Source organism: Dendrobium catenatum, unplaced genomic scaffold (genome assembly GCF_001605985.2).
Source record: "Dendrobium catenatum unplaced genomic scaffold, ASM160598v2 fragScaff_scaffold_716, whole genome shotgun sequence".
NCBI classification, from domain to species: domain Eukaryota; kingdom Viridiplantae; phylum Streptophyta; class Magnoliopsida; order Asparagales; family Orchidaceae; genus Dendrobium; species Dendrobium catenatum.
In genome coordinates, this window is record NW_021319178.1 from 12142738 (window position 1) to 12286916 (window position 144179).

General features: G+C 33.0%; 2 protein-coding genes across 3 annotated transcripts; both read right to left on the reverse strand.

Annotated features, from left to right (window-relative positions):
• Positions 1 to 14770: 14770 nt before the first annotated feature.
• LOC110109140 (rab escort protein 1) lies at positions 14771 to 16831 on the reverse strand. 2 transcript variants are annotated; one of them, XM_020840078.2, is made up of 2 exons: positions 15828 to 16831; positions 14771 to 15788 (listed from the first exon to the last, which is right to left on the reverse strand). In XM_020840078.2, the coding sequence occupies exons 1-2, from the start codon at positions 16761 to 16763 to the stop codon at positions 15120 to 15122; spliced, it is 1605 nt and encodes a 534-aa protein (XP_020695737.1). In that variant the 5' UTR covers positions 16764 to 16831; the 3' UTR covers positions 14771 to 15119. The 2 variants fall into 2 exon arrangements, with proteins under 2 accessions (XP_020695737.1, XP_020695736.1); XM_020840077.2 differs by having other exon boundaries at positions 14771 to 16829.
• An 11088-nt stretch (positions 16832 to 27919) lies between these two features.
• Positions 27920 to 98261, reverse strand: LOC110109138 (alcohol dehydrogenase). Its single transcript, XM_028696099.1, has 8 exons — positions 98218 to 98261; positions 94427 to 94562; positions 94219 to 94288; positions 94011 to 94104; positions 82188 to 82401; positions 76950 to 77091; positions 37742 to 37912; positions 27920 to 28148 (listed from the first exon to the last, which is right to left on the reverse strand). Exons 1-8 carry the CDS (start codon positions 98258 to 98260, stop codon positions 27954 to 27956), a joined length of 1065 nt encoding a protein of 354 aa, XP_028551932.1. The 5' UTR covers position 98261; the 3' UTR covers positions 27920 to 27953.
• Positions 98262 to 144179: the final 45918 nt, after the last annotated feature.

Consider the following 144179-nt stretch of genomic DNA (forward strand, 5'->3'; position numbering starts at 1 on the left):
CTCTCTAACAAATAAGATAGAATTGGAGTCCTTCATTTGGCAAAGGATATTGGCAAACCATCCAAAATATGATATCATCAATAAGATCATAGGTGACAAGTTGATAATGGTGTCAACAAATGTGTAGTAGAACATATGTTATCTTATTAATAAGAACTGCCTATAGAGGTTACAAGTGTATTCAAGGCTTATACATGATATATCATTAAGTATTTAAGATCGAATGGTGGAAAATCCATCATTCATGAGAAGATCCACTTCTTTAGACAATCATTGATTTTTATTGGAAGGTTAGACTTTTTAGAAGTAAACTTTTTGATAGTGTCCATAGATTACCCCTGAGGTCTAACTATTATAAAAATAATATCTTTGAATATTCTAAGACTTATCAATGTGAGTCAAAATTAGAATTGAACTTTTACACAACACTATAATTTATGCTTAATTTCTTTGTGAATTCAATGCATAATCTAAGTGATGTTAATGCAATGCACTACCCCTATATAAGATTCGTAGATTTAACTTATCAAAAGAGTTGCATTAAAGAACTTGATAATGAGAAGAACTAACTCCTAATTGGAAGTATGGTCAGAGAGTAGACATCTAGGAAAATTTTCTAGACTCCAACTTACTACTTTGTTTTAGTTGTCTATTTGAGAATGGTATGTTATAGAAAACATAAGTTTCATTTCGAGGTATTTTTCACATTGTATTTTAGAGTTAACTCTTAAATCTAATATATTAGTTTGAAATAATAGTATTGGATATGAATGTAGTTTTATTACTACCCTAAGGAAGATAGAGTTAGTGTCTAGCACAACAAAAGTTTCAAGGAATGAAATATGTTATTTTAGAGAATCCATTTGGTATAGTTGGATTTGAGTTTTAAACATTAAGGTACTTTAGAGCATCATGATTTGAGCAAAGTATATAATTTGAAGAAGAGAGACAGTGACGTGCCACGCCCCATAATCTAATAGTAGAATTAAACTCAGAACCTAGCTATCTTATTCACAATAGAAAACATACTAGAACTAGCTAATTAATCCAAAATAATTAAATAATATAAACAATCGACCAAATTGATATTGTCCTTATCACTCTTTGATCAGTTAGACTTTTCCTATTTCTTAAAATTTTATAAATACACAAAGTTAGCATTTCATATGCTTAGTATGCTATCCAAACTCTTATAATAGAAATCAAATCCATAATCATAATATTTAAATATAAAAAGTTGTATAATATTTAGATATTAATTATCATTAAAACAATTTTTTTTTAAACATTCTAAAACATTAACATTGTGTGTGTATTATATTAAAAGAGAGATATTTTCAACTTTATCACCTATATTAGTGGTATAAACACAAACTTGTATAGATATCTAAGTCTCGCTTATAATTTCTGGTCAGTATCAGAAATATATGTTTTATGTAGAAGTGTTCACATGTATTATTTGTTTAGTTATTTATATAATACATGCAGTATGCAATACATATGTCCCGATGCATGCTTGTATCTCTACTTTCACTTATGCCTCCCTTGAATCCCCACATCCACCATTAAAATATTGGGCTTGAAACAAAAATATCCGCCACATCTATACATAATAGATGGGGTAAAAAATAGAACAAAACAAAACAAAGGTTTTGGCTTGCATAATAGAACTCGTAATGCACTTAAACATCTCCTCACATTAGAATATTCTCCACATGAATTTGAAATAAACATGCAAAAATTAATAAGTTTAACATGTATATAAAATATTGAACATGAATATGGAGATGTATTATCACGATCCAGCATAGAGACTCAAATTAATGAGATGAGAATAGACGGTCATATAGGTTTAAGATTTCATTTTCCAAAAAATTTTTTTAATACATTAAAAGATCCACTAAAATCTCAATTGTATTTTAAAGTAAAATGCTATAAGTATCTTTCTCTTGGAGTGCCACGCCTAAGAGGCTAAGAATCACGTTCTTTTTTGTTCCACTCATTTAAATTAATTGGATAATACCTTTATACATTTGCAAATATGAAGTGAATCATAAAACCACTTAGTGAGCACATCATGCTTCTAAATTTTTGTAATATAAGATATTTAAAATAATATGCATGCTTGTTGTTAAATATTAAGTCATTTTATTAAATAACATTAAAATTTAAAAATGACCATTAATCATATATTATGCATATCATGTTTGAGCATTTTTTGTAAAAAAAAAAAAATTGTCATAGAAGACAACATATGAATAATACCAATAAAGGTAATTACATTTTAATTTCTTTTTCTATAACCTTTTCTAAAACTTTTTTTTATTTCACACATATCTGTACATTGCATCCCTAGCCAATAATAAAGGAGTGTGCTCCATCAATTAATCTTGCACATGCAAGCATATATTTCTAGCCATTTCATTTATATATGATTCATTAACTCTACATAGTAATGTGAAACACAACATGATAATTATCAACTAATATAAAATGGCTAATTATTGGATAGGAAAAGATAAATCATGATCTAACTTACAATAAAGACTAAATAAGTATGTTTTAATTCCCTTCAATCAATTTGATTGAAAAGAAAATAAAGTATTACTATAATTTAAAAATATGAGTACTCACCTCCCTTTTAGAAATTTTGACTTCAATCACTCTTTAATTAAGATCCACCTCTTTTATTTTATTACCTATATCAATAAACGATTTGATTATTTAACAGTATATAAATTATTTCAATTCTTAATATTTAATATTTATACTTTTAATTTAATACCTAACATTCATTAATATAATTATATTAGTCTTTTAATATATTTAATTTTATTAAAACTAATCAAAAGTATAAATTATATATTCAATGAAAGTATAAAACTTTCATTGATTAAATAAATAGCCATCTTTTATAATTTATATTTCCCCTCTCTCAAATAAAATAAAGATTGTAATATAACCAATTAACGTTTATATGTTATTTCAAATATATTTACACACACACACGCCATCAAGCTTTAATCCTATTACATGAGGTCAGATACATGAATCCTTTTTCTCCATTGTGTCATGTTAAGAGTTAAATTCTCATTCAACTTTAATAAAAAAAGGCCATTTTTGATATTTTCTCATCAAGCCTTTTTAGGTCTATCTTTACCTTTCTTAATATAGGCCAAATCTAATACATCTACTCTCCTAAATGGGTCATCAGAATGTCAATGTTTTATGTGACCAAACCATTTAAGGTGACTCTGTCTAATCTAATCTGTTACTAGAGCTACTCCTACCTTTTCACTTGTATGCTTGTTTCGTACTCTATGTCTAAGAGTAAATTCATGCATCCACTTGAGCATTCTCATGTGTGAAACACTTAACTTGATTTTATGTTTCTCTTTTAAAAGAAAACCTTCTATGCCATAAATCATTACAGGTCTCACCACGATCTTATGGAATTTTTCCTTGATTTTGAGGGGTACTTTTCTATCACACAACATGCCTGATGCATTTCTCCACTTCAACCATCCAACTTGAATTCTACCAATAGCCACAATACCCCACTAGATCTATTACTTGGTAATATGGTGAATCTCTAAAATTTGTGTAATTGTGCTCATCTGTTGAATCCATTAGCCACCAATATAATAATTTTATGAATTAATGTATTTTGTTTATTTTCATTTTTTTATTGAAATGCAATTGTATATGCACTTATCTGCTTGAAACAAGTGATTATGAGAAGGTTTGGACACTAAAGAAAGTTTTATTATGCTGAATGCACTAAGAGTCATAAGAGTTTGAATTTATGAATATTTGTAGTGCTAAATATTTGGGAGTCATAGGGGCCTATTTTCTGAAATGCTAGTATAGGGAGTCATAAGGGTCTGAATTTTGATATCGATTTCTATTGGGAGGCAAAAGGATCTTAGGGAAATCAATTACTTTTTATTTGATGTATAAAGTGATTGTTTATTTATTTTTGTGCAAATTCTGTTAAATTTTTTATTTTTTATTAGCCCTATCTTGTTTAGTGCGATAATCTATGAATAACTTTTTTTAAAAAAATTTAGTACCAATATATTGGTAGAATGTTAAATTTTAGATTGGTGGGTGTGACCTAATGAGCTTTGTTGAATCACACCTATTATGTATTATATTTCTAGTTAGGGCAAGGGCAAGGATTCAATTGAGTAGCTGAGGTTATTTTTTTTTGTTCTTTTGAGTTATATAAGTATTTTTCTGGTTCCTTAATTTTATACAATAATAGCTATTATATATTTTTCTCTGCTTTATTTCTATTATAACCATTTACTATATTATAAAGATTTTTATTATAAAAAAATTAACATTATGAATGTGTATATTTTTTTGTTTATCTCAAGCAAATCAGTACCTCTATTGTCTATTGATAATTGATGAAATGTAAAAGTTCTCCAAAATATGATCTTGGGCTTGGTTTGTCACCATCCAATATGATATGTCCCATTTGATCCATGGGTTATATTGGGTTAGCTTATGACAGTCGCCTTTTGGTATAAGAACCAGGTTTTGGAGAATCAATTATAAATAGAGCTATTAGAATTAATTTGTAGTTAGATGAGGATCTTAGTAGTATTAGGCATTTTTTCATGTGTATGTTCTATTCAGCTATGTTCATTTTATGTGATTATCTAATAGATCAATATGACCCTAATATGAATAATGAGATATGACTCGCTCTGTCTATAGGTTATATTGGGTTAGGTTGTGATAGTCCCCTTTTGGTATTAGAGTTAGGATTTAGAGAACTATTTATAAATAGAACTATATGAATTGATCTATAGTTAGATGAGATAGTTTTGGGTAGTGTTGGGCAATCATTTATGTATATTTTATGTGTATTATATTCAATTATGTGCATTCAATGTGATTATTTGATAGGTTAGCAAGACCCCAATATGATTGATGGTCAAAGTGCCATTTAGAATGTGTATATTAAATAAAGATTACTACTCATGTTATTATTTCTGAATCAATATCTAAGTTTGCTAGTTTGGTAGCACAATTGACAGGCGAAGCCCATAGTAGGATATCATCTGTTATATTTGATAATGCACATATATACTTACAGATATTGTGGAGGTTAAAGCCTTTAAGGTTTGGTAGTGCTATTAAGCCCAAAGCAACAGGGGATTAGCTAATGAGATTAGAAAAGACTTTTGATGGGATGTAGCATCCTCCTGAGATGAAGGTGCCTCTGGCCATTTTTTTACTAGATTGGGAGTTTGAGTGCTAGAGAAGTTAAGGGGAAGGTTGAATTTCCTCATTAGTCGAGATGAATTCACTAATACTTTTAGATCGTGGTTTGTACCTCCATCTACGTAGCAAAAGATGTAGTGCTTTTTGAGGTTGGTTCAAGGGAGCAAGTATGTGATGTAGTATGAACTAGAGTTTACTACACTTGTTAGGTACTCTCTATAATTAGTCAGCACTTTTGAGGGGAAGTGTTAAAAATTTTTAATTTCACTCTGAGATAATTTAAGGAAATCATTAGTTCCATTTCGCATAGGGAGTATCTGTCTGATTGAGAATGACATGACATTTACCTAGTAGCAGTGGGATACTAGTAAGAAGAGGTTTGGTGCTGAGTCCTATAATAGTGATTATTTTAGAAAGTGGATAAGGTTTGGATTTGGGGATGATAAGAGAGGTGGATCTTGTGTATTAATTTCTAATGATGACCTATTGCTAGTTTTGGAGGTTCTGTGAGTGGAGCACTAGTGTTCCAGAGTTGTGAGATGAGATACTTGGGACACTATTATTGGATGATAAGTTAGTGTTTTCAATGTGGTGAAATTAGAGACATGGTTGTTGATTGTCCACAGGCAGGACTATATAGTCATTTTGAAGCTAGGGTTGATAGTTCTATTAGACTAGTATAGAGATCAAGGATAGTTCCTCCACATTTTTACTAAGGAATCTTTTAGAAGAGATTAGTGGTTTTTTCATGGCTAGATCATCTAGAAGTAATTAGAGGGAATCTAGTGGTTTCGTTGCTCTAGCCCTATTTAGGTATGTGTATACAGTTTGATTCAATATGAGGGAAGACCTATTCCAGATGAGGTTATAGGTGTGACATACATTTTTTATTTGCATTATCATATTTTATTTGATTATGGACGTAGTCACTCAATCATTTATGAGAGATACTTCAACTTGTTATATTTTCTTCTATATTAATACCCATTTTTGTATGTTATTATACTGACTGAGGATGATATGATAATTAGTAAGGTGTTTTTTGTGACTTAGATATCTAATATGAAACGGAGATCTAGTTTTATATTACTACTTATATCAATGTTTCATTTCATTTTGTGTATGGATTAGTTGAGCCGATATAGAGATCAGATTGATTATCTAAAGAAGAGCTTTATTTTATTTTTTTGTAGCAAGAGTTATTTGTTCTTGGGAGTTTGGGGTATTTTTTCATGTATGATATCCATTGTGCAAGTAGATAAATCATGGAGGAAGGACTATATTATATTTCTAGTATCTATATGAGAAAAGAGAATATAATCTAAATCTTTACATGATGTCTTAATAGTGCATGAATTTTTTGATGTCTTTTCCCTAAATAGCTGGTTAGTTAACCACTTGATAGGATATTGAATTATATATTGATGTATTCTTGGGTACCTCTCCAATATCTAAGGTTTCGTACAGGATGCACTTAAGGAGCTTGAAGAATTAAAGGTAAAATTGTAGGAGTTGGTTAATAAAGATTTTGCTTGTCCTAGCATGTATCTATGGGAAGCACATATTTTATTTACAAAGAAGAAGGATGATATTATGAGTATGTACATTGATTATAAAGAATCAAATAAGATGATTGAGAACAAGTATCCATTGGTTTGGATTGATGACTTATTTGATAAGCTTGTGGGATCTTCTATATTTTCTAAGATTAACTTGAGGTCTAGATATTATCAGTTGAAGGTGAATGAAGAAAACATATCAAATATTGGATTTAATTCTAGATATGGGAATTATGAGTTATTAGACGTGCCTTTTGTGGTGAGTAATGCACCTGTAATATTTATGGATCTAACTAACATTTTATTTATGAGTTATTTGGATCAATTTGTAATTATACTCAAAGATGAATTTGATCTATTCAACGCCTAAGGAGGAGCATGCATCACATCTGAGGATTGTTTTGGAGATTTTGAAGCAACATCAACTATTTACAAAATTTATAAGAGTTAATTTTGGTTAAATAGTATTTTATTTCTTAGACATATGGAGAGTAGTGAAAACATTTCTATATATCTCCATAAAGTTTAGGCTATTGTTGGTTGGGCAAGGCCTACTACCGTACCTAAGGTATGTAACTTTTTAGGCATGGTTGGTTATTATAAGAATTTTGTACAAAATTTTATCAAAATTATGTGCCTCTAATGAGACTAACTCAGAAGTTTATAGCATTTATTTTGAATGTCTGATTATGAGGAGAGTTTTTCATAAACTAATGGATTGTTGAGCATCTGCTCCAACTTTGAACATTCCATTAGGTTTAGAGAGATTTTTGAGTTTCAGTGATACCTCACTAAAGGGTCTTGGATGTGTTCAGGTGCAACACAAGAAGGTTATATATATGCTTCTAGGAAGTTAAAGCTACATGTGAAGAATTATTTGACGTACAATTTAGATCTTAATGTTATTATATTTTCTCTTAAAGTTTGGTGACACAATTTATACGGATTCAAGTGTGAGATCTTTACTAATCATCAGAGCTTAAAATACATCTTTATGTAGAAGGACATGAATATGAAGTATAGAAGGTGACTCAAATTGATTAAGGATTATAATTTTACTATTAAGTATCATCCTAAAGCAAATGTAGTGGCATATATTCTAAGTAGGAGCCTTTTGGGATGTTAAGTCTTCTACTCACTTCTCATGATTTTTTTTGTTCAGGATATAGAGAAAATAGAATTAGAAGTGGCTAATTACATTGATCGAGGTTCAAGTTTGTTGGCTTAGAAGATTATACAACCATCCCAACAAGAAAAAAATTAAGAAGCTCAAAAGTTAGATATATAATAATAGAAATTGATTGATTAAATCAAATCTGTTAAGAAACTTGAACTAGTGTTATCTAGTTATGGTGCCATTTTTAATAAGAGTAGGTTATGGGTGCCTAGTGTTGGAGATTTGAGGCATAAGATTTTGCATGTGGCACATTACTCAAGCTCACAATACATCCAAAAAGCAGTACAATGTATAATTGTCTGAAATATATTATGTTAGTCAAGATTAAAAAGAGATGTGGTTGATTTTACTTCAAAATATGTACCCTATCAATTAGTAAAAGATGAGCATCAACAACCGTTAATAGTATAAGAAGGTTTAGAAATGAAGGGAAACTGAGTTCAAAGTAGGTTAGACCTTTTGTAGTGATAAAAAGGATTAAGAAGTCTACCTATAGGTTATTATTACCCAAACATATATTTCATATTCATAATATATTTCATGTGTCATCTTTGAGGAAATTGATAACTTATTCTAGAAATTAAATATTTGTAGAGGCTATTAAAGTATAATGAATTATGAGCAATAGAGAAGAACCATAAAGAATTTTGACATATGATCTTTGAAAACTAAGAAATAAATAGATTTTGATGGTTAAAGTATGGTGGAAGCACAAAATTATAAGGGAAGCTACTTAAAAGAAGGAATCTAAGATGAGACAGTTGTACCAAAATCCTTTTATCCGGCATGAGTGTTGAAATATCAAGGGAAGACATTTTTTTAGGTGACAAGATTATAATATATGCTACAATTGGGTTACACCCATTATGACTTGGTTTGATAAAATTGGTGTAATAGAATTTCTATATTTTCATTCTATATATGTCTATGAGCATCTGTAAGTGCATAAGTGCATGAATTCTAATTTGAAACATGTCTGAGAATCTGTGTGCATGAATTATGAAGTCTGAATTTCTCCCTTGGGAGCATTACAGTGAAGGGTTTAGGGGCACTACAATGTCAAGCTATCAAGTTTAGGTCATTTTAAATGGAGCAATGCCAACACAATGATGCCACCATCTAGAGCATTATGGCACCAACCTAATATTTTTAAAAATATTAATTTTCAATTTTTTTTTTTAATTTTAGCAAAAAAATTTCTACTAATTAAGTTGTTGTTCTAGAGACAGAAAGAAAGTTTTGAGTAAATTCTATCTACTTTTTACTATCAATCTAATTCATAATGTTATCCAAATCGAGCTAGGTTATATTCCGCCTATCTTAGTTTTAATATTATGAATTTCTTTTATTAAAAATATATATTCATAGCACAAAAACATAGATAATATCATATCTACTAAACTTTCACATTATAACTTTTTATAGGTTGTATATATGAGTATTCTAGATATTTTAATATTTTCTTTAAGAATATTTATCATGTAAATTGAAAAGTTTGTATTTCTAGCAATTCAATAATTCTGATATAAGAAAATCATGTTGTTGAACATTTAAAGATTTAAAATAGTGTTCTGCACTCAAGAAATAAAAAAAGAGATATACGGGCTCTATTACATGAAATCATATTCTACCTTATCTTGAAGTCTTCAATAATCTGTAGTAGTATATGTTTTCCCAAAAGTGTTAGTACACAAAATAAATAGAAATGTCCAATATATGCTAGGAGACATAATAAAATTAGAATAATAATATTTTGTTATCATCAAAAATCATAATCTCAATCTTGACTTCTAATTTACAATAATCTCCCATTTTTAATCAAATTTTCCTTTTGTTTAAAACTTTATAGGATTTTTCAACACTTAAATATCCTACAAAAATTCTCTCATCAAATTTTGAATCAAATTTTCCTAAAAGAGTTTTGTCATTATTATGAATGAACACTTTACATCCAAAAACATGTAGATGTGACAATTGGGTGTCCTACCCTTAAGAATTTTATAGGATTTCTTATTCAACTTTGATCTAATATTCATCATATTCAGAACATAACATACTATATTAACCACTTTAGCTCAAAAATATTCAGGAAGAGAATATTCAGCTAATATGACTCTAGCAGCTTCTACCAAAATTAAAATTTTTTCTTTTAATAACCCCATTTAATTGAGGGGACCTGAGCTAAAAAATTGTGATCTATCCCTTGTTATTTACATAAAATTTCAAATTTTTTATTTTCAAATTGTCCACCATGATCACTATGAATTGCAAGAATTTCATAACCTAACTTCCTCTGAATCTAAGGAGAAAAATTTCTAAAATCATCAAATGATTCACTCTTATGTGATAAGAATCTAATCCAAGTGAACCTTGAATAATCATTAACAATCACATACCCAAAAACTTTTTCTCTTAGACTTATAGTGCTAATAGGTCCAAAGAGATACATGTGAAGGACTTCTAGGGATTTGCTAGTTCAAAGATCTTTAATTGAATGAAAGGAGGACATGAATTATTTCCCTAATTGTCATCCATCACACAAGTGATCCTTAGTGAAGTCTAATTCGGGCATGCCTCTAACCAATTCCTTTTGGGTAATATTCCTAAGATTTTTAATACTTACATGACAAAGTCTTTTCATAAGATAAGGAAGGAGTCCACCAATCGAGTGCCAAAGCTGAATATCGAGCCATGGCCCTTGCAAGCTGTGAGCTTACTTGCTTATAATATAGACTCTTTTGAGCAGTCTCGCTTCAACTTCAAGACTGAGATAAGACCAGAGTTTTTCGCTTCACTCCGGAGATGTGACGCTGTGCCCCCTCCCATGTTATAACCAAGATTCATCAGCAATAGCTTTTAGACAAAAAGAATTAGAAGATTTCATTAAATTTAAATCAAGTATGTAAACTTTATTTACCTTATCTCCATGTAATACAACAACTCCATTTTAGCTTATAATGTAGCTTGTAGGTAAAATTTTTATGTTAAAATCCTTATCACAAGACTAATACTTAACAAATTATGTTTTAAGCATTCTATCAATAAAATATTTTCAATAAGAAAATTCTTCGTGTTAGCAATCATACCTGAACCTACCACTTTCCTAGTGGTGTTATCTCCAAGTGTCACTTTGCCTCCAGTAATATAAATTGATTTGCATCTCAAGTCATATGTTTTGAAAATCTAATGTCCAGGTACCAAATGCTCTCACGAGAGTTTATATGAGAGCATTTATGCAAAATTATCAAATATTAGACTTATGAACCCAGATAAATTTAGGTTCACCTCTTGACAATGATAATCTAGATGCATATCTTATATACTGTGATTGATGTATCTTAGGTCTCTACACTAAATGTGTTCTACTATGAATAGTGTAAGTGTGAGAAATATACCCCAACATTCCACATGAAAAGCATTTAACACTAGAAAAATAAATTACTAATCTATATGAGTTATAATATCTTTTCATAGGTTTTGAACTTGTATGATTTTGGTTAGAATTGTAAAATTGTTCAAGTGTGGGAGCTAACTTATTTTCCTTAGCTTTTAATTTTATTTGAAGATATGAGTTTGCCACCCATAAATTCTTTAAAATCATTTTCAAGCTCAACATAAGATTTTTCAATAATTCATGCTTCTTATTCAAATTATCAAATTCATCTAACAAAACCATGTGATTGCTAACTATGGTTGCATGATCATTCTTAAGATTTTTATGCTCTTTTTGTAAATTCAAATACTCAATACTAAGATTAACATGCAATTTTTAATTTTCCTATATACATTATAAATTTTCTTAGAAATATTAAATAATTTATCGTAAGATAAGTCACATACCTTCTCTTGATCTTAATAATCAAGTTTATCTGCCACTAAGCACAAATTTGTAACATCCTATTCTGGTTATATTTCTAAAGAGTCTGAATCTGAGACAACCTAAAAAGCTCTGCATTCTTTTCTTGCTCTTTCTAACATTAGTTTTCTCCTTAAATTTCTCCTTGTTAGGATTAGCTTTGAGATTTGTGCATTCACTTTTTATATGTCTCAATTTTCTACATTCATAACAAATGACTTTATTAGAAACTTTTAGATTTTTATTCAACTTACCTTTTTCCAATGCTGGTATTATCTTTGCTTTGTTTTAAGAAACTTTTGAATTACTTAGTTATAAGTGCAATGTATTCTTCATCCTCTAATATTGATTGATCACTCTCTAAATCATCAACTTTCAAAGCTATATTTCTCTCATTCCTTTTGTCACCTGCATCGATCTATCTTTGATTCTCTCTTTGCTTGTAAGCAATAAGTGATCAAAGTAGATTGTCAATAAAATATACATTCAGGTCTTTAGACTCAATTATGACAATTATCTTTGCATCATAAACAGTAGGTAAACAATGTAAAATTTTATTAACTTTTTCTAAATTTGTAAGTTATCTACCTAAAGCTTGTAATGAGGTAATAATCTGAATAAATCTTATATACATATAAAAAATTAACTCATTTAATTTCAAGCAAAATAGTTCATAGCCATGTAATAAAATGTTCAACCTAGATTATTTTATCTCATTTGTTCCTTCATAAGTTATGCAAAATCTTTCCTAAATTTCTTTTCCAGTATTACAAGTAGAAATACATATATAATTCTCAAATTTCAAAGCACAAAAAAACTATTTAAATATTTTTAATTTAACTATGCTAATTCTCTTTCTTCTAAAGTCCATTTAGTAAATGACATTTCTATTTTGATGCCACTAATAATTCTAGTAGGTCTAGTATAAACTTCCTGTACTAATATTCAAATGCGATAGTCAAGTGATTGTAGAAAAGTAACCATAAGATTTAAAATTAGTCATGATCATTTTTTAAAAAGTAGTATAAACCTTAATTTTAGAAATTGGCTCTGATACCACTTAAAAGTTTTTATAGGTTATTAGACCTTATAGAACTGTCCCCAAGCTAACCAGGGGGTGGGGGGGTGCACTAGTTATAAAAAAAAATTTCTTACATTTTTGAAAAACTTTTTATATATTTTTAGAAAATTAAATCACTAATCCTGAAACATGCAATTGTTTATAAAAATAATTATCACAAAGAATTTTCAACCACAAAATTTTAAATGCAGAAAAATAAAAATGCGGGAAAAATTAAAGATAATAGAAGAACACCAAATTTTATAGTAGTTCGATCCAACTTGACCTACATCCCTCCCTAGAGAATCATTTTCCAAGTATTTCACTAAATAATAGTGACTCTCCTTTTGCCGCTACAGCAAGGCATAGAAGCCCTTATAAACTCTCTTCCACCAACCCGATGTGACAGAGAACCGTTGTCATTTACACTCTCCAAGTGATAGCAGTGTACCTTTACATTCTTTTTCACCCTATTGGTGAAGGCAGATAACCTTGATCCAATCTTGAAGATCTTTTCTCAGGGGCCTCTAAAGAAGTTGGGTAGAAACTTGAAGAAAATAAAGAGATCCTCACTTTGGGCAAACTTGTGAATCTCTCACAATTTCTATTCACTAGATCTCTCATTCTTCACTCACAAAATTTCTCCCAAACACACTCTCAATGGTCCCTCTCAAGAGAAATTTGAAGCAAAGGATAATTGAGATAGGTTTAGAGCCCTCTTTATATAACAAACACATAAAAAACGGTTCAAAAATTAAAATTTGAGAACCATCCTACATTCGTACTATATGATCATGGATCATTCGGTATGAACAGTTTAAAACATTAGGGCTTCATTTGGTATGAACTTAGATGAACTTAATTTTATACACTGTTAGTTGTCAGTACTAATGAGGATCATACTATACAAACAATTCAAAAAATAAATGTGTTCATTTAATACTATTTGGGATGAACTTAGTTTTACACTATGTTAGTCATCTGTAAGAAGGTAGATCGTACTGTACGAATAGTTCAAAAATAAATGTGTTCATTCGATAAGATTTGGTACAAACCTAATTTCATACTCTGTGACTTGTGTGTAAGAAGGTAGATTGTACTGTACGAATAGTTCAAAAAATTAATGTGTTCATTCGATACAATCTTATACAAACATAATTTTGTACTCTTCAGTCATTTGTAAGACTTAACATCGTACAGTATGAACTATAAAAAAAATTCAAGCCATGATTTGATTAACTACATTCTGGACGAAATATATGTCAAATCGTATAGTATGATTAGATATCATACAATATGATTAGTCTTAAAAAACAATTTATCACTCTCTCTCCCCTGTATGTGTGTGCACAGTTACCCAATTACAATCACACTTGGTCAAACTTAAGAAATAAAAATAAAGATATACATACTCTATTATATGAAATCCTACTCTACATTATCTTGAAGTCTTCAACAATTCGGAATAGTATATAATTTCTCTGAAATTTTAGTACACAGAAAGAAATAGAAATATCCATTATATGCTAGTAGAAACAATAAAATCAGAATAAAAATATTTTATTATCATAAAAAATCTTAATCTCAATCTTGATTCCTGATTTACAACATGTACTACTTTTTATTTTGATATATATATATATATATATATATATATATAAACTACTTATTTATTTATTTTTGTGCAAAGCTTTTTTAATTTCTATTATTTGCTAGTCCTATCTTGTTTAGTACAATATTTTATGAATAACTACATTAAATTAAGTACCCACATATATTGGTGGAATATTAAAATTTAGATTTGTGGGTGTGACCTGCTGATGTGTTATCTCAATTTTTTTTTTTAGAATAAAATTTATAAAAATAATTAAGACAAGATCGAGCTAAAGGTTTCAATCAAGTTCCGTGTTAAAAAGCTAAAGCACAAATAATATATATAAGCCTGCACTTATGAACAACACTTTGTACTTGAGAAGGAATACCTGACGATCACACATAATAATGCATGGTAATGACGGACTTTCATGGAGTTCAGACCAACATTTAAAGCCACCAAGTGCAAGACCAGAAATATCATTGGAAGAAAGAAAATTTTGCTCAGGCACAAGGCAGCACAACTTGTCAATCAATTAAGAGCATTATCTCAAAATCAGCGTGGACTCTCTCACGTTCTTATGTTGAAAAGTGTGAATGCTCATGGCCCTTCACAGATATAGTCCACATTCATCACTATGACAACGAATCATCCTCATCAACGTTCTCAGGAACTTTGGTTTTGGGAAGAAACTCCACCTCAGGATACATAGAGGAAAATAACTTTATTGTTGATTCCAATGAATTCCAGTAATCAAGATTTTCATCAGGCATAGGAGTGGAATATATAGCACCCAATGTGGCCGCATGTGTTAGCTCTTGAATGTAAATGGCACTCCATAAAACTGTTGGCTTGGATGCTCCAGTGTTTTCATTATTTGAGGAAATTCCATCAAAACTATCGGCGTCAGGTACAGTGAAAAGTGTTCTCATGGCAGCACGTATACACTCTTTTCCCAGACTAGCATCATCACAGGGAGTTGAAAGATAAACTAGAAACATTCCAGTAGGACATACTGCCACACTGCTACACACTTGAAGAGCTCGTACAGTTGTTGACTGCTGAAAGAACAAAGATCTAGGGGGGAAGTGCACGAGAATGTTAGATGAATCTTGCTGGATGGCCTTGTTTGCTATGATCACTCCTTTAGCAACCATAGTAGCAAGGTTTGAACCATCCAAAACTTTGTAATCCAATAAAGATAGAGCTGATGACGAAACTGTAAACGATGGTTCCATAACAAGTTGATGGCTAAATATCTCCTGACCAGAAGCTAATTTAACACCTTTATATTGATTGCTTACCTTGTCTATGAGAAGAGATATCACTGGCATACGCAAGATATATAGAGCCCCTTTCACAGCAGCACATCGACAAAATGCTTGAGGCAATTCCCCATGGCCATAAATGGGATAGATAAATGCCCCAACCGAATTGGGCAACCTCCCAACTGATGAAATATAAAGGGCAATCCTCTCAATTCCCTCCTTTGTCTTGATTGTATATCGACAATCAACTCCATCATCTTGATCAAAAGTAGCCAATGCAATAGAGTACAAAATAATCGTTCTTATCTTGGGGGGAAGCTTCTGCTTAAGGAGGAAATTATAAAACGGTATCTTCAAGTCCTCCGGCGATATCCCTAAAGCTCCCTCACACGACAGAGTCGCTTCGGACTCCGACGCAATGTGGGCCTGCACCAGCTTTAAAAACCTCATCATCTGGCCCTTCTCCGCTCGGGAAAGATTCTGATCGCGGAAGATGGCCTGCCTCGAGTCCGGCACCGCGCATAGTCGCCCGTCCCAATAGATCAAGCTCCCTTCGACACTCTTAAACTCTACATGATGGCTGGCACCCGATCGCACCATCAGATCAACCGCCATGTCCGCACAGTAGAATACCCTAGGCCCGGATAAATCAACGATGAATCTTTCTGAATGCTCAGGCATCGGCGATTCTGCGATCTCAACTTCCGAGTACACGCAACGAGTTTCCAATTCGATGGAGTGGAAAGTGGAGGAGGAAGCGGACCCATCAGCGGAACGCTCAGGAAATATGAGAGGTGTGGATTGGAGGAAGGAGGAAAATGAGGCCAGGGGGAGGGAGGCGAAGTGCGAACCGTAAAAAGGGTTGGTATCGATGTGGAGGACAGCTTTGCCGGCAGCAGAAGCGGCGGCAGCGAGGATGGATTCTGGGAGGCCACTGCCGTACACGATGAGGTCGAAAAAGTTGGGGTCAATGGTGGGGAACTCGCAGGAGGAATTCTCTGCCATAGTCATCTATGGCCGATCTAGGTCGGCACGGAGCATTGAGAGAACAGAACTCAGAACCGGAAAGGAGCATCCTTTAAGTGACATTTAAAGGAATAAGCAGGCTTTTTAAAAAAAATTATAAATGAGTAAATGCATTGCTTGGTTTGGCGCATTCAAAGAATGCGCTGATCTGTTCGGCGCATTCTTTGAACGTGCCAATCAAATAAGCGTATTCTTCATTTTCGTGTCCTCCTGTGTGAATTGTGCTGAATCTTTCGGTGCATTCTATGGAATACGCTGAATGATTCGGCACATTACTTAAAATCATTGTAACGCACATGATTTTCCTCGTATTCAGCTCCACATCTAAATGATTTGGACAAAGATTCCAGTGAGCATATCGTTGGACGGGCAATCGAGGGTTTAGGTTTTTTTAAGACTTGCACATATAAAATTAATCTGCGACAGTTAATATTTATGTGATTCAATCTCTCTGGGCATTATGTTTGAAGTTATGATATGCCAATGATAATTTTTTGTTTGTGAAATGAAAACATTTTATTGTTGGGTTTCTTTATTGGGTATTGTCTTTTAATTTTTTTTTTTAAATATATTAGCTTACCGTAGTTATTATTAATAATTATTAATATAAAAAATCGAATTTTCAATAATTTTTTATATTTGTATTTTCATGAGCAATGATTTTTTTTTGTATGATAATTTTCGCGCATTATCATACTTTTTTTAATAATTAATTTATGAAAATGTTATCATCTTAATAGTTAAACTTTTTATATTAGTTATTTGTTTAAATTATTTTGAATGAATGAATTAATAATCGGAGAAAAAAATTTAAAATATAGGTATTTATAACTTAATTGAAATATTTCATGAAATATAAGTTGAATTATAATATAATATATAAAGGTAAATTAGATATAATTAAATTAAAAATTTTAAATGGAAGAATAATATAGGTTGAAAGAAAGAATATATTATAAATTATTTTATTTATAATTAAATTTTAAATAATTTGTTTTTGGAAAAAATAAAAAGACCATTTATGAAATACCTTATTTTCCATAAACTAAATAAAAAGAGTAAATTAAATAATTGAAGAAGATATCGTAGTATTAGTAATGATAAAGAAATGTAAATAATTTTAAAAATTAGATTTTAAAATTATTAAATAATAGAAATATTTAATTTAGTAGATTGTATTTAAATTAAAAATTCACTGAAACTTGCTTTATTGAAATGTGATAAGGCCGATTTAGAAGTTTTTAGGATAATTAGCAGCATAATCATATATACAAATAATACTCTTATCATATATATCAATACACAACATTGTTATATTCTAAGTACATGTCGTACACGAGCTTGAAGTTGTGTTTGTGTTGGATAACATTTGCAGTGGAACATAAATCCGTGTTGAACCTGGTTCCAATCTTCGTCATCTAAAATTTTTTTTTTCCATTTCCATCTTGAGAACATTGCATTAGCATTTTATAGTTATCTAAAAGTCTTTTATCTTCTTTAGGGCACTAATAATGGTATAGAATACAGTGATTTATATCAAGCATCGACATTCGGCTCAACTATACCTTCTTTGTCACGACCAAGTTATCGAATACGTCACTTTAGAAAATTTAATGATACGAGGTGGCTTCCCATGTTACAAAATCTATCATTTAACAATTTCCAACCAACATCTCGAAGTTTAAAATCAGATCTATATTGCCTTAATTTCATAACATCATCATTTTCATTCCATATGATGATATCTTCGTCTTCCCCCTAAGTTTGCATAACACATCTAAAAATTTCATTTGTAGTTGCCTTTGCTTCTAGGATCTTGTATGTACTGTAAGCCAAACTTTTATGTATACGACTACTTCCTTCTTCAATTAGTTACTGCGTCGGTGCTCCTCTTATTATTTTCATGATAGAATAGTACATTTTGTAGTAATGTAGTTTTTCTTCCTTAACAAGTGTATTCCTATGTAGCATGGAAAAAAAGATGATGTGAAATGACTAAAAAAATTGTTGATCTTATAAATAAAAATAAGATATACTAATACATATTGGATATTAAGTTATAGTTCAAGTAAGATAGTAATATAATAATTAATATAGTATTTTATTATTAAGCTTTTATCATTATGTTAGAAATTGTTATAATTTTTATTAATTAGTTGACGTGATATCTGAAATATAACAGAAATTTTAAAGTAAATGTTATATTATTTTAAATTGGTATTAGTTATAATATTATGTAAATTATATATAATCTAAGCTCATGTTAGTATTGAAATTGAGTGCAGCATAAATAATCATTAAAATATTTTACATATTTAAAAACAACTATTCAATAAACATTCACATACACATGAAATGATGAGTATAAATAAGAGAATACATTATCATAGGTCATTTATCGATGATGCAGAAGAGCCCTACTACCGAGAGTATATTTATTTGGGGCTCTTCTTCTTTGTCATTGTAGCTGTTGATCTTCCTCAATAAATTTCTCTTCTTGTTCTAGAAATTCTGATTGATGTTGCGTTGCATCAATGTATTGTTGTGATGGTTGTCCTCCCATTAATAATATATTTTACTACGAGGGGAGGTCGATAATCCAACACTTGACATCCACTTTGGAATAGCAATGGGAAAAAATGAATGTGTTATGGGATGTTGAGATGGTGTACCATAATATATTTCATGTGAATCACTTTCCTGTTCACGAAATGGGCTCTAATGTTGTGTGGATGGCCCTGCCCCAATCATATCATAGCTAGTCGACAGAGTAAGCATTGAAAGTCTAGGTGGTTCCCTCTCAGTAATTTGGCGGCAACGACTTCTCATGGATCTAGATGGAGCGTCTGAGGTTGACCATCTTGCTCCTTGAGCTCTATGAGAATTTGTTCCTTCGGCTCTAATTTGACTCCTCTCATCTATTGTGGTGTCAAAAGTAATGTAGTCGATATAAACTGAATGCTACACTCTAGCTGAGAGCTTCGTTACCTGGTCAACTGTTAATTGTAATAAACTTGCATTTTTTCGTTGCCCTCCCTCGTCGCCAATGGGTCTAGAATAGCAGTTGAATGTATGTAGTGGTCAGTCTATAAGATGTGATATGTTTATCAAATTCAATTTTATTAAACATGTAAAAAAAGTTAATAAATAATGTCACATACCATCAATCGTTCTCCTGAAGATCGAGGAAAGAAAGTTTCTGGTGGCTCTGTTTGTGGTTGTAATAGATAAATCAACGCCCATTACTATACCACCATAGGTATGTGCTTAACTCCCGATTACATGTACCTTCTGGTGGAGTTATTACGACAACATACCCTCTCCTTTCTTCCCATAGCTCAAGGTATTTCTGATATTGAATAGTCCAATCTAAATCTGCTCCACCTCTTCCATTAATTCTTTTTAAAATTTGGTTCCATCGAAGGAACATTAGTGAATTGTACTCCCCCAAAATATTTCATAACACGATCAAGTAGATGCCACTCGGTACGCTTCCAGCTAATGAGGGGCACATGCCAAATGTCCCTCCCCTCCAAATATTGGCTAAGCAGAGCTGCAAGAATCTCATCTGTGTATGTAGTCATGCTCACCTAGTATCAATGAAGTTAAAGATTATTAGTGATTCTTGATATTTAATAAATGTATGAGGGGAGAAGATAAGAATTTTGTATTACTTGACTAAGTCTTAAACTGTCCAAATCAACATGATATGTCATCGTGTTTTTGGATGGGAGCTTACATATCCGATATTCGGCCCACCTGTAGATAACATAAAATAATATTATGAAATTTCATATGAGTGTATTTTTTTATAGTAATTAAACATTAATACCTACTCCCATGAGGTCTGCCACCGAAATCGTGTATTCGTAGTACACGTAGTGTGGGTCTCCCAATGTACAATCGCTCCCATGACCAAACTTATAGTAATACTACATATCCAGCAATTTAAGTACGTGTGGTTCTAGTTGTATTACACAGCTCTCTGTATATATGTCAAGTACAGCACTGCCAATAGACATTCGTCCAAATAATTCCACGTCCATAAATAAGGGCAACCACTATAATGACGCATGTGATTGCAACGTGTCTGGTATCAAAAAGCACCGAATTATGAAGAGGATATAGTCCCGAACATGATGAAGAAAAGGATCGGGAGCTAACTCTTTTTATGAATCCCTATAGAATATCCATCGGAGCCAACGTAATGGGAGCATTGACTCTAACTACGCACTATCCATCGTGAATGTGGCCGTGTCATCTTCATCACCTAGTGCATGATACATAATATCCCTGTCTTGATGTGTACTAAGGAGATCATCATAACATGCTAGCCAGTGGATTCCCAACGACGACCTACACCCACCATATTTGGGCCCACGACGGCTGGCCCATCAATTCTCAGTCCAAGTATAACCTGCACATCTTGGAGCCTTATTGTCATCTCTTCGACCATGAAATAAAAGGTGTTCGTTAGTGGACATCATCTCTCTACAAGTGTTATTATTAGGTTATGATCAAGACGTATAAACTGAAGATGACGAATGTTATATAGCCCAAGGTTTCTTAAAATATAAATCATGAGGGGGCACTCCACTGGCCACTCACGTGCCGTTTGTAAATGTGTTAAAGCAACCAATGGAGACGCCTGTTGGAAAGAAAACAAAATAACCATTAGAAAAAAAAGATAATTATCTATGCACTTGAGAATAAACTTATTTATACTTGAGGTTAGTTGTAACCTGATCAAGATCATGAGCCCTATGCAGTCCTCTTAGAGATGCTATGATCAGTTCTCGAATTGTCTCCTCCTCGCACTCCTCATGGGTGGTACGACGCCCACCACATCGCCGCCTAGATCTATCAGCCATATCTATATTTGTAAAAATAAGAAATATTTTATAATTAGTTTCATATAGACATGTTTAATGGTTATATATAAGAATTGGAGGATGATTGATTATCTCTGTAGGTTGCCTTATTATCATGATATTTAGTGAAACTTATATATATGATTAATTATTTATTCAATTAAATGATATTAATGGATAATTATGTATAAAATATTAAGTTTAAACCATAAAAATTTAAATTTAAATTCGAAACTCATAAGCATCATTCAAACAAAAACTACAAATATAGATTGAAAAAAATACATACATAAACATACATATCTTTAAGATAAACTAACTTCAATAATAATGAACATGAAGAACATTAACATTATATTCAACTGAAATAGAACTTGAAGCTCGTGAAGAAGTTCTATACACATTATAATCTCATGGTTTATTTAACAAGGGAACCCATATGCACGCTTTCTTAGCATGGTAGGAGAGAACTTAGTGTGGCGCTTATAGTGAGATAGACAAGCCTTGTGTTTGCTTTTCTTAGCATGGTGGGGCAAAATTTTAAGTACCCATACACGAGAAAATTACTATACATTTTAAATAGGTTTCTCTGAAAACCCATGCACACTTTTCTTGACGTGGTGGGATTGAAGACTACGATCGTGATGTATGCAAACACCAACCGTGCATGTCTTTCTTGATGTGGCAGGAGGGCTATGACTCCTCGCATTTCCCCCAAATAAAGTATATGTCAAGATGCTGCCAAAATTCAAACTATAGTACACAAAACCTGAATAATAAGAAGACTTCACTTGAGCAGCAACACATAGGACCTGTACTCAAACAGAAATGCACATAACCTGAACCAACGATAAGGAATTGAACCTGAACTGAATAAACATGGGACTTGAACTGAACATCAGGGAATAAAACCATAAATACTAAAATGTACTAAAATAATCAAAATATAAATGAAAAATAATAATTTTGATTATTCAAACAAGTTTCAAATCATAAGCAGGGGACTTGTAGTGGAAAACTTTCGAATGCAACTAACTTATAATCAACATCAGTCAACTACAAAATGCATAAGTACTACCCACATGCAAAGACCCATCATGCAAATAATAATTAACATGTAGATTGAGAGGATGACATTAGCAATTGATGAATAAAGACCCCAAGGCATATAAATAATGAATGATTATTAGTATGATCAACTACAAATAGGGATCAATCTTTAATACCTGAATATACTATACATAAAAAATGATGTTTATGGATGCAGTGGACTTCCACAATGGTCCTTATGAGGTTGAATGCACTATACTTGCGAACAACAACATCTAGATGCTAAATACATAGGTGTATCCTACATGTATCCCCAATATAAGTAATAGTGACTATAGATTAAGACGACAACACTGACAATCAATAGTGAAAGACCTGTCACTACAAATAAGTACCTCATACCATCTGAGATTAGTGAAAGGTGGATATGATGCAGAAACAATGACTCTTCTACGAACACTTCCAAGAGATCATATTGAATATGACCAGTCCCTGTAAATAAATACGATCCATTTGTGGATAATAATAGTGGATACATTGTAGAGGACCCTTATGAACATAAAAGCATATAAGAGTATATGACAAATACGAGCATCGGTTGACTCCTCGAAGAGACCCTTGTATAAGGAAGGCACCCTTCTTCCTGTAAGAATAGAAGAGATTTTTGAGCAAATTCAAACTAAACTTCCTAGTGTTTCAAAGTTCCTTCAATAAATGCAAATTCCTTCAATACCTCCATGACAATCATACTATTGCTCTTATTGAAGATATTATGAATGACAAGAGCACTCAAATACCTCAACTTATCTTAGAGGTCAACTACTTAACTATGTATGCTACATCTTGTAGAAACTCATAATACTGTAGATCTTGAAAAGGATTATTTTCAAGGCAATAGCCGCTGATTTCAAAGTATAGGGCATCAGTAAGAATGCAATCATTTAAGGTTGAAATGATTGACTGTTTATTTAAGCCAACAATAGAAAATGATGATGATGGCATAATGGAAGAGCTACTTATTGATTCATATACGAGACTTAAAAAGACCTCTCGATGAATAAGAAAGGGAGTCTACATAAAAATAAAAAGGTATCTCATGCTAATCGGGTGACAATGCCGCAATTCACCTATAAGCAAAAGCGGAGAATCAGTAATGAAAGACCATGGGCCACTGGAGTATGATGCCACGCCATCGAATCTATAATGCTCATACAAGCAGACAGAAGGTGTCAACAAAGCCCAAAATAAAACCTCATGTATCTGGTAGTAATAGCCATTTATGCAGCTAAACACCCCTCTGCATCACATGTGAACATCTTAAAATGCCCCCGCACATGTACTTTAATATGTATGCATATAGGTACACAAAAGGGCATGTGTAATCATATGACCCTCATGAACATCGACGAGCGTGTTGTAGGAACACACGTGACATCAAGGGATGTTGTATGGGTCAATAAATATGAGCCTAATCCTCCTAAATAGGTAAATAGGAGTTGACAAGGTTCAATAAAAAAATTATAAATTGCCCCCAAACACCCGTATGGGATCCCAATGAGCGTGTTATGGGTACACACATGACATTTAGAAATGTTGTGTGGGTTAATACATGAACCCCAGTTCGAGCCCGATCCTTCTATATCGATAAATAGGAGTCGACACGGATCGAATTATCAAACAATTATACGATTAGGGTGTCGACCGGAATATCTATTTTATACGTTCATATAAGGCCTTCAAGGTCTATGACAATAAAAATTAATCAACAAAACATATATCCTATAGACCCGATCCTCTAACGACCAGTAAATAGAGTCTACAAGGTCCAATGAATAAAATACAACTACCCATTAATTCACATATGATGACCGTATTGAATGTTTATATCAATCGAAGGGAATCAAATATTTTCAAATGCCCTCAAACCTCAAAAAACACAAATATTTTCAAATGATCCTAAACACTCCAATGATGAACGTATTGAATGTTTATCTCAACCGGAGGGGATTATATGTTTTAGATTATCCCAAACACCCATAAAATTCAAATTTTCAGAAGTTCCAAACTCATGATATTTAAAATTAAAGTTAAATCATCAAATACTTAAAGAAAATACACATCCACCCTCCGCAATAGTTTGCCCAGGTGGATAAATTTGAAAACAACTTCAGCTCATAAAGAGCTAAGGTATAATCGAGAATATCATTAAGATTCATTCTCAATATGTCTCTTACTAGTAAGGACGTGACACATGTCCTCTAACCATTGGTTTCACCGCCATATGACACCATACCTATGGTTTTGCCATGAAAGGACACTATAGGTAAACAATTATGACTGAGATCCTCTAAACTGGGTGGTTCGCCGTCAAATGACACCTCTAAATTATGGTTATGGTTAGCGCCTGTATGCTCCCCAATGGCGTCAAATCATTAAGAAGTGAATTAATAAGATATAATCAATAGGGCACAAATCTCTCTATCAGCTAAGGTGGATTCAAATTTAATCCCTTAGACAAACGTCCATCTCAAGTCTACAAGGTAACCTTGGACGACACAACCTATGGCTGCTGACAATGCTATTTCTGTTAGGTTGGGCCGACTACCTCCTCTAACTAAGTAGACCAGTGACCATAAAGGCCTGGGATGATGGAAACATGGGATCTTGATTGGGTTATCATCACTCCCTCACCATCTGCTTTAAGTGCAAGATGGTGAAATTTTAATTTTAAACATCAAACTTTTCAAATACCCAAAACCCGTGTTACTACTATATGCTGGCTTGTGCCTACAGGAAATCAGAACTCGGATCTTGAAGTCCTTACAAAATGAAATCAGAAATATCTGGGTAGTGTCTTATCTACAAACCCATCAGAACTCGGATCGAAACTTAATTCATTAAAAATCCCCCGAAAAAGCAATGCGGGGAGGTCAGGGCCAAATTTTCAGACCCCACACATCTATCTTCGTTTGTAGCTCGGTCATCTAATTCAAAATGAATAGTGATTACTATAAGAGGGGATGCGAGTAGGATGAACTCACGGATCAAATCGATATTAGTAAGGAAGCTATTTGATGTTTCCATGTTAAAGTGAAAGGGGTGAGTAGTATATGGATGCAGTCAGGAGGTCAAGATGACGTATAGAAAGAAACAAGTCTAAGGTCGCCCCATTGAGGCGAAAGTGGCGAGTAGTGTCTTGATGCAGTCTTGAGGTTGATCCAATTGTGAGGAAGTCTTATAGGAGAAATAGATTTTGTTTGCATAATTGTTGACATGTTTATCTTGGGGAACTTGAGTTTAGCTAGCATGGATAAATATATGTCTGACTAAGAGAGAGGAACTTTTGAGGTCTCCCTCTTCGAGGAGGCTGACTGCCTGGATGTGATGGTCGAAGATGGTCTATTTTCCTTCAATGTTAAGCTCATTCCTAGCTCTTGAGTGAGTCCCTCAAAGTGATTGTTCTGAGAGAGGAGAGAGAATTCCTTCCGCTTGACCTAGATGTAACATGTAAGACACACCTATGAATGGAACCTGCACAAATAGTCATGGGTGTACTGTACGAAAACAAGCTAATTATCCCAATTCCTTTATCTTCTTTCACATGCCTACTTATAGCTCCACATTTATCTCTCATCTATCACACACATATATGGTGGATAAGCCTGTCTACAACTCCAAATTCATCTCTCATCTATCACAAAGAAAAATGGATGAAATAATTTTATATTCATCTCTCATCCGTCATACATACATATGGAGGAAAAATAAGCTATAACTCCACATTTATCTCTCATCTATCACAATGATAAATGGAGGATAATAGTTTCGCATGACCAAATCATCTTACATATATTGCCTTCAATTCCCCTCCAATCTCTTTTTCACCATGTTATGTACAAAGCAATGATATGAATACACATAAATGATTTAGATCCATATCATGAAATAACAATACTTACAACTTTATAAATGAAGCACTTAAACAATATTTACTATTATATTAAAGCACTGGCATTTTCACATGATAATTATGTTATGAAATCACCATAAATTATAAATTTCAATATCATTGTAAAGTGTGATTCTTGTTACATCTAAGCATTCACTAAATTATTAAATATGCACAAACTTTTCTTGAATTAAAAATACTTGATGAAATTCTATAAAATTCCTGTCAATGGAATCAAATAAAGGTATTTTATGAAATACTTAAAATTTTACTGTAAAACGTTATTCAAAAACCCAAAAATTATTTTTCCTTAATTTTACAACCAACCAAACCTTAAATTGAAAACTAAAGTAAACTTTCAATAACCTATCACAAGAAGAACAACTTCTATAACAACCCTATGATCAAATTCAACTCTACTGCCTCTAAATCTCTTCCTTTCTGTCTTCCTCTCCTTTATTTTCTCTAGAGCTCTCTCACTCGCTCTCCTAGTAAATAGAAAATAAAATTAAATACGAACAACTTATATATATATAAAAATATTTTAATTAGCACCGCAATACATTGTTTCCCAGCATTGCAGGACTAATAGAGAGAACCGCTTAAATTTGACCCAACCCTTATCCACTGTGATACAAATGCACAACATCACTACACTTTCAACAGTTCCTCAAAACAGAGAAGTGAGTGTCGTTGCGCTAACTCTCAACACTACTATGCCACCCTAGTACTCATAATGATGTAGCGATCGAGCACATAGAAGTGCGGCGCCACCAAATAAAAATTTAAAATTTAACAAATCATTTCAAATTTCAAATATATACATTGTATGTGAATCATGAAATTCATATAAGTTATAATTTAACACAAACATATAAATTTTTGTAAATTTAAAAAACTCCAAGTTATTTTAGATGTAATGCTTAACATTCTAACATGTTATATAGCAATTGGATTGAACTGGACTATGTTATCACTGTTGATTGTATTTATCTTATAATCTGCTATATAATAGTTGTGACACAGCTTTCTATGATATTATAACTGCTAAGTTACACCATATTGTGTTTACTTCAAAATTTTGATGCATTATAATATGTGATGTTAAAATTGTTGGAACACACTTTATTGTATCTATCATAATTAAATTTAGTTAAAATCATAGTTGACTAAGGTTTGAACCTTTTTCCAACAAGATTTTGATCATGTTCGCACCTTATTTGAACCCTATTCAAAAAAGATTTGAATAAAATTCAAGCCTTGCTAAGTCCACATAACAGTATTTCCAGATCAAATAGATTCCAATTACTCGGTTATTTCAATGACGGCTCGGCCGACAATCTTTCCATCGTCAAGATCTTTATAGACTTGGTTGGCTTCTTCAAATCTGCACTTTCTTGTAACAGTATTTTGAAGGCTGAATATGCCGGTCTCAGCAAGCTTGACGACCTGAGGAAGATCCTGTCTTGCTCTTGCGCCATATGAACCAATAATTTTGATCTGTATCAATATCAGAAGCTCTCTTTTATTTTGCTAGAAAACAAATGGATGAACAAACTCGCAATAGGAACAAGAAAAACTTGCATACTATAGATATATTTAGAAGAGAAATGTAGTAATATTTCCTTCTTAGGCACCAATACTTCCATGGCTGACATGTAGAATATGAACGTTATGATCTTAACCAAAAGACTTGTTTGATGAACTTAGGTTTCGTTTTGGATTATTTTTTTACTGCTTCATAAAGCGGCTCTCTAATACAAAAATTTTAATTTTTTGTACTAAAAAACTGCTTTAAGATGCAGTGAAAAAGCTTAGGCTTCGTTTGGGAGAGCTTTGTTGTTGCTTTTTAAAATAACATTCTAGTACAAAAAATTTTTGAATTAAAAATTTTATAGTAAAAAGTCATTTAAGGAAGCAGTACGAAAGCTGTCCCAAACAAAGCCTTAGTCACCCAGACTAGTACCATTTGATGAAACGCCAAATAAGCAAGGAAGACCACACAAACTAGGAATGTATAATAAGAAATAATTCAATTATAACATCATCTACGAATGATGATGATGTTGAATGATGATGATGTTGATGATGAGGACGACAAAGATAATGATGAACATTCTCTAGCAAAGAATAGAAATATGCTAACATGATGATCTAATTGTTTTGGTTAAAAGTCCACTAGCTTGGAAAGAAAATAAATGAAATGGTAATGGCGGATTTATGCCCTTTTAAATTAATCTGGAGGGCTAAAAAAGTGCTTGCAGATTGAGAAATAGCATTCTTTTTTACTTCTATTCTGAAAAGGTGATAAGAAGGAACCTCTTAAGTACTTAATTAAGGCTGGATATTCATTTAACTACATATCATGAATCACAGGGACGTGCAAACAGTAGTAAGAACAGTAATTTTTATGTAACTTCTCAAATACGCATCAAAATCATGAGGCACTAACGATACAGTTGAGGCTTAAGTTCACATATAGGCCCAATTTTTTTATAGTGTTCTAGGCTTTCTTGGAGTACTTCAACCAAGGAGTTGCATACCAAGCATTTGACAAGGAATATTACTTACAGTCTTCAGCAGTTTGTGGATCAAATTACTTCTGGAAAATTTCCACAAAACGATTCCATAGGTACGGTAGTAGTTGTGTACAGGATCAATGATGTGGTATGAGATAATGATATAGTAATTTATTGGCCTTCAAAATTCGCTCCTTAACCTTTCTTTGCCAATCCATGGTTATAGTTCAAGTTCAGAGGTAGCATCCAATTCACAGTTAACTGATTTAGAAGTTATTTTTGTTGATAAGATGGAGCATTACAGCGTCTCTTCATACAAAAAATTTATAAAGTGACAAACAAAATAAGCTACCATACTAGTGTATAGAATAGAAAAGGCAAATGTTTGCTTATTAGTAATGAGCTAGATTACACCACCATATGATGTGCAACAGCTCAAAATTTAGGGTTTTGCTCGTATACCCATTCAGTTAAAAAAAAATCAAAATTAAGATAAAATCAGACCTGCTATGATTCGTCGAATCCCCCGCAAATCCCGCCAGAAATCCCGGAAACCTCGTATCTACATCAACATCTCTGTTCGCATCCCGTAAATCCTGTGCACTCGCCTCAATCGTCGTCTGATTCGCGTCGTTAAAACGAGACAGAAATGAGAACGTTGGGCTCCTCTTCATCCAGCATCTTCCTCCCAGACAGCTGAAATCAACACCTCACTGCTCCTCCCATTTCCTCGCATCTCCCTTCGACTCCAACTGCCGCAACCTCCATTCTCAATACCTGCAATAAACCCATTGCCTTTCCCTCTTCCGACTTGATCGAGGGTCTCTACTCAACGTCAATCCCCATTCCCAGCCAAAATTTGGTCAGTAGAGAGAGAGAGAGAGAGAGAGAGAGAGAAGTTGAAGGCCCTGCCTCATGCCGACGCCAGAGCTCCCATCCGACACTTACCCACAAATGAAAGCCCTACCGACGATAATACCTCCTGCGGCCAAACCTCCCCTAGCCGACCTCCTGCCCTAGTCCTTTCCTGCAAGCCTTCCGACCTCTATCCTAGACAAACACCATTGTCTAGCCTTTGACCCTCCAAGACCTTGCTAGACCGATCTCTTCTCAGGCCAATCCCACGATCCTATATAGCCACTGTCGTCGCCCCTCTGCTTGTAGCCGACCAAGCTCCCAGTTATAGCTAACCCAAACCTAACTAACCCTATACAACCCGAACCCAAATAAAACAGAGGCTCTCTCTCTCTCTCTCTCTCTCTCTCTCTCTATATATATATATATATATATATATAGGACAAAGTGAAGAAAAAGAAGAGTGTTGATTTTTGTGTACTCCAACATCATCGTCGTCACCCCTACATAAAGGTATAAAAATTTCTAACTTAAAAACCTCGCACTTGCACTTGCGTAGAGGCGGCAAACCTCCCTATGTGCTCACGTAGCACGGGGGGAAGGAAACCGGTGCGACACTTGCAACGAGGTGGGTAATCCCCATAACGCTCATGTAGCATGAAGGGGACAAAAATTAAGTACCCATACGTGGGGAAATGACTATGTTTTCTTTTCAACAGGTGCTCAGAGACTCCTAAGCGCTCATGTAGCGTAATGGGGATTGAAGAAAATGCCGCCGTGGTGTCACCGACACCTACCTGAAGCGCTCATGTAGCATGGGGAGAAGGCTGCCTCTTGGTTTTTCCCCTAAATGGGGGAGACGCCGAGAGACTGTCGAAATTTCGCCTGAGAAACAGAAGGACTTGGAGAAATTAACAGGGGACACTTGAACCTGATTTGAATATGAAATGAACTTAACTTGAACCTAAACTAGAACCTAAATGAACCACGAAAGACTTAAACTTGAATCGAGTTTGAACTCAAGAAGACCACAAGAAACTCGAGCATGAACTGGACTTATCAACAGAACAAAGAACTTGACTCAAACTGAACTTGTACTAAACTCAATCAAGTAACAATGGAGGACTTTCTTTAAATTTGACTTGAACTACAAGGAGCTTGAACTTGAAAGTGATAGAGAGAACTCAATTTGGATCACAAGGAATTGAATTTTAATTTGGCAAACATACAATCACATCAGTGCAAATGTTAACTAAAGGCCTAGATCATTCTAATGAACAAGCAAATATTAAATGAACTTGTGGAAGACACCTGAATGAACATCAATCAATAAAGAAGGGGACTTGATGCAAAAGAATTTAAGCCCAAGTAGTTCGAGCTTGACACTAAACGAAGTAAATTTGAACTTAAACAAATACAAAAGACCACAAATAAACATAAAGAATTTGTCTTGAATGATAACAACGGAGTTGTCATTTCAATTAGAATGCTTAATTTGAATCATTTAAGACCTTATGCAAACAAGCAAAGGATTCATGTATAAGCTTTAACATGAAATCTCTCTTTGGATAACAATAATAGATTTGTAATGATCATCTCAAGTGGGGTAAAGACATGATATCAAGTTTATCATGCGTATGACAAACCACCTTCAAGGATAAAGAATTTGCAAGTGGAGTCTATTTGCAAGCAAATAAGGACGACAATCAATTCCTGATATACTCAAATGAATACCGATGAATGAACACGATGCTCGTAATAACTAAAGCTTAAAAAGGGAACTTGCAAGCAATCATCAAGAGGGAACAAATTGACATGTAGCAACATATTCATGATTAACAACATGGGATTTTTAGTGGATTTGATACTCCAATTAGAATGTAATTGTCATCAAGGAAATTCATCATACAAGACTCCTAATTTATACAATGGTCTACCTCCAGATGATAGCTAGCAACGATGCAAACTATCAACAAAAATGACTTGATGGGCTCTTTCACTTTCAATAAACATGACAACTAGCTAGCGGTCGTATACAAGAAATGCAATACACTTGCAAATAACATTAAAAGAGCTGTAATTAATAGAAACACTTATGGCGCTAGAAGATTCATAAAGAACACATCGCTTCATCCACAAATAAAAGTAAAGGAGTTCTTCATATACACAACCACCAACCTAAAAGATTAGGAGTTGATGACTGAAATCTTGCAGTGTATATGATGTTCTCATCCATAAGCAAAAATGGGGGAGCATGCAAGTGGATATCAGAGATCATTGACAAATGTGTATGAAGAAATTGGTGTGCTGCCCATCTGTAATACATGCAAGCACACCAAACTCCTGCAGATAATGACAATGGAAGAACTGTGGCATACATAATAGTACACTTACTGGTGACAACCAACGGTAGACAATGAATGTAGTATATTTCCTTCAAAAACATATACAAGCAGTGCACACTAAATGCTACGAGGTGCTTGTAATCAGTGTGTAGAGAGGTTGCAATTCACTCGCAAGCAACATTGATAGATATATTGTAAATGTGATTGATCCACTGTAGACATAAGCATACATTCAACACTTCATCTGCGGGCAAGTACAGAAAGACTATAATAGATGCGAGCTCCTAAGGATCGTTGTAGGAGATCTGTCATGAACACAATGTGCTATCTACAGGCAAATATGGAAGATTCGTAGTCAACGCAAATACTTGTAGATGGTGCTAGAAGATCTGCGTTCAAAGCAATTTGCTCGTAGAAGACTGAAAATGCAAGCAGTGGCCCAATCTACAAGCAAGTGTAGCGTGAAATGCAAAAAATGAAAACTTCTACGAGATGCCGTAGAAGAGCCTTCAAATGTCCAAAATGCCCTCGCACATGCACCGTAATTTGTATACACATAGGTACACAAAATGGGTAAATGCAATCACAAAACCCACATGAGCCCGGGCGAGCGTGTTATGGATACACACGTGACGACTAGGGATGCTGTGCGGGTCAATAAATAAGCCCAAGTTCGAGCCAGATCCTCCTGTGCGGGTAGATATGAATCGACAAGGCTCGAATCCTTAAATAAATATGCGATCGTGAGGTCGACCGAAATATTTAATTAATACATTCATATTAGGCCTTGAAGGCCTTTAACAAAGAAAATTCACCAATAATGGCACAAAGCCTATGACGAACCCGATTCTATGTCAGCAAACTGACGGAGTCGACAGGGTTCAATCAACAAAGGGAAATAACCCCTCACACCTCGATGATGGCCGTGTTGAATGTAGATCTCAACCGGAGGTGTTAATTCAAGATGTTTAAAATGCTTCCCAAATACCCATGAAACTCAAAATCTCCAAAATTCCAAACTCCAAGACATTTAAAACGGAATCCAACCATCCAACAATTTAAAGTAAAATTCATCCACCCTCCATAACAGCTTACCGAGGTGGACAAATTTAAATTTACGTTAACTCACATAGAGCTAATGCCTAGTCGAAAATATCACTAGGATCCATTCTCAAATAATCTCTTGCTAGTAAGGACGTAGTACGTGTCATCTAACCAATGATTTTGCTCCCAAATGGCACCGCAGGATAAACGGTTATGACCCGACACCCTCTGAACCAAGTGGTTTTGCCGCCAAATGGCACCACGAAATACCGATTATGGCCAGAGCCAATATGTTCCTTAGTGGCATCAAATCCTTGATATATGAATCAATAGAATATAATTGATAGGGCACAAAGCCCTTTGTTAGCTAAGGTGGATTCAAATTTGTCTTCTTAGATAAACATTCACCTCAGGTTCACAAGGTCCCCTTGGATGAAGCAACTTATGGCAGCCGACAAGGATCATTCTGTCATGTTGGGTTGACTACCTCGTCTGACTAAGTAGACCAGGGAACACAATGGCCCAGGAGGATGGAACTATGGGATCTTGATCGGGTCCATCATCTATTCCCCCACCATCCGCTTTAAGTGTAAGATGGTAAAATTTCAAATTTTAAATATCGAATTTTCAGATACCCAAACTTCCAACATCAACCCTTCAAACTCCAAACTCATGCTGCTACGATGCCAAATAACATGTGTATTTATACGTATCTGATTGATGACTAGCCTTAATCGAAAGTTCTTCTCTCATCACCGAGAAGGGTAATCAACTATAGGGGTTTGCGCCTATAGGAAACTAGAACTCAGATCAAAAAGTCCTCGCAAAATGAGGGCGAAATCTCTGGGTAGTGTCTTATCTACAAACCCATCTGTCTTCCCAAAATTTACTCCGGAACATAATTCCGTTAAAACTCTCCCAAAGAAAAAGCAACGCGGATGAAGGCCGGGGCCGAATCCCCCCCCCCCCAAAAAAAAAAAAAAAAAAATAAATAAAAAAAAAATATAAATCATGGCTACCCTACGCCACCAATTAGATTATATGATACATGAAAAAATCTCAACAACAGCAACAGATCTTTTACAAACAAAGTATATCAATCTCTTAGATTAGAAATTCAACTCCCAAATCAGAGATTAAGGATTTATTTGGGGGAAGAAACTAATGTTACAAAATCTCACAAAAAATAAAAAATTGTTTGAATGGTTAAAAATCTAAAAAATAAAGAAGTAGCAAATAGAATTCTCTCTCCAAAACCCTCATATTACAACAACCGTCTAATCTCAAATTCACCTTTTAGAGCTTTTTAAAACTGTATCTCTATAAGGATGCTTGATTAGAAACCTTAAAGGGGTATTTATTAAAAAACTTGACCGAATCGTACAATATGATTTAAGGATTGTATAATATGATAAGTAAATTTAACCAATTTTTAGGAGAAAAATGTCTTATATATATAATACAATATTTTCATTTATTTGATTTTTGATTCGCTCCTAGATTCATAGCTCTCAATCACATGAATTGCTTGCATCCTCATACAATATAATATGTATCATAAAATACCATAGAAAGGTCATTTCTAATATTTTCTAAGACTTTTTAGGTCTACCTCTACCTTTTTTAATATAAGCCAAATCTAATACATCTACCCACCAAACCGGGCCATTGAAAGGCTACAATTCTATGCGAGCAAACCATTTAAGACGACTCTCTCTAATCTTATCTTCCATTGGAGCTACTCCAACCTTTCAAACCTTTCACTTATATGCTCATTTTGTATATTATCTCTAAGCGTAAAGCCAATCAACCACTTGAGCATCCTCATCTCTGTAACACTTAACTTAATATTATGCTTCTCTTTTAATTGACAACATTATGCACTATAAAGCATAGCAAATCTCACCGTGATCTTATAAAATTTTCTCTGAAGTTTGAGGAGGGATTTTTCAATCACACAACAAGCCCGATGCATTTCCTCCACTTCAACTTGGTAATAATTTATTTTAATCAAATAAAGCTTCTTTGCATTAAGTACTCAATAATAGGAATGTTACGTTTCTTAGTTATTGAAATCTCAGTTTTGATCTCATAGATCTTGCCAATATCTTTCACTTTTGAGTGTGTTTGTTTGATGATGTCTTAAACTTTGTTTGCAATAGAGAGGTGCATATATTGCCCACTGAATTCAAGCATCATCATAATATTTCACAGCTATGCCAAAATAATGGAATTTGCTTCATCTCAAAGTATAAATTTTTATCTTTAGATTAGGAGGATAAAAAAAATCATAAAATTTTCATGTTTTTTTAGAAATGTGACAATTTCAAATAATTTCTCCCATTTAGATGAATGTGAAGCTAGCCCCTAGAATTCATCTTTAATATAATTTTTATCATTCATGCTGGTTGACTCCTTGGAAGAGCATTTAAAAAGAAAAAAAATCAATCATAATGAAGTGAAAAAGTCTCGACAAGAAGTTAGAGAAAGAAGAACAAATATTGGAAAATAAAAACTGTACACTCGCTTTGATACCGTATAGAAAAGTAGAAAGGATTCATGCAGCCGTCCTCACATAGTGGGATAAAGGCTTGATGTTGTTCTTAAAATTTATTACTTGATTTTGTACAAAATGTGGAATTATTTATAGACTTTTCTAAAACTTTTATAATAAAACTAAATCAAAGCTATTTACAAGCAAAAATTATCAAAGAGGGGCTACATGCTAGGTAGGTAAGATGAGGCAAATGGATTGCAATCTAAGGATCATGAGAGGATCAATTCAATGGTTAAAATTTATATGCTCAAGAATCTTTACCAAGAGTGCTTGACTTCTGACTCTCATAATCCTTCCACAATAATTATGATGGATATGTTGGATGGAATAAAAAGAGAGTAGTGTATATTTTGTGATAATCTAGGCAGACATCTTTTACCCACTCGATCCTATTTGCTCAGAGACAATCAGTGTTGCAATAAAATGTGCTTGATTGGGTTTTCTGCCGCTTTCATGTATTGTGCTTGACTAAGAGTAGTCGAAATGGAGCATGACATTTTATGCTAGCCTAAAAAAAAAACTTTAAACTTCGAAAACATATCCAATGCATGATGCCTTAATGTCTAAAGGTTTCAATTATAAATTTTATATATATATATATTGACAACATGATCACGTAAGGTCTAGCCAAAATGTTGCAACTTCCAAAATTTCCACCTGCTAGAAGTCGGGCAATGAGTAGATCGCAAAACACATCAGCACACAATGTCGCACCAACCTAATCCTCCAACACAATACCGTACTAGAACTGAGATCTAGATGATCATAACACCAAAAATTCGTGCGCAATACTCAATCTACAAAACTCCAAAACCACCGTCGAACTCCCAACAAAAACTTAAGCTAAGTTGCAGAAGAATTGGGAAGACTCAGTAGATGTCCGCATTACCAGCTCTGAATTAAGGATAGCTAAATAAAAAATCTAGAATGAAGAGAAACAACACATTGATCGAACATTTTTGAAAATCAAAATCATTGAACATATCAATACATTCAAAAAGTTAGGTATCCACACAAAATTCATTCATTTCAAAAAAGAAAAAGGATAAAGGATATTGGATTGCAATATCAGCACGATCATTCATAGAAATTCTTGATGTGCCCGATCAACCGAATGATTGTCAATGTTATAAAATTTTGCCCCTAACTAATTTTAATGGTGTTGAATATTAATGGAGATTTTATAGATTCAAAGTTTGAAAACAAAATGATTGTAAAATAAAATTGATATGGAAAGCAAGCTTTCCGAGTTGTCTGATTAGAACCCTTAAGACTCGCTCTTCATATATGCATATTTACAAACACACAGCATGCAAACACATTTAACAAGTTATGCATTAGCAAGACTATATATTATAATTGTAAATTCTTCTGTCAATGGACCGGATTTGGAGTCCCATTCAAATGTTTACATGAGCTCAGAAAAGCAAATCCAATCAGATGTTGACTCGTGTCACACATGAAACCAATATATGTAGTTTACTCTAAGTCTAACATTATCAAGGACGAAATGAAAAAAATAATTGCTTGACTTAAACTTAAAAATATCCAGTTTACTAAGGCTATGTGAGGTTATTGGTGAACAAGCAGAAGGAAATCATAAGGAATTGAAAAAGTAAACCGGTTTGAGTATCATTCTCTCTAATTTCTTCAACACCCAAATAATATACTATATAAATACAAGGGATACAAACAACATCTGCTGAATAATAATTTATCTTAAGGCATACTGAAATAGCAGTTAAAAATCATTTTACGGGAGCTAATGGTTACCTGTCTGCGGACTAGGCGAGTCAATTCAATCTCCCCCAATGCATTGGTTGGAGCAAGCCCTATGATAACTGCTTTGCCACCATCTCGCACAGCTTTTGTGCATTGCATAAAAGTTAATGGTTTTCCCAATGCTTCTACAGCAATATCAACACCCATTCCACCAGTGATTTCCTATTAAAACCATGAAATATATGTTACAAATAAGCAATTCAATGATATCTACAGTATTAAATGAAAATAATGTAAAAAAGAAACAAGCTCATTCAATTGGCTTTTCAGATCTAATAGAAATGCCTAAATAATTAGTATTTATATTAAAAAACATTTAAAATAATAATAAACATTAGTGAACTATATTGCAATATGTATGACAGGGTTAAAAAATGCGAAGCCTTGAAAACAAAAGGTATTCTCATGGAAAATCTATGTCAACAGAGTCAAACATATAGCATCAGCACAACAGGTAGAAAATGTCATCATCAGCAACAGCAGCCTTACTCATACTACTTGTTATTAGTTTTAAAAAGCTCCATTTTTCATTCATTCTGGTTGAGCGTTTGATGGAGAATTGCTTGGCCATGGCGCTTTGGCATTATCTATTTGTCCATATATAGATTTTATGGACTGAAACTGTGATTTTCTTTCCTTGAGCGGTTGTAATTGGATGGCTTTGGCAGTGGAAATTTCATATCTGGCTGATTGGCCCGTGGGATCTTGGAGCTATGATTCTGGAAGCTTTGAATTGTTGTTGGTTTTTTTTTATCCAATTGGAGCAGTTGGTTGAATTGTTACGCTACTGAAAAAATGCTTATTTACGATAACAGTTAGAAATTCCAGCAATGTTTCCAGTGAAATTTTGATAGAAAAAAATTATATAATACCAATGTACTTGCCGCCGTAATTTCCGATGGAAATTTTCGTCAAAAATTTTGCCGGTTATTAAATTTCCATTGAAAAGTTTTACTAAAACCGGTAGAAATTTCTGCCGTAATCAATGGCCCCTTTCTTCTCCATTTAATGCAAACAAAACAGAGCAGCCTACCTTCTGCCATTTTTTCCTGCTCCAAAAGCCTGGATCATTCTAGTTAGGTTCTACAGAAATTTCTTTCATTTCTTCAAGGATTTAAGGGTAAATCTCATCTTTTTTAAGATTTTCAATTAATTTGAGATTTCATATATCAGATTCTCTTTAAAAAATAGTTTGAAGTATTTTCTTATTTTTGACTTTTTTCTTGAAAATAATTTAAATTTGAGTTTCTTTTTCATATAACATGGTTTCTATTAGATTACAGACTTGTTTTAAGTCATATTACAACTTTTTTATAGAAAATTTGTATATTCGTTTACAATTTTATATATTAGTTATTCATATTTACAGTAGGAAATTTAAAATTACCATTATTATTAGATTTAATGTAGGAAGTTTGTGTATAGAATTTAGAAAATTATATATATTCATTTTTTGTTCTGGGAAAAAATTTTGTTAGTGCAACAAAATTGTAAGCAGAATGATTACCTGTAGCTAAGTTATTTATTTAAAATAACCCATCTCCAGCAACATCTCACATCTTGTTATCACATGTCATATAAAGTGGGATTTTCCTTGATAAAAGACGAAAATTTGTATGCACATAAACTAAATCTTCAGCTCGTTGTGGACTTATTTTATTCCTCTTCATTGATTGAATAAATGAGTATGTACTCTAATTTCTCTCATAACAAGAAGAGGATGATACTTGAAGTTCTGCTTGTTTTTAAAATTCGTAAGTTATTTGTATGAAAAGATATCGAGCGGTTACGAGCATGTACCGAGCGGTACCGCGCATGTACCTAGCGGTACCTAGCATGTACTGAGCGGTACCTAGCGGTACCAAAAAGAAATGAAAATGAGAATATTCGATGATAGGGAATTAAGTGCGAACGTTGATTTGGTGTTGTGGATAGGAAATAAGAAATTTAGTTATGCGTGTTGGACACGAAATTATATTTAAAAAAATTCATAAAATATTTAAGATACGCGTGTTGGACACGGGTGTCCAATTTGCATTTAATATTTTTTAATCGGACACGTTTTTGGTGTGTCCGACATGTGTCGGAGGAGTGTCGGACGAGTGTCGTGTCGGAAACGGTGTCGGACACTGCACGCCTCTTTGAGGAGAAGTGTTGGTGCATCATAGAGATGATCATAACACCAAAAATTCGTGCGCAATACTAAATCTACAAAACTCCAAAACAACCGTAGAATTGATGCATGCATTATTTCAGTTTATTTTTGTTTTATTGTAATTTGAATATTATAATGTTTGTTTAGTTTTTTTATATTATCCTATGATGGAAAACATCAAATGATCATGAGTAAGATGTGCTTGGGCAAGACAAACCTTGGGTGTGCTAGCTTCTTGGGTTCTTTTGGTCTTTGGGCTGCTTGTTGCCTCTCGGGTTGGGCCTTGGCTGCCCCAGGGTTGGGCCTTGGCTGCTTTGGTTTATGGCTGAATTTTTGGGAGCTACTTGATTCCAGCTCATTATTGCTTGAGCTGATGTTTTAGCTCATTATTTGGAGGATTCATTGCACTTGAAAGCCATTATGTGGAGTTGGAACCTTGCCTTTTCCCTTTTTTTGTGTCCCTTCGGTTTCTCCCTGGTGTTGTTTCCCGTGATTGTTTACTGCTCCTTCCCGTGGCTGCTTTTACCCGGTTCTCTGTGATGTCTTTTCGGGTGCTGTTATGGGATTATTTCTAGCCTTTTTTGTTTGGTTTAGATGGAGGTGTAATGGCTATTTGGCTGCCCCTTCTCTCTTATAAATTAGAGATGTATTTGTAATGAGGAGGTTGTTGATTATCTTGAGAAAATTCTCTAAAAACCTAAAGGTTTCTTCTCCTTTCTTGGAAAAGCTTGAGAGCTTGTTCCAATCCTCTCTTCCTCCTCTTTATTTTCGTCTTGGCTTCTAATCTCTTATTCTATACGCAAGTTCCACTCTACTTATATCCTTCTTCTTGAGTTATTGGAGTTGTTTGTTGGCAGAATTTGGTGACATTTGCAGGAGGAGTTTGGTTGGACGTTAGACCTTATTGTTGTGGTGGACCTTTGGTTTGCAAGCCCTAAGCACTTATCATATTTTACATACTTTTCGTTGCATCTGAGGAAACCGCTTGCCAGTTATTCTGAGGATAGTATTTTTATTTTATAATTTTGTTTTGTTTGTTTGACTTTTCGTTTGATTTGGTGTTTGTTTGGATGTTTGCATTCTAGATTTAATCGAGTTTGGTTTTAATTGTCCTATTATTCTCCTATCTCGACTTTTCTTTCTAGTTTGTTTGCATCAAGTTTGGTATCAGAGCGAGTTAGCAAATCCTTGGTGTGAGTGTTTTTTTAAGAAAACAAAAAAATGGCTAATAATCAAGGGGATTGGCAACAAATGATGCAACAATTAGCTGATTTGCTGTTGACCTCTAGTATACAGCCAAACAGAAACAAACAAAAGAAGTAAAAAAAATGCAAAAATCATTACCTTTGGCCGAATCTCACCCAAATCACTGCTCTAGCCGCTACAGTCCTGTCGCCCATATCCTGCAACGGCGCCGCTCGTGTCGTGTCTTCTTTCCCGCGTGGACTCCTGCTCTCTTTCGATTTATTAAAAGGAGACATAAGTGAAGCCTCAGCTGCTTCTCCGCAGACCTCAAGCAAACGATTCCTCCCTCTCGCTACTTCCTCACTACGAAATCCCTCATCTCCGATTCCAACCCCTCAGCCCTGCCGAACTCCTGAAGTCAACCGAGGTTTCCATAGACATCAACCTCTCTTCCCAAATCCACTCCAGCCGAGGGTCTCACACATAGCCTTTAATCCCTGTAATCCTCTTCCTCTTCCTACCCCGACCCTTACAGCATCCAATCCTTTTCCTCTTCTACATCCTATACCCGATCGAAGCTCCATGCCATCAGAATCGTGTCGTCGACCTAGCATTAGCCCACAAACCTCAGGGCCAATGTTTAAAATTGCGTATTTGGGTATTGAGGCGTTTTTCATTCGTGAGGCGAGGCGTAAGCCTCAAGGCGTTTTGAGGCGTAAGCCTCAAAATCAAAAGATTGCGTAAACATAAAATGATAAATTTTTTATATACTAATGAGTGAATAATATAAAACATAAAAAGCATAAGATATGAAGTGAAATCAAAATATCCCAATAATAAGACAACATGAAATATAGTTCAACTCAAATTCTACTTTCCCAAATCCCAGTATTCTTTTCATTAACATATAATTCCAATTTCATAAATAAATAGCAATGATATATCACATAAGAACTGATAAGTCATCAGCACTGTCATCACTAATGGGTTCTTCATTTGAATCATCATTATGATAAACTGCTCTCTCACCTTCTTCCTCTCCTATAGAGTCTAATGTCGGTATTTACTTCAAGATTTTTTTAAGTTGTTATTATTATTATTTAGGATATTAATAATAGTAGTAGTAATAATAATATTACAGTTAATAATAATAATAATGTTATTATTATTATTATTATCATTATCATTATAACAATTTATTGTTATTATTATTATTATTTCAAAAAAAAAAGAAGTTTGCAAAATCGTGCCCTCTTACTTCGACGTTCGTGTCGGGCCGGCAGACAGCCCATACACGCTTTTCTCTAGCGTGGTGGGAAGGGAACCCGACGCGACACCTACGACGAGGTAGGTGAGCAAACCGTCGGTTCCAAAATCCTGTTTTCGACATTCGTGTTGAACTGGAAAACCGCATATACACGTTTTTCTCTAGCGTGGTGGGATGGAAACCCGGTGCGGCGCCTACGGCGAGACCGGGATATTCATAAGTACCCGCTCACGAGGAAACAACTGCTCTTCTCTTGTAACAGGTACCGAAGACCCATATACGCCTTTCTCTGGTGTGGTGTAGACAAAGACTTCATAGCCGCGGTGTCCTCATATGAGGGCACCTATCGTACATGCTTTTCTTTAGCATGGTGGGAGGCCCAGTTTTCCATAGTTCTCCCCTAAGCGGGGGGGACGCCGGGAGGCTACCGAAATTTCGGGTGAAAATACGACTGTACACGGGCCTGATTTGAACTCAAAAGAATAAGAACTTGGACTCAAATGAGAATGAACAGTAGACTTGTGGACCTTGGAACATAATTTGAACTTGACTGAATCATATACAAGGACCTCAATTTCAAATGAACTAAATGCAAGAGAGCTCAAACTTAAATAAATTGAACTCAAATTGGACTTGATTTGCATATTAAGCGTGACTTGAACATTTGAACTTGAGCAAAGATTTGACTTGTACTATAAAAGACTTGAATCAATCTTGAACTTGCAAGTAGCACAATGTAACAACAAGTGAACTTGATTTGAACTCAGACTCGAACTTGAAAAGACCACAGGGGACCTTGATTTGAACTTGAGATGGACTTCAGAAGGCTTTGAACAAGCAGTTGAACTTGTGCACTTGAACTTGTAAGCATTTGACTCAAATGCGAGTGAACTCAATGTGACTCGGACGGATGGAAGAGGCTCATTTTGAGTCTGGACTATACCTAGACTCAAAACTTGGACAAATGAAAATAAAAGACCTAATTTAAACTCTAACTAAAGTGATAAGAGATTGAACTTTCAAGATTACTAGAGCTTGAACCTCAAGGAACCATGTCTTGAATGTGAAGTCAAACTCAAAACAAGCTTGAGTAAATGATGTTGAACTGGACTCGGATGCAAATGAAAAATGACTTGAACTCAGGTCAGATCACAAGAGGCTTGAACAATCAAGATAAAGGATCCTTTGTTATTCAAGCATCACTTTTCTTCCTCTAGTTGAGAAAATAGAAGATTTGTGATACTCAACATGCCTCATTTACATGCAAGAAATCATGAACATCTGTTACAAACACACGATCAAGATGCAGCTAAATGTACTAAGTCCTATAAGCAATGGGGGTCAAAATGTATGAAGGAATTAGTAATGAGTGGAGTTCATACAACATTCATCATACACAATGCAACACATTTGAAACCCATACAAGTCCCTACGAGGTCCAATGCATCATACTTGCAAGGATGATAGATGGTTGCAAAATGCCGGAGTGTGTCCCCCATGTGCATTATTGAGATCTCCAATACAAGCAACAATGCATGTAGATTGAGATGGCAACACGGGCAATTGATAGTGGAAGACCCGTCCCTACGAACAAATGCAAACAAACACTATCAAACCCACCTGAGATTGGTGCAAATGACTCTCCTACGAACATTTCTAAGAGGTCGTAGTGGATACAGCGGCCCCCCTGCAAATGAATACTTGTGGATAACATTAGTGAGTACCCTATAAGCATAATTAACCACTGTGGACACAAGTACAGATGCCACCTATGACAATGGTGATTAAGATCTTCAAGTACGTTGGGTACAAGGGTAACTCGATGTACGAAAAATGATATCTCCTGGCAGAAGAAAAGAGATGTTTAAACAAATTAGAACTAAACTTTCTGGTGTTCCAAAGTTTCTTCTTAGTCCTATACTTAAGAAGAAAATAGTTTTTGGTGTCCACAAACACCGGAAATAATAAGTCTACTATACTAAAGACCCTGAAAATAATCCCTTTCAAAGCAGTGGTTATAAAATCTCAAGAAGAGCCTCCCCGATGAATGAGAAAGGGGGAGTCAACATCAAGATGAGGAGATACCTCATAACGTCAAGATAATACACCGCCACCAGATCTGCAACACTCATACAAGCAGACAGAAGGCGTCTAGAATTTACAATACACCGCCATCGGATCTGCAACACTCATACAAGCAGATATAAGGCATCTACAATCTACAATACACTACCACCGGATCCGCAACACTCATATTAGCGGACAGAAGGCGTTTTCGTTTATAAGCTCTCAAATGAAAAGTTGTGTACACTCAAATGAAAATTACATGCACAACTACAATTATTTCAATGTACCCCTGCACATACACCGTAATTTGTATACACATAAGTACACAAAAGAGGTAAATACAATCATAACCCGCATGGGCCTCGGCCCGGTGCGCATGTTATTGGTACACACATGACATCTAGGGATGCTTTGCAAGTCAATAAGTGAATTCAAGTTCGAACCAGATCCTACTAAGTGAATCAATAGTAGTCGAGAAGGTTCGAACCATTAAACAAATACACAGTTATGGTGATCGATGTATTTGTTTTAATACATTCATATTAGACCTTTAAGGTCTACAATCAAGAGAATTCACTAATAAAGGCACAAAGCCTACGAGAAACCTGATACTCGGTCAACAGCTTGGCCGAGTCGACAAGGTTCAATCACTAAATGTAAATGACCCCAAACATCCCGATGATGGCCACGTTGAATGCTTATCCCAACCGAAGGGGTTAATCTTCAAATACTTCAAAAGCCTTCCCAAAATTCTAAAAAATCCAAAGCTCCACAAAGTCCAAATCCAAAACAATCCCAACAAAATCCCAAATCCAGATATTTAAAATTGAAATCCAACCATTCACCACTTAAATCAAAATTCATCCACCCTCCGCAACAGTTTGCCGGGTTGGACAAATCTAAAATTTACTTCAGCTCACAAAGAGCTAATGCTTAGTTGAAAAGATCACTAGGATGCATTTTCAAACAATTTCTTGCTAGTAAGGACGTGGCACGTGTTCTCTAACATGCGGTTTTGCCGCCAAATGGCACCACAGGATAAACGGTTTGATCCGAGGCCCTCTGAACCGAGTGATTTTGCTGCCAAATGGCACCATAAATACAGGTTATGGCCATAGACAATATGTTCCGTAATGACATCAAATCCTTGAAATATGAATCAATAGGGCACAAAACCCTTTGTCAGTTAAGGTGAATTCAAATTTATCCACTTAGGCAAATATTCACCCCAAGTCTACAAGGTCCCCTTGGACGAAGCAGCCCATGGCTGCCGACAAGGATCCTTCTGTCAGGTTAGGTTGAATACCTCCTCAAACTAAGTGGACCAGGGACCACGATTGCCCGGAACGACGGAACCATGGGATCTTGATCGGGTCCATCATCTATTCCCCCACCATCCGCTTTAAGTGCAAAATGGTGAAAATTTCTATTTTAAGTATCAAACCTTGAACCTCCAATATCCAAACTTTCTAAATTCCCAATTCCAAACATCATTACCCATGCTGCTACTATATGCCAGATAACACGTATGTTCTACGTATCTGATCGACGACTAGCCTTAATAGAAAGTTCTCACTCGTTATCAGGAGGAGTAATTAACTATAGGGCTTGCGCCTATAGAAAACCAGAACTCAAATCATAAAGTCCTTGCAAAATGAGGGCAAAATTCTAGGTAGTGTCATATCTACAAATCCGTCTGCCTTCTAATATTTACCCCGGAACTAAATTCATTAAAACTCCCCCCGAAAAAAAAAAAAGCAAACAACAATGCGAGCGGAGGCCAGGGCCGAATTTTCAGAGCCCACATTTGCAAAATCAAATGAATGATATAGCTAAGACTCTAGCTAACTTAAATGTCAACCATTTTAATGTTCAAACTTCATAAAATGAAGAAGAAATTCCTAGAAATCAAAATAGGCGACAACGAAATTGAGATTATGGAATTAAAATTAATGTTCATAACTTTGAATGAAAATTACAATCCAACCAATTCATCGAATGGGTAAAAAAAAAGGATTAATTTTTTGAGTGGAAAGAAATACCGAATAATATGAAAGTAAAATTTGCAAGCTTAAAACTCACTGGTCATGCTCTCACAAGGTGGAAAAATATTCAAAACAATAGAAAAAGACGAGGGAAAGAAAAGATACAAAATTGGAAAACAATGAAAGAGAAAATGAGAGGGAAATTCTTACCTCAGATCATGCACGAACAATCTTTCAAGAATTTAATAACTTGCATCAAGGTAATCAATCTGTCGAAGAATATACTGAAATGTTTTACAAACTTCAATCAAGAAATGACTTAGATGAATCTGAAGAAAGAACTATCTCAAGGTATATCAACGGTCTAAAATGGACAATCCAAGATCAACTAAAATTGCACCACGTAATTAAAATTGATGAGGCTTATCATATGGCATTGAAAATTGCAAAACAACATAAAAGGGGCTACAACAAAATAACTGAAACATATAAGCGAAGACAGACTGGCGGGTTAAAATTCAATCTTCATAAACTTCTACAGGGACATCAGGTGTAAAAATTAAATCCTTTAAAACTCAAAATATGGATAAGGGTAAGGGAATAATAGGGCATAAACCTACTGAACAACCAAGACTAATTGGACAATATTATAAATGTGGACTTTCTGGTCATCTCTCTGCGACTTATAGAAAAAAAATACCACCAAGAAATAATTAAATTAAAAATGATAAGGAAATAGAAGAAGAGAAAGAAAATGAATCTGAACCTAAAAACAAAATTGAATTGGAGAAAGTTGACGTAGAGGGCGATGAAGGTGAACAACTGTTAGTTAGTAATCCGACAAGTTTTAATAATAAAAATTGAAAATGAGGATAGGTGGCTTAGGAGAAACATTTTCAAAACCACTTGCACAGTTGAGGGAAATTCAAGTTGAAATCCAAACAACTTGCCAAACTTTATAAAATCTCTTGGTTCAAGTGGGTGAGGTTTCAATAACAAAACAATGCTCTGTTAACTTAACAATTGGGAATTCTTTCAAAGATCAAGTTATTTGCGATGTCGTACATCTTAAAGTCTGCCATATTTTATTGGGCCATCCTTGGCAATTCAATCACAAAACCATTCATAACGGGGAAAAGAACACTTACACTTCGATTTAAAATAATAAAGAATTCACTCTTTATCCTCAAAAACATGTTCCTGATTAGCCTGCTAAAAAATATCAAAGTTGCCAAAATAAACACTGCTGAACTGCTTCTGAACACATGATTTGAAACAATTTAAGATAGCTTACTTGGTATTAGGGAAAGAAGCTGATTCAACTTCATAAATTCCTAAAAAATTACCTTTAATTGATGAGTTTGTTGATATAACATCTGAAGAGTTACCAATAGTTTTGCCACTGATAAGAGACATTCAACATCACATTGATTTAATACCTGGAGCCACATTGCCTAATCATCTCCATTACAGAATGAGTCCAACTGAACATGAAGAACTTTTTAAGCAAGTAACTGAATTGTTAAAGAAGAGTTTGATTGAGGAAAACTTAAGTCCTTGTGATGTTCATGCTTTATTAACTCCTAAAAAAAATGAAACATAGAGGATGTGTTTGGATAGTCTGGTTATAAATAAAATCACCATCAAGTATAGATTTTCAATTCCTAGGTTGGATGACATGTTGGACATGTTAAGCAGTGCTAAAATCTTTTCCAAAATTGATTTGAGAAGTGGGTATCACCAAATTAGAATAAGACCTGGAGATGAATGAAAAAAGTGTTTTTAAACCTAAAGAAAGATTGTACGAATGACTTATTATGCCTTTTGGGCTTTCTAATGCTCTTAGCATTTTTATGAGAGCAATGAATCATGTTTTAAGACCTTTTATTGGAAAATTTATTGTGGTGTATTTCGATGATATTCTGATTTATAGCATTCACCATTCTGAACATTTTAATCATGCGAGGCAAATTCTGTAAACGCTAAGAGAACAAAAGTTGTACATCAATCTTAAAAAATATTCTTTCATGACTTCAAGTTTAACAATTTTGGGATACATTGTGTCTGCTAAGGGAATTAAGGTTGATCCTATGAAAATTTAGGCAATTCAAAACTGGCATACTCCTAAAAATATAAGCAAGGTGAGAGAATTTCATGGCTTAGCTTCTTTCTATCGAAGGTTTATTAAAAACTTCAGTTCTCTGATTGCTCTTATCATTGATTGTTTGAAAAAATGAATATTTATATGGACACCTCAACATTTGAAATCATTAAGGAAAAAATGAGTCAAGCTCCCATCCTTAGCCTACCAAATTTTGAAAAAGTTTTTGAAGTTGATTATGATGCTTGTCATGTTGATATTAGTGCTGTGCTTAGCCAGAACAGAAAGCCTATTGCTTAATTTAGTGAAAAGTTGAATGATGCTCGATCTAAGTATTCTACTTATGACTTGAAATTTTATGCAATAGTTCAAGATTTGAAATTTTTAAAGATGTTATTTAATTCAAAGGGAATTTGTTTTAAACACAGACCATGAAGCTTTTTGGGCTCTCAAAAAAAATCTGAACAAAAGGCATGTCAAATAGGTCTCTTTTTTGCAAGAATACACTTTTCACATTAAACATAAAACTGGTGTGCTAAACAATGTATCTGATGCTTTAAGTATGTCTCATCAGTTGGTAACTATTTACCCAACCATAACTTCTCTCGATTTTTTAAAAGACACTTATGTGAATAATCCTGACTTTAAGAGTATTTGGAAATTTTGTCTTACTTCTGGAACTGATCATTCTGCTCAATTTGTTATTCAATAAGAGCTTTTATTTAAAAGTTCTAGATTTTGCATTACAAAAAATTCTTTAAGAAAACAGCTTGTGCAAGAACTTCATAGTGGAGGTTTGGGTGGACATTTTGATTAGGGAAAAACTGCTTCCTTGGTAGATGAAAAATATTTCTAGCCTCATATGAGAAAGCAAATTGCTAAGCTGGTGAAACAATGTAAAATCTGTCAAGCTTTTAAGGAAACTTCTCAAAACATTGGTTTGTATACTCCTCTTCCTATTCCAAATAAACCTTGGGAGGATATCTCTTTGGATTTTATTTTGGGATTGCCTGTTACTGCAAGAAAATATGATTCTATTTTTGTTATTGTAGACAGATTTAGCAAAATGGCACACTTTATTCCATGCAAAAAAACTTCTGATGCTTCATATATTACTAATTTATTTTTTAAAGAAATTGTTCGTTTCCATTGCATTCCTCGAACATTCACTTATGATAGGGATACTAGATTTTTTAGTCACTTTTGGAGAACACTTTGGGCAAAATTAGGAATTACTCTTCAGTTTAGTAGTGTTTATCATCCACAAACAGATGAACAAACTGAAGTTGTCAATCGAAGCTTAGGAAATTTACTGAGATGTCTTGTTGGTGAGAAACCATCCCAATGGGATGTAACTTTGCCCAAAACCGAGTTTGTATACAATAATTATGTTAATCGCTTTACTGGTAAAACTCCCTTTGAGATTATTTATGATCATCCTATACCTCACATTTTAGATAGAAATTATTTGCCTTTGCCTAATAAAATTAGTGCTGAAGCTACATAAACTTTTGATCATATCAAAACTGTCCAATAGCAAGTCCTTGAAAAACTCCGAATAGCTAATGTTAAATACAAATCTGCTGCTAACAAACATCAACGGGAAGTTTATTTTAAGGAGGGTGATTTGGTTATGCCTTACTTTCATTGCCAAAGATTTTCTGTTGGTACTTCTGGAAAATTAAGCAAGAAAAAAATTTGGGCCTTTTCGTGTTCTATAAAAGTTGGGCACGAATGCCTATCTCTTGGATCTTCCTATTACTGTTGGCACTTCTTTTGTGTTTAATGTTTCTGACCTTTTTTTATATGAAGAAAATTTTGATGTTTCTGTGGAAGTTGAAATTTTATCTTTTTCCACATCAGTTCTAAACAATGATGATCAGATTGAAGATGTTATTGATGTCAGAATTACAAAGACTAGACATGGCGAGCACAAAAGGCTCCTAGTTAAATGGAGCAAGCGTCCTTTGACAGACTGTACATGGATGGATGCTATTGAGCTAAAAAATTGTCATCCGAATCTTTTTTAGAAAGTTACTGAAGCCTTCTCATCAGGAGATGAGATTCTCCCACCTGGGGGGAATTGATGCATGCATTATTTCAGTTTATTTTTGTTTTATTGTAATTTGAATATTATAATAATTATTTAGTTTTTTATACTATCCTATGATGGAAAATATCTAATGATCATGAATAGGATGTGCTTGGGCATGGCAAACCTTGGGTGTGCTAGCTTCTTGGGTTCTTTTGGTCTTTGGGCTGCTTGTTGCCTCTCGGGTTGGGCCTTGGCTGCTTTGGTTTATGACTGAATTTTTGGGAGCTACTTGGTTCTAGCTCATTATTGCTTGAGCTGATGTTTTAGCTCATTATTTGGAGGATTCATTGCACTTGAAAGCTCATTATGTGGAGTTGGAACCTTGTCTTTTCCCCTTCTTTGTGTCCCTTCAGTCTTCTTGGTGTTGTTTCCCGTGGCTATTTCCTGCTCCTTCCCGTGGCTGTTCCGATCCCCCTGCTTTGTCCCGATTCTCGGGGCGCCTGCTCTTTTCCTGTTGCTGCTTTTACTCGGTTCTCTGTGCTGTCTTTTCGGGTGCTATTATGGGATTATTTCTGGCCTTTTTTATTGGTTTAGATGGAGGTGTAATGGCTGTTTGGCTGCCCCTTCTCTCTTATAAATTAGAGATGTATTTGTCATGAGGAGGTTGTTGATTATCTGAAGAAAAGTCTCTAAAAACCTGAGGGTTTCTTCTCCTTTCTTGAAAAAGCTTGAGAGCTTGTTCCAATCCTCTCTTCCTCTTCCTCCTCTCTATGTTCGGCTTGGCTTCTAATCTCTTCTTCTCTACGCAAGTTCCACTCAACTTGTATCCTTCTTCTTGAGCTATTGGAGGTATTTGTTGGTAGAATTTGGTGACATTTGCGGGATGAGTTTGGTTGGACGTTAGACCTTGTTGCTATGGTGGACCCTTGGTTTGCAAGCCCTAAGCACTTGTCATATTTTACCTACTTTTTGTTGCATGTGAGGAAACCGCTTTCCGGTTGTTCTGAGGATAGTATTTTTATTTTATAACTTTGTTTCATTTGTTCGACTTTTCGTTTGTTTTGGTGTTTGTTTGGATGTCTGCATTCTAGATTGAATCGAGTTTGGTTTCAATTGTCCTAGTGTTCTCCTATCTTGACTTTTCTTTCTAGTTTGCCTGCATCACGAACTCCCAACAAAGACTTAAGCTAAGTTGGAGAAGAATTGGAAAAACTCAATGGATGTCCGCATTACCAACTATGAATTAAGGATAGCTAAATAAAAAATCTAGAATGAAGAGAAATACATTGATCAAACATTTTTGAAAATCAAAATCATTGAGCATATCAATACATTCAAAAAGTTAGGTAACCACACAAAATACATTCATCTCAATAAAGAAAAAGGATAAAGGATATTAGATTGCAATATCTGCACGATCATTCATAGAAATTCTTGATGTGCTTGATCAACCAAATGATTGTCAATGTCATAAAATTTAGCCCACAACTAATTGAATGGTGTTGAATATTAATGGAGATTTTATAGATTGAAAGTTTGAAAACAAATTATTGTAAAAGAAAATTGATATGGAAAGCAAGCTTTCCGAGTTGTCTGATTAGAACCCTTCAGACTCGCTCTTCATATATGCATATTTACAAATACACAGCATGTAAACACATTTAACAAGTTATGCATTAGAAAGACTCATCGATTAAAAAGGCATTCGAGGCGGACGCCTCGAGGCGCGCCTCGAATCGAGGCGGAGGTCGGGAGAATTGAGGCTTAAGCCTCGAAGGTCCAGGCGAGGCTTACGCCTTTTTCCACGGAGGCGTACGCCTCAATACTTGAGGCGCCAAGGCGCATCGAGGCAGCGCCTCGTAAGGGAGAAAGATACCTTCAAAGCCAGCGGGCCAACGAGCTCCCATTGTTTCTTCTTATCAAAATGTCGTAACTTATGATCCGATAGGAAGGGAAAGTCGTCAAAGGAGCGCAGTCGAACAGCCACAAAGGAGCCAAAGAAGCAATACGTGTAATCTCTACACCTCTTATGAAGCAACGAAGCCGAACAACAAGGACGAAAAGAGAAGATGAAAGGCAAAACCTAGACGCACCTAAGTTATTATTGATTAACTTAATTAATATAATTTAAATATTAATAATTAAGCAAATTAATTAAATACTTAATAGTATAATTAGTGCATAAATTAATAGACTAATTAGTAATATAATTTTTAAAACGTTGGAAAGACTATATATTATAATTGTAAATTATTCTGTCAATGGACCGGATTTGGAGTCCGATTCAAATGTTTACATGAGCTCAGAAAAGCAAACCCAACCACATGTTGACACGTGTCACACATGTAACCAATAGATGTAGCTTACCTTTAAGTATAACATTATCAAGGCCGTAATGGAAAAATTAATCGCTTGATCTAAACTTAAAAATATCCAGTTCACTAAGGCTATTTGAGGTTATTGGTGAACAAGCCGAAGGAAATCATAAGGAATTGAAAAAATAAACTGGTTTGAGTATCATTCTCTCTAATTTCTTCAACAGCCAAATAATATGCTATATAAATACAAGGGAAACAAACAACATCTGCTGAATAATAATTTATCTCAAGGCATACTGAAATAGCAGTTAAAAAACATGTTACGGGAGCTAATGGTTACCTGTCTGCGGACTAGGCGAGTCAATTCAATCTCCCCCAATGAATTGGTTGGAGCAAGCCCTATGATAACTGCTTTGCCACCATCTCGCACAGCTTTTGTGCATTGCATAAAAGTTAATGGTTTTCCCAATGCTTCTACAGCAATATCAACACCCATTCCACCGGTGATTGCCTATTAAAAACCATAAAATATATCTTACAAATAAGCAATTCAATGATATCTACAGTATTAAATGAAAATATTCTGAAAAAGAAACAAGCTCATTCAATTGGCTTTTCAGATCTAATAGAAATGCCTAAATAATTAGTCTTTATAGTAAACAACATTTAAAATAATAATAAACATTAGTGAACTATATTACAATATGTATGACGGGCTTAAAAAAATGCAAAGCCTTGAAAACAAAAGGTATTCTCATGGAAAATCTATGTCAACAGAGTCAAACATATAGCATCAGCACAACAGGTAGAAAATATCATCAGCAGCAGCAGCAGCCTTACTCAAACTACTTGGTATTAGTTAAAAAGCTCCATTTTTCATGACTCTGGTTGAGCGTTTGATGGAGAATTGCTTGGCAAGGGAGCTTTGGCATTATTTATTTGTCCATATATTGATTTATGGACTGAAACTGTGATTTTCTTTCCTTGGGCGGCTGTAATTGGATGGCTTTGGCAGTGGAAATTTGGCATATCTGATTGATTGGCCCATGGGATCTTGGAGCTATGCTTCAGGAAGCTTTGAATTGTTGTTGGTTTTTTTTTTTTTTTCCAATTGGAGCAGTTCGTTGGAAAAAAAATGCTTATTTACGATAAGAGATAGAAATTCCAGCAATGTTTCCATTGAAATTTTGATAGAAAAAAATTATATAATATCGATGTATTTGCTGCTGTAATTTATGGTGGAAATTTTCGTCGGAAAATTTGCAGGTAATTAAATTTCTAATGAAAACTTTTACTTAAAACCGGTAGAAATTTCCGCAAAAAAATTCGCCATTGAGGCCCTAATTTCTAATCAATGGCCTCTTTCTTTTCCATTTCATGCGAACAGAATAGAGCAGCCAACCTTTGGCCATTTTCCTGCTCCAACCGCCTAGACCATTCTAGTTAGGTTCTACAACAATTTCATTCATTTCTTTAAGGATTTAAAGATATATCTCTATCTTTTTAAAGATTTTCAATTAAATTTAGATTTCATATATAAGATTCTCTTTAAAAAAAGTTAGAAGTATTTTATTATTTTTTATTTTTTTCTTCAAAATGTTTTAAATTTGAGTTTCCTTTTCATATAATATGGTTTCTATTAGATTATAGTCTTGTTTTAAGTCATATTTACAACTTATTTTTATAGAAAATTTGTATATTCGTTTACAATTTTATATATTAGTTATTCATATTTACAGTAGGAAATTTCACAATACCAATATTATTAGATTTAATGTAGGAAATTTGTGTATAGCCTTAGAAATTTATATATTCATTTTTATGTGCTGGGAAAAAAATTTTAGTGAAAAAAAAATTGTAAGCAGAATGATTACCTGTAGCTAAACTGGTGAGTGTTTGGGATGATTTGATTTGACCTTGGGGCAGCCTGAATTATGCTAGGATAAGGGAATAAAACAAACAAAATTGGGCTTTGGACTATGGGGGCATAGGAAGCTCCCTACATACAGGCAGGTCAATTTGGTATATTGAGTAAAGAAGATGTGTAGTAAAATTCATATCCTAAGTATCTTTATACATTTCTAATGAACTACATATAACTTAATCATTTGGATTTTATTGAAACAAGCACTTAGACGAGAACCCACTTGGTTGGAAATACATACACGCACACATCAAAGTCAAGAGAATTGGCAGTGGAAACATCAAAGATCTAGGAAAGCATATGGAAGTGTTAGAATTTTCATTGAAATTATATTTATAAGTTATTTAAATATTTCATATGTTTCAGGACTATATGAGATTACGTGATGCACAAATACATGCTTCAACTAGTGAGGGATCCTCTGTGGGATCTACACATGCTTCAAAGTATAATTTGTATCCAAGTTTATTAGAGTGATGCATCATGGGAGAGTGTATGGATTAGGATTACAAACCTATACATATGAGGCTTAGGCATCCAATTCAATATATGTTACGGGAAGAAAGATTAAGAAAATAATCACTAGAAGGATTGCTAGCCTAACAAAAGAACTATATATGATGCAAGAAATTTAAGTGGACGTGCAATCGCAACAAACTTAGATGCAAGTTGAGTTATGGGCATTCATGGAATAGCATCGCTATCAACATCCTCAAAAGGTCGAGGAGAGCGAGGAGGAGACAGATGAGTGGATAGATTTTCTTTTTATATTTTTATTGATAAATGTAGTTAATATATTTTTTTGTTTATAATAATTTAATTAGATGCTTTATTTGAAAAAAGTGATTGCTTGTTTTATTTAAGCTTTCATTAATGTAAAGTTAAAATGGTTGTTTTGTTTGAGTAATTCATTCGTGCTCGATATTAATCAGTAAATTTGTTGTTATACAATGATTAGTGATGTGTTGTGCAAGTGTATAAATAAGAATAAAAAATAAAGATATGTTATCTTTCTTCATATACAAATAGAATTCCGAATGATTTTTGATGAAATTTACGTTAGAAAACCATTTTTGATAAAAAAAACAACAAGATAACCGCTGAAAATCTCGACATATCTTTTGACAAAATAAGTGTAAGAAATTATGGCAGTTTACCAACTGAATAGAAAGTCAGAATTTTCAACATCTACATTTTCGCCAGTTAACTACTAAAATTTCATCAAAGAAACAATGAGAATTTCGGCAAAAAGATTTCTTCATAATTTCCAAAGACAATGTCACACCCACCCACCCACTAAACAAATGGCCATTATATAGCAATGTTAACTTTGACCCATATAGTAATTTTGAAATGGACAACCAAATTCCTACTCATTTTAGTTGTGGGAAAGAGCTAACTTTGCAAATCTTCTTAAACCCATCTAACTCTGCTACATTCAAGTTTTTAAGCTAAAAGTGCAACCTCTCCTCAAGACACTCCTAAAGCTTTCATTAACAATGTTGTTCATTATAAGTGGATATTTTATTTATTGTAATTTGAATCAATTTACTTGTATTGTTTAGCATGTCTCCATATCTTGAATTGAATACTTAGAGAGATGTTGTCCTTAGAAGTTGTTAGTATTGTAAGGCTTCTCATCCTTTGTAAGAAGATTACTCTGTGAGTGCTTTGCCATCTAGACTGTGAGGGGGGACTAGTGGAACTAAAAAACTAGGGAACCTAGGTGTTGAAGTAGGAAGTTTGTGTTCATCCATTGAAAAATCATTGTTGTGCTCTTTGCTCATTATTGTTCATTATCGCTCATGTATTTACTTGCTTGATTATGGTTTGTTATTTTTACACTTGTGTGTCAACACTAAGGAATTGAGGAACTTTTGAAATCAAATTAATTTTCGAACAAATCAACTGCTCCGCCACCTTTTTCTCTCCTTATTGGGTTATGTAACAACTATTAAAGGAGCTCTATGGAAGTAGATACAATTTCCTCAAAATCAACGAACGATAATAAACAATTAAAAAAATAGAACACAACAAAACTCTTTTTATTGCAAGATATATGAAAGAAAATAACAAGAAACAGTTGGATCTTCAATTTGAGAGGAATATCTAGCCGACAACAAAAGCCCTCACAACACATAACCCTAACCTTAGGGAAACAACTTAAAGCTTATAATAAAGATGTAAATCCCAAAATAGCCCATCCTTTGAATTTTTCCTCCTAAACCAGCATTAATTTCCTTCTACAATTGGCTGTTGGACCCCACAAGAGAGAAAGGCACGAGTGCTGGGAGGACAAGCAAACAACGAAAAATCGTTCCACAGGACCTTCAAGCAAATAACAAAAACTTATTCCGCTTCAAAAGGCAGAAGTCTGTTCCGTCGGACCTTCTAACAATACCCCCCTCCCAAAGAACCAACTTGTCCAAAAGTTGGAAAGGCGGCTCCTTCCTCAACTTCCTCGTGATCACAAATGGTGAGAACCTTAAGAGTTTAGTCCTTACACATGTGCCCCAGTGTATACATTTTCTCACATCTGAATAAAACCCCTTCGCCCTCTTCTCCTATAGCTCTATTTCTGTGAGTTTCTTGAAGTTTTTCCCAAGTCTTCGTCCTACAGTCCTAACCTTCGGGGTCTTCCTAAGCATTGTTTAAAATTGTGCAATATGAGGCCCGCCTCAACGCAATTCTAGTGAAAAACAACTCGAGGATTACGTCTCTAGCTTTTTTTATGAGGCTTGCGCCTCAACTTGGCCGAGGCACGCCTTGCCTCGCTAGCGTGAGGCTTGTGCCTCACCCTATTTGTATACTTTTTTTATTAAAACTAATATAAATCACGCCTTCATGCACATTCGAGCGCAACAACTTCCTCTTGATTGCTTCTACCTCCATCCCGCGGCCTTCGTCATAGCCAACACCGTCATAGTCATCACCGACAATCACTTGAAAGCTGCACATAACCACCCTAAAAAATTGGAGCATTAATCTCATATTTATGTTGATAAAAATATTTCTAAAATATGAATATGATTGAAATAAATTAAAAAGAAGCATATTGTGAGGCATTCGACTATATCGAATGAGGCAGAGGATAGACCAATTTGTTATGCAACAACTCAGATAAAGACCATCTCAGTGAGGATAGTGTAGATAATTCATAAGTTGTTACCAACTATTTCAACTTTCTTTAAGAATTAAATGTAAATGAGTATAGAATTGATAAAAAAATTTGAGTTAAACTTGATGTTATATGATACTTTTATGCAATTTCTATATTTAATATTGTTTTCCTTTTATAATATTTTGATTTTAATTATATTTTATGCAATTCATTACTTGTCACTTTAGATCTTGTATAATTTTTTGTTTCATGTGTATGTCAATTTGTTAATTCATAATTCAATAGGAAGTTAATATATCATCGTTTCACTTATTATTTAGGTATTATATAAAAAATAAATTTTGATATTTATTATCACTTTACGCAATTTTTTTTTTAATTTTGAGACTTACGCATCAAAACGCATCCAGGCTTACGCCTCGCCTCATGAACAAAAAACGCTTTAATACCCAATTGCGTAATTTTAAACATCGTTCCTAGGAGTACCTGGTGTCGACTCCTTGGATGCCAAAAAGGTGGTGTTCATCTTGTACAAACCTCTCGAGCTACTGCCTCTAGCCCCTCTCTAGGTGCCTATGATCCTCCACTAATTAGGCTAGCTCCATATACTCTCCCAAATCACGAGGCCTCATCACTCTAATTGCAGCTAGAATCTATGTTTTAAGCCCTTTCATAAATAAGTGTCCCCTCTGCATTAAAGCGAAGAACTACTCATAAAAGTCCCCTCCTATGCTAGTTCAAAAACATTCCAACAAGCAATCTTTAAACTCTCTCCAAATATGTATGCCTTGTAACCCTCCACTGGTTCCATGTAAAAGCTTTCCCCTCCAAGCACATCCCAGCTGTCGTCAGTCGATCTTCCTCCGTAAACCTATTGACGGTAATGTACATTTCCACTCTATAGATCCACCCATGTACATCATCTCCCTAAGAAATGTGCATCTTTAGCTTCCTCACCCTCAGATCTCCTCAACCACCTGTTTCCTCCATAATTTCTCATTTCCCAAGGGGGTGGTTCCCCCCAAGTGTCAATCATCCCTTCTCCGCTCATATCCATACCTTTTGTCAAAAGCCCACCTATCCCATTCAAATTCAGCACCCATTTGATCATAATAAGCCCATCTCATTTCAAATTTGGCTCCCCTTAGATCATAATCAACCCCTCTCTTTTAAATTTCAGCCTTTTCTTTCAAATTCAAAACCCCTCCAATCATAATCAACCCTTTATTTTCAAATTCAACACCCATTCGCTCATGCCCCACACCCTCACGCCTCTCCACATAGCCTCTACCAAATTCCTCCCAAGAAATAGGCTCTAAGGGAGCCATTTTTTCTACTCCCTCCAAAAGCTTCACCTCCTAATCTTCCATTTGCCTTATTGGATTAGAGTTTTCCCCACTTCCTTGGCTGTCGGCGGCTTTCTTCACCTCCGACAATGTCGCTTCGGTTTGACCCTTGAGCAATTTCTTCAATATCAACTTTAGGATGGAAAATTTTCCATCAATCCTTTCATGGATGGCTAAAATTTGACTTTTGCAATCTAAAATTTGAGTTTGGAGAATCTGAAATTTCAAATTTTATTTATCAAATATCCCCCTCCAATGCATCTACCTTGCTTCCCGACTTAGGTATCCGACTCAAAACAACAAAAATGGCCAAAAAAATAGCAGATTTTGGTATTTAAAAAGAAAAAATCAACAATACTGAGGGGAATCATAGTAGAAATTAGCAAGGAAGTCTTATATTTCCACCCCAGATAACTTTTTGATACCAATTTGATAGCAAGTGGATATAATTTCTTCGGAATCAGTGAACGACAATAATAAATTACGAAAAAGAATACACCAAAACTCTTTTTATTGCTAGATATATGATGCAGGCAAACTAGAAAGAAAGAGCCAATATAGGAGGACACTAAGACAAGTAGAACATAACTCGATTCAATCTAAAAAAATTGACATCCAAACAAAACACCAAGACAAACTAAAGTCGAACAAACAAAACAAAACTTAAAAATAAAAATGCTATCCTCAGAACAACCGACAAGTGGTTTCCTCACATGCAATGAAAAGTAGGTAAAGTATGATAAGTGCTTAGGGCTTGCAAACCAAGGGTCCACCACAGCAACAAGGTCCAACATCTGACCAAACTCCTCCATCAAATGTCACCAAATTCTGCCAACAAACACCTCCAATGGCTCAAGAAGAATGATACAAGTGGAGTGGAATTTGCGTAGAGAAGAAGAGATTAGAAGCCAAGACGAAATAAAGAAGAGGAAGATAGAATTGGAACAAGCTCTCAAGCTTTTCCAAGGAAGAAGAAGAAACTCTCCGGTTTTTAGAAGCTTTTCTCAAGTTAATCAACAACCTTCTCAAGTCAAAAACATCTCTAATTTATAAGAGAGAAGGGGGCAGCCAAACAACCATTTCACCTCCATCTAAACCAATATAGAAAGGCCAAAAATAATCCCATAACAGCACCCGGAAAGAAAGTACAGAGAAATGGGTAAAAGCAGCCACGGGAAACGAGCAGGCACACAGGGAATCAAAACAGAGCAGGGGGATCAGAATAGCCCACGGGAAGGAGTAGGAATCAGCCACGGGAAACAGCACCAAGGAGAAACCGAGGGGACACAAAGAAGGGGAAAGGCAAGGTTCCAACTCCACATAATAAGCTTTCAAGTGCAATAACTCCACCAAATAATGAGCTAAAATAACAGCTCAAGCAATAATGAGCTAGAATTAAGTAGCTCCCAAACATTCAACTTAAAACCAAAACAGCTAAGGCCCAACATGAGAGCAGCCAAGGCCCAATCCGAGTGGTAACAAGCAGCCCATAGACCAAAAGAACCCAAGAAGCTAGCACACCTAAGGCTTGCCATGCCCAAGCACCACCTACTCATGATCATTGGATGTTCTCCATCATTGGATACCATAAAAAAAAAACATAAAAAACAACTATAATATTTAAATTAGAATAAAACGACAATAAATTAAAATATGCATGCATCAATATATGAAAGAAAATAACAAGATACAATTGGATCTTCAATTAGAGAGGAAGATCCGACTCTCCCAAATGCCTAGCCGGCGGCTAAAGCCCTCACAACCTAAGAAATTTTAATTTTAGTAGATTCAAAACATAACCCTAATCCTAGGGAAACTACTTACTTAGAGCATACAATAAAGATAAAAAAAATAAAAAAATAAAAAAGAGCATACAATAAAGATGTAAATCTCAAAACAGCCCCTTTGAATTTCTCTCCTAAACAAGCATTAATTTCCTTCTACAATTGGCTGTTGGACCCCACAAGACAGGAGGACGGGAGTGCCGGGCGGATAAGCAAACAGCGTTAGTCTATTTCGCCTCAACAGGCGGAAGCCAATTCCGCTGGGCCTTCTAACACACCCTTAGATTAGATCCACACTGGGTACAAAAATTTTGTAGCAGATCATTATAGGATGGGCAATCATAATCCATACCACCTATATTTAAGGGTGTTCCTTTTGACTTGCAGAATCTGTCATCTTATTGTTATAGGTTACAAAGCATCCACAACAATAATTAGTGTTTCAGTTGAGCAGCCTTTGGAAGAAAAAACTTCTAGCAAAATAGATATTGCACATCTAAATGCCAAAGCTATCACTTGTTTCTTCTGTGCGCTTAAACAAGATTATCACATGGCGTTTATGCTTAATATGGATAAAGAGATGTAGGACGAGATCATTGTCACTAAAAAATGGAAAAATTAGGTTCGTGAATATCATGTTAATATGCTAATACATGAATATGTCTTATTTCAAAGGAGGTTTGAGAAAGTCATCTCATATATAGACTGTAAATAAATATTTGATATAGAGCTGTATAACTTAAAGGCCTGGTGCGATCACATAGTCGATTCAGCTCCTCTATATTCAACAGTATCAATTCTATGATATTTTGTTTTCCATCTTTTTGTTCACTTTCTTGAAGTTGTCCTCAATTTTGCTACTAAGAAGCAGTGACTGTCTAATAAATTATTTTGAAAGTTTTAATTCTAATCTAAGTAAATGAAAATAGATGATTTGGAGCAATATCATATATTGTACAATCATTGCTTAATAGGTTAAATTTTCATCTTTTCTCAATTTTTGATTCATTGTTCCTTGGCTTTCATTTTAAATGGATCTTAACTCACTTTGGTTCTGGTTGATCACCAAGGGCTTCAGGAAAATTGGTCTCGACATAGGTCTTCAAGTCTTCAATTTACTCGTGATACGTTCATTATAAATAATTTTATATTTAGTAAAATAGAATGTCGTTTTAGCTGTTGTCGTAACTGGAGCAAACAGGAAGAGCAGGCTCACCGAGTCGAGCCAATCGCAAAAGCAAGGTCGGATGGAGTATGTATTTATTTTAATTTTTATTTAATTATACAAGAAACTTACTTTGATTATTAAACAGAGACGGTCGATTAGAATTGGTCATGTGCGGCATCAATTCGAGCTGGTTGCGGGAGATTGGGTTGAGTCAGTCAAATCTTCTTGTGTGCGACAACCAGAGAGCGACAGGGTTGTCATTTGGAAGCGTCGTTTGGGCGCAAAATAGTTGAGGTGGGCTCAGCTATCAATAAGGTAAAGGAGGGATTCTTCGGGTGTTGCAAAGAATCTGTGTAGATCAATCTCCACCTGGTCAAAGGAGAGGGACTTATATGAGATGTAAGTCAATTTGATTGAACTACTATTAAAATTTCAATTTGCGTTTTCTTTTTTTCTCCATTTTACTTCACTGCAATTTTATTTTCAGCAATTTGGTTTGGTTCTGGTTATAGTGTTATACCTCTGAAATAAGTTTGTTGTGATTGATTTTGATTCATATTTATTTTAAAAAAATATATATATAAGAAAAAAAAATTAAAATTTTATTTATTTTCTGCAAAATTCAAAAACAAAAAATAGTACTTATTTTGCTTATTTTTAGTTGTGTGATGAGTTGATCTATTTTATTTGCTCAAACGCTTCCACATGAAATCTAAATTTGGTTTTTAATTCTTTTTTTTAATATTTTTAAATCATCAATTCTCCCACCCTCTTGGTGTGTCATCTTCACGTTCAATTGGTTTCATAGCCAATTATTGAACTTCATCCCATATGATACAGATGGATTTCAAATTTGTAGTAATTAATCATTAAAAGGATTGGATTGTGATTTAATGTAGAATAGAAAAGTAATAGCTTATGCATTAAAATAGTTGAAACCGTATGAGAAATAATTTTACCCATGATCAAAAGTTAGTCGTTGTAGTCTTTGTTTTAAAAATTTGGAGACAAGTTATATGCGTTGACATGTGAAATATTCAATGATCATTAGAGTTTGAAATACATTTTCCCCTCGAAAAAATTGAATTTGAAGAAAAACATAACGTGAATTAATTAAAGATTATTAGTTTGATATTATCCTGAAAAAAACAAATGTTGTAGATAATGCTTTAAACCAAAAATCTGTTAAGTTGGATGTTTGCTCAAGAATATACGCATTTAAAGATGTATAACAATTGCATTTAGTGATTGGGATGCTCGAATACATAGGACTATTATATCCAATGATTATAAACATGGTTTAAAATTGTGCAATACGAGAGATGTGCCTCAGTGCAATTTCATTCTTTTAAGCCTCAAAGCCTACACAATGAGAGTAGGGAATGAGGCGTATGCCTCAAGTTTACTGAGGAGCGCCTCGCCTCAAAATTTAGAGGCTTCCGCCTCTCAAAATAAAAAAAAATAAAAAAAAATCTAACCTAATATTTATCTATTCGATTTAACCCCCCTCCCTCGCATTTTTGTTAGACTTATGTTTATGTGGAGATGTGATTTAGGCATGCATAATAAAAAGTATAAAATGCTCAATAGATATATGTATAAATTAATGCCGAAAATTTTAATAGGAAAGGTGTATTACATGTAATATGAATGTAAGTTATATACAAAAAACATTTTGATCTTATATGATACAAAAAAAATTTGCATACAATTTTCAATGTTATTTGATTGAGTGGTTGCCATTGATGGTGTAAGAAAATGAAAATGATAAGACTTTTATTTATGGAAAAGTTAGATATCTTTTTGTTAGACTTATGTTTATGTGGACATGTGATTTAGGCATGCATAATAAAAAGTATAAGTCTATAAGATGCTCAATAGATATGCTTATAAATTAGGTTCTTTTTTTCTAGTAGCTTGATGTTTTGATCTTCTATTTTATATTCTTCTCATATAGGATGGTCAGAAGTAAGGATAAAGCTGCATCAGGTCATAGAAAGGATCCAACATGAAAACATAGCACTCAAGTGGATGTAGGAGGCAGTAATAAAACATATGTACATCTAAAATGCAATTACTGTGACAAAGTTGTGATGGGTGGTGTGACTATGATGAAGGATCACCTTTAAGGGTCTCACAAGAATGTTGCACCATGCTCCAAAGTGCCTGATAGTGTAAGGAAGGAGATAAAGTCATTCATGAATAAGTCTACCTCGTCAAAACATCTTAAACAAAAGTAATTTGAGGACAAAGTTGATGTTGGCTCCTATTACAGGAGTGAGTGTAGCATTAGGGATTCATCTTCTTCGATAAAGTCCATTTTATCTAGGGGTGTTAGAGGTCCCAAGGATCATTCTATGATGCAAACATCAGAGGATAGGCCTCCTACTACATAGAAAATGGCCCCAGAGAATGCAAGGGAGGCATGAAAAAGAGTGTGTAATGATATAGGCAGATTCTTCTATGAAAATGCAATTCCATTTAATGTTGCAACATCACCTGCCTATTACAATATGATTTGTTCAGTTGAAGCATTTAGGAGAGGGTTCAAATCTCCAACCATGTATGATTTGAGAACATGGATTCTGAAGGAGTTGCATAGCACTGATAAAAGCATTGAAGAAATTAGGAGGACTTGGGCCCAAACAGGTGTAACAATTATGTCAGATGGGTGGCCTGATATAAAAAATAAAAGTTTGATCAACATCCTCATTAATAATCCTTATGACACTGTATTTTTAAGATCAATCGAAGCATCTGACCAGGTCAAAGATGCAGAGTTCATATTTAGATTATTAGATAGCATTGTTAAGGTAGTTGGAGAACAGATGGTTGTACAAGTGGTTATAGATAATGCAAGTGCTTACAAGGCTGCAGGGAAAAACTTATGGAGAAGAGAAAACATCTGTACTGGACTCCATGTGTTGCACATCGCATAAATCTGATTCTTAAGAAGCTTGGGAGCTATCTCAACATAAGAACGCAATTACTAAAGCAAAGAAAATAACTATGTTTATTTACAACCATTCTTGGGTTCTGGCTCTTATGAGGAAATTTTCAAAGAAAGAAATTCTAAAGTCAGCAACAACAAGATTTGTCACTACTTACTTGGCATTAGAGAGTATGTTGGATGCTAAACAACCTTTAGAGTTTAGGTTCACATCTACATAGTAGTTAAGTTGTGCTTGAGCAAAGAAGATCGATGGAAAAGAGACTAGAAAGATTGTTTTAAATGATAGATTTTCATAAAGTATCTTGTACGTCATTAAACCACTAGACCTTTGGTTCAAGTTTTAAGGATGATGGATACAGAGAAAAAGCCTGTAATGGTTTCATCTACAATGCTATGGATGAAGCTAAATAGATGATTGCCTGCAACTTAGGAGGCAAAGCGGGAAGCTTTAGGAAAATTTGGAATATTATTAATGATAGGTGGGAGCTACAGCTTCACCGACACTTGCATACAGCAGGCTATTACTTAAACACTCTGTATCAATATGCATAGAACAAGTCTACAAACCCTGAAATAAAGTTGGGATTGTATTATTGCATTGATCGACTGATATGTGATACAACTGAAAAATCAAATTTTGAAATGCAATTGGCACCTTTTAGGAATAAAGAAAGTTTTTTTGGATTACACCAAGCAAATGATATAATTATCAAACGATCTCCAGGTAATTTCATTTAATGTTTTAAACATTTATTTAAAAGTTGTTCTTTGAGCACTAATTAAACTCCCTTATGTAAATCTTATTGAGTGGTGGATTCAGTTTGGTGATAGGATACCAATTTGCAGTGAAAGTTTTGGACTTGACATGTGAAAGTTCATGAGGGTGGTTAAACCCTAAAAAACTAGTACCGAGTATAACCAAGAGAGCGGGTGAATTAATAATTTAAAAAATTTCTTAACCAAACAAGAATTTTAAACCTCATGATGCGAAAATAAAACTAATTTTACAATAACAAAAAATAGATATTTCGACCACAAATCAAATCACAAAAAGTGCGAAAATTAAAATGCGGTAAAAAAATAAGAAAGAAAACACCAAAACTTATAGTGGTTTGGTCAACCTGACCTACGTCCACTCCTTGGAGACTCCCACTCCAAGTATTACACTAAACAGAAGTGACTCACATATTTCTCCCATAATAAGGAGGAAAAGCCTGTACAAACACTGTTTCACCTCCTCGGTGCGACAGTGAATCATGACTCTTTTACATGCAGAGAACCTTAACTCCATTTTCACCCTCCTGGTGATGGTCAGAGAACCACAATTCTATTTTCACCCTCCAGGTGATAGGTGATAGCCAGAGAACCATGATCTCTGCTGAAGAACTCCTCCGGAGCCACAGAGATTCCAGGCAGACACTTGCAGGTATTAGGCAAGATTCTTGCTTGGAGCAACCTTGTAAATCCCCTCAAAACTTCTCCCACACAAAATTTCTCTCTTCTCTCACCAAGCTCCTTCTTCTCTCCCTCAAGCTCCCTCTCAAGAAGACTAAGCAGCCAAAGATCATCTAATAAGAGTGTTAGAGATCCTTAAAAAGAGAGCTTAAAAAAACCCTAATTTCTAAGCCATCCGTCTTCTATTCGTACAGTACGATAGACGTATCGTACGGTACGATCAATTCAATTTAGAATCGTCCAGTAAGATCGTTCAGATGAACTATTCAAATTTTATAATACATCGTATAGTACGAACCCAAATCGTACGGTACGATATGCATAAAATCCTTCTTTTCGTTTGGGACGATCCTTGGGATGGCCAACTTCGTACATGGGTGATCGTCCAGCACTATGAAGATCGTATGGTACAATCAATACAAAAAGCATGAATTTCATTTGGTACGCTCCGAGGGACGACCAATTTCATACACAGGTAATCGTACAGTACGAAACAGTTCGTATAGTACAATCAATTACAATAATTGTCCATGATTTGATTGTCTGATATCGCGGGAATAATTAAGAAAGATATTAATTAGGGCGTATAATACGATCTAGATCATATTGTATGATCTGTATAGAATTAGTATCTTCCTTCACGTTGGCAGCTAGGGTTTGAAAGAGCACAACAGATCGTATGGTACGAGATTAAAGCGTACAGTACGATACACATATCGTACAGTACGAAGAAATATTATACAGTACGAATCACTCAAAAAATACTCTCAAAAAGACATTTCTATCTCCACCTGTGTGTGCAAAATTGCTTAGCAAAGATATCCACCCAAATACATGGTATGACTCAAAAAAGGAAAAAATATAAAATAAATTGAAAATAACAGACCCAATCTTGAGCTGATCAGAATTGTAAGAGAACGGTGGACAGAATTCCTAAAATGTTATACACACCGAACAAAACACTATATCACAGAAACAATACAAAGCAATATCAGACACAAACAACAATAATAACAAATAACAATAACAATAAACAACAAAATACTACCCCCCCTTTTAACATCACAAAAAGAGGGAAACAACAAGTAGAAAGAAAATAAAAAAAGATAAAGACACAAGACCAGAAACAGAAATAGAACTAGGAAACAAACAGATATAAACAGATTAACCACTCAAAGCATCACATCTCCATCAACTTCCAAGGGCATTTTCAGAAAGTAATAAACTTACCCTACACACAAAAAAGACAAATAAGAGAACTGTTGACGATCTTGCAACAAAAGGATTTGGATTCTAGTGTTCATCACAGGCTAAAATTTATTGTGCGAACATTGTGAATAAAAACTATCGTTGACAATCGTAGATTAGGCTCATTTTATGCCTCTTTTAACAGTTTTATGCGAACATTGTGCATCTTTTATTTTTGAAACACTTAGTGCATCTTTTACTTTGGGCGTCATTGCGCATCTTTTGATTTTGGACTCATTTTGTAGCTTTTTTGAATTTTTTACAAATTGCTTCCTTTCTAACTCTCTAAGAATCTTAGTTGTAAGATTTTCTTCTAAATAGAAGATAAGAATAACTCTCTCCTATATATGAAAGAATAATCTGCAAAACAAACTCGAGCTTTTCTAATATGAATAAAAACTTGATATAGAAAAATAATGAATTTCATTCGTCGAATTTGTAGAATATATCCATGATATAAAACTATACAGTAGAGTGAAAAAGATTTCATTTTTACCATCTTAATTCTAATTCAATTTAGATTTTTAAGCATTTACAAGGAATTATCAGGCAAAGAAACTAAAACGGGCTATGTAAATTCATGAATTTCGATCGTGTTAGTTTAAAATTGTTAGTAATTACTTATTTAAATATTTTAAGTAAGAGTAGAGGTGTACCTACACAATTAGAAAAAGCACAATTCAAGCCAAGTCAAGTTATTCAGTAAAATCTAAATAGTACAGTACGATTTGATTCGTACATACGAGTTCATTCGTACAGTACGATATAAGTCGTACAATACGATCAGCAGAAAGCATCAATTTGATAGAATGAAAAATTTTTTAAACAAAGAGCATCGAAATGAGATCTACGAGCATGGAGAACAAGAGAGAAAATACCATTTGAAAGAAAAACATTTCTTTAAAAACTTTACACAACAAGGACTTGAAAGAAAATTTTCATTTCAAAATAACATACAAATAGAAAGGCATAACTTAAAAGTAAACAGTACAGTCACAACAAGAACAAAAGAAACTAGTACAGTGATGGATCCTGATCAGAAGGTGAAGGTGGAGGTGGTTGAAAGAACTGGCTGAAACTATCATACTGTTGCTAGATTGTTGTGAACTGATGTTGCATGTTTCCAAACTGCTCCCTAAACTAACCCATATCATTCTCGTGTTGAATCTGCTATTGATCCAGGTGAGTCTCTAGTCTATCAAATCTTTGAATCAACTCCTCATATTGGCAGTGGTAAGGAGATGGTGCAAGTGCAGGATCAGCTGTAGGCTCCTTCATCATCAAAGAGAGGATCTTCAGGCTCCTGTCCCTATGAAATAACATTCGGAAAGAGGCATCCGAAAAGTAGATTGGAATGTGATGAGGAGGTGCAAGATATGTGATGTTGTATTTTCTAAACAGAATATATCCTATCACATGTCCTAAGGCAATGTTCTGTTTTCTCCTATTGGCTGAGAGTCGAATGCAAGTTAGGTTTTGGATGTAGTAAATTAACATTAGAGCTTCATCCATTTGGGTATTTGTCATGATGAAATAGTAACAATTGATAGTTGGGAGTCATATTTATTCAATCTCCAGCTTTAGGTATGATTGAAGTTCTTAGAACGTACTGGATAAACCTAGCATTCTGGTTAAGGGTTTGAACCAAAGGTTGGTGAAGATTAAGGGAAACATTTCTAAATAGAAGGTTCATAGCACTCCAGTCAAAATTGGATCTAGAGGACATAGCTAGAGGGTGTTCAGTTGAAAGTGGATTATTCTGTCTTCTTTGGTTATTTCTACATTTTGGTAGCACACTCGGGAGGCCATAATTGTGGCATCCCCACTAATCCTAAGATTTGCGAAAAATTCATACAGGAGTTCAAAATAGACGGGATGGGCCAAGGTTAGCAGAAATTGAAGTGCAGTTGAGTTGAAATGATTCATTACAGGGAAGCTAAGAACCTGTTGATTTAGAAGTCTGGAGGGTGTGATCTTGGCATCCTTGTACTTTTTGTAGGAAGCTTCATCAGAAGCTGTCAGAAAACGCTCATCTACAGTGCACCGAGGGGACTTCCCCTGGGTTTTACTACTGCGTTCCCACCGGCCATTGCAAGGATTGGAGTCTAAGAAGGATGGATCTTAAGAGAGGTGTGAAAGTTTTGAAAGGGCTGGCTGTTTAAATATAAAATTAACATATCGTACCGTACGATCGTATGCAATAATTTCGGCCATGCGATTTGTCAAAAGTTATGTCTGATCGTACCGTACGATCAGACATCGTACATGACAATTAGAGACATGGATCTTGTCCCTAGGAGTCAAGTTGTACGACTGTTAACAAAAAGGTTCGTATAGTATGAACAGACATTCGTACAGTATGATCAGAAATAAATGTCATACCAAACTGAATTCAATTCATCCCAAATGGAGCTGACACTTGGATCGTACCGTACAAGAAGGATGGTTAATGATAGACATAATCTGGATCATTCATCATGCTAAGGGTTGTGATCAGCAGTGCTGTGAGATCGTACAGTTCGAAACAGTGTTCGGACAGTACGATGATCAATGATAGATATAATATGGATCGTTCATCAAGCCAAGGGTTGTGAATAGCAATGTTGTGCAGATCGTACAGTACGAATATGTATCGTACATTATGATTTTGGATGAAAAATTTTTTGTTCTACAGAACAGACAATAAGATTTAGTAAGGTGGTTTATGTGATGATCAGAATACAACACAATAAAAAGAAGATAACAATACAACAACAACAACAACATCAAGCCTTTATCCCACTACGTGGGGTCGGCTACATGAATCCTTTTTCTCCATTGTGTCCTATTAAAAGTCAAATTCTCGTTTAAATCTAATAAAGAAAGGTCATTCCTAATATTTTCTAGCCAAGTCTTTTTAGGTCTACCCCTATCTTTCTTAACATAAGTCAAATCTAATACCTCTACTCTCCTAACCGGGTCATCGGAAGGCCGACGTTTTATGTGACCAAACCATCTAAGGCAACTCTCTCTAATCTTATCTTTTACTGGAGCTACTCCAACCTTTTCACGTATATGCTCATGAAAATCATGAAAAATCACAGGACAAAAACACATGCATTGAGAAGCTCATAAATGGTTTTTTTTTTCTTTTTAGAAGCTCAGAAATGGTTGATTTCAAGTAATAGGAGACAATATCGAACCCAAAAACCACATGCTCTCACTAGGTCTTTTATGAGAGCCCTCAAATCCAAAGATCATGGGAGAACAATTTTGGGAGCCCAAGTGAGTTTAGGTCCCTTCTTAAATTTCGATAGATCATCAAAATGCATGTCATGTTGTGTTTGATGTAGTTTTGGTCTCCACTCCCAATATGTTCTACGATAAATAGTTCAAGTGGGGCTAATGTGTCCTAACATACCACATGAATAACATCTAACACTAGGAAAATAGTTAACTAACCTCTTATAGTTATGATTCCTATTTCAGGTTTATGAGATGCATGCATGATGAGTACTTACCAACAAGTTTATTTTGAAAAGCTTTTACTTTTTCTAACAACATTCATTAGCACTTTCAAGAGCAGAAATTTCAATTTTTAATGAGTGCTCATTGAGATCTAAAATATTAACACATGCTTTAACTCTTTAAATGACTTTTCTAAATTAAGATGCAATGCTTTCAAAGACTCATGTGTTTCCAATAAAGCAGAATATTTCTTATTCAATTCATCAAACTCATCCAACATAGCCATATGATCCTTATCAACATTAGAACCATCTTTTCTAAGCATTTCATTTTCTTTTTGCAGAACTAAGCATCCATTTTTCAAGCAAGCATCCTTCTTTTTCAGTTTCCAGTAAGAATCATGAATTTCTTCTGAAACAACAAATAATTAATCGTATAAAACTTGACATACCTCACCTTGATCAGACTGATCAAGATAGTTGTTTGCCATTAAGCACAGATTTTTCACTTCCTCTTCTGCTTCTTTTCTAGATGAATCTGAAGCAGAGTCTGCTAAAAAAGTTTTCTGAGATTTCCTCTTGTCCTTGTGGAACCTGGATTTTTCTTCAACATAATCCTTGCTTTGGTAGCCTTTAAGAGTTGGGCAATCAATTTTAACATGCCCTGATTTCCAGCATTTATAGCAGACAATATCATCAAAAGCTTTAGAATTTTATAATTCTTACCTTTGTCCACTGTTGATGATGCTTTTGCTCATTTTTTAGAAAGTTTCTGAACTGTTGAGTCATCAGTGCAATTTCTTCATCTCCTCCATCAAAGGAATTATCTGAATCATTAGCCTTGAAGGCTACAATTTTTTTCTTCTTTCTTTCTCCTGCATTAAGTTGTCTTTGATACACTGTTTGCTCATAGGCAATGAGTGATCAAAGTAAATTATCAATAGAATAAACATACAAATCCTTGTATTCTGTAATAGTAGTAATTTTTGCATCGTAGGAAGAAGGTAAACACATGGAATCTTATTTACTTTTTTAAAATTCAATAATCCTTTACTTAAAGCATGCAGAGATGTGATGATTTGTGTAAACCTAGTATACATTTCAGATATGGATTCACTAGCTTTCATGCAAAAGAGTTCATATTCATGCAGCAAAAAACTTAATCTAGATTGTTTCATTTTGCTTGTTCCTTCATAAGTAATGCATAATCTATTCCAAATTTTTTTGTCATTAGTACAGGTAGATACACGCATGTAATCTTCAGATTTTAATGTACAAAAAAAATAATTTAGGCATTTAGCATTCAGTTGGACTAAATCTTTATCATCAGTAGTTCATTCAGAAAAAGGGATTTCAGTTTTACCATTATTTACTAATCGTGAAGGTGCAGAATAACCATCCTGAATAAGCATCCAAATACGATAATCAATTAATTGTAAAAAGTTGAACATGCGAGTTTTTCAAAAATCAAAAGGTATATTTTCAAATAGAGATGGTCAAGTAATTGAATATCATCCCGCAGTGTTTCAATTACTAAAGTTAGTCAATGATCTTAATTCAAAAATCTTCTAAGGCTTGATCTTATGAATTCCGCTCTGATACCACGTAAAAGTTCATGAGGGTTGTTAAACCCTAAAAAATTAGTCCTGATGCTAACCAAGATGGGGTTAATTGGTAGTTTAAATAATTTCTTAAACAAACAAGAATTTTAAACCTCTTGATGTGAAAATAGAACTAAGTTTATAATAAAAAAAAACTGATATTTCGACCACAGATCAAATCACAAAAAGTGAAAAAATTAAAATGCGGTAAAAGTAATAAGAAAGAACACACCAAAACTTATAGTGGTTCAATCAACCTGACCTACGTCCACTCCTTGGAGACTCCCTCTCCAAGTATTGCACTAAACAGAAGTGACTCCCCTTTTGCTCCTTTTGCTCCCACAACAAGGCGGAGAAGCCTGACGTTGTTTCACCCCCCCTGGTGCGGCAGAGAACCACGACTCTTTTACAGGAAGAGCACCTTAACTCTATTTTCACCCTTCTGGTGATGGTTAGAGAACCACAAATATATTTTCACCCTCCAGGTGATGGTTAGAGAACCACGACCTTTGCTAAAGAACTTCTTCTCCGGAGCCATAGAGATTCCAGACAGACGCTTATAGGTACTAGGCAAGATTCTTGCTTGGAGCAACCTTGTGAATCCCCTCGCAACTTCTCCCTCACAAAATCTCCCTCTCTTATCTCACCAAGCTCTCCTTCTTCTCTCCCTCAAGCTCCCTCTCAAGAAGACTAAGCAGCCAAAGATCATCTAACAAGAGTATTAGAGATCCTTAAATAGAGAGCTTCAAAAAACCCTAATTTCTAAGCCATTTGTCTTCTGTTCGTACAATACGTTTGACGTATCGTACGGTACGAACATTTCAATTCAAAATCATCCAACAAGATCGTTCAGACGAACTGTTCAAATTTTACAATACATTGTACAGTACGATCACAAATCGTATGGTACGATATGCATAAAATCCTTCTGTTTGTTTGGGACGATCCTTGGGACGACCAACTTCGTACCGATCATCTAGCATTATGGAGATTGTATGATACAATCAGTACAAAAATTATGGATTTCATTTGGTACGCTCCGAGGGACAACCAATTTCGTACACGGGTAATTGTAGAGTACGAACAAGTTCGTACAGTATGATCAATCACAATAACTATCCATGATTTGATTGCCTGATATCGCGTGATTAATCAAGTAAGATAATAATTAGGGCGTACAGTGCAATCCAAATCGTATTGTACGATCAATACATAATTAGTATCTTCCTTCATGTTGGCTGCTAGGCTTTGGCAGAGCACAACAGATCGTACGGTCCGAGATTAAGGCATACAGTACGATGCATGTATCGTATAGTACGAAGAAAAATCGTATAATACGAAGAAAAATCGTATAATACGAATTACTCAAAAAACAAACACTCTCGAAAAGACATTTCTATCTCCCCCTATGTGTATGCAAGGTTGCTTAGCAAAGATATCCACCCAAATACATGATATGACTCAAAGGAAAAAATACATAATAAATTGAAAATAATAGACCCAATCTTAAGCTGCTCAGAATTGCAAGTGAACGGTAGATAGAATTAATGAAAACGTTAGTACACATAGAACAAAACACTATCACAGAAATAATAGAAAGCAATATCAAACACAATAATATTTGTTATCATTAAAACACAAACACAGTGCTTAGATCAAATCTGCAACAACATGCTCTTTATCTGGCTATGAAAAAAAAAAGAGTACCTACAACCAAGTACATACAAAGAGGAGAAATCATTTATCGATATTGAGGATGAATTCACTAGTGTACATTATGTACAATAGGAGACTCAGAGATAGAAACTTGAAGAAAAAAGGATTAATGGATGATGAAAATCCTTTGCTTTACGAGGATGTGTCATCTGATGATAATTAGTTTGTAAATGACGAAGTTGAAGTAATGCTGTCTGAATTATAAGACGAAGATTTAAATGTTGATTTCTTTGAAGATCATAAAGCATCTACATCCACCACAACTCAAGAACAAATCAAAAAAGGTATATAAATAACATAATTTTCTTATACTTTTATTAATGTATTACACTACTATTTATTTTGATATTGTTCAAAAATATTTAGGGAAGAGGAAGATAACTGATATTGAGAAAGGAGCTGATTGGGGGACATTAGACTCTATAGGAGAGGAGGAAGCGGAGAGAGAAGTTCATCATAATGATGATTCAGATGAAGATCCCATTAGTGATGCCAGTGCTGATGACTTATGAGTTCTTATGTGATATGTCATTGCTATTTATTTTTGGAATTATATATTAATGAAAAGAATATTGTGATTTGGGAAAGATAGAGTTTGAGTTGAACTATATTTCATGTTGTCTTATTATTGAGATATTTTGATTTCACTTCATATATTGTGCATTTTTATGTTTTATATATTATTTACTCATTAGTATATAAAAAATTTATCATTTTATGTTACGCAATCTTTTGATTTTGAGGCTTACACCTCAAAATGCCTTGAGGCTTACGCCTCACCTCACAAACGAAAGACGTCTCAATACCTGATTATGCAATTTTAAACATTGATTGTGAAATCAACTTTGGTGGATAAAATTAAAGAGGCTCAGAAAACCAACAATGAATATCATAAATTAGTTGAGGAAGTTCAATTAGGAAAGAGATAGGAGGTTACAGTAGATGAAAAAGATATTGTTGGAAAAAAAAAGTACATCTACAAGAACCTAATGATTATAATTTCAGGTAGGAGATGTTGCAAAAAAGCGCAACACTCAAGATATACTATTAATTGAGGAAGTACAATGATTTAAAAGTTTTTGAAATTAGTATTTTAGTAGCTAGATATAAAGAAGGATGTAGCTGAGTATGTATCCAATTGTGAAAGTGGTCGAATTATAAAGGCTAAATATGAGAAGCCAACTGGATCATTGCAATAATTACTTATTTCAAAGTGAAAGTAGGAAGAAATTATAAGAAATTTTGTTATAGGATTTCTTAAATCAAATAGGATCATGATTATATTGGGTGATAATTAACGAATTCACTAAGTTTGCTCGCTTTATGTCTATGAAGCAAATAGATTCAGTTGAGAAACTATTAAGTCTCATGTTTGGTTGGAAGGGGTTAAAATGAGGCACAACACAAATGATGCTCATTACAATCTCATTGACGACCATCCTACTAGTTGTGAAAGTCCATTGAACTCAGCATTCAATAGCAACAATCACGCCATCAAAATGCTAAATGATGTTCATTGATGATTATCCTACCTGTAACAATCACATTAAGCAAGCCGCATATAATGACTTTGATTGCATTATCTAACACCATCTCATGAACAGAGAATGTTCAAGGTAGTAGGAACCAATACTCCACAGTCAGCATCACAATACCGAGAAAAGACGTAATTCATACTATCTCTGGATGCATCACACACTTATGTTGTTCATAATAACATATATGTGAGATAGAAGATCTAGGGTCCTTGAACATCGCCTTTCTTCATATCAATTATCAAAGAAGTATTTTGTATTGAAGTCCCTCCAACTAATTGGAAGTAAACCACCTTTAACTAACAATCCAAAATAGTGGATTTTTGTGCCAAAACAAGGACCCATGGTTTTTCCAAATCCTACTCTATTTGAATGTGTTTTTTAGGCTAAGCCAATGAAATCTCATCTAGCACACAACATGAGGATATGACGACAAAAAGCAGGAACTACTAATTAAGAATGATAAACGTTAGGATCCTCATGAGAAAGGAACAATGAGCTCTATCATAGAAGTCAAATAGACACAAAAAAGAGACATCCATGGTGTATATTGATCCCATTATCCCTCTACATCATATAAATCCATTATGTCAAACAACATCATCTTGGGATTAAGCACTTCCACCAACCATAAACTAGCTAGATATGCCCTTTTTATTTTTAAATAGTAATAGTAGTAAAACAAACAATCATGCTTTATATTTCGATAAAAGAAAAAATATGCATCTCAGAAATAGAATATACAAAAAAAAACATTTAGCACAATTTAGGAAATTTGAAGTTGTGTACCTTGATCTTCTCAACAACATCATCCCTTGAAGCATTTATGATGTGAGTTGCTCCAAGTGTCCTTGCATTGCGCAATTTTTCATCTTGTACATCAACTGCAATTATCTCAGTAGCACCAAATGCTCGTGCTATCTGTAAACAACTGAAAAATAAATATTTTAGTTCAAATGAAACAACTTTGTATAAAGAAAATAAATTAAATCCTATTCAAGCTATGGAAACATATAGATTGATCTATCCTTAAAAAAACTTATCAAATATAATAAAAACATGTAATATAAAACTTGGACGACTAACTTGATTATATAAATTCATAAGGTCATGCATTAGTAGAATTTTTAGTTTCAGAGTCCTTTCCCCTCACTATTAGATTCATGTCATACTTGTGAGACAAGTTTTATGTTGGTTGTCGACTACATAACGCAACCCTCCACTTCTCTCATGCATATTTGGGACCAACAATGGAATTGTTAAAAGCTACAAGTGACTTCTTGTATTGGTGCATAAACTAAAAGATGACAAATTGTTTATCTTTCTAGATAATAGTGCTAAGAGAGGCAAATTGGCATTCAAATTTGAGGCAGAATAAAATGACTAGTTCTATATAAAAAATTACTATAGAAGTTTAGAAGAGTCTAGAAATAAATTGTGCATTGACAAGAAGACTTAGTGAAGTGAGGAGGTATAAAGAGTGATTACTGAAAAAATAAATTTTAAAAATTTGACAAAGATTGTATGCTGCTTAGGCATATAATGACTATAAAAAATATAGAAATCTCACAAAGAGGATAGTGAGCAAAACAAAAGTTACAGTTTTTATGATTTCATACCAAGTTTGATAACAACAACAACATCAAGCCTTTGTCCCACTATGTGGGGTCAGCTACATGAATCCTTTTTCGCCGTTGTCTTGTTAAAAGTCAAATTCTCATTTAAATCTAATAAAGAGAGATCATTTCTAATATTTTCTAACCAAGTCTTTTTAGATCTACCTCTACCTTTCTTAACATAAGTCAAATGTAATACATCATCCTTCCTAACCGGGTCATCGGAAGGCCTCCTTTTAACGTGACCAAACCATCTAAGGCGACTCTCTCTAATCTTATCTTCCACTGGAGCAACTCCAACCTTTTCATTTATATGCTCATTTCGAATCCCATTTCTAAGGGTAAAGCCACTCATCCACCTAAGCATCCTCATCTCTGCAAGGCTTAACTTAGTATTATGCTTCTCTTTTAATAGCCAACATTCGGCACCATAAAGCATTTGTAGGTTTCACCACCATCTTATAGAATTTTCCCTTAAGTTTGAGGGGGACTTTTCTATCGCACAACAAACCCGATGCATTCCTCCACTTCAACCATCAAACTTGAATTCAAATAATAATATCCCTATCTATTTCACCACCTCTTTGAATAATAGATCCAAGATATCTAAAACGTGTACTCTTAATATTAGACTCTAAGGTTGACCTCCATAATCCAAGTTTTCCTTCAACTGCCTCTCTAGTATTATCAACAAGAAGAATATCATTAGAAAAAAGCATACACCAAGGTACATCCTCTTGCAAATGTTTAGTGAGAACATCCTAGACTAAAGCAAAAAGATATGGGCTTAAGGCTGATCCTTGATGTAATCCAACTGAAATAGGAAAATACTTGGTCAAACCATCTTGTGTTTGAACATAAATAATAGCTGCTGTATACATATTTTTAAATATTTGAATTTAAGCATCACCAAGAACTCTCCATAGCACTTCTCTTGGAACTTTATCATATGTTTTCTCTAAATCAATAAATATCATATGTATATCCTTTTTATTCTCTCTATATTTCTCCATCAAACCTCTCAATAAATGTATGAATTCCATAGTAAACCTACTCGACATGAATCCAAATTAATTTTGAGAACCATTAGTATCACGCCGCAACCTACGCTCCATAACTCGCTCCCATAGTTTTAAAGTATAACACATTAACTTAATTCCTCTATAATTCGCACACTCCTGTGCATCACTTTTATTCTTAAAAATATGAATTAACAAACTCATTCTCCACTCATCTAGCATCTTTTTAGTCTTCAAAACAATATTAAAAAGTTTAGTAAGCCAAGAAATTCCTTGATATCCTAAGCATTTCCACATCTCTATTAGAATATCATCAAGTCCAACAGCTTTTCCACATTTCATTTTCTTTAAAGCCTCTCTAACTTTGGTTTTACTAATATGCCGATAAAAATAAAAATCTTTATTTTCATTTAGGATACTAAAGTCACTAAAATCAATTGTATTTTCATATTATTCATTAAAAAGTTTAACAAAATATCTCATCCACCTTTGTTGAATATCATCTTACAAGAAAAATACTTTTTGATCTTCATCCTTAATACACTTTACTTGTACTAAATCCTTATTACTCTTATCCATTTGTTTGGCTAACTTATACATATATCTTTCTCTCAATTTAATATATAATCTATTATACAAATCATTAAAAGCTAAGCTCTTTGCATCACAAATAACTTTCTTAGATTCCTTACGAGCCTCTTTATAACTTTCTCAATTATCATAATTTTTACATATAAACTAATTTTTATAACAAATCTTCTTATTTTTTATTTTTTCTTGCATATTTGAATTCCACCACCAACTTTTTTTACTATTAGGAGTTTTTCCCTTCGAAATTTCAAGCACATCTTTTGCAATAATCTTAATATTACTAGCCACTTTTTCTCATAACATTAGCATCCTCATGCACAGACAAAATCTTAAGATCTAAAATCTTACTCTAAAAATACTTTTATTAATATTATTTAAATGCCCTCATCTAATACTAAAAAATCGTTTAATTTATTTTTTATTTTCTACTCATTTATCTTAAAGTTCAAAACTAATAAATGATATTGGAACATAAATTTTCACTTGAAATAACTTTACAATATTTGCAATCTAAATGATCTAATTTTCTTATAAGAAAATAATCACTCTGCGTTTTACTATATGCATTTTAATAAGTGATAAAATGCTTATCTCTTTTATTAAATAAGGTATTAGTTATTATAAAAATTATAAGCTAAAGAAAAATATAATATGGTCTTACCATATTCATTTGTCGTTCTAAATCCATGGCCACCATGAATGCATTTTAAAATCATCTACCTCTCTACTAACATGTCCATTTAAATCTCCTCCAATAAAAACTCTTTCTTTAAGATGTATTTTTTATATTAATTCTTCTAAGTCATTCCAAAATTTTAATTTTGAACTCATATCCAAACCTACTTGAGGAGTATAAGCACTTATAATATTAACAATCTTAGCATCAATTATAATCTTTAAAACTATAATTCTATCTACAATTATTTTAATTTTTATAACATTATCTTTCAAACTCTTATCTATAATCACACCTGCATCATTTCTAGTACGACTCAAACCCAAATACCATAGTTTAAATCCTAAACTATCAATCTTATTAGCCTTCTCTCCAATCCATTTAGTTTCTTGAATGCACATAATATTTATCTTCCTATGAATCATAATATTTATTAACTGCATTAATTTTCCTATAAGGGATCCTATATTCTAAGTTCATATCCTAACTTTAGTTTCACGGACTAGCTTCTTTGCACACATCCGTCGTTGATGTGGGAACCTGGGAACCATTGCCTATTTAACACTATACTCGGGCACCGGTGTAGCGGCCCCTGCACACTTATCACTGTATTCAGGTCATACAATGCGTCGCTTCCAAGGGACTTCCTAACATTAACAAATTTTTTAAAGAATTCATGTCATGATTATTCGACAATTTTTATGCTGGCTATCGACTACCTAACACAACCCTCACTTTTCTCATCCAGGACTTAGGATCTGGCAACGACAATATTTTTCATAACAACTTTGATATTAAGCAAGAAAAAAGGAGATATATAGAATAACTAAAATAAAAGATGGGAGACCTCGAGATTTTAACCAAGATAGAAATGTTAAAAGTGAAGTAAATGAGATTTTAGTTAAATATGAAAATATCAAGGAATAATGAAAATACACTTTGAGAAATTATTAAATGAGATTCAAGGAAAAACTTTATTTAGAAGATTACAACAAACAATATAATGAGGTATATTATGTATAAATACATGAATATAAAGTGGAGTTGGCCCAAAAAAAATATGCATAAAAGGCTCCATGTTCATTTAACAAGTTATAAGGAATATTGCAATAAATTGATTGTTTTTTTAATATAATTTTAAAAATTAGAAAAATGTCAAATTATTAGAAAGAAAATATTTTGTATCTATATTTAAAAATAAATGAGATATTCAAGATTGTGTTAACTATAGAGGAATCAAATTTATTAGTCACAAAATAAAACAATGTGAGTGAATAATAGAAGATAGGCCTAGAAAAATTATCTTAATTTTGGAGCCAAGAAGATTTTTAAAATAATTTTATGTTAAGACAATCAATGAAAGTATATAGAACAAAGAAAATATCTTCATATTATTTTTATGATCTTAAGAATACATATGATTGAATAGCTTAGGAACTGATTTCGTAAAATTTAATGCAAAAAGGTGTGTGCTAAAGATAAAATGATATTATTAAAGATAGGTACTATAGAATACTTATTAGTTTCAAAAGTAGTGGTAAGGGCCATAGATTTCCAATTATCAATTATTTACATCAAAGATCAAAATGAAGTCCATATCTTCTACATTGACTATGGAGATGATCACAAAAGATATTTAAAATGAGCTGTCTTTGGTGCATAGTTTATGCATAGGATGTAATTCAAATTGGTGAGGCATCCATTAAAATAATTAAGAAAATAAACCATCTGAGGAAATGCTTAGAAGGTAGAGATCTTAGAATAGTAAAACAAAGAACAACTATATGATATGTAATTTTATTGGATTAAAAGATAAGATAATGCGTAGATGTGATAGGTTTAAACAGCTTCAACCTGTTATCTAAAATAGAGATATAAATGAGGATGCACCTTTGGAGTTGATGTTGCATTGTTGAAATAGAGAAATGTCTCAGTTGTTTTGTGTGTTTGAAGGCATAAAGATAAATTTTATTTAAAAAAAATGGTCAATGATGTTGTATGGATCAAATTAGGGTTATATAGTCATTAATATCTATATAGAAAATAATCCTTTATCCCACTACGTGGGGTCAGCTATATGAATCCTTCATCTCTATTGTGTCCTGTTAATAGTTCAGATTATCACCTTGCTCCAATGCCACCAACTCCTATAACTGCTATAGAATCACCAGCACGCATTTCAGCTGCATGTCTCATAGCTCCATACGCAGTAAAAACTGCACAGCCTAAGATAGCAGATTCAGTATATGGTAGTGAGTTTGGCAGAGTAGCAACTGCATTGGCAGGAATGACACAGTATTCAGCAAGTCCACCCATGCTGTACATGTACACAGGCTTTCCTGAATAAACGAGAAACGATTTAAAAAGATTCCGGTTGAACTTTTTGGTAAGCATAATAATTTCCTATAAACATATATAGTCCTTAATGCATGCCTTAAAATTCCAAAACTGTGATAATAGAGAACCCATGTTAAAAACAATCTAATTAAATAACAACAGAAAGATCCGTTCATAATGTAGGATAGCAAGGTAATCACCATATTTACATATTACGAGTTGCAAGTGGCAAATTTAGTTCCGGTAATTAGAATAATTTCTGCATATTTCAGCTTACAAAATTTGCTTTCAGCAACAAGTTTCAGCATACAAGACTTGCTTTCAGCAACTACCTAGTGATTTACAGTTTACAAATGAAACCTACAGGGAATCGATATGCATAAAGATCCATTAAAACATAATATTAACAACACGATTAATTAAAACAAATTCAAGCTTTTATATAAAAAGAAAAATCATATAGCATTGATCCCTTAAATTATTTCTGTGAGGATCTAAGTGCATATGCTAAACTGAAACCTAATTCAGTCTTCAATGAGAAATCATAAAGGGGTTACATGTTAAAACATATATGATTTGTAATACAAGGAACAATCATCAAGACAATTTCATGTGATGCTCTAAATGCATATTTTGAAAATTTTGGTCAATGTTAGTCGTTCTAAAGACTGTTTTGCAGAAAAATGTGAACCTGTGCTTTGAAAATTTAGAACATTCGCTCATGTTTAACATAATGATGCAAGCAAAAATTAAGAGAGAGCCTAATTTTTGCAAGCAAAAAACCTTTCTAGGAGATATAAATAACACAACATACTCAAAAACTTGACAAAATAAGAAACAAGACAACTTTTTATAATAAAAAGACTCTTACAACTCTTGACACTTACAAACTTTGACACAAATACACCAAAAGGAGCTTGCCAATCGTTGAGAGGAAGGATACAGGTGGGGTGGAACTTGCATAAAGAAGAAGAGGTTGGAAGCCAAGACGAAACATAGCTCGCAAGCTATAGAGAGGAGAAGAGGAAGAGGACATAGCTTGCAAGCTATTCCAAAGAAAACCCTCAGGTTTTATCTCCAAAAATCATCATCACATATATGCTTTTAAAACATACAAAACATCTCCTATTTATAGAAGAAAAGGGCAGTCAAACAACCACCTAAAATTCCCAATCAAATCAATCAGCCAAGGGGAAGAGGAAAGGTCAAAAGACACATAACAGCCAGCAGAAATTCTGCACAGAAAACAGGGAGAGAACCCATGAAAAAATCAACCAGCAGCCACGGGAAGCCCAACCAGCAAGGGACCCGAAGAGCCAGCACAGGAAATAGGGCAGCACTTCACGGGAAAACAGCCAGGAGAGGTAAAATCGAGAGAGAGAGTGGCCACGGGAACAGTAACAGCCAGCAGAAACCGAAAACAGCAAGCAGCCCAAGGGAAAACCGAGAAGACAGGAGAAGGGGAAGAGACTCTCGGGAAAACAGCCAAGGAGAAATCCTAAGAGCCAACTTATTATTCTCAAAGAAGAAACCAAAGAAACAAAGAGAAGGGTTTTAGCATGTAAATAATAGCAAGATTCTATTATACAATAAAAACATCTAAATGACAAGTGAAATTATTGGAAATTAAGAAAGGAGATGCAATAAAATCATGTTCCAAATTACAAAACCACAAAATTATAGTCTATCCAAACTCCCAAAGTACAAATAAGAATGAACATATATAATTCAATTATGTCCCATCACTACATGGTTCTTCCAGGGAGTCTTCTTCTCCAATTGTATCTATGAATGTCATATCTTCATCATCTTCAATGTGACACTTTTCTCTTCCATGTTCAATAAGAATGATCATTATCATGTTACTTAATATAAATATAATGTAATAACATATAAGAAGTTGTGGAATACCTTTATTTGGATGTTGTGCTGCAGAGCTAGTGGATGTGTGTGGTGTGGTACTAGTGGATGTGCCCACTTGATTTGCTTCGCCCCTCAAGACATCCACACTTAGATCCTCTAGTTGCAAGTCTGATAATGACAAATTTGTCTCCTCATCTATAAATCGCTCATTATCAGATGCCACATCATCACACACCAACATGTCCTCATCATCCTTCAACCCCTTATTCCACAAACCTCCTATCTCTTAATCTCTTGTTGTGCACAATATATACAAGGGAGTTCATTCTAAGTGTTGAAAACCGATTTCTTCTCTTTGTTTGCACTTAACTATATGTACTCCAGTTTCACCCACACCCAGAAGAAGAACAAGTGAGGCCCAAAACTCTAACAGCAAAACTGTATAACTCATGGGTGGAATCACCAAATTGAATCCATCATTCAACTATTTTCAAGAAGAAAAATGATAATAATAACATAATAAAGTGTTTTGCATTTACAAAAATATGTATACCTGGAGACCATTTGGCAATAGTTGATTTTGCCGCTTACAGACCAAAAAATCCCTCCTTATTCCGAAATAGAACAAGTTGTAAATCTGCAAGCTCCCTATTTGTCTGCTCCGGTATTAGTCATTCTATGCAATGATATAAGCCAAGCTTCACCTCCGGGTTCGAGGATTTTCTCTCTGAATATTGAAATTGAGGATTGAGATAATACCACTGCATGTAGATGATGGTGTAACTGTACCTCCCACCGAGCATCAATGATATCTCAAATCTCTCTATAACTTGCCTCCTCTCCTCCCAAGTTACGTGCAATCAACTCCTTCGCCTCATCCATAGCATTATAAATAAAACCTATGGCTAGTTTCTTCTCGACATCCACTAAACGTAGGACTTGTATCAAGGGTCTCATGCTCAATATGACATAAGTCACAGTAGCTCAAAATTTATCATTTAAAATAAGTCTTCGTATTTCCTTCCCCTCAGTTTTCTTCCCCCGTACAGAATTAAGCCATTGTGTTGATGTAAACATTATTTCAAGAGGTCTCACATCCAACAGGCTCTGTAGTGTCAAAAAAGATGTGGCAAACCTGTAGAATAAATTTGCATTAGGAATTAAAAATGATTTGAAGTAAACAAATGTAATAATGAACCTAGTGGTTGCAAGACGGATGATTTCCTTCTTTGAAAACTTTCTCATTAAAGCTAAGATCCATGAGTGGCTATATATGAACTTTGTGATCTTCTTCACCCTTAAAAGAGCACTCTTATGTTGAGGTAAATCATCGAGTTCCTCCAATATAAGATCAATGCAGTGTGCTATGCAGGGGGTCCAATACAGGTGTTTCCTCTTCTCCATTAACATCTGACCAGCTGCTTTGTATGCACTAGCATTGTCAGTCACCACCTGAACAACCAATTGCTCCCCAATCTCCTCAATAACCCCGTCTAGTAAATTGAAAATGAATTCAGCATTTTTAACTCATCTGAAGCTTCAACTGATCGTAGAAATACAGTGCCATAGGGATTGTTGACAAGGATATTAATCAAGCTCCTACTCTTCATGTCAGACCACCCACTAACATAATGGTAACACCAGTTTCATCCATGTTCGTTTAATCTCATCAATGCTATGCCCTGTGTTCTGCAGCTCCTTTAAAATCCATGTTCGCAACTCATACATGGAAGGTGCCTTCAACCCTCTCCCATACAACCTTACAAACCGCAACATATTGAAGTAGGCTGGCGATGTCGCAACATTAAATGGTATGGCATTCTCAAAAAAAAATCTATCAATATCCATGCAAACATGCCGTCGACCCTCTCTAGTACCAGCCGCAGGCATCATCTCTGCTAGTCCTCTATCCTCTCCTGGAATAGTCATGTACTGGTCCATAGGACCCCGTGCACCTCTATTATGTATAATGGAGGAAGAGCCCTTTTCACTCTCGCTCCCAAAGTAAGCACCATGTTCGACCCTTTTATCAAATTGCTCCTGTTGTAAATGTTTGGTCGTAGTACTCTTTTTCATATAAGCTGTAATTTTCTCCTTCACATTATCCGGAACATTCGCACAAGGTGCTACATTCTTGTGTAAGCCGGATAAGTGCTCCTTCATGCGAGTTACTCCTCCCTTCACCACCTTATCACAAAAATTGCATTTTAAATACACATACGTCTTCTCGCCGCCTCCTACGTCAACTTGTACATTGTATTTCCAAGAAGGGTCACGCCGTAATGACATATTTGTCTTTTCCTTGCCCCTAACCATGTTTCCTAATACACAAATGCGAAAACATACAAAAAATCTCAAAAAATAGAAAATCCTAGCTTTTCTATAACTTGAAAAAACTTTCCTTGAACTAAAAAAAAAACCTAAAAGCAATAATGGAATGCTTGTAAAGGGCGGCCGGACCTTTCCTGCTCACCGGCGTGAGGCGGCGCAGACGGGAGAGGCGGCAGAAACCCTACCCGAGCGGAGCCGAGCAAGACGTTCACGAACAGAGGAGCTTGTGGGAGATTTTGTTTCGGGAAGCCTTAGAACCGAATGGGAGAAAAAGAAAAAAAGACTTAATTTTAAGTAGGTGGGACCGGATTTGATGAGGCGTGCGCCTCAACTCTAATTGCGCAATTGCGCCTTCGAGGCGCGCCTCTGCTCCCATGAGGCGTAAGCCTCACATGAACCCAAAATTGCTTAGGCAATTAAGCGTTTGGGGGCTGAATTGCGCAATTTTAAACAGAGATGTTATAAGATATGGTCCTTTACTTATTCATGCAATTAACATCCAATAGAATATTACATCTTTTCCATGATTATCTTTGAATGAAATGCAAATGTTCTATAATATTTTATGGATTCATTATGATAAATGGCATAAATCTTATTTCTTTATTCCTGTAAGTAACTATAATTTAGAATTATGATTTACGCACTAAGCTATATTTATAACTCATACTTGTCATTTAATAAATATATGCACGAAAGGATGATATAGATTTAATGAGTTAGAGAAGGAAATTTGAGTATGACAACTGCACAGATCTGGGTGCAATTACACTCGCCTAACCTAGGTGCGGCTGATTGTATTTTGTTGTATAGTTGGATAAGTGGTCTGCAGCAGAGGCATGTATGATACTTATTATTATAATTTTTTGGGGTCCTTAGTGGCTCAATAATTATATATGCACGATCTAAATGAGATATTATGGATGCTTCCATTTTATAAGGGAATGTGGTGAACTATGACTTGAATATATTTTAAAATGATATTTTAAATATTGAAGAATTTCATGTTTTCTCTGTTGCACCCTACGTTGTTGATGGAGTGTGTCATGGGATGTGACAAAAGTGGTATCACAGCAAGAATTAAAATTCTGATGATTTAATTATGAAAGTTTAAATTGATTTAGTGTCTTTAAGAAAGAAAGTTGGATCTAATTTAATTATTATAGAGCTTAAGTGGGAGTAGTATTCATAAGTTAGTAATGAGTCCAACTCTCAATTTCACCTGCATTTAGCATATGAAAATAACATATTAATATGTGTGCATGATAATATAAAGACATTTTATGAGGTAATATATTGCGGATACGATTACTGAAAGGGTACCGAGAGGACTAATGGCCAATCAACTCAGCATGATAGAACACCTGAGGGTCTTGAAAATATTGCACTAGATGAATGTAGTACTCTCAGAACAAATAATGTGTCAGTGGTGCCTGATCCTACCATGAATTATGATGCAAATGTAAATGATGAGCATAATGATGCAAATGGTGAAAAAGATGTAGACTCTTGTAGGAGCTACAGCATCTATTGTTCCATAAGCAGCTATACCAATCACCCTTAAAGCTCCTAGTAGCAGTGCAAATGCAGGTGCAGGTTCGCATGTTAGTGTAGAAGTAGATAAGCACTTAAAGCTCATTCAAAGTTTAAGGCCACATTTATTTAAAGGAGGCGTAGATGCCAGAGCTGCTGAGGATTGGATAATCAAGATTGAGAATATTTTGAATGAGGTAAAATGCCTAAATACAGACGAGTATCCCTAGTTATTTCTGTGTTGAAAGGCGAGGCACGGTGATGACGGAGGGGGTAACATTAGAAAATATTGAAGGTAGAACCAAGGAGCTAATTACCTGTAAAGAATTTGAACAAATCTTCGGGGAGTGGTATGTTCCTCATTCAGCAAAGCAGGCAATGCATGAGAGTTTCATAAATCTAACGCAAGAGGTCAAGAATCTTATTCAAAATGAGGCAGATTTTACATCCTTGTCGAGATATGCTCCATGGCTTATCAGTACTCCTACTAAGAAATATTACAGATTTCTAAAAGGGCTCAGAGATTCATTGAGACAACCTCTAATTCCTCTATGCATTAAAGATTTTGCTAAACTAGTTGAGAGTGCTAGACTTCTAGAACATGATATAGGTCAGGAAAAAATGGGAGACTGGGAGAAAGAAGGGACAATTTGATATCAAAGGTGAGGTGATCAGTCTAAAATGCAAAAATTTCATCAAGGTGCGCATCAGCAACATGTAGGGTCCCATTTGATACCAACCTATACAAATTGTAGAAAGTCACATTCTGGGAAATGTATACTGAATTCAAGTGTTATTTGTGAGGGGAGCCCGGTCATATCAAGAGACATTGTTCGCAAAACGTTTAGGGAGCCATAGAACTAAAAGGTGTTTGAAGGACTGTAATACCCAAAATATTATAAATACATGTAAGTATTAACTTCCTCTAATTATTCATTTATTTTCATCAAATCCTACTTTTATTCCGAGCATTATGACATATAAAAGTACATGCAAAATATTAATGGTATATGTATAAATAGTTAAGGAATAATTATTTATATATCAACCTCAGTTAATTAACTATTTAATTATAATTATATATTCATAGTCACTTTATTATTTTATTTATATTACTGTAGCTTAATCACCTAACTCAACATGCATTGGTTACTTTTATCCAACGGCTAGAAGTGTAGGAAAGGATTAGTGGATGTGTAGTGGAGAATTAATAAGATATAATATTAAACAAAGTGAGCACTAGCGTATTCCTTCCTTCCAATTCGTCATTCCTCTCATTCCTCTCCGTTTTCCTGAAGTTCGACAGCAAGCAGCGGGAAAGCCATTGGGAGGAGGTGTTTTCTATGTGAGCTGATGCATGTTGCTGGAAAGATTCAGGAAATAGGTAATTTCTTTTGCTGCAGGAGTTACTAATAAGGGAGAAAACAGTGAGAAAATAGAGGAAAAACTGCAGAAAACATGAAGGTAAGAAAGCAGTGAAGTAGCAGTGAAGAAGAGCTGCTACTAAGTGCAGAAATTAATGTTTTCTTGTAGAATTTATTGTTTTATTGAAGTATATTAGGTGAGGGTATTCCTGTTACAAAAATTAGGTAGCGATGTTGTTGCCCTTTTGCTGAAAACAGTAGGGAAATGAGGTAAGAACTGCTGTGGGAAGAACTTTCAAGAAACAGAGGTAAGAACACAATTATTTGTTGAATGTTGGATGAGTGCTGAAATTAGTAGGTTGTTGGAACTGTGACTAATTGAGATGAGAAGTTTATTTGAGATGGTATGCAAAAGGAAAAGAGGCCAGGATACTTCACATGAACCAAATTATCCAACTATTCTGAAAAACGAGGTGAGAAACCTAAACTATGCTATAGAAATTAGTAAAAGCTTTATTTCATTCAAATTCATATTTACTATGTTTATGATAGTATGTATTTCAATTTTCTTTAGTTTAGTCTTGTATGAACATGTATGATTTCTTTAGTTTACTCGTGTATGAAGAATATGTTTTTGAATAGCATATGTCATGAGGGTTAAAAAGGATTGCTATTGAGAAAGTGAAATAAGCCATATATGGGGATAAGCCCGCACAAGTAAAAGCGAAAGACCTGACGAGGTAAGCTAACATTCTAAACCTTGGATGAGAGAGCAGCTTCAATTATTAAAGTTGGGAATCTTGACCTAACCTTGAATTGAAAAATTGAAAAGTGCAAAAGCCTATAACCATCATATAACTCTAAATGTATCGCATTTCATATAATCAATATAGAATTCTCATGTGTTCTCAATAATTATTCACCATGTTATTACTAATTTTTTTATACATTATTTGTGTATTTCATTGAGCATGACTTATTAGCAGTGGTTATACTGCAGGAAAAGGGAAAGAAACCCGTAGGGCATTAAAGGGGTGACTGTTCTTTTTGGGTCTACACAAATGCTTTGGGTGTACAAAGAGATCTAAAAAGATATCTGAATGATAGTTGTGCAGTCTTTTGAATATGTAAGTAAATTTTAAAGGTTTTTAGTAAAGCTTTGTATTTTATTTGAAATGTACATTTTAGTTAAGATATATTATATATGCTTCCTATTATAAACATTTTGAAGTATTATGATTAGTGAGGTTATGATAGTTTGAATAGACTACTTTTTACTTATCTAATTCTGTTATCATTGTTCAGAATGGGGGTAAGTAAGGAGATGTTCTGTTAAGATTCTCCTTCTCTGTTACACTCTAATTTGACTGTAGAGGGGTTAAAATGGGGTGTGACAAGGACAGAGCAGTATAGAGGTGCTAAGTCACAATTGAGTAAACCCGTTTTGAACATAAAAGGAGAAGCATCTGGAGAAACTATGAGACCAGTACTAGCCCGAGTTGTTTCTTTAACCTCACAAGAAGCCAAGGAATCTTAAGGAGTGGTGATAGGTATGATCATTATTTCAAACTTACCTGCTAGAGATATTCTATGACAAATTACACTTAAAACCTATTATTTTTTACTTATGGTTTGAATATTTTGTTACCGGGGGAGATTATTTATTTGTCAATGCTTCATGTTAAGTTAATCATATAATAGCTAGCAGAGAGTTCCAATCGATTTAATTGTACTACCTTAACGGAGTTTAAAGTAATTTTGGGTATAAATATATTGGTCAAATATTTTGTTACTATTGAATGTTGGAAGAAAAAAGCCAGATTTGATGAGGTATTTTATTTTATGTATGCGAAAGGAGTATGTTCATCCTTGATTACTTCTAGTTAGGTAAACAAAAAGTATGAAAGCTGGTGAATTGATTTTCTTGGCAAAATTAGAAGCCATGGCAAAATTAGAAGCCAACAAAGGGGAAATGGATGATATAAATTATATTCATGTGCTGAATGAATTTATGGATATTATTCTGGAGGAATTGGATAGTTTGCCTCCAAAGAGGAAAGTAGAGTTTACAACCAAAGAGTTACAAGAAATGAAAATTCATTTATCAGAACTGCTTAAAAAAGGACTTTATCAGACCAGTATATCTCTTTGAAGTGCACCAGTATTATTTGTTAAGAAGGATGATCAATGAGGCTCTATATTGATTACATTGAGTTAAACAAGATAACCATTAAAAATAAATATCATCTTCCGATGATTGATGATTTATTTGATCAGCTAATGGGTATTTATGTATTTTCCATAATTGATTTGAGATATGATTACCATTAAGTCAAAGTGAAAGAAAGTAATATTGAGAAGACAGTTTTTGATATCAGATATGGGCATTACTAATTTTTGGTTATGTCATTTGAATTAACAAATGCCCTGACAGCATTTGTGAATATGATGAATAAAATTTTCAGGACTTATATGGATCAGTTTGTAATAATTTTTATTAAAGATATCTTGGTTTATTCTAAGAATAATGAAGAGCATGCACATCATTTGTGAATTGTTATGGAATTACGAAGGCAACACAAATTATTTATTAAATTTTTTAAATGTGGATTTTGGTTGAGAAAAAAATTGTTTCTTGAGAGACATTATTAATGGTAAACGTAAATCAATAGATCCAGAATACGTGAAAGCAGTTGTAGAATGGCAAAGACTAATTAATGTGACTAAAGATAGGAGCTTTTTGGGATTAGCAAGTTATTATATAAGATTTATAAAGGGCTTTTCTCAAATTATTTTGCCTCTATCCAGGTTGACATGAAAAGATGTTAAATTTGAATGGACTGATAAATGTGAGCAAAGTTTTCAGGAATTTAAGAAGTATTTAACATTGACACCAGTACTAACAATTTCATCTGGAACTGAGGGATTCCAATTATACAATGATGCTTCTTAAAAAGTTAGGTTGTATTTTACCGCAAAATAAAAAGGTGATTGCACATGCCTCCAGATAGCTGAAGCCTCATAAAAATAATTATCTCACACAAGACTTATATTTAGCTAGTGTTATCTTTGTTTTACAAATTTGGAGATATTACTTATATAGTGTGAGATGTGAAATATTTACAGATCATAAGAGTTTAAAATATATTTTTACTCGAATGAATTAAATTTGAGACAGAGAAGATGACTAAAATTAATAAAGGATTATGATATTGACATACAGTATTGTCTAGGCAAGTCTAATGTGGTGGTGAATGCCTTAAATAGAGAATTTGGAGGTCAGGTAAATTGATCTTAACTCAAGATGAAGGGTTACTTAAAGATATAGAAGCATTATAATTAGAGGTCAGAATACAAGGGTGCCCAAGATACAGATAGCTTAAATCCATGTGGATTTACACAAACTTCAAGTATTCAGTGAATTAACCTATCTGGATTAGGTAAGGCATCTTTTCCAGAGCACCCTCACTGATCAACTGATGAATCTGTCTAACCAATTAGCCAAGGCCTATGTTAGGAGAGCTTCCAATGTCACTCTTAATGAACTCTAATGGGATTTATTCTGATTAAAATACAAGTAGATCAAGTTAAATGAACAACTTTCAATTTAGAGTGAACTCATGATATTTTTGGACATAAAATTCCCATGCCACTAATATAACAATGAATGCAAATTACAAGTAACACCATTAAAACAAGTAAATAAGTGCATCCAAGTAAATTAAGATGAATGATAGAGATTTTGACCTTATTGATGAATGTATAGAGAAGTATGTCGAGCTTAAAGTGATTAAAGAGGTTCTCTAAAAATATGAGTTTATGTTAGTGCCGAGGCTAAACAGTAAATAGTATCTCGGTAGTTTTATAGTAACACTAATAAGAAACCTGTTTATGGCAGAAGAAGATATTCACTTATAGGATACTAGGCATAGCAGGAATAAATGGATTTGTGAATCCACTCCATTCCAGTTTTCGGCATTAAACTTGAGATAAATTGAAATAATTTTAAAAGTGAGGCGAGTTTTATTTAAGCCAATAAAAAATGCTATTAATCTTTAAAGAAAAAAAAAAAAGAAAGAAAGAAATTCTGAAATACATTTAGAGAGTAGTTTAATTCTTAATACTCTGGTCTGAGGACCCAATAGAATATTCACACCAACAATGAAAATTGTTCAGCCAAATGCCGTGGCAGTGATTTTGTTGATCGGACTCTGAGTTTACTAATAAAAAAAAGGTGTCCTGACATTAGCCAAGCATTCAAAAAAAATGCTCTGAAAAAACCAAGCACTTCTGTTTTATATCAATCCAGAAAACACTCGGACCAATGGAATTTGCAGGACGAACCACATAAAGGTAGTGGTGGATTTACATTTCCAGTATTAGAAATTCAGAATAGCAATTTATTTATTTCACTTGGTAACTTGATTGGCAATTGCAGCAGTAATGAATCTTTTTGGCGTGAAGACGAACTTTAGAACATTATTAAATTCAATGAATAAAGTTAGTGCAAAGATAAATACCGCTATTTCGCAGAAATAGCCGGGTTTGACCATCGTAAAGTGTTCCTTTTGCTCGATTATAGGCAAAGAAAGCCTCACATAGGTCTTCCTGGCCCTATACAACAGATCATCTAATCAGTTCTTGGAACGAAAGCCAAACGGATGAATGTGAAGTTACAACTAGCAAGTTATGATAACAAATCAATAAATAAAATCCCAAAGGTTCTACTTTGACACAAAAGAAGCAATTGCCACAAGGCATTATAAATGCTCCAACCACATGACTTCCAATAGGGAACCTGTACATTCAAAAAGTAAAAGATATCAAAATAAGTCATCAGTGACATAGCAAATCAGAATAAATAACTTCATGACGAAGCAAGAAAACAAGTACTAAGAGGAAACAAAACCCAAAAGTTTTCTTGCGTCACAAACACCTCTTTGTTATGCCAACATCCGTGTGGGCACCATGTTCAACAACTTCTCCGGTTATTTCATGACCCAAAACGCAAGGACTTGAAAATGGAAGTTCACCTTTCAAGACGTGAAGATCAGAGTGACAAACTCCACAAGCTGCATAAACAAACTTTTAATTGAAATATCAGAATCCAATGACAAAAAATGCTAAGAGGTAGAACAACCGAAGCTTTCCAACCAAAAATAACCAAGACTTGAGTGTGATGAAATATATCTGTATTATGATACTAAAATACTCAGCTAATTTATCCGGAGGTACATACAAGCTTAATTATAGAGTTATGGTTCATGTTCTAATATCCAATTTTCATAAGATAAAAATAAAATTTTCTTAATTAAGTTATACCTCAAAATACCAATTTATCCAGAGGTACATACAAACTTATATCTGTATTATACCAGCTAATTTATCCGAAGGCTTGTTTCCCTTCATGCCATGGACTTATCTCTGAGGAACAACAAGACACAAAAAGAGTATTCATTGAGCTTTCAAGAACACCAAGCCTAGGCAAGAGAGTCTAGGTCATTCTAAGCCTTTATCCAGCAATGGTCATACGATGTGACATAGTTACAAAATTAGGTCATCCTGTAACAATAAAATTTCATGTAAGCTTACAAAGTTCAAATAAGAGGAATTTAAGTTTGTATTTTGTTTCACTAAAGGCACTCGTAAGGAATTCACCTCTAAATTTGTGATTATGTTCGCTCACTTTCTTCTTCCATAACCTATGCAAATGTTTTCAACTTTTAATCCCCCAAGGTATCTATTATTATTGGTGCGTTCATTAAAATGCGGAGGTGATGGAAAAGACTGATTGGATATGAGAAGAATGTCCACCATTCATAAGCTATGCAACTCAAGAGCAGATTTCTTCTATCCAAACAAATTTATCAAATCTAGTACATATGACTATGACTCAATTGCCTTCTGCGTTATCTGGAAAGTTACAAAAGGGAGATCTATGTCATTGTCAGCAAAAATTCTAGTACAAGAGGTGCCCAAGATTGATCCACCACCTAGGGTTCGTTGATCCAAAAAGAACGCCAAGAAAAAAAGAAAATGGGTCCTCCGTTGAAGAACCTTCAAGATTAATGAGCTTTGGTCAAGGTTAATACTTCAATCCTCAACTGCATTTTACATTCGTACTAGAGATTCTCAATAAAGTCTTTCCCCTAAAAATTTTAGATTCCTCAACACGATAGCTATAAAGGAATAGCAGACCCTGCTAAACACTTAATGAGATTTGAAGCCATTATGGCGCTTCATGCAGTGTCTATTTAAATCAATTATTGAGCGCTACAAACCTCCCTCAAGGATGCTGTCCATAAGTGACTCTCAAAAATACGTCCAGAATGCAACAGTTGCTTTGAGAAATTCATGAATGCATCCTTTTCTTCGAGGAATTCAAGAAGAAACTACTAGCACACTTCTCTATCTTGTAGAAGTGGATTAAACAAATAAAGGAAAATCCTTGTAGCCATACGTGACCAGATTCGTTTGATATTTAAGGTACATAGTCTTGATCCTACTATTTCTAAAGTGGTTCTCGTGCATAAAATTATTGAATATATCTTTAAATTTGCAGTTGCCAAAAAGGATCCTCCAAATGCAATGGTCGAGTTGCTAATCAGGACAAACAAATTCATCAATGTTGATGATTCACCAAAGGATACACAATCTCTTCAACTTCAAACTGCGAAAATGGTTGTTTCAAAATCGGAGCACTCACCAGATCAACTACAGTGAAGTCAACTAAGGTGGATGCAAAAATCCTAGAGAGGATCCTTCCTAAAAACTAAAATGATAGAAGTATCAAAACTCTTAATCAACACCTCTCCAAAATTATGATGGCCAACCAAACTAAGGAGCATTTCAAATCATACGGGCGCCTTCTAAAAACCAAATTGAACAAATCCCCATTTGTACTACAATGAACATGGAAGTGACACCAACAATACTTTTCATTTGATGACTCTAGTTGAAACATTGATCAGGAAGGGGCACCTCACGGAATTTCTTAGTTGAACATGTTAGAAACCTAAAGAATCAATGTATGCCAGAGAGTTAGGGAACAAGTCAAATTAAATTTTGAAGTCATATCTGTGATCTTAGGAGGAACAAAAAAGGAGTCTTCTCGGAGATTCAGCTTTAGAAGAGTGGAGAGTAATGAGGTAAACTACACCTGACCAAAAGATAGCTAAATGATACTACTAAAGTGATAATCAATAATTTAAAAAGTCCATAAGTTTTAATTACCCAAAATAGATGGGATAAGATTAATAAAGAGGAATGCAATTAGGATATTACTTAATTTTGTAGTTTATTTGGTATTTTATTTCACCATGCCCTTAAAAGGAATAGCATTGGCCCCTGTAATTTGCAATCATCGAAGGGTCTTTGGTTGATTTTTTAAGGTGAAGATGAGAAACAGAGTGACCTATGGGAATAATAAATATTTTGCATAAAAGCAAGTAGTACTCACTATAATCAGGACTCCTTTAACATAATGAAATATTTTGTTAGCAACTACAAAATGGGTTTAAAATCATCATCTTTTTATAATATCTAGCAGTAACTTCTTTACATGCAAATTGATGGCAATTGCAAAAGGAAATTTAAGTGAGTCAAGGAAATGTTATATAAACTATATTAGAACTCTAAGCTTGGAAATTTTAAGTAGGTTATTAAGCATGAGAATATCCTAGGGATGCCGAAGGAGTAACCAAAGTCCCAATCAATGTTGAAGATAGCACCGACACATTTAAGATCAGCACCCAAGAGTAAGGTGATTTAAAATTACTACCATTCTTATGAAATAATTTGAATATTTTTGCATCAAAATCTTTATAGGCATCGAACATAAATATGGATATCACCTGTCACCAACTTAATATCCACATTCGTAGTAACTCTATAAGACAAAAGATAAAGCCAATAGCCAAGGAGATGCAAAATTAAATCAAAGAGAAGGTTAACAAGTTATTGTTTGTTGGGCTCATAATGAAGATGCAGTACCCAAATTGGTTATCAAACTATATCATAGTAAAAAAGAGAAACTTGAAATGGAGGATAAGTTTAGCATTTGCCAACTTGAAGAGATTTTCCTAAAGGGTTGTGATCCCCTACAAAAGACCTATACATTGGTAGATGTGGCGGTCAAGTTCAAATGTCTCATCTTCCCAAAAACGTACCTAAATGAATGAAAACATTTTTGGAGCTCTCACGCATAAGGAGGAATGAAGGAGTTGTTAGAAAGATGAAACACGTAATCCTCACCAAAAAAACAACTCTGATACTTTTTGTTAAGAATGTGGATCAATGGGGACCAAAATTAGGCCTTGTACACCAATGATAAACATATTTTTTACCTAAAGGCTTAAGTTATAGGTTATAACAAGCCATTTGTTAGGGATAGACCAAAACATTTTTTAATTACTTGATTTGAGAAAACACCGCAATACTCATGTACCTTATCTAATAAAATGTCAAAAACTCTTCAAATACCTATTGTATAAGTGGCTCAGAATAAAGTAAGGCATATTGATAGTGAACTACGGCATCAACTTATCTAATTAAATTGAAGTTGTATTGGACAATCATGCATAAAATAAGTAAATAATAGAAAAATAAGTGTAAAAGCGGATTCAAATGAACAATTTTAACCAAACTTTGAAACTAATTTCAAGTCACACATTTCATTAAAACAGAGTAATCAAAACAAAGACGGAGGAGGTGGAAAAGGGATTAGACCCTTGGTCTTGATGAGGAGCTCCCCTGCCTTCGGCCGAGGCATGTGGAACCGAAATGCCGCGGCCGCGGCGGGGGGCAATGGGCGATTTACTTATAAGATCTGTACTTTCTAAAATTTTATATATTTTTTTAATATTTTAATTGTGAAATCAATAAGTAAAAAAGTTATTCGCCCATGAATTATGGGAAAAGCAATGGGAGATTTAACTATGAATATTTTTAGAGGGGGTGCAGTGGGAGATTTACTTTATAAAAATTTTTAATATTTAATTTTTTATATTGATTTATTTCAAATATTTTAATTTTAAAGCTCTCAAGTAATAAAATTATTCGCCCATGAATTAAGGGAAGAGCCCAAATCAATTAATGGGCGATTTATTTTATAAATGTCTCTTATATTTAAATTTTTATATTGATTTTTTTCTAATGTTTTGATTTTGAAACCCTTAAGTAAAAAAGCTATAAGCCAATGAATATTCTTATGAAATAGATCTTTTAACTAGTGACAACTAGTGACTTTGACATCATGTTAAGCCCTAGTAAATATTTTTATAAATAGATTTTATAACTTGGAGAACGTATAAATTGGCCTATTCTGCAATTCTTATTTCTCTAAAATTTGGTTGTCATAGAGACAATAAAGTATGCAAGTATTTTTGAAAACTATAAACTTAGGATTATTTGGAAGGTAAACGAATTCTATTGATGTTAAATCTTAACTTTGTTGTTGATGTGTGATGCTTTTGTTCTTTATTTTTTGAAAAATATCATGTATGTATTATTTATGAGTTTACTTATTATGGTTCTTGAATAAAAATTAATTAACATTTTTTCAGCATTTTTTTATGTAATGATGAAATTGAATTAGCATCACAACATTAGAACTTAAAGCATTACAAGTTGGCTTGTTAAACACCGTAGCTTCTAAATTTGACCTTATAGCACTACCATTTCAGAAGAACGCTAGCGGGTACAATGCCACATCACTGCTCAATTAAGCATTGTATCACTACTTTCTCTTATAAATGCTTCTACGCTCACTCTTGTAGGACAGCAGCATTAGGTCCCTAATTTCTAAAGTGCTGGGACATTATATTCAGCATCATGGTATATACTTAACTTTTTTATTATAAATTTTTATTATGCACCAAAACACTACTCTTAGCACCATAATAATAGGTCAAAAACCATAATTAGTCAGTTATAGTGTTGCAGTGATAGTCTTTACCCAGCATCATAGTGTATGTACTATCAAATGTTGCAGTGATCCTGTAGTCAAAAAGTTATCATTTCATTTTCTAACACCTACACCACTGGGTCACACATTATTTCACATTCGGTATCATTATCAATCTAATCATTTGTCATTTATCTCTTCATAATACCATATAGCATTACCCTTTGCAGCACTGTAGTACTCGTCAAGTTCTATAAATAAGAAGGGTTGGTTTTCATTATTTTAATTGATCTTGAGTTTTTCTTTTCCCTTTACATAGTTATTTTGTGTTTTTTTTATACTGATCAAATTTTTCTAATAGCCCCTAAAGTTCAAACTACTAAGAAGAGGGCTTCCTCTTCCTTTGATAGGAGGAGATTCATATTCGTTGAGGTTGAGGAGAGATTTTCTCAATTTTTTGTTAGCGAACAATTAATTCCTTAGAGAAAATTCCTAAATCTTAGAGGTGCGATCATGTCCATTACTGTGAGTCGTAGGGGATGATAGACCTTGTGTGAGGAACCCAGTGCTTGTGTCGTGACATTATGAGAGAGTTCATTATGAATGCTAAGGAAGCCCAAAATAATGTGTTTTATAAGGGGTAAGTGGGTACCTTTTAAACCCTCTAGTATTAATATGATGTATAAACTAATAGACATAGATTTTGATGATTATTTTTCTTTTAGTAATGCACTTGTAGACCCCTAGGAGCTTTTAAGAGTGTTAGCTAATCCTAGGAGTGGTGTAGTATGGAAAGAGAGAGATAAAAAGTTATTAATTTCCCTTATTAATGTTTAATTCAATTGTTCAAGGCTCGTCATTATTTCATTTATGTTAGATTTCAGCCAAGAAAAAAAATATTAGTGAGGTGACTCGGGATAGGGCAATTTTGAATTATGCAATTCAGGTGGGTCACTCGATTCATGTGGGGAAGTTAATCTTTTATTCTTTAATGTATATCATTAGGGGCTCCACTTCAATTGGTTTAGGTTATCCATCTTTTGTATATTCCCTTTATATCATTGTTAGTGTGTTAGGAGAGTCTAATGAGGAGCAACTGTTCCCATTTTTTCTCACCAAGCAAAAAATAGAGAGATTTCAGAAGGGATGAAATGAGGAGAAAGCATGACCTAGTGAGCCTCGATTACCTAGCCATCCCAGTAGTAGTAGTCAGAGTGCTCAGATCCGTAGGAGAGTAGGTTAATGACATTAGGGAGCAAATGGAGAGTGTGACTATTTTGTGATGAGTCTAGAGAGTGGTAATTGGGGATGTATCATATATGGAACATGTAATAAAGAAATACAATTATGCTTCACAATTCAATGAAGCATTAGTTAGAATGTTTAAGAGGAGTCATTTGTAGAGACCCCTAATTAGCTCTAATTCTTGCCAGCAAGGGCGGATCCCCATATAAGTCAGGGGTGGGAAAATGTCAACCCTCAAAATAAAAAAAAAAAATTTATATGAAGGTTAATTTTGAAATTTTGTCCCCTCTCAAGAATATTTTTTACCCTAATATCACCCTATCCTATGTGCGCCTACCCTTTTTCATCCAAAATTTTGGCTAAGTGTGTGCACCACTTTACATGCTAGGGTTTTCGAATTATAGTTTTGCACTTCAGCATCTTCCCAGCCTTCCACATCTTCGCAACCTTCACTCTGCACTAATCATTCCTATCCGCGCTAGCCGCTCGCAACGTTATTCTCTGCATGACAACGGACGACCTATTCTACTTTTGTTGCCACTGATCCTTTCCATCCCATACAAGATCGTTGGTGTGGTGACCTCATTGTTCTTGCTACTATAAAGACCTTGACATTCTCATATTGAAGGTAATTTGGCTTTTTTTATATACATGAGGAGTATAAGAGAATTTTAGCTTAAATATTTTTTTATTTTTTTAATTTAATTTTTTATATAATAAGTTTGCCCACCCCTAAAAATTAAGGCTAGATCCACCCCTACTTGCAGCCCCTACATATGATTCTTATGTGTGGCACCTGTAGGCTACAAATTTTGATAAAGAGGAGGAGGATGATTACAATTGATAGTGGTTATTGTTGTTGTATTTTTTTTTTTTTTTTACTTTATTTTCTTAAGAGAGAGATAGAAAGAGGAGGAGATGATGGATGTTGTTATTGGTTGGTTGGTTATTGTTTTCTTTATTTTTATGTTCTTTGCTTGGGGAGGTCCTTGTGATGGTTGTAATGTTGTAGCTCTTGATGAGTTTAGTGCAAGATGTACAAGTTGTTGTTAATGCATTTTGTTTGAAATCAATTTTCTTTGCAGTAGTTAATTTTCTTTATTTTGTTACTTGTGCTCTTTATTTTATTTGTTATTAGTTGTTGTTAGTTAAATTTCCATAGACATAAAATTCTTAATTTGCTTAATTATTGAAATGTCCTCCATATTTTACACTATGATAGGCAAGTTAACCAAAATGAAAATATCAATTAAAAATTATTTAAAATTAAGAATAATATAAAACTATAGGTGCTAACTTAAAAGAACGATAATTTATAACTTGAAATCAACATAATAAACTAAGAAAATTATCTAAGTTAATACTTCATTTTGAACTTAAATGAGCATGAACTATTTGTTACAAAATTGAATAACTAAGTTTAGGAAGCGGGAGTGCTTATATTTTGTTGAAAATAATTATAAACTCCAATATGGAATTAGTGAACTTATAACAATCCTTGTATTATTTCAATTTAGGATTACTTGAAGGAAGAAGCAATCATATTTTCAAAATCCTTACTTTAGTACTCATATAAGTTTAAAAAGAAACACATGAAAATAACATCAAAAGGAAGAAGGGAAAAGAAAATTGTGTACATCAAACATCAAAAATTTGTATCTTATACAATTGTATTCTTAAAAGATTCTAATACTCAAGTCAAATAAGGGAGTATAAATAAACTAAAACATATGAAGGTTTATGAATGAATTTCAAATTTAACTAAGGTACAAAAATTTTCTAAATGATAATTTATTCGTGTCTAAGACCTATAGTCAACCTTGCACGTACACTTATAGTAGAAGAGCTCAATTTGGATATTAACAAAGATGATTTCTTAGGATGATTTTTCATGATTTTTTAAATTAAAATTTCTACACTTTGATCATTATAATTTATATTTAAATGGTAGAATCTTACATTTTAAATAGTTTTAAATTATAATTTTTTTTATTTGGAATATAAAAGCAAATCAAAGGTATAAATGTAATTGCTTGAGGAAAAACAAGAGCTTCAACTGGAGGGATTCATTGAGAGAAAATTATGTTGCATTTTATTTTGTTATATTTTAGTAAAGAGGTATGTTTTAGTTGATACTATGCAGGAATGTTTAATGAACCAAATGTGCAAAGTTTATAACCAGTGTCGCAGTGTAACGACTATCAGCATTGTAGCTTCTTCAACACCCAAATATCAGTTTTGGACAATTTAGTTCCAGAGTCTCAAGAAAAAAATTACAAATAATTCAATGAAGAAGCACCAAACTAAGAAATACCACAGCACTAGAAAGCATAGTTAAGCACCACAACAAACATTTTTTGTTGTGCCATAGTTGAATTGTTAAGGAAAATATATGTCGCACTAGCTCAACCAAAAGTTGCACTAGTTCAATCAACAAAGATGTTGGGTTAGGCCAACATCATAGTGGAGCAACATCGAGGTTCTAGGTCATATTCAAACACTTCAGTGCTACCTTGTCAAGTGTCATGGTGCCTGAGTCCATTTTTGTATTAAGTATGAATAGTTTTAAGTCTTTTTGTGGGAGTTTTTTAGAGAAATCTAGGGGAGAATATGAGAAAGACTAGTAAGTAGAGAGATACATCATTTGGTGTGGCTAGTTAACACTGTAGTGAGTAAACAATAAATTAAAGAGGTAAGGAGCGTGGAGAGCGAAGTTGTAATGGGAGATTCACTTAGGGTAGGGTTCATCTACAGGATATATTTGAGATTCTTCATTTCAGGTGATATTTTCTTCATCTTCTCTACATGTACTTTCTTTCTTGAAGAAGTAATGGAATCTATGTTCAATTTTTTATTCAATGGTTGCCTAAATTCATAGTCTTGGACTGTTGATATGAAACTTTTTTAATTTCTTATATAGACTCTTATATTTTAAATTTTGAATGGTTATTTTTAGTATCTCCTACTTTTCATTTAGTTTATGCAGTGGTCATGTATAAAATTAATATTTGATGTGAACATTGCCTTGATGATTGAATGTTGGATAATTATGAGAGTTGAGATAGAACGCTAGCATGCCCGGACATAGAATAGTTAGTATTCTAGGGTCTATGGAGATTTAATAATTATAGGAATGTCATAAACCTTCTTTTACATCCTTATAAGCTTGATAGAGATCTAAGGATGCATATGCTATGATTCACAACTAATGTAGTGGAGTATGCTTAGGAAAACTTAGGATATTCAATTTCATTACTCCAAAACTCTTTAATGATTGGTATCTTCACTATATTTTGCAATTTTACACTCTTATTGTTTTAATGTTACTCAAGTTTCTTGTTATACCATTATAATGTAGCTCAAGTATGAGGAACTCCAAAACATATGATTTAGAGATATGAATATACTTCCCACTTTTTAAGTAACCATCAATCACTAAAAATAAGCTATGTATTATAAGGAACTTATCTAGAAGCTCAAGTGAAATTAAAAAAATTAGACATAAATTAAATTCTTCTTTAAGTTTATCAAAATTTGGGACTTGAAATTATGTGGAAGATAATGCCAATGTCACTAAAGATGGGAGGATTTTCTTAAACCAAAGAGGATTCAATTTTAAGGCTTTGTGGATAATGAATCCTAAAATAATACCTCATCTATAAAAAAGAGACACTACTTTAGATTGATATAAAGTTTTTCATTTCTAAGTATGTTGAATACTAACCTAAGGTGCTTCACATGCCCCTTCTAATAAAGTTTAAAAATGAAACAACAACAACATCATCAAGCCTTTATCCCACTACATGGGTTTGGCTACATGAATCTTTTTTCTCCATTTTGTCTTGTTAAGAGATAAATAATCATTTAAATCTAATAAAGAATGGACATTTCTAATATTTTCTAAATAAGTCTTTTTAGGTCTACCTCTACCTTTCTTAACATAAGCTAAATCTAATACATTTAGTCTCCTAACTGGGTCATCATAAGGCACCATTTGATGCTACCAAACCATTAAAGGTGACTCTCTCTAATATTTTCGTTCATTGGAGCTACTCCAACCATTTTATTTGTATTCTTATTTTGTATCCTAACTCTATTAGTAAAGTCACTCATCCAACTAAGCATCCTCATTTCTTCAACAAAAAACTTAATATGGTGCTTCTATTTTAATTATCAATATTTTGTACCACAAAGCATTACTGATCTCACCACCATCTTATAGAATTTTCCCTTAGGCTTGAGTGGGACTTTTCTATCACAAAACAAGCTTGATGCATTCCTCCACTTCAACCATACAATTTGAATCCTACTAATAATATCCTCATCTATTTAACCATCACTCTGAACAAAGGCATTAAGATATATAAACCATGTACTCCTCTTAATGACTTGGTCATCTAAAGTCATAATCCCCTAACTAGATTTATTACTACTAAAATTACACTCCATATATTTGATTTTAGATATACTCAAATGAAAATGTTTGGAATTTGAGGTTGACCTCCATAATTCAAGTTTACCTTCAACTCCCTCTCTAATCTTATCAATAAGAAGATTGTCATTAACAAAAAACATGCACTAGGATAAAATCTCTTGCAAATGTGTAGTGAGAACATCTATGACTAAAGTAAAAGATATAATCTTAAGGTTGATCCTTAATGTAATCAACCTAAAATAGGAAAATTCTTGGTCAAATCACCTTAACATAAGTAAAAACTCCAATATGCATATCCTTAATTACTTGAATATAAGCATTATTAGCCCCTTTCTTTTCTAGAACTCTCCCATGCACTTCTCTTGAAACATTATCATATACTTTCTCTAAATAATAAAAATCATATGTAGATCATCCTTATTCTCTCTATACTTCTCCATCAAACCTCTCAATAAATATATAACTTCCATAATAGACTAATCGACAAGAATCCAAATTGATTTGAGAAATAATAATGTCATAACCTTTGCTCCAAAAATCTCTCCCATAGTTTTAAGAATGGCATATTAACTTAATTCCTTTGTAATTTCTATAATTATATACATCACATTTATTATAAAAAATAGGAATCATCACACTCATTCTCTACTCATCTGGCATTTTTTTAGTATTCAAAATAATATTTAAAAGTTTTATAAGCCAAGAAGTTTCTTCATCTCCTAAGCATTTCTACACCTCTATTGGGATATCATCAGGTTCAATAATTTTTCCACACTACATTTTCTTTAAAGCCTTTTTAACTTTTGTTTTAATAATATGCCACTAAAAATATTTTTTATTTTATTTTATTTAGGGTGATAAGGTCACTAAAATGAATTCTATTCTCACCATTTTCATTAAAAAGTTTAGTAAAATATCTCATCCACTTTTGTTGAATATCCTCTTTTAATAAAAGTACTTTTTGATCTTCATCTTTAATGCACTTCACTTGAACTAAATCCTTACTACTCCTATCTCCTGTTGACCTCATTTTTTTATGAGGTCACTTGGACTAATTCAGATACCAGATCTACCTAGACCCAAACCTTGGTCAAGCCTGGTTGACCAGGTCAAACTCTTTTGACCAAAATACCCCTTAAGAGTTTAATGGGTCATTTTAACCAAATCTACCCTTAAGCTTTCCCATTTTGAATTAAACCACCAAATCAAAATCCAAACCCTCAAATTCTCAAACATATTCCAAAGAATGACCCAAGTATATTCAAGCCCAATTTGAGTCAAATCATATAGTTTTGACTTGGTCAAACTTTAATGATTTGGTCAAAACCTCACATTCAATGCATTCATCCATTCAAGCTCAACCCCCTTTCAAACTTTGATTCAAATACATTCAAATTTATTCTAAGTCAAGTCACCTTGAATTTACTTGGTCAAACATTAACCTATGATTAAAGTCATATATCCTATATGCCTTTCCACTCAAGTGTTAAACCTTATTGAATTGAGAACTTTTGAATCCATTTTACTTGACATTTTGAATATCCCTTGATATGATATGACTCAAACCATGGTCAAGTTGACCAAGTCAACCCATACATGTTGGTCAAATCCTCATAGCTCTAACCAAATCTCTATGTATTTTAATTTGAGCCCTCAAGACTTTACCCAACCAGCACTTTAAGGCACCTTCACTGCCACCTCAGCATGCATGACCTATTGACTGCTCAAACAGTCAATGGGTGGTCAAATGAGCTTCTCAAGGGTTAAGTTAGCTCTAATTGCTTAATCCCTCTTATTTAAACCTCTCCAATTGCTTAATCAGACTCTAGAACATTACTAGGTTCTATCTTAGCCCTTGGATCAAGATCAAATGGTCCACATCACTCCACATGTCCAAATGGGGACCAAAACCCCTTTCCACATGGCATGTCCTTCCCTTGTCCTTGGCTCCTGCTTCTACCTACTCACTGGACAGATGGCTTGATCATAGACACTCCCTCAGTCAATTTTAGCCATTCATTTGATCTAAGGACAAGTGAATAGGGGAAACACCCTAATCAAGCTCATTCTCAACCTAACTCTCTCTCTCTCTCTCTCTCTCCAGATTCAAGCCTTCCTCAGAGCTCTTAGAGGTTTATTCTAGACCTCAAAAGCTTTTTCTTCATATCCTCAGTTGAATCCTACCTTTCAAAGTCACCGGAGATAAGCTTTCCGGTAAGTGCAAGCATTTTCCGTCTAAGGAGTTGTAGCACTCGATCCAGGCACTTCTAGCTCGTGGAGTCTTCAACAACATGGAGCGTGGACAGCCTACAAATGCAACATGCCACTAAACGGTTCAACCTGTCCTTAAACTGACGTATAATATTAAACATTATGTAGATACACTTAGTTCAAATTAACTTTTGGTAAAGCAATTATTAAGTTAAATAAAAGCTTCCCCATGATTTCTGTTCACCTAGGCTACCTAGGTTTAAAATTTCAATTCATTTGATTGACTGGATCAAATAAATGAGCTCAAAAATGAGTTCTAGGGCGTTTAGGTGGTCATCTAAGGGCGTATATTTTTTGAGCCATTGATTTAAATATCAATGGCTCTGATCTCGTCATCTTGTAGTCCGTCCCACCGCACAATGCCTCTAGTGGTTCAGATCTCCCGTACGACGTGATAATAGCCATAAGATCTAAACAGGTGACGACGCGTACTAACAAAGACAAGTCAAAATCGTGTGTTAAAAGTTGTGTCGCCGCCATCTCATGATTGGCATTTAATGCCCACCAACATTATTTTTTTACTGGACAAACCAGAAGGCGCCACGTGGTGCCACTATCGTCAGATCTATTAATTAAAATTAATTTAGTTTTAATTAATTTTAATTAACAAAAAGTTTTAAGATAATTTTAAAAATTTATTTTTTATTAAAAAAATTAAGTATTTTATATAAAAATTTTTAGTAAATTAAGCAGCTTAATTTAAAATAAATTTTACTTTTAAATAATAATAAACCCATTTTAAATTATTTTAAGTATTAAATATTAAATATTCTTAATTAATTAATATTTAATCAAAATATTAATTACAATATTTTTAGAATTTTATTTAATAAACCTTAATTTTTTTATTTAATTTTTCATAAGACATTTTAAAACCTATATTGATATTATTTTGAAGTTATATTTAATATTAATTTTATTTATATTTAAATATAATTCTTAATCATTAATAGTATTTAAGGAATGATTAAAAATTTTAGTTTAATCATGAATTATTAAAATCTTATATTAAGACTTTCAAAATTAAAACTACTTTAATTTGAGATAAAATTTAATTTAAATTAATTTTAAATGCTTTGAATAAAGTTAAATAATTAAATAATTGAGATAAATTCAAATATTTTTGAAAATTCAAAAATATTTTAATAAATTCAAAATTTTAGAAACATTTAATATTTAATTCACCTTGTATTTAATTAGTATTTTAATTACTAATTAATTTTAAATTAATTTAAATGTCTTAATTACCTTAAACTTTTAAAATTTAAAACAAATTCAAATTAATTCAAAAATACATATAAAAATATTTTTAATTTGAAATTTAATTTTGAAATTTAAAAATCATTTATTTTAAATAATTTGAATTATTTGAATATCTTTAATATTTAATTAAATATTATATTGATTATTTTAAATATTAAAATTATTTATAAATCACTTTAAAAAATTATTAGTGAATCTCTCAAGTCTTTAAAATTTATATTTATAAGATTTTAAATCATCTTATTTTAAAATGTATATCCTCATATATATATATATAATATATATATATATATATATATTGAAATTTACTTTTAAATTATGTATATTAAATCTTTAATATTTGAGAGATCCCTTTTGAAATCTCAAACATAGGTTGAGTGTGTGAATGGAACTCATGGGGGAAATGATTGGTGAATAATTATGTATTAATTATTCACTAATCATATCATAGGTTGAGTGTGCCTAACTGCCGCCGAAACCGCTGGTATTACCGGTGGCTATAGGATTGTCGGTCATAGCCGCTGGTAATAGCTGAATTTCCTATAGTGGCTGGTTGGGGGAGGTGTGTTGGACCTAGGGCCACCTAATAAAGGTGTTTGCTAGGCTCAATTGAGCTTAGGGAGGGAGTTGGCTCAATCCCAAGTGGTTTTGGCCACTTTGGGTTAACCTAAATCTTAACCCAAGTTGACTTAATTGTTGTGTTGGCTAGGAAAGGAGTATTAGGTCAAGGGAGACCCAATGGAACCTTAGGTTGGATTCAATTTGGTTAGGGTTGAAAAATGGCTCAAGAGGGATCTCTCTTTGGGCATTTGGGTCAAGCCAAATGGCCAACACAAGAAAACTCAAGGCTTGGGCCTCCAAGAGGGGTCTCTTGGAGGCCTAATGGATCTCCCCATGGGTCTAAATGGGATTGAAATTATCTTGGTCAAAGGGTTCGGATGAATGGGGGTGTATGAGAGATCTGGTCAAACTTGGTTAACTTGGTCAACCAAGTTGACCCAGGACCAAGACTTGAGTCCCTTGAATTCAAGTTGATCATATAGACTCAATGGGAGTGGCGTCATGCCAAGGAGAGGGCTTTGGTTTGAGATGAGCATTTGATCCCAAAGGAGGCACCTTAGTCAACCAGGTTAACCCATGGGCCATGACTAGGTCTAATAGGTCCCAAATGATGTTTGAAAATGATTGGAGGAGGTTTCAAGGGTTGATGAGGTTAAATCATATTGAATTTTAGTAAAAATTCTAAAAGCCCCCTTAGAGTGCATTTTGGTCATTTTGACTTCTGATCAATTCTAGGCCAAAGTGAGTCCATAAAAATATAGATTAATGCTTAACATGTTAATATCAAAGGACTGGGAGAGATTAAAGGGTTTGGAGGGGACTCCTAGGTCAAATTTTATTGGTTGATTTGCCTAGTGGCATAAGTCATAAATATTTGAAGGTTTTGCAGCTTTTGGAAATTGATTTAGTTTCTAAGCTCAGAAATATCAGATTAAGCTCAAACTTGAAGGATGACCCCAGAGACATATCTTATCAATATGCAATTGATAGACTTTGAATTAGATGTCAGTTGATTAGGTTTTGAAGTGTTTGTAGAAATACTAGGGAAGGCTTTCAGGACCTAGGCCCTATCCATGGATTTTGGTATGGAGTGTCCTAAGATCTAAATTGATCCTAGACTCTGGAGACTAATAAAATCTTAGGATCTAGAAAGTCCTGGGTCTAGAGTCTAGGAATGGGTCAAATTGACCTCATGCAAAAATGAGGTCAACAATAGTTTTTTGGTTAATATTTTACTCTTTGCATTTCTTTTTATCACTATTTAGGTAAGTTTAGTCATTCTTAATTTTTCCTCATTTCTAGGGTGTTTGTTTAATAGATTTGTAGATGATTAATAAAATGTATTATGATAAAAGCAACATTTTGGTAATCATCCATCTTATGCACCTAAAAAAAATTATCTATTTGAACTACCAAATTAAAAATTTTATTATGATCGTCTACACCATTATAGCAGGCGCCTTACTTTAAGTCTCTTAGTATGGTCATTAAAAATTTTTAACTTGGCTATTTTTGTGGTGCCTTTTAACCATATTCTTATAAAAAGGTAGCCTCCTAAGATATTAATGTTCAAACATTTTATTATGATTCATCATCATGTGATTAAAACTATGTGGGTTCCATGGGTGTAGTACTTGGGGTGGGTAGTAGCAATATTTTATATTTTTATGACCAAAATAGCCATCTCATTCCATATCTCATATATTTGACACCTACTCTTAATCATTTGAATTATATCCTAATAAATAAACTTTTGGTTTATGCATGTATTTAATATTTGTAAGCCCTTTGTATTTAATTTGGGCAAGCATATTGCATTAAAATTTCATAAGGTGTATTTCCAACAACAAATGTTAAGTTAGTCAAAAGCTATATAACATGAGCTCAGATTTGTGGGTATGCTCTCTACATTTTTATTTTATTTTATTTTATGTGAATCACTCCCTTAAAAAGGGCTGAGAAGAAGCAAAACATAGAAATATGCTTGAATAATAATTTGCTTGATATGAACTTTGGAATACTAAGTATAGTGTTTATATAAAATACTATTATATCACATATTACTAAACTACCCAAGGTGGTTATAAGTAAGAAAAAGGTTCTTGTACAGCTGCCTGGGTGAAACTGAAAATGCCAGAGGATGGAGCAGAGCATTATGCTTCCTATTGCTGTGAGGTGGATGTGGAGTCATTAACAGCCCCCCTCAAACTGATGTGTGGAAGCACCAACAGTTTGGAACGGAGATGATAGAGTCTTTGAGTATGAAAAAATTAGGTGAAAATGTCAGCTACCTGATCAATTGTAAACACATGATGAATGGTAATGTGGCTAGCTTGAACACAATCTCGGATGAAATGATGATTGATCTCTATATACTTAGTTCTTGCATGGAAGAACTACAAAAAAGATGTAAAAATCACCAATTTTTCTTCTTGATTTTATTAATTCACAATAAATGGGAATTAAAAAAGGTAAAATTTAGATATTAACTTGTGGTGGATGATCAATTCATTAATAATAAGTACCAATGGTTCAAGCTTTAAGTGCTCATTATGATGAAATTCCCATAGCCTGAGCTTTATGTCATACCATAGTTAACCTTGCCTTAGAAGGGTTGATATGTGGCATGAATTTATTATTGAAGAGTTTAATTAATGTAGGAATCACTCTTGAGCTGTTTGGAGAAGACCACTTGATGTGTAGGGCCAATAGAGAGGTATGAAAGGATATATTAGGCTACACCTTAAAAATATCTCTTTAGGTTTCTCATTTGGGGTGTGCCATGGAGGAAGATTTAGGGAATTGATGTCCTTAAAAGTGTTAATGGAATTTTAATAGAAGTGTTTTAGGTTTTTAATGTATAACATGAAAATTTATGGATGTTTAAGAGAATGAACACTAAAACTATGTTAATGTGCCTAATTTGGGCTAATTTCATTAATCATGGAATATTTGGTTAGGTAAAGTTACTAATGGTGTTTCTATGGACAAGAAAGGATTTTAAGTATTATAAGAGTGTAAGGAAGATATATTTGGAGTTCTTAGTGGGCATAAGATGTTTTGGGGTGAAGGGAAAATTTAAATCAAGCTTAAGGGTTGTCCTAGTTTGGTTGACCACTTCAAGAAGAATTGAGAAATATTATTTTTTATTATTTTAAGGTAGGTAATGTTGACCTCATTTTTGTATGAGGTCATTAGAATCAATCCAATCCCTAGATCTATTCAGACCATAGGATCTACTCAAACCCTAGGATCTATCTAGATCCTAGGTCTACCTAGACCCTAGGATCAATCCAGATCTTAGATCAATCTAGATTCAAGTTTACTATCCTAATTTGCCTTGTCCCTTGGGTCTACTCTCCAAATTTGAGCTCAATTTAAGGCCTCAAACTCCAAAAGCTAGATTGAAATCCAAAGGCTACAAAACCTTTAAATATTTATAACCTATGCCATCAGACCTATCGCCTAGTGGAAATTGATCTTGGGGCCTTCTCCAAAGCCTCTAACAAAATTTAGGTCGTTGATTATGATTTTTGGAGCAGTAAACTATATTTTGGTGGACCCACTTTTACCCCTAGTTGACTAGGGGTCAAAATGACCTAATACCCCTTATGGGATTGAACAATCATTTCAAACCAAATAGCCTCATCTTTGCATGAGACCACTTCCAGCATATTTCAAATATCAAGCCAACCATGTTGGACCTGAACCCAGGCCCTAGGTCAACCTAGTTGACTAAGTCAACCTAGGTTGACCAAAGAGGCCCTTAAGGGTTCAAACAATCAATTTGACTTAAATGACCTCCCTAGACCCTAAATCCTCCTCCAACATATTCAAAATATCATTTCAAACATGGTGAGCCTAGATTTAGAACTTGGGTCAAGCTGGTTCACCAAGTCAAGTAGTGTTGACCTAAATGCCTTTTAAGGGTCAAATTGGTCATTTCCACTCAAATAACAAATTCAGACTGTGAGACCACCTCCATTAGTCTCAAAATATCAAATCAAACATGTCAAGCCTAAACCCTGGCCTTGGGTTAACCTAGTTGACTATATTGAAATTCCAAAAAATTAACCTTTTCCTTAGAAAAGTATTTTTTCAAAAGTTCAAACTTTTTCAATCAAACACGTAAATAAATTATTGAATAATTATAAGAAGGTGGGAGGAGAAGTTATGAGAGTTTATAGAGTTTAGCATCTAGAGAAGTGATTCATATGGCTTACACTAAGAAGAGCACATAAGGGTGGGAGGGCTGGGTTGACCACCAAGCTTTCAAACCTAGAGTTTGCAATACCAAAATTTTTAAAAAACAACAAAAAGTTTTATTCATTCACTCAAGAAAAAAAATGAACTTTACATTAGGTTCTAGTGTTTGAAATTTAAAGAAATAAAGAGAGGAAAGATAATTCAAGCATAAGGAAGCTAATGTGGGAGTGAAGTGGAACCCTTCTAATTTAGGGCTATTGAAGATAAAAACATGGGAAATTTATAATAAAAAGCCTCCAATAAGAAGGAAAAGATTTATAGTTTGAAACCTTAAACATCAATTTCTAAAAAAATAAATTTTTAACTTTAATCATTAATATAATTTAGATAATATTCAAATCAAGAGTTCTTTAACTAAGCTTTGTTGGTCCTTAATGTTGATGTTATGATGGGGCCATCATGGCCCTTTTTCTTATCTTAAATCCTTGATCTTTCTTTGGTGGTGAGGTCATAATAATCTAATGATTTATGTTCTATATTAACAAGGGCATTCCACTTCGTTAATAATATGTAAATGTATGAGTTAACAAACAACTCTGTTAGTTATAGGAGACCAAAAACTATATTCAATGAAAGAAAAATAAATACAAAATTTATGCTAATAACCATTTTATGAAAAAGTGTAAATGTTTGAGTAAGAAAGTCTCTATAGTAGTGCTTATATGCATATATTCAACAACAACAATAAGAAGAAGCATTTATCCCACTATCTAGGATTTGTTATAATCTTTATTCTACATTGTGCCATATTAAGAGTTAGTTTTTCATTTAAATCTAATTAACAAAGGTCATTTTTAATGCATTCTAACCAAGTCATTTTAGGTCAACCTCTACCTTTCTTAGCATAAGTCAAATCTTATACATTTACTCTCCTATTCGAGTCATCATAAAACTGACATTTTTTGTGACCAAACCATCTAAGGTGACTCTTTCAAATCTTATGTAACACTAGAGATACTTCAACATTTTCTCATATATACTCATTTTTCTTGTATCTCTAAGAGTAAAGACACATACCCACCTGAGCATCCTCATCTCTATAACACCAACTTACTTTTATGCTTCGCTTTTAATTGCGAACATTCTATGCCATAAAGAATTGTAGGTCTAACAACCATCTTATCAAAAAATTTCTTTAGTTTGAGGGGTACTTTTCTATCACACAACAAGCTTGTTGTAGTCCTGCACTTCAACCATCTAACTTGAATTCTACTAATAATATCCTTATCTATTTCACCATCACTTTGAACAATAGAACCAAGATAGCTAAAATGTGTACTATTTTTAATACTTTGATAATCCAAAGTCACAATCCACCATTAGATATATTAGTACTAAAATTACACCCCACGTATATATTTTTAGATCTACTCAAACAAAAACCTTTAGACTCTAAAGTTGACCACCATTATTCAAGTTTTCCTTTATCTCATTTGGTAGTCTTGTTAACCAAAAGAATATCATTAGCAAAATGTATACACTAGAGTAAATTCTCTTATAAATATCTTGTAAGAACATCCATGACTAGAGCAAAAAAGATAAGGGCTTAATGTTGATCCGTGATGAAATCCAACTTAAATAGATAAATACTTGGTCAAACCACCTTGTGTTTTATCACAAAGTATCAACTCCAATATACATGTCCTTTTTGACTTGAATATATTCATTATTAATTCCTTACTTTTCTAGAACTCTCTATGGCACTTCTCTTGTAATTATTATATGTTTACTTTAAATTAATAAATATCATAAGTCGATCACCCTTATTCTCTATATACTTCTCCATTAAACCTCTCAATAAATATATAACTTACTTAGTAGACATACTTATCATGAATCCAAATTGATCTTAAGAAACAACAGCATTACGATGTAAACCATAGTTATTACTCTCTCCTATAGTTTTAATGAATGTCACATTAACTTAATTACTTTATAATTTCCACACTCATATGCATCTCCTTTATTCTTTAAAATTGGAACCAACACACTCCTCCACTCATCCGGCATCCTTTTAGTGTTTAAAATAATATTAAAAACTTTAGCGAGCAAAGAAAATTTTTCACCTCCAAAATATTTCCACACTTGTATTAGAATATCATTAGGTCAACTACTTTACCATACTTCTTTTTCTTTAAAGCCTCTCAAATTTTGAATTTTCTAATATGACAACAAAAATCCCTATTTTTTGTCTGCTAAGGTCATTGAAGTCAATTGTATTCTTATAATCTTTATTGAAAGCATATCATGATATCTCATCTACCTATATTGAATATCCTTTTCTAATGAAAGAAATATTTAATCTTCATCTTCAATGTGCTTTAATTTAATTAGTTCCTTACATGATCTCCTATCACTTTTCTTGGCTAACTTATACTTTCATCTTTCACACTCCCTATTGTATAATATATTATCTAAATCATTAATAAATAAATTCTTTTGCAACACATTATTTTCTTAGACTCCTTGTAAGCCCCACTATATCCTTCCCAAATTTTTAAACTTTTATATCTAAATTCATTTTTATGCTGAAGCTTCTTTTTTTTTTATCTTTTCTTGCATATTATAATTCCTACACAAACAATTTTTACTATTAGGAGTTTTTCATTTTGATATTCCAAGCACATAATTTCAACATTCTTAATATCACTAGCTACTTTTTTCCATGTAATATTAGCTTCCTCACGCACAATGAAAATATGAATATTTAAATCTCACTCTTAAAAACATTTTTATTAGCATTTTTTAAAATTCCCCTTCTAATCCTAAGAAATTATTTTATTTTATTTTTCATATTTTTTCCCTTCCCCTTATAGTCTAATACTTATAATTGTTATTTGGTACTTCACTCAAAATAATTTTACAATCTTTACAGTCTTAATAAGATAAAAATTGTTATGTTATTTGCTTAAGATTATGTTATTTTATGCTTATTAACCTTATATTTTCTGAAGAAAATTATAAGAAAATAAGTTCAAATTATGTAATGTGTTAAATATTTTTTTTAATGAAAATATATTATTTTAGATATTTTTTTACTGGAAAAACTAAAAAATAATGAAAACTTAAAAGAAGCTTGTAATATTATGGCATTTAATGAAGCAACACCTTAACAACGACTTCAACACCACCTAGGCTCCATAAATTGAATACTATAGCGCTGAGTTCACTATTTACAATTGTTGTAGTGGCAACACAGCCAGCACCATAACATTGCCACCACCACATCATCAAAAATTTAGCTTGGCAGTGCCAAATTCACTATTTTCAAATGCCACGGTGCTACAATTTCTCAGCCTTTAGTGCCAATTTTCCACTCGGATGTTGTAGTTGTAATTTCTAAGGAACACATTCTATCTATGAAATGATGTGATTGTTCACTATGTAACCATTCCATGTAAGCAAACTCCATGGTGGGGTCAAAATTTTGGTGTCGTCGCATTAGTTCACTTCAAGGTGTCACGATGCCACTCTTTCAACTGCTATAGTGCCAAATGCCTTATTGTGCTATCCTCTAAATAGTTGTGGTGTTATATTTGTAAGGGAATTTAATCACTTGTATAAAATTTATCACTTTTAGAGTACTTCTCTAATTCCCTCTTAGAGTAAAATCTAAGGGAGGCTAAGAAAATATAAAATACAATCATTTGGAGTATTTAGAATGTGTTTCTTGATGAAACTCTATAAGTTAAGGAAAAATAGTGTATATGAGATAATTTGATCCTTACTCTCTTGTATTTTCATTCTTCCATGAGTTTAATGAAAATGATTTTCTTGACATTTATTATTTTTCTGGATAATTCTCTTATTTTGGATTGATGATGTAAAGAGCATGTTAAGTACTAATGAAGACTTTTATTCTATAATGGTTAAATGATGTTTTTAATATCATCCCTTTCTTAATTTAATGTATATAGTGACCATATGTGTAGTTAAAATATAAAGTGATGTATAGCCTCAATGGAGGAATGAAGGAATAACCAAGAATATTGAGCTAAGGTGTTTGCATGCTTATACATAGGATGTAAAATATTCTATGCTCTTAAGGAGATAATATAACTGTTAGAGGTCAACATATATCCTTCTCACCCCTACAAGATCAATAGAGATTTAGGGATGTATATATTCTTAATCATATTTATAATTAAGAGTCTTATTAGGAAAGATTTGAAATTTACACTCATCAACCCAAAATATTTTATTTAAATATTGTATCTAATATTTTTACTATTTTATTCAGTGGTAGAATCTCCATAAATATAATTTTTAATTCAGTAGGATAATTATTACAATTGGAATAAACGATAGTAGTTTGTTACAAATAAGAATACTTCCTGGTGGGTTTGACACTCTGTACTATCATTTTATTACTTGATTCGACATGTATACTTATATATATTAAGTGAAATTTTATTTTTGTTATATCAAAGAAAACCTAAGTATTGTTTAGGGTTAATAGAGTAGACTTTTATACAATTCAAAAGTCCACTCTATAGCCCCCATCAAATTTTTGACACCATTACTAGGGAATTATTTTACTTTTTATAATTTTAATTATAATATTAAATTAATTATTTAATTAAACCTACTTGAATCTTTTATTTTATTGATTTTTTTTATTTTGTTATTGATTGCATATTCATGGTTTCATGCTTTATAAACATAGAAAGGAACATTTGTTGTTCGACTTTGAGATAGAAAAAAACCTTCCAAAAATTAGAAAAACTAAAAAGATTGTGATATTGGCTGAACCTATACTAGATCAAGATCATTATAGACCTCTTAGGAATAATGCTAACCCTTTAGTATATGGAATTTTTCATAGCATTAATAGACCTATGATCAAAGCTAATAATTTTTAATTAAAAACCACCATAATTTAAATTGCTCAAAATTCTCAGTTTGAGGGAACTCTTGTTGGATATCATAATTTATAATTAACTAATTTTAAGAAATTTATGGAATATTTAAGTACAATTGTGTCATTGATGATGCTACTAGACTTAGATGTTTTTCATTTTCTCTAAGAGATAAACCTAAGATGTGGTTGAAGTTTTTACCCACAAGATCTAATAAACACTTGGAATGAGCTGGCTCATATATTTCTTGCTAAGTATTTTCCACCTTCAAAGACTTTAACTTATAAATGATATCACTTCGTTTACCTGTTAGTTAGTGAGAGTTGTTAGACCTCTTAAAACTATCCCAAGGCTAACCAGGGGGGGTGAATTGGTTATTTTAAAATTTAAACTTATTGGATAATTTGAAAAACATTTTAGATAATTCAAAATCATTAATCTTAAAATATGCAGAGGTTTTTAATGAAATGAGTATCACATGATTTTTCTACCATAAAAATTCAAAATATGGAAAAAAGAAATGCAAGAAAGAAAAATAACAAAATAAGAGCATCTAATTTTATAGTGGTTTGGTCAAACTTGAACTACAAAAAAAAAAAAAAATCTTTTTTAAGTATTTCAAAGAGAAGTGGAAAGCTAGGAGGTGTTCTCTTGCGGGTTGGCCGAAGATTGGAAGCACTCTGGGATTAGGAAAACAGAAAACTGCTCAATTCTGATTTTTCTCAAGAAGAATTGGAAACTTTCATTAGCAAATTGGAAGGCAATATATCACCAGGAGTAGACAGTATCTCTTATTCCTTCATAAAGTTTTATTGGTCTATAATTAAGAATGAAGTTTGGAAGGCCATTTGCCAATTCATTAACTCAAGAGTCATGTGTGAGGAGTGGAGGGAGACATCTGTTGTTCTCATCCCTAAGCTCAAGAATCCTCTGATACCCTCCAATTATAGACCTATCACTCTGTGCAACTCCATTTAAAAGATAGTAGCTAGAATGTTAGTGAACCGGCTTGTTTTCTTTATTTACAAAATGATTTTAGAAAATCAAGTGGCATTCATTAGGGGGAGATCCATTTCTAAAAATATATTGCTCACACAAGAAATTATCAACAAATTTAGATTCTCTAAAGCAAAAAAGGGTATAATTGCCATTAAGTGGACATGGAGCAGGCATATGATAGCATGGGGTGGGAAACTTTGAGGCAGGTGTTAGAGTTATATGGTATCCCAAGGACTTTCTCAAATCTACTCCTACAATGTGTGGTGGACACTAAGTATTCCATTATAATTAATGGTTTCAACAACAAAGGGATTCAGGCAAAGTGTGTCTTTAGGCAGGGATGTCCTTTATCCCCCTATCTCTTTATCATGTGTTCACAAATGTTGACTGAAGCGTTTAATCACAGAGGAGCTAAGAACAGAGTCAAGGTTGCCCCTTCAGTAGATATGGTATCTCATCTGCAGTATGCCGATGATATTATATTTTTTTCTGAAGCAAATTGAAGAAATGCAAATAAAATTAAGAAGATTATGGAGAAATATAGCAGCTGGATAGGACAAAGAATAAATGTCCAAAAATCCTCATTGCTTTATGAAAATTCTATGAGAAGAAGTAAGTCTAAAGTAATATCTAAACTCCTAGGTATCAAAATAGTTAAAGAGTTGACCCATCTTGGTGTTAGGATGGCATTGAGAAGGCTAAAATCATCTGATTTCCGAAGTGTGCTGGAAAAAGCTTATGACAAGCTCAATATCTGGGGTAACAGATTCCTTACTTTGGCTGGTAAGCTACAATTAATCAACTTTTCATTATTAATAATTCCTATTTATATCTCTTCTCACTCTTTGGTTCCAATGGGAGTGCTGAGAGAACTAGACAAATTGAGTAGAGATTTTCTTTGGATGAAACAAGACAAGAGCAAGGGTATCTGTTATGTAGATTGTGTAACTTTATGTAAGAAAAAAAAGTTGGGAGGTCTTGGGGTTATATCAGCTTCTGATAATATTAGCCCTTGGAGAGCTAAATTAGCATGGAATTTGATTTCCAATCCTACTACACTGTTGAGTAGAATTCTAATTGCAAAATACGGGACAAACCTCTGGAATACTAAAACAAGAAATGGAGTATCACCTACTTGGAAGATCATTACAAATGGAGCTAAATATCTGAAGCAAATAGTGAGATGGAAGGTCTCGGATGGGAAGAGTATAAATACAACAAAGGATACTTGGATCCTTGATAAATGTATTATCAAGTGGCCAACCTATGTTGCTGATCTTCAAGCAGAACAACGAAGCTTGGAATTTTTTATTCAGGAAGGTAATTGGAGTATACAGAAACTACAACAGGCATTTGGAAATGAATTGGTTGATCTAATTTGTGATGTCCTGATCTAAGCTGAAATTCAAAAAGATGAAATGAAAATTTTATTCAAAAAGTCTGGAAAATCGTTGACAGCCATGATCTTAGAGCAGTCTAGTAGATATGAAGAAAAGGATGTCAATTGGAGATGGATAAAGAAGCTGAAACTAAGACCAAGGGTGGAAATCTTTTGGTGGAGATTGATGCATAAGGAAATCCCTTCAATTGAATTTCTCATGTATAGAAGATTAAACAATCAAAGTGGCTGTCCGAGAGGATGCAGGGCAGTTGAAGACGCAGAACATATTATTGTTCATTGTCTTTACCTGAGAGAAGTATTAAAGATATTAAATAAATGGGGCTACAGGATACCCAACATATATGATTTGAAGATTTATTATAAGGAGCTGGAGGATTCATCTAAATCAAATCCTTTTGTGGGTAATTTGTACTGCTAAACCGTCTTCTTCTCTTGGAAAAGCAGAAATAAGATAGTGCATGGAGATAAGGAGGATTGCTTTCAAGTAATAGGAGCTAATGCTATCAGTTTTGCTTCGTCTTCATTCAACCTTGATCTTATTCGGTCAACTAGGATTCTAATCAGCTAAGATTGTTTTCTTTCACTTGGAATCCCCCTCCAAGCGAATGGATTAAATTAAATGTGGATGCATCTCTTCACAAGGATTACACTGCTAGAATTGGAGGTGTAATTAGAGATAGTAAAGGCAGATTTTTGTTAGCCTTTTGTTTCAAAAGTATACATTGGGATATCATGGCTTTGGAAATGAAAGCTATCGTTGCCTTTAGGGAGGTAGTCCAAGAATGGATGTATGAAGAAAAAGGAATCATCTTTGAGGGGGATAATTACAATGTTATGAAGCACATCCAAGACATTATTAAGGAGGGGAAAGCTGAAGGTAACAGTAATAATATTGATGATTTTTTCTTTCTTAGAAATTTTAATCAAGTCATTATTTAATTTGTTAATAGGAAAGGTAATAAGTTAGCTGATTTTTATGCTAACTATGCTTATTTGGGATAGTTTGGTTAACTGTAACATTCCTCCTCTTTTTCACAAAGTGTTGAAGGAGGAATGTGATAGATTTTATCCTCCTTAGGCCTTTTTTTTTTCTCTTGGATTAATAAAATTGCTTTAAGCATTTCATAAAAAAAAGAGAGTCCTCCAAGTATTGCACTATAACAATAGTGACTCTCCTTTAGCCCTCACAACAAGGCGGAGAAGCACTTACAAACTCTCTTCCACCAACCCAGTGCGACAGAGTACCAATGCCGTTTTACACTCTCCAAGTGATAGCATCATACTTTCACATCATTTTTTGGTCTCCTGGTAAAGGCAGAGTACCAACACATCCTTTTTCATTCTCCTAGGGAAGGCAGAGTACCTTGACGTCCTTTTCCACCCTCTTAGCGAAGGCAGAGTACCTTGATGTCCCTTTTTACCCTCCTGATGAAGACAGAGTACCTTAGTCCAATATTGAGAATTTTCTTTTGAGAGTCTCCAAAGAAGATGGATAGAAAATTAAAGAAAATAAAAAGATCCTCACTTTAGGCAACTTTATGTCTCCCCCACAATTTCCCTTCAATGATCTCTCACTCTTTACTCTCAAAATCTCTCCCAAACACACTCTCTATTATTCATATCAGAAGAAATTAGCAGCAAAAGAATAGGATGATAGTTTTTAGGACTCCTTATATAGAAACTGTATGAAAACCATCCAAAAATTGAAAATTGGAAGTCAACCGACTTTTGTTCATATTGTACCATCATAGATCATATGGTACAATTCAAACAAATTAGGGCTTTGTTTGGTACAAATTGGGATAAACTTAATTTCATATATTTTCATGCACATATATGAATTGAGATCGTATAGTATGAATAATTTAAAAATGTTCTTCTTCAAATGGTACGATCTTGGACAAAATGATTTTGTACCATGTCAGTCGTTTGTATTAATTGAGGTTATACAGTACGAATAGTTCAAAAATGAACTATTTTGTATCGTAAGATCTAGGACGAAAAGATTTACATGCTATGTCAGTCATATGTACAAATTGAGATCATATAGTATGAATGGATAAAAATGAACTACTTCATATGATTTGATCTTATACGAAATAGATTTTATGCATTGTTAGTCATCTATACAAATTGATATCATACAATATGATTAGTTAAAAAAATATATGCATTCATATGGTATGAATAGTTCAAAAAAATTTAAACTTTGTTTTGTTTAACTACATTTTGGAGGAAAAACTATCAAATCATATAGTATAATTGAATATCATATTATACGGTCAGACTTAAAAAATTTTAAACAACACTCCCCTATGTGTGTGTGTGTGCACAGTTATCCAATTATAATCACTCTTACTTAGACTCAAGAATAAATAAAAAAATATACAAACTCTAATACATGATATCCTATTCTATCATTGTCCTGAGGTCTTTAGCAGTCTGGAGTTATAAATGGATTCCCTGAAATATTAGTACACATAAAAAATAACAAGAAACATCCAATTCATGCTAGGAAAAATAATAAAATCACCAAACCCATAATATTTTCTATAATAAAAAAACTATATTATCATTCTTGTTTTCATCAATCTCCCCTTTTTTTTTATGATGGCAAAAAATTTATTATTTGAATTATAAATGACATTTCTTCTCTCCCAAGCTCCTCCTAAATGAATAAACCCTAAACACCATGGGAATATAAATTTCATCCCTCTCCTTTTTTTTTAATTTTGATTTTATCAACAAACATAAAAAAATATACAAAACAAACAACCACACAAAAAAAATACAAACACAAAAAAAGTTCCTAAAACATAAACACGACACGAGATCAAATTCATAAGAGAACTTAAAATAAACATAAAAATAAACAATCTCCCCCTGAGAGCATTATGATATCAAACCAAACACAAACAAAACTCAAAGAAGAAACAAAGTTTAAAGAACTTTGAATCAAAGTACAAAATACAAACAATGGTATTATCAACAAACATAAACAACCTCTGTCTTTTAACATCAGCAAAAAGAGGGGAAACAAAAAGTAAACTTCTTGAATATGAAAGTTCTTATAGACAAATGTAGATGTTAAAAAGGAATAGAATTTGAAAAAAAATTTGCATAATGTTAAAATCCTACTATATTTTTAAAATTAAATTTAAATTAAAGAACAATTAAGAAAAGAAAAGTTGATCAAGTTCAATGTTCATTCTAGAAAGCAAAAATATCAAATAGAACAATTATCACAATATATATATATATATAAGAAATCATAAAATTTCAAATTCAATGGTTGAAATTATTATTTAGTGCATGTATTTTTTTAAGAATTAGAGATATAATGGAAAGAACCAAATGTAGTTTGAGATCATTTTATGCCTCTGATCACTTTGAATTGAGATGTTGTCTCAATTGTATATTTTTTTATTTTAAATATTTGTTTGGTGAACATTGCGCATCTTTTTAAGTTGGGCTTATTTTGTGCCTCTTGTCTAATTTGTCACTCTTTGTGCATCTTTTAGCATTTTATTCCCTCCACACCTTAAATCAACAAATCTTAGTTTTGTGCGATTATCTTCTAAATAAAAGAAAAAAATTTTCTTGTATAAAGAAGATTAAACCACATAACAAAATCCAATGGGTAATAATAAAAATAACACTTTGAATAAGAAAACAAACAGAAAGAAAGTCACATTATTTTTGTAATAATTATAATTATAAGATAAATGCCTATGTGAACATGAAGATGATCTCCTTATCTAAACCGATTTGAGTTTGATTTAAAGTACGAGAAAAAATTAAGGATATAACACTAGAATGTAAAAATTTTCTTAAATTTTATCCTTTAAAACAACATTTGAGATTAGTTAATAATAACTCACAAATTTCAAAAGAATTTTTTTTTTTTTAACATAATATAATCAAGTTTGAATAAAGATGTGAAAATTTCAACACAAAACATTTAAATTAAACTTTATAAATGAACACATTACAATCAAACTAGAATATAAATAAAAAAAAGTTCACTAATTACACTAATATCCTGGGGGATCTTGATCTATAAAAGGTGGTGGAGGAGTAAAATGAGTAAAGTAGCTATTGATGGTAGCTACTTGAGTGTTAATTTAATAATTTGTCATCTCACCCAACCCATATATTCATTATACCTAAAGTCTTGCTGGTTCATGCTAGTCTCAATATGATAAAAATGTTGAACAAAATAAGACTCGAGTCTATCAAATCTCTAAAACATTTCTTGATAGAGATAATGATCTGGTCCAAGAGCAGGAGCAGGTGCAGGTGCTTGAGTAGGTGCCTCTTCTTCTCTCACTTCATCTCCTTCATCCCCTTAATCCTGATGAAAAATAATACAAAATGAAGCATTATTAAAATAGATAGGTAGATTATTAGGGGCATATTAATGAATTAGATTATACTTATTCTCCAGAATATACGCAATCAGGTGCCCTAAAGCCACATTCTTCTTTCTTCTAGTGGCAGGAAGTCTATTGTCAGTCAAATTATTGATGTAGTCCAGGATCAACTGGGCTTCATCAATAGGAGTGTTCTTTGTTATAAAGTATGTAATAATGGAAAGAAGAGGGGTAATGTTGATTGGATCACCAGCTTTAGGAATGATATAAGTTCTTAAAACATGCTAGATGATCCTTTCATTTTGATTCAGTGTTTGAACAAGAGATAAATATGAGATGGAACATATACCCTTAAGATTTTGATTGACTTATGACCAGTCAAAATCACTTTTAGAAATCATGGAGTGTGCCATTACTTTATCAGTTCTAAGGTGTAGAAAAGTTCCTAAAGCTTCCTTAGTAATCTCGACTCTTTGATGAAAGACATAGGATGATATTATAGTATTATTTCTCGCGTTTCATATTGGTAAGAAAGTAATAGAAGGTATCATAATGGAATACATAAATTAGAGTGAGAATGAAGGGAAAATGGGTAGAATTAAAGAGGGGCATGATTGAGAAGTTAATATTTTCTTGAGTAAGAAGACGAGAAGGGGTAATTTTGGCTTGAGTAAACTTCTCATAGGCTTGTTTATTTTCTCTCATGAGAAAATTATCATCTCATTCAGTTAGCGATTAACTCCCCTTGGTTTGATGAACTCTCTTGCTTCCCTAGCCATTTGAAAAGACTTGGACACATGAATTAAAAATGAAAGGATTGTGAAGGAATTCAAAGAAGGCCTTCCAATTTAAACAAAATGAATAATTTTGTATAATACAAAAATAGGGTCATATGTACGATTGGGAAGTTTATACGATATGGACTAATGTTCATACAAACGATTAAAAATTGTTAAGAGTAGTTTTTTCAGTAAAATGACTTTTTATAAAGTTATCTTTTCGAGATTCATTTCATATAATATTTAATTAGATTGATAGTGCGGACGAGTAGGTTTTTTTCTAGTACAACCAGTTAATAAATATTATACCTATTGGTTAAGCTCATTTGCATATAGTTTGATAACTAGATCATACAGACGAATAGAAGTTCATACATATGATATTCAAATTTTAATTTACCTTAGAAAGCTTATCATGTTCATACAGATGAATTATTGATGGTTCTTACTGACGAACATGTGTTCGTACTGTACGATCACTATAAAAAATCCAATATTTTGTCTCACTATAAAAAATCAAATCTTTTGTCTATTTAACTCAGAGAATAGATCATGTAAATATGGATAATTTGTATAGTACGATTGTTGTTCGTACAATGTGAACTAAAAAAGAAATTTTTGGATTTTAACATGATTATCAAGATACTTTTTCAAAATAATTAAAAATAAGATCTATCCACACAATAACAAAAATAATAAAAAGATAAATAAAAATAACAGATAGAGAGGAGTCAACCAAAAATAAATCACAACAAAGAACAAAACACAATCATAAACACAAATAAAACACACTACAAACTTGATTTGCAAATTAAATTATCAAGCATGAATATCAATAACACCCAATCTGGTTCTTAAGATGCTGAATGTTTTAAAAACTAGAGGTTTTGTGAAAATGTCTGTAAGTTAATTTTCTATTGCTACATGATACAATTCAATTTCCCCTTTAATGACATGATCCCTAATAAAATGTTGTCTTATGTCTATATGCTTAGTTCTAAAGTATTGAATTAGACTCTTCAAAATGTAAATGACACTTATATTATCACAAAAAATTAGAATAGTATCAATTGAAAATCCTAAATCAATGAGTTATTGTTTTAAACATAGAACCTGTGCCACACAACTTCCTAAAGCTATATATTCTACTTTAGCTGTAGAAATGACTAATGAATTTTATTTTCTACTGAACTAGGAAACAAAAGAGTTTCTAATGAATTGATAAGTTCTAGAAGTACTTTTTTCAATCAACCCAACATCCTAAAAAATTTGAATATGAATATCCAATATTTCAAAAGAAGTGTTGTTCCTAGGATACCAAACCCCTAAGTTTTAAGTTCTCAAAAAATATCTCAAAATTCTTTTAACAGCAGTCAAATGTGATTCTTTTGGATCAGTATAAAATTTAGCATAAAGATAAACATTAAACATGATATCATATTTGCTAGAAGTCAAATAAAGTAATGACCCAATTATCCCTCTAAATTTGTTTTGATTAAGAGATTTTTCTTTAGAATCCTTATCTAATTGAACTGAGGAACTCATTAGTGTACTAATTAATTTATCATTATCCATTTCAAATTTCTTAAGTATGTCCTTGATGTATTTTGATTAACTAAGAAATGTGTCATCCTCTTTTTATTTTATGCTAAAATCAAGAAAGTAACTCAAATCTCTCACCAAACTCATTTCAAATTCCTTACTTAATATTTTTAAAAAATCATCATTAACTTTTTTATTAGTGGATCCAAAGAATATATCATGAACATATATTTGAATAATGAGTATGTCATCTCCTACTCTTTTCAAGAAGGGTGTGGTGTCCGTAGTCCCTTTAACAAAGGATCTTTTAGAAGGAATATACTTAGCCTTTCATACCAAGCCCTAGGTGCCTATTTTAATCTATATAATACCTTTTTCAATTTAAACACATTAAAAAATTATGAATTTTTAAAACCTAGTGGTTGCTCAATATAAACATCTTCTTTTATCACATCATTAAGAAAGTCACTCTTAACATCCATTTGAAATAGTTTAAATCATTTAAAATAGGCAAAGGCTAAAAGTACCCTAATTGCTTCAAGTCTAGCTACAGGGCAAACATCTCTTCAAAATCAATTCCTTCTATTTGATTGTACCTCTTAGCCACAATCTTGCCTTATTTCAGACTACTATACCTGAATCATTCATCTTATTTTTGTTAAGTGCATGCCTAGTTTTAACTCCTTCGCTTAGGTCTTATAAAATCAATTCTTTAGGATAACTTTTAAAATATTTGTATTCTCTAGGTATTATATTTTTTGTTCCAACATTTTCTTCAAGATTTGAATTTTCAATTCCTTGGAAAATCTCTTCAACATGTTCTTCTTCCATCTTAGACTCTCCAGAAACATCTGATTTATTAAAAACTACATGTGTGGTCTCCTCTATTACCAATTTCCTTTTGTTAAAACTTTATAAGATTTCTGAACATTCAAATATCCTAAAAACATTTCCGCATCAGATTTAGGATAAAATTTTCCTATCAGCGTTTTACCATTATTATGAATAAATAATTTACATTCAAAGACATGTAGATGTGAGTGGTTGTGTTTCCTATCCTTAAGAAGCTCATAGGGTGTCTTATTCAATTTAAATATGATGTTTACAAAATTTAGAATATAATAAGCTATATTAACCACTTCAGCCATAAAATATTTAGGAAGTAAATATTCAGCCAATATAGATCTAGCAACTTTTATCAACAAACCCATTCTATTGAGGGGTCTTAGGTGCTGAAAAATTATGATATATTCCTTGCTCTTTACATAAGAGTTCAAATTTTTCATTTTCAAATTCTCCACCATGGTTATTATGAATTGCAAGAATTTTACAAGCAAGCTTCCTCTAAATCCATGTAAAAAAATTTAAACTCATCAAATAATTCACTTTTCTGTACTAAGTGTCTAATCTAAGTGAATCTAAAAAAATCATCAGTAATTACATACCCAAAAACTTTTTTGCCAAGACTTATAGTGCTAATAGGTCCAAATAGGTCCATGTTATGGACTTCTAAGGGTTTAGTAGTACTAAGATCTTTGATTGAATGAAAGGAGTACTTGACTTATTTTCCTAATTGACTTGCATCACAAAGATGATCCTTAGTGAATTCTAATTTATGTATGCCTCTTACCAATTCTTTTTTAGTAATCTTACTAAGATTTTTATGCTTGCATGACAAAGTCTTCTATGGCATAACCAAGATTCATCAGTTATGATTTTTAGATAAAAAGCATAAGAAGATTTAACACTATTTAAATCAAGCATGTAAATATTCTTTACCCTATTTCCAAGTAACACATCAAATCCATTTTGGCTTATTATGTAGCTCGCAGGAAAAAAATTATATAAAAACTCTTCTCACAAAGCTGGCTAATACTTAACAAATTATGTTTTAAGCCTTCTACTAATAAGACATTCTCAATCAGAAAATTCTTTGTATTACCAATCATACCTGATCCTACCACTCTCCTAGTGTTGTTATCTCTAAGTGTTACCTTGCCTCAAGTCTTAGCCTCTAATAATATAAATTAATTTGCATCTCCAGTCATATATTTTGAACATTGGCTATCCATGTACCAAATACTCTCATAAGGGCTTGTATGTGTGCATCTCATCTCTTGATCTGAATAATTAAATTTGTCTGCCATTAAGCACAAATTTGTAACCTCCTATCCTGACTCTGTTTTTGAAGAATCTAAAGCTAAGTCAACCTAGAAAGCTCTTTACATCCTTCTCTTACCCTTTTTAATATTTTTTTCTCTTTAACTTTATCCTTGTTAGAATTAGCTTTAAGATTTGGTCATTCAAACTTTATATGTCTAGGCTTTCTATATTTATAACAAATGTCTTAATTGGAAATCTTTATATTCTTATTGAACTGATCTCTGTTCCAATATTAAAATCTTTGTTGCTTTCTCTTAAGGAAACTTTTGATTTATCCTATCATTAATAGAATATCTTCTTTATCCCCAAGCATTGACTGATCACTATCTTAATCCTCAACTTTTAAGGCTATATTCTTTTCTTTTCACTTGTCACCTACATCAATCTATCTTTGATTCACTCCTTACTCTTAAGCAATTAGTGATCCAAGAATATTGTCAATAAAATATACATTCAAGTCTTTAGACAAAATTATAGAAGTTATCTTTGCATCATAAGTAGTAGGTGAACAATGTAAGATTTTATTAACCTTCTTTGAGTTTATAAGTTCTCTACCTAAAGCATGCATTGAGGTAACGATCTGAGTAAATGTTGTATATATATCAGAAATTGACCAGTTTGATTTCATGCAAAATAATTCATAGTCATGTAATAAAATGTTCAACCTAGATTGCTTTACCTCATTTGTTCCTTCATATGTTATGTAAAGTCTATCCTAGATATATTTTCCAATTTTACATATAGAAACACACATGTAATCCTTAAAATTTAGAGTACAAAAAAAATTATTCAAACATTTTATATTTAATTATACTAATTCCTTTTCTTTTAATGTCCAATCAATGAATGGTGTTTCTATTCTAATGCCATCAACAAGTCTAGTAGTCTAGTGTAACTTTCTTGTACTAATATCTACATGTGATAGTCAAGTGATTGCAGAAAATAAGACATAAAAGTTTTTCAAAAATTAAAAAGAATTTTATCAAATAAGGGTGGTCTAGTTAAGCTTGGCTAAAATTTGGCCATTAAAAGAGAAGCATAATACTAAGTTAAGTGTGGCAGAGATGAGGATGCTCAGGTGGATGAGTGGCTTTACCCTTAGAGATAGGATATGAAATGAGAATATACGTGAAAAGGTTGGAGTAGCTCAAGTAGAAGATAAGATTAGAGAAAGTGGGGGGGGGGGGGGTGCGGGGAGGGGTGTATTGGTTATTTTAAAATTTAAACTTCTTAGACAATTTGAAAACCTTTTTATAAAATTCAAAACCGCTAATCCTAAAATATACAGATGTTTTTAGTGAAATGAGTATCACAAGATTTTTTAACTATAGAAATTTAAAATATTGAAAATAAAAATGCAAGAAAGATAAATAACAAAAAAAGAACACCAAATTTTATAGTGGTTTGGTCAAACTTGACCTACACCCACTCCATTGGAGACTTCTTCTTTAAATATTGCATTATAATAGTAGTGACTCTCCTTTTGCCCTCATAGCAAAGCAGAGAAGCCCTTACAAACTCTCTTCTACCAACCTAGTATGGCAGAGTACCGATGCCTTTTTACACTCTCTAAGTGATGGAAGAGTACAATCACATCCTTTTTCACCCTCCTAGTGAAGGAAGAATACCAACATATCCTTTTTCACTCTTCGCGTGAAGGCAAAGTACCTTGACATCCTTTTCTCCCTCTTGGTGAAGACATAATACCTTGATCCAATATTAAGAATTTTCTTTTGAATGTCTCCAAAGAAGATGGGCAAAAACTTGAAGAAAATAAAGAGATCCCCACTTTTTCCAACCATGTGAATCCCTCACAATTTCCCTTCATTAGATCTCTCACTCTTTAATCTAAAAAATCTCTCCCAAACACTCTTTCTATGGACCCTCTCAAAAGAAATTCACAGTAAACGAATAGGATGATAGTTTTTAGGACTCCTTATGGTGAAACTGCATGAAAAACCATCTAAAAATTGAAAATTGCAAGTCAAATAACTTTTATTCATATTGTATGATAGTAGATCGTATGGTATAATCAGTTCAAAAAAATTAAAGCTTTGTTTGGTATGAACTAGGATGAACTTAGTTTCATACACTATCAGTCGTCTGTATGAATTGAGATTGTATAGTATAAATAGTTCAAAAATGAACTACTTCGTATGGTAGAACCTAGGGTGAAAAGATTTTTGTACTCTTTTAGTTGTTTGTATGAATTGAGATTGTATAGTACAAACAGTTCAAAAAATGAGCTATTTTATATGGTACGATCTAGTATGAAAAGATTTTTACACTCTATCAATCATTTGTACGAATTGAGATCGTATAGTATGAATATTTATAAAATGAACTACTTCATATGGTATGATCATGTATGAACATGATTTTGTGCACAATCAATCATCAGTATAATTTGAGATCGTATAGTATGACCAGTTCAAAAATACTTGCATTTGTATGGTACGACCATGAATGAACCTAATTTTATACACTATCAATCGTATATACAACCTAACATCGTACTGTATGAATAGTTCAAAAAATTTTAAGCTTTAATTTGTTTAACTGCATTTTGGAGGAATAACTATCAAATAGTATAATAAAATTGAATATCATACAATACGGTCAGACTTTAAAAAAAATTTACAACACTTTCCTTTGTGTGTGTGTGCACAATTACCCAATTATAATTACTATTGCTCAAACTGAAGAATAAATATAAATAATATAGACACTCTATTACATGACATCCTTTTCTATCATTGTCTTGTAATCTTCAGTAGTTTGGAGTTATAAATGGATTCCCTAAAATGTTAGTACACATAAAAAAAAACAATAAGAAATATCCAATTCATGCTAGGAGAAATAATAAAATCACCAAACCAATAACATTTTGCTATCATCAAAAAATCATATTATCAATCTATTTTCCAACATTGCCTAGTTTGAAGGAGAATTAATTAGGAGAGTTGGGAGAGATTTAAGGAAATACTTTGGAAATGACCTCACCATGCATTACCTGATTGGCTAGTTATTTTATTATTTTATAATTGATTAGTAGGATCTCTTAGAATAATCATATATGATATAGTTGGAGGATCATTAATATCTTAGCCATTTGAGGAAGCATATGAATTAATAGAAATGATTACTAATAATTTCTAGTGGCATATTGATTGGATAGATACTAAAAGAGTAGTAGGAATTTATGAATATGATACTTTATTAATGTTGAATACACAAGTTATGATAATTTTAAAAACGTTGAGCACAATATGAGTGAATTCAAAACTAAGAACTAAATCATCTATGCAATTGGAGGATCAAAATTTAATAAAAATAGTAAAATAGATTGAAAACATTAATTTGATTGAAAGATAAAATAATCCCTACTCCAATACATATAATCTAGGTTAAAGGAACCATCCTAATTTTATATGGTTAACAATGTTGTAAGTAATAATTAATTAAATTCTAGTCAAAATAATCAAGAAGTAAATTGAAACAATCCTCAATAACCTGCTTTTAATTTTAAACCTCCATATATTCAAGGATCTAATTAAAATAATTAGTTTGAAAATATAAATCATCATTGGAAGATGTAGTGATACAATTAGGGACCTAATTGCAAAATCAAGATGCTTATTTTAAAATTTTGGAAACCCAATTAAGTTAGCTTGCAATTTTTGTTAGATGTATACCTGTTAGATTATTGCTAGAAATACTGAAATTAACTCATAGGAAAAAGAGAAAGATTTTTATGGAAATCATTTAAAGAATGGTAGCATTGCACCCTAGCTAAATTAATAAAGTTAGGCAAGTCTAGTTGAATACTATAAACTTAGTGTTGTATAGGAGGCAACCTAATGTTTAATTTTTATGTGCTTGGAAGATTAGATTTAGCAATATTGTTCATTAGCGAGTTAAATTGTCAAAAGAAGAGAGAGAGAGAGAGAGAGAGAGAGAGAGAGAGAGAGAGAGAGGAGCACCGCAGTGCTAATTATAACATTGTAGCGCTTGGTTGCACCATAGTGGTTTAAAATTTCAAATTTTGTGCCACTATGCCCATGGAAATTATAAAAGAGCTATTTAAAAGTTTGATTTTATATCCATGATAGTTCTTCTTTAGTGAAGTATTATTGAGTGTCCTCTATTCCTTTCTTGAATCTTAAAGTAATAAGTGTAAAGAAACAAAAGCATTCATCCTAAAAAAGAAGTGAAGTGAACTTAAAGAATAAAGATTCCTTATATATTCTAAACATAAGAGTTCTACAATATTTGATAAATTTCATGAATTAAGAAATGAAGTTCATGAAGATACACAAATCTACAATGCATAAATGAAGAAGATGCATGGGTGTGAAGTTTTAAATCACAAATTTTCTCCTGGTCAAGATGTCTTGCTCTTTGATTATAAGAAAAATATTACCATGAAAAACTTAAATCTTGATAGACTATCCCTTTTACTGTTATTAGAGTATATCCTAATGGTACCATAAGGATTCAAGATAAATAGACTTTCACATCTTCAAGGTTAATGATCATAGATTGAAATCCTACGGATGATGATGAGGAGGATGCGGATGAGAAAGATTGTGGTTAGAAAATTTCATACTATTTGATCGGAGAGAGAGGAAAGTGATTTTATTTTATTTTTAATTTTACTAAATTTGAAGAAGAATGTAATTTATTTTGATTTTTGTTACTTAATTTGAATTTTTCATAATTTATTGAACTCTAAGGCAATTTATGTAAAATAATTTATGGTTTGCTATCCACGAAAATCCAATAAATGTTGGATACTCAACATTTTATAATTAGAAGCAAATTTTTCTAATAGAACTAAAACCCAAATTTTGTGAATATGATGTAAGTTCAATGCTTTATAAATAGTCAACTCATTACCCCACATATTATTTATATAATAGAATTAATTATCAATTTGGATTAAAAGAAGCTTAGGATCTTATTTTTTGTAGTAGTTAAAAATAAAATTATTTTTTATTATATTTTCTTTCGAAAGAATTTTAAATCCCATATAATCTTCAAAAAGACCACCAACTCAAAGATTTTTATGATTAAAATGAGGAGATCGAAACATAGAAGACTCCTAGAAATGTACAAATAAGCTCTAAGAGAACCATACACTATATTAAAAGGGAAGCTATGCAAATTATTATAATCACAATAGGAAAATCACTCATTACCGGCAAAATGTCTTGCGTATTCTTGACGAAACAATTTTTGGCAGATTTTCAGGTGAATTTCTGGCGGATCATGATTTAAAATTTCTAACATATCTTCTGATGGAGTTCTGGCTAATTTTTGATTGAATTTATTTGGACTGATTTTTCGGCGGAGTTTCTGCCTAATTTTAATAATTTTTGAAAAAAATTATATATTCATAATTGAATTAATTAATACTCCTCTCTAATCTATGTGTGTGTTGGATATTCATATAAATACTAAGATAATAATCTGTCTATCCCTCTACAATCACAAATATTCTAGCACATAATTATTCGTGACATTTGTGGGAACTAATTCTTAGTCGAGGGACAACATTTACTACAACCACAAAAGGCTAATCACATTAATTCCCTATACATGGATGCAGTGAGACGATCAATTTTTTATGTCATTTTATTAATAATGAAATAAGTATGATAATATTGGATTATAAGTTCAGTTATAAAATCAAATGGATATTGTCCTATGTATGGTTCTAGTTGAATAACCTCTCTCAAATGTCATCCATTGCTAGTTGAATTTTATGCGAAGTAGATTAGGAATGATGGGCAACCTTGGCTATAACTACAAAGGGATATTCATATTAACATCTCAAACATGGTTGCAGTTAAGCAAGTCCTCCAAATATTATAATTCCATCCAAGAAAATCTTATAGAAAACCATCTTTCTTAAAGCATCTACCAAATTTGGGAGATTTCTCAAGAAAGCTTCAGGTGAGTCTCAAGCTATACACACCATCCCTAGCTTCACTTCAACTTCCTCGGTAATGTCACAATCATGATTTTTAATGGTAGTAGCTGTCATGCCCCATAATCAAATGAAAAAATTATACTTAATCTATGTTATCTCATCTTCAAATTATAACATATAAAATCCAACTAAGTATAAAAAATTAAACAAAAAAATATAAACATATGTTCATATTTTATTTCATATACCATTCAAAAAAATTATATATAATAATCCAATATAAATTTTTTATTCATCAAAATATAAATATGGCTGACTAGATTATCAAAAGAAATAACTGAAACATAAATGTACCCCTATCAGACCTTAACTTTATCAATGTCTACTTTATTTAATATTTATTTTACCTTTTTATTAAATGGTTTATGGATACATAGAGTGAGAAATTACTTACTTAATAGACATTATAAACCTTACTAAAGTATTCAATTTCCTTTAATTAAAATATATAACATAAGAGTGAATGGAGAATTGTCTAATTTCACTAAAGTAACATAATAGTTATATAAGGTTCCATTTATAACATGATTTTAATCATATACATAATTATTAAGAGAATCACATACTTATATCATATATTCATTAACTTGTGATCAGTAATACATTAACTTGTAAGTAGCTTTGACTTAATTAGTTCTAAAACTTATTTGTGTCAACAAGTTGAACTTTTATTCAACTTGTATTTCATTTGAAAGGAATTTATATGGATTAAGAAAATAAAATTTCATTCAAACTTGTACTTTTATTTAGGGTAGAACGCAAGACTTCTTATAATTTATGTAAAATATGATTAATGCATAAGTCTTGAGGCCTGCTTATAACTCTAGTTAAATTTATACAATTACTTAATCATACATATATTAAAGAGAGATAGAGACATGCATGATTCTACTTATAACTCTTCTTCCCCCTATTTCTCCACTTATTCATCTCACATCTATTCAAGAAATATAGATCAACTTATGAACATAAACATATAAGGGCCCTTATAACTTAACTTCGATTGTATTTTATTATCACCCACATTCATCACATCTATGATATGAATATGCATTTTATTATATAGACATGAAAATATTGACGTATTTAACATAGTGCATAAATATGTGGAAGAGACTCATGTGTGATAATTGAAGTAGTGTTCATGGGTTAAAACTTGTTGATGGGGGTGGTGGAGTAACCTAAAGAATTTTGAAAATGATATCAATTCCTAAAAAATGCTTATGTTTTCTTTGATATAAAAATTATAAAAACCCCACTTAATATACCCAAGTATACATTCCAAATCAAGTAATATAGTGATAGACTAGAGTATTGATCCCATGAGAAAGAATGTTTACTTATAAATACTAGTACTGTCTACTTCAACTACAATAATTATCCTACTCAATTAAAAAAAGTTTTGGTAGATATTCAATCACTTAATTAAAAATAAAAAAAATTAAATGAAACACTTTTGGGAAATATTATTTTGGATTGATGGAATATAAATATAATATAGTTTGTAATGGTTCTCTTTTATATTGATATTATTCAGAGCATATGTGTCACCAACCACTCAATCAAGTTTGAAAAGATAAAAGTGATGATGGAATTTTTGAAAGTAGGTTTTGAAAACTATTTGTTTTCTTTGGAGAATTTAAAATTACTGTTGAATTCCAATTCTAAAATTGACAAACCCATCAAAAAATATGTATCACCTCAAGAGGTGAAAATAAACTTTTAGAATGAGTTTCAAATTCAGAATTATATATCCCATCTTGAATATCATGATTGAATTTAAGAGAGAACTTCGTATGCCCCCAATGGGGCCAAAATGAGGTTCAACTAAATATTTGGCTATGATAGTAAAGAAGGATGATCATTAAGCTTATATCCAAGGCTTCACCAACAAAGGATATATGTCCCCAAAGGGAGAAAATATCATTCGCTATTAATTCCTCGAGTACGATGATACCGATCATTAGTATTTTGAGTTTCTCAAAGAAATCCAATTAAATTTTGAAAATTGATTTTTGAAAATTAGGTGTGTGTGGTTCTAAATCTCCTACGAGCACAAGCCCTCGTAGTTAATCACATCATAAGAAATTAGAATTTATCATGAATACTCTCGATTAAAATAATAACAAAATTTTATTTAAGAATATCTAGGAGTGATATAAAAGGAAGTGAATTTTTGAATTTCAAAAGAGAATGGATCAAGATTGAAAATTTATTAACAGATCAAGGGAAGAAGAGTAAGGGATACTTTGAGATTATGGAACCATCTATAAGTGTCCCAACTTAATTTAAGTATTGTGCTTTACATTTTGGATTGAAAGAAGATTTAATTAAAGTTGAATATTTGATTAGAAATTTGGGATTATATTACCGGAGGTTGGGGTCTTATGATCCAAAATTTTCCCTAGATCCTAAATCTAAATTGGGCACCACGACGTGGTGACTCGAACCTAATAAATGGAATATAAGATCTGGACTTACCCCGACCTGGATTGGGGAGCTAGCTAGCCACCTAGTCAATTTTAAATACACGAGTCCGATTATTTTTATGAAAGAGTGGTAGGGACATTTTTATTAATATTTTGGAGAGCTGGGTCTGACATCTAGAGATTGTCTTAAGTTGCCCTTTTGACTTATATTGGGTGAAAATGCTAAATACTAATGCAATAAAAATTTGGACTCTTTAAAATATGTTTCTAATGTAATGTGTGCTGGTCAAAATACCTAAATTATGTATGCTTGAAATTTAAGAAAGGCTTAAAAATAGTTTTTTAGAATACTAGGCTTCCCTATGTTCAGAATCTCATCCTCATAGGTTGGATTATTTGAACTCTACCCACAAGAGAGGAAGTGTCTAAAATAAGGAAAGAATGTGTAGTAATATGCATCTGACCCTAGGGGCGATCCCCCATTAATTACCTAGATTTGTTATCATTCTATGATATTTATGTCCTAAAAATTTTAAATTTTTTATTACGAGTATAAATTTTTCACACCCTCATGAGCCTCACATATCTAGGATAAAATAAAAAGCGGAACACAAATACTAAAATATAAGAAAAGTAGGAAATTATATACGCAATCATATTAACACATCAGATATAATCAAATTATTTAATAAATATACATATATAAATTGCCTTGCTTATTTCAACCTAGGGTCTACAAAAAGTAAAGTGGTCGGGCACCACTGAAAACAACCTGAATTTTAAACCTAATATATATGCAAGTGACTTTGAGTGGGGTACTCTATGTCTTTAATCCTTCAGTCTTCTTCTCCTTTGTGTTCATTGGATTCTTCATAGTTGACTACCCAAATGGAAAAGAGAACTCTTCCCTCGAGGGGAAGGTCACCCCTTCCACTTTAGGTATGAAAAATGATCCAAATTTGGGCTTCCATATATGAAAGTGTTGAAACTTTTTGAATATGAGTTAGGTTGTTAAATCTAAGCTTATGTCCCAAAGGCTAAACAAAAGGTGGGGGGGGGCGTTCTGAAATGGTACTTTAAAAATTTGTCTCTTTTGGATTTTAAAAGTTCAAAACCGTTATAACAAACTGAGCAGATTATTTTTAGAGTTTTCAAAAATTATTTTTAAACCACAGAAAAATAAAAAGATAGAAATTAAAGCAGCGAAAACAAAAAGACATATATATTTATAGTGGTTCGGTCAAACACGACCTACATCCACTCCCTAAAGTATCCCACTTCAGGTATTGCACTATTATCACTAGTGTCTCTCCTCCTCTTGCCCCCACAGTAAGGTGAAGGAGCCTTCACAAAAACTCTCTCCCACCACTACCCGGTGCAGTAGAGGATCGTCGTCCTTTTACACCCTCCAAGTGTCGGCAGAGAATAGTCGGTTGCTCACACTCTCCAAGTGTAGGTAAAGAACCTTCATCCTTTCACACCCTTCAAGTGTATGTAGAGAACCCTTAGCTGTTCACACTTCTCGAGTGTCAGCAGTGAACTAAATCTTCTTGAAGATCTTCACACTAGAAATTTAGAAGGATAAGACAAAAGAGTGAAGTAAATACAAAGTACATATAGAGATCCTTACCCTTGAGTAACCAAGTGAACCCTTCACGCTCTAACAGGAAGAAATCTCTTTTAAACACTTTCTCACTCTCTCCTTCAATTTCACATTACCACTTATGAAGACTAAGTGAAAAAAAGATTAAATGACAGTCTTAAGTGCACCTTATATAGAATAGACATGAAAAAACGTCCAGAAAATTATATTTTTCAAATTTAATCGTCCATGATCATCCCATATGATCAAATTTTATACGTACGAGCAATTCAAAAATTGTTGGGTACGAACTCATTGTGAATTGGTACAAACTATATTCATACATGATCATTGTCTGTATGAAATATGTTCGTTCGATATGAAAAGAAATTTTTTAAAGCACGTATATACGAATGTCTGGATGAAAACACAATAGAGCCCATCGCTCTGATATGATTGAAAAATATCATTAGTAAGAATAGCGTTAGAGGACAATCCAGTGATGATCGTCCTTGAACAAAATAGAGATATCATCTAGATGAACAATGTATTTCCCAAATCCAGGGTCAATCGTCCTAAGATGAATAGAAGATTTCATCTGGACGAACAGTGTATTTGTCAAATCCAGAGGAGATCATCCTGGGATGAACCAAAGATTTTGTCTGGATGAATAGTGTATTTGTAAAATCTAGAGAAGATCATCCTGGGACGAACCAAAGATTTCATTTGGACGAACAGTTCATTTGGAAAAAATAGAGAAGATCATCCCGGTATGAACGTAAAAGATCGTCTATACGATCTATACTTTGAAATTTTTTGCCATTTTCTATTCGTTCTATTAATTACTTGGGAAAATAACTAAACAGATCATCCCGTACGAACAAGTATCATTTAGTACAATTAGTTAAAAATAAAAATTTTAAAAACTCCCCCCTAGTGTGTGTGTGTGTGCTCAGTTACTCAATTATAATTACACTCTCTCAGACTCAATAAAATGAAAAATACAGACTTTAATTTACAAAACACTCTAAGCTAATTTTTATTTAAAGTCTTCAACAATCGATTTCCCTAAAATGTTAGTATACACAAGAGAAAAAAAATATAATTCTTCCAAAATGTGTTAGGAAAAAATTCTTAATCAAAACAATAATATTTAGAATCATAAAAAACATACAAGTTGCAAGAATGTCGAACATGCAAAGCTAAGTAGCAACTCTTTCAACAATCTCCCATTTTTTGATGATGGAAAAATAATTATTATTTATACAAATTTGAAAATCCTAAGTTTCTCCTCAACTCTTTCTAAATGAATAAACATGTGAGTATAAGGGGCATTTAATATGAACAAATCAATTTTTTTTAATTTTAAAGTTTTTCACACAAAAAGTCAACCACACAAAAACGACATTGAAATGAGACCCTAAACATGATAAAAGACAACAATACTAAAGACACGAACAAAATAATCAAATGTTAGGCAAACAATATTTCTCTCCCTTTTTGACAACAGTAAAAAGAGAAGAAGAAACGAACTACAGAAATGTAAGAAGTCATATGAGAAATCTTTGATAATTGATCATGAAAGAGATTGAGTTAAATTTGTAATAACAAGATTAATGTTCATGAGAGAAAAAAATAAAGATTCATATCATTTAAGTTAAGATATAACATAGACAAGGAAAAACAAGTCAAGATCATGTATCAATCTAGACAATTATATAAGGAGAATTATTGCAAAGATGACGAAATAAAAATTAATTTAAGTTAAATTTCAATACAATATATAATTGATCATTAGATTGATTTGAAATTGAAGATTGAAAGATAAAGGAAAGAACATATACTTGTGTCTCTTTGGGCATCTTTTTAATATTTGTGGCACACTTTGTGCATATTTTTATATTTGGGCTAATTTTGTACCCTTTTTAATTTGCAAACTATTGCGCATTCTTTCAATTTTATACCTTCGAACATTTTTCAATTTTTCAAGTTGTTCTTTCCAAAATCAATAATAAAAAAGCTCAAATTTCTCTAAGTACAATGATAATTATATTAAAAAAGAAATAAGTAATAATAAGACATCAAAATTGTAATAATAATATTAAAATTTTTGTTTACTTAATAAAAACATGAGATTGATAGTTTATTTGATCGAGTTATAAGTTAACTTCAATATTTTTGAAAAAATAGATTTTCTAATGAATTCAATTGTTTTATTTCTTTTCAAATTATACCACTTGTTAGATCAATTATGTTAGGATAATCATATAATCTAACGAACATTTCCAAAATAAAGAACAAAAACAAAATAAAACAAGATATGTTTTATTGATATCAAGATAAAGGATTATACATTTGAGTATGGTTGATATCAATATAACTTAAAAATAAAAAAAAACATCAAACAAAAGTCAATCACACCAATAGAGAAACTACTGGAGTCATCACATCACATCATCAGAACTGGTAGAGAAAAAAACACAAAAAGAAGTACAACATTCATTCTGAGGGGCCTTGGTCCGGAGGAGGTGGATGGTTGAAGAGATTAAAATAGCTATTCATCATAGCTATGTTCATGTTGACTGAGTTGAATTGAACTCGTATCCAACCCATATCTTGCTGATATTGAAAATCATGTTGCTGAAGATGAGTTTCAATTTGATCAAAACATTGATCAAAGTGGCTCTGAAGATGATCAAACTGTTGGATTATCTCCTGAAAGTCTGGTCCAACAGCTGGTGCAGGTGTAGGTCTTCTCCTTTCTCCCTTAGAATCTTTGCTTTCTAGATGTGCATCTTTAGCAAAGATTGCTCGGAATGAACCATCATTATAGTAGATATGCTCTTATAGACATTGAACAGGATGAACAAGATCATATTTCTTTTCAAAAATGTATGTCACAAATTGTCCTAAGGCAATATTCTTCTTTCTCTTATGGGAGACATGACCAATCTCAGAAAGTCCATACAAGTAATCAATGATTAGTTGGGCTTCGTCTATTGGTTGGTTAGTCATAATCAGGTATGTTATAGTGGAAATAAGAGGAGAAATATTTATTCGATTACTAGCTTTAGGAATTATAGAAGTCCGAAGAACATGCTGGATGATCCGAGCATTTCAGTTAAGAGTGAACACCTTAAGCAAATGGCATACTTCTCTAATCCCTCTAATAACTTGGTTTATCACAATCCAATCATAGTCAGAGGTAGAGGTCAAGGTATGGGCTCTAATCCCTTGAGTCCTTAAATTTAGAAATATCCCCATATCCTCCTCGGTTATTTCTACCATCTTTTTGCAAAACATAGGAATTAATCCTACTCTGGTCAGTATTGAAAGTCATATTTGCAAGGAAATAGTGGTATGTCTCCTTGTTGTAGAAATTAATTAGGGTCAGAATAAAAGCAAATTGGGTCAAAGTAAAAAGGTGCATTACTTGAAAGTTAAGGTTCTCCTGGAGAAGAACTCTAAAAGGAGTGATTTTAGCGGAAACGAACCTAGGAAAAGATTCTTTGCTTGCTTTGGATAGGAAATTTTTTTTTGGAATTTCTAGAGGAAGGTTCCCTAGTTAGTTCCTTAGTGAACCTACTTCTTTTGCTAGAGCTTGCCATTTGACAGATTTGGAAAGATGAAAGGTTTTGGAAAGGCTTTTGAAGTATATGAAATTAGATTTCTAAAGCCCTTCTATTTATAGAAAAATAAACTTTTGTACGTACAAAGGGGGTTCATCCTGTACGAAAATTAAGTTCGTACGTATGAAATAAAACTTCGTATGTACGAATGAATGTGTCCAAAATGAAATGACTTTTCGTAATCATGCAAGTTACGAGGCATCCTTTCGTACAACCTTTTTGACCCCTACGATCGTGTAGACGAATAGGTGTTCATACGGGATGATCAATTATCTAAGATCATTTTTATGACGGTTTAAATCGTCCCCTACTTAGAATGACACGTGTTCATATGTACAAATTATATGTTCGTACGTATGATCAAAAATAAAAATTGATTCTATCCATATAACCGTCTACATGCGTACATACAAATGAATACACATCATCCAGATGATATATGGATCATATAAATGAACTGTAATAATAACTAAAAAATTTGTATGTAAACTATTCAACTCAGTGTTCAATATGCTACAGGATTTGTCTAGTACAAAATGAATTTCATACATATGAGTATCACACTTAGAAAATTTTAATGTGATAATATTTTAAAAACACACAAAATAAAAAAGAAAAAAAGACACAAAAACAAACATGCACCAAAACAAAAAAACACACAAGTAAAATCAAAAATCACAAAAACACACTCACAAAAAACACACATCAATGTTGCAAAAACTTCAATTAAGCATTCAGGTCAATCACATCAAGCCTTGTTCTTAATATACTAAAAGTATCAAAGCCTAGTGGTTTTGTAAAAATGTTTGCAAGTTGATTTTCAGTTGAAACATGATTAAGTTCAATTTCTCCTTTGAATATATGATCCCTTATGAAATGATGCATAATGTCAATATGTTTGGTTCTTGAATATTGAATAAGATTTTTGAAATGCAAATGACACTAGTGTTATCACAATAAATGGGAATTGTGCCTATAGTTAATCCTAAATC

Excerpts from the sequence above, each read along its gene's own strand:
- LOC110109138 (XM_028696099.1), bottom strand. The coding sequence starts at position 98,260 with ATGCCTCGGCCGAAGGCAGGGGAGCTCCTCATCAAGACCAAGG. Across the intron at positions 94,563-98,217 it reads GCTCCTCATCAAGACCAAGG|CTTGTGGAGTTTGTCACTCT; the intron begins GTCTAATCCCTT and ends TTGTTTATGCAG. Across the intron at positions 28,149-37,741 it reads CTCGCCTAGTCCGCAGACAG|ATCAAAATTATTGGTTCATA; the intron begins GTAACCATTAGC and ends ATATTGATACAG.
- LOC110109140 (XM_020840077.2), bottom strand. The coding sequence starts at position 16,763 with ATGACTATGGCAGAGAATTCCTCCTGCGAGTTCCCCACCATTGACCCC.